Source organism: Gobio gobio (assembly GCF_949357685.1).
Source record: "Gobio gobio genome assembly, chromosome: 12".
NCBI classification, from domain to species: domain Eukaryota; kingdom Metazoa; phylum Chordata; class Actinopteri; order Cypriniformes; family Gobionidae; genus Gobio; species Gobio gobio.
The window spans coordinates 31901181-32012426 of NC_137105.1; the positions used below are offsets into that span (position 1 = coordinate 31901181).

Consider the following 111246-nt stretch of genomic DNA (forward strand, 5'->3'; position numbering starts at 1 on the left):
AACAAGTCACTGAGCTGAGTAGTTGAATTGTTAATAATTGCACCTCAAATGTACGGTATTGCGTGGAAACCAAAGAGCCTGCACTTAAAACGTCTTTTAAAAATTGTAGCCACGCCTCCTCCACGGCCCACTTATCTGGCAGAATTAAAATAGTCAAAATCCACTGGAGATAAATCTGATAATGAATCCAACTCACCCGCATTGAGCCAGGTTTCCGTCAAAAATAAGAAGTCCAAGTCATGAGATATAACAAAATCATTTAAAATAAAAAAAAATTACGAATGGATCTCGCATTTACCAGCGCCATTTTCTCATGTTATTAGGTCTACTTGATTACACGTATACATTTAAGTGATTTTAAGTGATGTAGGCCTACTTGATTTACATGCTTGAGTGATATAAATGGGACAACATTTAATTAAAAACACTGTGCCCTTATAAACTAAGCAGGTAATTATATGCTACCTATATGGTCGAGCTGTTAATTATTAATAAATTGAATCCAATAATCACACAATAGAATAGTGGACATGTGAAAGAATCAACATTTCATAAATGCATACATACACATACCTCCAGAGTGCTGAAGGCCTGACAAGGCAATACATGACACTTAAGAAACTCAAGATGGTTTAATATCCAGTCCTGACGCTGGGTAAGTTCTTTCGCTCCCCTCCCACTCTGTATGGGATCCAATAGCTTCCCATACTGAGTATGCAAGGATGCTACAAGGGTCAAGTCAAGTCAAGTCAACTTTATTTATATAGCGCTTTTAACAATGTAGATTGTTTCAAAGCAGCTTTACAGTGTTAAACAGGAAAATAATGCAGCATAATTTTATTCAGCTGTATAGCCATTCTGGAGAAAACGCTGATGTCATCAGTTCATTTCAATTATCATACAGTGACAGTGTGGGCTTTAGATCAATAATTCGATCAGTAATTTAGTTTAAATGGTTAATTTAGTTTATTATTTAGATTTATTTTGATGTTTAGTTGAAAAATTTAGTGGTGATTACTTCTCCAACTGAGAAGTGTGAAGCGAACATATAATGTCACAATATCAAATAATCTAAACTATGTGGGCTAACAAAAAAGACCTGGGAGCTGCAATTCCTCCACTCTTTGCTTCCATGCAGTATCCTTTTTGACGCGGCCATGATAACAGCTAGAGCCCACATCGTACAAGTAGGACCTCTGCAGAATTTCTTCTTTATTGGAATTCCACAATCCCAGAATTCCTTTTACTTTTTTCACCTCCATGGTATTTAACTTTTAGCACCATGTCACGTTGATCAATACATCATTTCATGTTGTATTTTTATTGGCTATTTTTATAAGCAAACACTCTGTGGGATGATCATGCAAAATTTCTGACACTGTCAGAAAATTATCGCAGACTATCTTTGGCCGCAAGACCGTGACAGCGGCGGTCTCTGAACCGGTCTCATTGTACGACATAGGATCCCCTATGACCACAGAAATTGCCACGATGGTCATCTTTCATCTGGGACGGACAATTCCAAACAATTTCCTCCTCCATAACCTTTTTTTCTCCTTTTTGCTGCAAATCAGATCACAGACAATTTGGATCGCAAGCTTCATTGTTATGATCATTTTTTATAACAATTCCAGTCTCACGCGAGATCTCGGGTCTGACGCACAACGTGATCTTGCGTTGTTTCCTTGTCACATCTCGTGTGTGATTGGTTGTGAAACGTAGTTTGCGGACGAGACAGAGTTGTCTGATATTCTACCTCTTGAAAAGTCATGCAGTGTGAAACCTTCTTTCGCCGATCCATCGTGCAGTTTGAACACAGGAGCAACTGAATACTACCCCAGATAGTCATGAAGTGTGAAAAGAACTGCGATCTGACTACTTTTAAAATTGTGCAGTGTGAACTCGGCATGAGAGTCTTTTACAAATATGTAATTATAGGATCAATGTCCATACAAGACGAATCACTGTTCTACTTCGACTTCCTGGATAAGATTAGCCTGGCTCCGCCCTCCTACGTACTTCCGCTCAATTTTCGTTTTCCTTCAGTACCCCGCCTGGGACTGCGGTATAGTCTTAGGTTTTCTCCGAACAAATTTTTACCGGTCCAATCAGCGAACAGAGGGAGTGGCTGAGAACGATGATGTTGATGTCTTGCGCTAGTTTGAGTTGTAGTTCAGTAATGGCGGCTGAGAAAAGATGCAAGCGAAGTCATTCATTCCATTGTGGCACCGCTGCCGAATATCCAGAAGTTAAAGCTGGAGCAAGAACAATCTTTGCTGAGTTTTTTTGGTGGCCATGATGTTGTGTCCCGGGAAAAGTTTGATTTTCCAGCTCGCTACATTAGTGGTGAATGAGTTTGCTGAAGCCCCTGTAATTGTTTTGCGTGCGGTCGGAAGGTATTGTCATCATTTACAGGGGCTAGTCAGCTATTTTATTGCCGTCCGTCTCCCACCACCCGCATAAAAATCCCCGGCCGAATTACCTACTGGTTTTGACAAACACCAAGGTCGTGTGGTAATTTAATTGCTGTCCGAATCCACATCTCTGAGTTTTCAAGAATATATCACTTCAAAATTCACTGTTTATATCCTTTTTGGCCACTGCAGAGCACCGTACAGTTGCGCTTCGCTGTAATTTGGATGCATTTCTAGACTTGTATTTCTTTAAATGCTGGCAAGTATTTTCAAGAGCGATATATTTCATCACACTCAAAAAATAAAAGGAAGAAAAGCACGTAAACATTTGAATTGGGCCGTTATTTACGGCAGCATTTATTCTTATCATACCAAGCAAATTATATTTTATTTACAGTATACAATCATGTTACGGACCACGTGAGCAGCGAGTTCCCGAACACAAAACTCTCCCCTCGACCGTGAATAAATCACAATCCGAATGCACAAGGTTTTATCACTAAGGTGGCTGCACATTTATTTTTACAGACTTCCATGTGAGAAATAAAGGCGAATGGCGCATGACATACGTCACGACCAAACGTTAGCGATTGTTATGGAAGATCCAGAGTGGCTCTTGGCAAATCCAATAGTTTTAAACTTCAACAGAGTACCTGCCTTCAAGGAAGTAAACGCTTGTCAATGGAGAGTGGCTCTCTGTACAAATGAAATGTACGAGAGTCTGGTAGGACCAGGCTAGTATAAGATGCATCAGGAGTTAAAAAAAATGCAGGGTAAATTACTTATTCCACACCATTGTAATAGTTCCCCCCAAAAATTCTGTCATCATTTACTCACCTTCATGTCATTCCAAACCTGCATGACTTTCTTCTGCTGAACACAAAAGTAGATGTTTTGAAGAATGTTGGTATCCAAACAGTTTGGGTTCCCACACTCACAGAAATATTTCACCCAAAATTTAAGATTTATGTAATTTTATTAAATGACAAATTCCCATTTATATTTTTTTCATAATTTTAACACAAATCTACCAAATAAACTTTACACAATTTATTTTCATTAGGATAATAAAACCTATTTATTTAAAATACATAAAGTTTATTGTATAAATTGCATAATAATTAAGAGAACTAAATCAGGATAATTAAAAAAGTTAAATAACATTTATTTGAATCATGTTAAATGTATATTCATGGCAGAGTTAGTTTTTATGCATTTACATCTATTTGATTTTATTTAAAAACTCATATTTTTAAAATCTATACATTAAAAGTAAATAAACTCTAAAAGATTTAATCAATTTTACAATTTATTTAATGCAATTAGTTAATAAATACTAACATTGTTTGAATAATAAGAGTTATAAAACAAACAAGATTCTGTTATTTAAAGTTTATGTGATTGGTTTTCATCAAAGTTATGAAAAAAAATCCATTTGTGAAACAGGAAACGACGTCACTTTCGCTGGACACAAGCCCTCGAGATATTGTGGGAATCCGTCACACACATCCCACTGAGCAAAGGCGTACGTTGAAAAGACGTCCACTGAGGAGCCAGAATGAAAGTTTTTATGACGTCTGTTTTTGACGTGTTCTGCACGTCCGATATAGACGTTCATGGAACCTCAAGGTTAAAAACTAGTTCAAATTGTGGACATATTTTCCATTGTTAATTGCAAAGCAACTCACAGACAGTGTGTGTTTGTCCAGAAATCATGAAAATAAAAGAAACTTAGCTCACACCTTTAGACACTTTAGACAACTTAGCATCTGTAATTCACACATCTTTGGATGGTGAGAGAATCGTGGGATTCAATCCAGGATCTTCTTGCTGTGAGGAGACAGTGTTTCCCACTGAGACACTGGAGCTGCCCTTAATCACAGACATAAGACACACTTTGACTATTTCTGTCAGACGTCTACAGAAGCTCTTAATGAGAATTAACAGAGCTTTAGATGTTGATATTTATGGTTAATTTGAAGTCACCATTGTGGTGGGAAGCGTTTGCTTTAGTTGGGCTCTTGGTCCCCGTATTTGTGTTTGCTTTTCTTTGGATGTTATAACTGTGTGTGTGAAACACAATAGTTATGGCTGAGAAAGCAAAGATAAAGTGACTTCAGGTGTTGTCAGCGCCTTGTTGATGACTAAATCATCAGAAGTCTAGAATCTGATGTTGTGCTTTTGAGTTTTATGTTCTTGTTTGGCAAATAATAATTTGTTTATATACTATAACCTTGTGAATCTGCTGTATTGACACCAATAGCAATAAACAAATCACTCATATTGAAAGATGATAAAACAACAGGTGCACATTGTTTTGAGAAAATATTTCTCATAGTCACACACAGACATCAAGATTTTGCATATGATTCACAACAACGGTGACAATCAAGCTTGAGTTTTGTACTTTGAAGCTACCCATCATGCATTACAGCATGAAGTTTTTATTGTTATGATTGTCACCGTTGTTGTGAATCATATGCAAAATCTTGATGTCTGTGTGTGACTATGAGAAATATTTTCTCAAAACAATGTGCACATGCTGTTTTATCATCTTTCAATATGAGTGATTTGTTTATTGCTATTGGCGTCAATACAGCAGATTCACAAGGTTATAGTATATAAACAAATTATTATTTGCCAAACAAGAACATAAAACTCAAAAGCACAACATCAGATTCTAGACTTCTGATGATTTAGTCATCAACAAGGAGCTGACAACACCTGAAGTCACTTTATCTTTGCTTTCTTAGCTGCAACTATTGTGTTTCACACACACAGTTACAGCAGCCAAAGAAAAGCTAACACAAATACAGGGACCAAGAGCCCAAGTAAAGCAAACGCTTCCCACCACAATGGTGACTTCAAATGAAACATAAACATCAACATCTAAAGCTCTGTTAATTCTCAGTAAGAGCTTCTGTAGACGTCTGACAGAAATAGTCAAAGTGTGTCTTATGTCTGTGATTAAGGGCAGCACCAGTGTCTCAGTGGGAAACACTGTCTCCTCACAGCAAGAAGATCCTGGATTGAATCCCACGATTCTCTCACGATCCAAAGATGTGTGAATTACAGATGCTAAGTTGTCTAAAGTGTCTAAAGGTGTGAGCTAAGTTTCTTTTATTTTCATGATTTCTGGACAAACACACACTGTCTGTGAGTTGCTTTGCAATTACAAATGGAAAATATGTCCATAATTTGAACTAGTTTTTAACCTTGAGGTTCCATGAACGTCTATATCGGACGTGCAGAACACGTCAAAAACAGACGTCATAAAAACTTTCATTCTGGCTCCTCAGTGGACGTCTTTTCAACGTACGCCTTTGCTCAGTGGGATGTGTGTGACGGATTCCCACAATATCTCGAGGGCTTGTGTCCAGCGAAAGTGACGTCGTTTCCTGTTTCCCAAATGGATTTTTTTCATAACTTTGATGAAAACCAATCACATAAACTTTAAATAACAGAATCTTGTTTGTTTTATAACTCTTATTATTCAAACAATGTTAGTATTTATTAACTAATTGCATTAAATAAATTGTAAAATTGATTAAATCTTTTAGAGTTTATTTACTTTTAATATATAGATTTTAAAAATATGAGTTTTTAAATAAAATCAAATAGATGTAAATGCATAAAAACTAACTCTGCCATGAATATACATTTAACATGATTCAAATAAATGTTATTTAACTTTTTTAATTATCCTGATTTAGTTCTCTTAATTATTATGCAATTTATACAATAAACTTTATGTATTTTAAATAAATAGGTTTTATTATCCTAATGAAAATAAATTGTGTAAAGTTTATTTGGTAGATTTGTGTTAAAATTATGAAAAAAATATAAATGGGAATTTGTCATTTAATAAAATTACATAAATCTTAAATTTTGGGTGAAATATTTCTGTGAGTGCATTGACACCTAGCCTGACGTCATCATACTCAGATTCTAGTCAGAATATGAGTCTGATACTGCTCCATTGGGCTGTGATTATGGGGGAGTGTGTCAACCGAACCAGGAAAGAAAATGCCTCTGCACTCAATTGGATAGACCTACAAACAATCAGAGCAACGGAGTAAGTGATATGTTGAGCAACGCATAGTTGTCAACAGAAGTCAACCGCACGCACACTGAAGAAGTAGAAGAATGAGTGAGATGAGTGTAAACGATCTTTGCCGGTGTTGTAAAAAGAATTTAAGGATACACGGAGTACTTACAAACACGATCATCATTTTTGAGAGAAATAGTAAAGGTGAATGCATATACGAACTATTTTTACTTTAGGATTAGAACAAATTCAACCCAAGCGCTCTTAGGTGATGTGGACGATTACGTTACTGTTGATCTGTTCATCATCGTATAAAGCCTGCCCTGACAATTTGATTGGTCCGAACAGCTCTGGTTCGAACATAGTTGCTCCACAAAGGATCAAGTCCAGACTGAACTTCTCGACCTCAAATGTTGTGGGCGAGGCTAAGTTTGCGCCGGCATCCAGGCTAATTGACTTACAAAGTATGGGGAAAAAATACAATGAAAGTCAATGGGAAATTTAAACCGTTTGGTTACCAATGTTCTTCAAAATATCATCTTTAATGTTCTGCAGAAAACAAAGTTTTGCTGTTTTGGAGTGACAGGAGGGTTTTTGTCTGTTATATAGCCACAAAAGTCTCTTTTCCGAGTAGGCTATTAGTACCTGATTGTACCATTGTACCAGGCAGCAGTCAGTGCTGCAGTCTATCTTTCAGATCTGTGATAATCCAATTATGTGTGAAAATTCTAAATTCCATCAGCAGGTCCTGTAACTTTAGAAGCATCAGATGGATGTACTAGCAGCAGTTAAAGGTGGGATAAATGCTTTCTGTTTGTTGATATTTCAAATCACCAAAACAAACACGCCCCTATTTTGATAGCGCCGCCCCACACATACGTAACCCAGGCAACGACTATGGTCGAATGTTCAATGAAAAAGTCATCCCTTCCATCACATAAACACAAACAGTTCTCATGAACAACTCTAGAGTATAGCACGAGCACGACAGACCAACTAACTAACATATAACAATTATGACAAGATTAGAGAGTTATAGCGATCACAAAAACACAAACAGTTCTCATGAACAACTCTATAGCACGAGCAAGACAGACCAACTAATGAACATATTACAAATATGACAAGATTAGAGGGTTATATGGATCATGAAAAGAGGAAACAAACGTATATTAGGAGTGTAGTATCTTACTTGTCGGACACAGTTTGGGAGCTGACGCTTGAAACAGACGGTGAGGAGGTTTAGACGCTCCAGGCTTATACGGTGTGGAAATGAATGGGTCTTTATCATAGCTGAAGTGAACGCCAATATGCAAATGGACAATCAAGTGAACATGACACACGAGCATATTCAAGCAAAAGCCAGCATATATTAGTTCTGTGAAACAAAACAAAACCAATAACTCGCCTATCGAGAAGAAATAAAGCACCCTCGGCGTTCGATTGCAGGCCTTAACGCTCCTTGAGTTCTCTCCAGCGCTGGAAAGCTGATACTTCTTGCCTGATCGTAAGCCTTCTTTTGTTCCACAGACATTTTTCCCTTTTTTCTTTTATCTGCCATCTCTCTTTCTGTCGTTGCTCGGCTAATGTCCGTCCTGTGTGTCGTGTCTTTTGAATAATGGTGTGCACTGAGCACTTTCTTCTCACCATCATTAGTAGACACGCCCCTTACTGCTGATTGGCTATAAGTTTGTTTATGTACTCGGCCCGAGTCCGTTTTGTAAAGCAGTTTTGAAATACCACTTACCTCACCTTTAAGGGAATACAATGCATTTACCTTTACTATCGAGAAAGACTTTCTTTTTGCCAAGAAAATTATCATATCCATACCATTTGTTTTTTTACAAGTGTATTTTCTCTATTTTTTAAATATAAACAAGTTAAATCAACCAGTGCAGTAAGATAATATACACTTAAATTCAAGATACAATCTATGAAAAACAAGTCTTAACATCTTATGCAGTGTTGCTTCTCAAATAAATTGATCTTGTTCAAAAGATTTTCTGATATTTTCACTTGAAAAAAGTTAAAGACTTTCTGTGCTAAATATATTTTCTGATACTGTTGACACATATTGCTTTTCCTTTTCCATTATTTTACAATTTAATGCAAAATTTTCCATTACAAATGTTAATTGAGAGATAATGTCTTATTTGGTCTTGGTTACTTTGGTCTACCCATTTTGCTTTAAAAGCTGATGTATCATGTTATTCAGTATGATTGGAGAGAATATCTTATGCTTCAATGGAAAGAAGTGTAAGTGGATTTACAATGGATTGACTAAGGCTGCCATTATATTATCCTTATATTACAATCACGGTGAAAAGGAGTATACAAATAAATGTGAATTGAATAGAACATTTGACCATCTTTAATTCACATGTCTAACTATTTTGTAAACGTATAAACGGAATACAGAGTTTGCTGTATTGCTAATTTATTATTGCTAGTTTTCATGTGTGAATGACGTTGTTTCTGCATGAATGTTTGTAATTGAGAGCTGTAAACTGAATAAGCAGTTTTAAATGTGTGTTGGAGTGTAAATCTAATTTTCTCCTCATTCCTTTCTCCTACTGGTTCATTAGGCTAGTGGCTATTATCATGGTGTATGCTAGCTAAACTAAAAATCACAATAGAGTTACATTGTGGTAATCGTATACTCACACACTTTCCCCTTTCCGCAACTATATCATGTACATAAAGGAATGGTTCACACATCATTTACTCACCCTCATGTCATTCCAAACTCGTCATTTTTTAATGATGTTCTGTACAAAAATTCCAGTGTTTTCTGTTATGCTGTTTACAAAAGTCAGTCTTCAACAAATGGATTATAAATGAACTTCAGCTCCTATGAATATACAGCAGAAGGTTGTGATAAGTTGATTTAAAGCCATATTCAACGTTCAATGTCTGTTACTGAAAATGTATTTAGCAATTTGATAATAACCCAGACTCAACAGCAACATTGTAGAAATGCACAATTTCATTAGCTTTAGTTGAATAAGAAGATCATACAAAAACCCACAAAAAGGTTTGCAACAAAAATAACAGTTTGAGTTTGATGCATCGAGTTCTATGAATTTAATAAGAATATTATTAAACTGATACTAGTTGTCCATGTGAAAAAGAAGTGCACTTAACGGTATTGAATTGAACTTCAAATCTTAAAAGTAGACTTTCATGGGCACACTTAAATACATGTTAAAAGTGCACTTTGTAATAATATCAAATTATTATTATTTTTTTATTTAAGTGCATTTTAAATAATTATATTTTAATCATAATTTGCTGTGCATGTTTTGATGTGTTGACTAATACACAACACAGTTTTAACTGTAGTGTGTTATTTAAAATAACATTTAAAGTTAATATATCTTAAATGTACTAAATTACAACTTCATTACAAATATGTAATTACAAATATTTTAAATATTCAAAAGAAATTACATATCTTTCAGTTTGCCATACATGTTTGTCAGCAGTGCTGGGTAGATTACTTACAAATTGTAGTCGGTTACTGATTCCAACCCCCCCCCCCCCCCCCCCCCCCCCCCCCCCCCCCCCCCCCAAAAAAAGAAAAAGGAATAAATTGTAGTTTGTAACGTAATCCATTACATTACAAATTCAAGGTAATTATTACAATTGCGTTCGCTCCTGCTGAGTGTCCTCAAGCTGGCAACCCGCGTGAGCTTCAAGTCTGAGGAGGAGAGGGGGAAACAACACTCTCCAATATTTGGAATTTGGACTGCGGTACCCATTTCAACCACAACCACTAGGTGCCAATCCTACATACCGCACCTTTAAATGTTACATACGTCAGGGTTTCCCAGACTGGGGTTCATGAGTTTAACTAAATAATGAATAATGAATAATTTAAAAATAAAAACAATCAATAAACACTAATAAAAAAAGATATTGTATTTGTTTACCTGCATGTCATGTAGTAAACTTAATTGTATTATTATTATTGACCTAACTTATTAAATCAAAATTGGGGTAGGCCTACTTCAAGTAAATATATTAGATCAAAGAGTTTCAGCTGACAAAAAAAGTTGGGGAATCCCTGCATTGTAAATATAAAAGTTGGTACATCATTATAATATTACAGGTTAAAATTAATTGATTTGTAAGCTTACATTTAATTTACACATATTACAGTTTTTATAAAAACATTATAATAATTAATAAAAACATTTAAATGATGGCTGTCATAAAATAGCTTTATTTAAACATACTTTTAGGAACAGGTCAAAATACAATGAATATGCAATACAGTGCATATATTGAGCAAAAGGCTCATATTTAAGTACATTTTTCTAGCTGACTAACAAGTTTTTAAACATTGAATGGCTTTTATGAGCTAAATGTGATTTATATGACATTGTTTAAAAGCTGTTTTATTGACGTCTTTCCGCGGTTGAAAAACTGATTGATCAAATACATGTGACATAATAGACCAATTTACAGCCTACGTCACACTGACGTCACACAGGTTCAACTGCGCATGTCGTTGCAAAAGACAGTCTGGAATGTGTTATAATGTATGAAACACATTGGTATAAAGCTTTAGGCTATACATAACAACAGTTGAATAATTTCAGCAAATAAGCAGTTAAATTTGATTAAATGTTTAATTAAATTGCTGACACTGAATGAAAATAATGAAAATTATTTTATATATATATATATATATATATAGATATATATATATTTGGACCACATACATATATATATAGACATTTTCCGTCAGTGAAACAATACTACAGCCTGTAAAACATTTAAATAAATATCAATAAATAATGGTAATATAAATTATGTAAGAAAGTTAAATATTAGTTAATATATTGGTTTTATATTTCCCCACAGAGGTGCTCACACTTTAAAAAAAAAGGTTCTATGTGGCACTAAAAGTGGTTCCTCGTCGTAATCATAGAGGAACCACTTTTGGTGCTATATAGCACTATATCTTAAAATGTTCTGTATATGGTAGTGGTACTATATATAGTACCTTAGTCAGTGGTGCTATATAGCACCTTAGCAAAAGAACCATTGAAGAACCGCTGAAGAACCACTGAAGCACCAAAATTGGTGCTATACAGCTGATATAAAGTGGGACCACTAAATTTGATTGACATTTGCATTTCTGCATTAATTTCACTTACCCCTGTAGCTCCAAAATGAACTGGTCAGTAAAACCCAAGATGAAAAAGCCATTCTTATAAGGGTTTAATATATCTACCACAGAAAATAATGGACTAATTTGTACCTTTCAAAACTAAAATCTAAGTTATAGTATTACACTTACAGTGGACGTAATATTCCACTTCTGAAGCAAAGCCTTCTTTAGGATTGTTCCAATCCACCATAACAATGAAACCAAGTAAGGAGACCCATAAATGGAATAAAGGCAAATTGTATTTTAGTGTAGTTATTTTATTAAGAATTTACACAGAGACTTAAGGAAGTATACAACAGAAGAAAAATGTGAGCCTATTTATATTACACAAAGAAAACCTAGCCAGATAGCGGTTCACTCACTCACTTGTACAAAAAACTAGAGAACGCTTAAGAAAGCTTAAAAATAAGTAAGCAGGTGATGAGGTTGGAGGTTACTGGAAGCGGGCACAGATGTTCCTCTGGGGTCCCGGCTGAGGCACGGTCTGCTGCTGCTGCTGCTGCTGTAACTGATGTCGCAGCTGCTGGGAATAAGGGTCTTCCAGAGACTTTACTGATACTGTGGTTTTTGGTCCCGTCTTCCATTCGATCCCACTGGTGTCTACAACTGAGGCTTCAACAGAGACATTGTGTGTGCCCAGGATGGAGAAGTTGAGCAGGAACTGTGTGCTGAAGTAATCATTATGAGGCTCCACTTTCTGCTCAATCTCGTTTGTCTTGGAATCAAGAGGAATCTAAAATCAAAGTTGAGAACATGAGAGTACGTAACTGAGAAACCTATTACTGGGGGATATTACCCACCAGCTGGGAAAAACTGCCTTAGATGATCAACAATGTGATCTAAAAGAACAAAATAAGTTCAAACTTGGGACTCTGGGTTGAACACACCTTGAAGTCTGATCCTGGTTTTGTCTGTAAAGTAGAGCTGACTTTAAGGCAGACAGCCTGAATCTTCCGGAACAGTCCCGGAGTGGAGCCATGCTGCACCACCCCCTCCACCTTTAAAGTCAACTGCTGGTTGTTCTGCACTGGGATTGGCTCGTTGGGTGTACGAGGAGATGGAGAGAGAGCAAGCTAAAACAAAAATCATTTTAAAATTATATAAAGATCTAAGCTTTCAGATAGTTTGAAATGTATGAAATCAATTCATGAATTGAACACAAAATAATATTACTATTATTTTGAGCAACTGACTTTTACTGAAATACTACAAATTATATATAAATTTTATAATCTTCTCAATACCTACAAAATGTTCAATGCAGTATTATATATATATATATATATATATATATATATATATATATATATATATATATATATATATATATATATATATATATATATATATATATATATATATATATATATATATATATATATATATATATATATATATATATATATATATATATATATATATATACATATACAGTGAGGAAAATAAGTATTTGAACACCCTGCTATTTTGCAAGTTCTCCCACTTAGAAATCATGGAGGGGTCTGAAATTGTCATCGTAGGTGCATGTCCACTGTGAGAGACATAACCTAAACAAAAAAATCCTGAAATCACAATGTATAATTTTTTAACTATTTATTTGTATGATACAGCTGCAAATAAGTATTTGTATCAATGTTAATATTTGGTACAGTAGCCTTTGTTTGCAATTACAGAGGTCAAACGTTTCCTGTAGTTTTTCACCAGGTTTGCACACACTGCAGGAGGGATTTTGGCCCACTCCTCTATACAGATCTTCTCTAGATCAGTCAGGTTTCTGGCCTGTCGCTGAGAAACAGAGTTTGAGCTCCTTCCAAAGATTCTCTATTGGGTTTAGGTCTGGAGACTGGCTAGGCCACGCCATAACCTTAATTATGACCAAAAAGTTATTTTTGGTCTCATCTGACCACAAGACTTTCTCCCATGACTCCTCTGGATCATCCAAATGGTCACTGGCAAACTTAAGACTGGCCTGGACATGTGCTGGTTTAAGCAGGGGAACCTTCCGTGCCATGCATGATTTCAAACCATGACGTCTTAGTGTTTTACCAACAGTAACCTTGGAAACGGTGGTCCCAGCTCTTTTCAGGTCATTGACCAGCTCCTCCCGTGTAGTTCTGGGCTGATTTCTCACCTTTCTTAGGATCATTGAGACCCCACGAGGTGAGATCTTGCATGGAGCCCCAGTCCGAGGGAGATTGACAGTCATGTTTAGCTTCTTACATTTTCTAATGATTGCTCCAACAGTGGACCTTTTTTCACCAAGCTGCTTGGCAATTTCCCCGTAGCCCTTTCCAGCCTTGTGGAGGTGTACAATTTTGTCTCTAGTGTCTTTGGACAGCTCTTTGGTCTTGGCCATGTTAGTAGTTGGATGCTTACTGATTGTATGGGGTGGACAGGTGTCTTTATGCAGCTAACGACCTCAAACAGGTGCATCTAATTTAGAATAATAAATGGAGTGGAGATGGACATTTTAAAGGCAGACTAACAGGTCTTTGAGGGTCAGAATTCTAGCTGATAGACAGGTGTTCAAATACTTATTTGCAGCTGTATCATACAAATAAATAGTTAAAAATCATACATTGTGATTTCTGGATTTTTTTTTCTTTAGATTATGTGTCTCACAGTGGACATGCACCTACGATGACAATTTCAGACCCCTCCATGATTTCTAAGTGGGAGAACTTGCAAAATAGCAGGGTGTTCAAATACTTATTTTCCTCACTGTGTATGTATGTATGTATGTATGTATGTATGTATGTATGTATGTATGTATGTATGTATGTATGTATGTATGTATGTATGTATGTATGTATGTATGTATGTATGTATGTATGTATGTATGTATGTATATATATATATATATATATATATATATATACACACACACACACACACAGACACAGACACAGTATATATGTATGTTTGTTTGTGTGTGTGTGTATTTATTTTTATATATATGGTAAATGGTAAAATAATACCATTTACCATATATATAAATAAGGGATGTCAAAATTAACATATTAACTCATGCAAGAATGTTTTCAGCTTAATGTGTTTTAAATATTTAACGCAATTAACACAGCATGTGTTTTTTTTCCTCTCATCCTGGCTGCGCTACAGTATACAATCACACATCATGCATTTAACAGCTATTAAACCATTCAAGTGTGATACGATGCAAAAAATAACTTAAATCTGTACTGGCGCACATCTGTGAATCTTCTGTCTGTGTGACAGACACACAAAGGACTCACACTTCAGCCGCACCGGCCACATGGAGTTCTCTTTCGTGCTTGAACGGATGAAAACACACAAAATGCCCGCTTTGTCGAGTATCCTCATAAGCAAAGTCTTAAATTAGTTAAATTAAGTATTAAATGTTCGTTATGAGGCCATGGGATACATGTGTCAGATCTGCACCATGTGCTTCAGATCTTAAAGTGACAGCATCCTAATAAACTTGCTGCTGTGATGTCTGATAATGTAAATCAAAGAACAAAAGACAGAGAAAATCACTCACTGCTCTTGACTGAATAACAAGGATTAATCTATATTTAAATTATAATGTTTGATAACTTTATATTATCATTCTATATTCATTTGGAGATTGGAGAACTGTGAAATTACAGAAAAATGTGTTATTAATTAGTTAATTTCCATTTTTAAAAGTGACATTGTAGGTATTACTTACTTTAATGCTGGTGGACTGAAGCTTCTGGAAGAAATATCTCTGGAATGACAGCGGTACTTTCAAAATGGCTATGACTGCATCACACAGACAGCCAGTGTGCTTGAAACGGAAAGTAAAAAGACAAATTTAAAAAAGCAAAAACAGATAATGAAAGAGAAATTATGTCTGGGAAAAGTAAATCCAAAAAGATTTGCAGACGGAGAAAGTCAGCCAATGGAAACACTTCCAACATTACCAGGTAGGAGACAGGAGGGTGCTTCCTGCTTAAGTTTTCCACTTCCTCCAGGACGTGATTGAACACAGCCAGCATTCTCAGTTCATACTCGCTCTCTGCCAGAACTGATCCATGTGTGCCAAACTCCTGAAAGCTGAGCCATATGTCAGTACAATGTGCAAATTAAATATTAAAACTAAAATCAATTATACAATCATATTACGAGTCTTCATGTGGCTATTGTGTCTAAAAATCTCCCAAACATCTTGTCGAAATCCCAGATTAAATATTTGAAGCATCTGTTTTATGTTAAGATTCATTTTACGGATTCAAGAATTAGAGTATTCTTACCTGGCTGTTTGCGGATCAATTATTAAAGCCTCAATAACATAAGATACAAGCAAGCAGCTTTGCTGTTGTCTGAGAAAAGTTTTAAGGAAAGTACAGATGTTTGGCAGAGCAGTTTAGGATTCATTTATTGTGGTCCTGCAAATGACATTTACAATAGCTCAAAAACTTTACTTTTGGAACATTATAAACTCTGTCACTAATCTAAACAAATCACTAATTTAGTATGTACAAAATTAGTATACATACAATATGTGATTTCAGACGCAGCAATTTATCCTAAGAACAAGTTATATCAACTAGCAGTTAGCCAAGATTCTTTTCAGATTTGAATTAGACCAATCTACGTTTTGATCAAGCGGCAACCTCCTGCAGTTTCTCTTGAAGCCAATACAGAAGTGACTTAAACTGCAATTCATCGACTGGCCGCTAGAGACAGGCTCTAGAAGAGAGCAGAATCTCATTGAGCCCCATGTTAAAATGCCCAACTTTACAGCAGAAAAAACATCGGAACAAATTGTGGTTTTGGTCTATATGGCTAATTTTACCCTTCATGACAACTACGAGGAGGGTGAATTTTTTTTATAACTCATTCGTTTACATTATATAAAGCCTTAAAGTTCTGCATAATTAAGGGCGTGGCCACTTTGAGTGACAGGTGGATTGTCATTTGTCTGCTGTCTGTTAGTCATCACGTCCCTTCAGCTCCACCCATGTCCCGCCATTTTCAGTTATCCGGGTGTGATGGGCTGCCAAGATGGCAACGGCCAGCTCGACCCTACTTTACACTTCAAAACTGCTCTTCAGAATCCTAAGGGTGACGTCACTGACACTATGTCCATATTTTTTTTACAGTCTATGGTGTTTATGCAATGGTTTTTAGATCACAAAATCAACAATTTAACTAAAGAAGTGTGCTTTTGGTTGTGAGGGAAAGATCACCTTGTTCAGCCTCCCAAATAACCCAGCGTTAAGGAAACAGTGGATGCAGTTTGTTTTTCCGGAGCAGCAACAGAGTTGTGCAAGTGTGTTTGTTTGTTCCCGGTCATGAGTTGAAACCGCAAGCGGTGAGTGAAACTATCAAATTTTGTTGCAAATCGGCACGCAAGTGCAAATAATGTAAACAACACAAATGTATAGTGATTCAAAAGTTATCCAGGGATAATGCCATGATGTATTGTGTGTATGCTCGTGACTCTTTAGCCTCACCCACTGCACGCCTGTTTTCGGAAAGAATCGGTACAGCGTATCTGTCTTTTATAAGTCTGATAAAACGACTCTTCGGAGATACACTATAGGTACTCAAGATTAAAGGGTTAGTTCACCCAAAAATGAAAATTCTGTCATTAATTACTCACCCTCATGCCGTTCCACACCAGTAAAAGACCTCCGTTCATCTTCGGAACACAAATTAAGATATTTTTGTTGAAATCCGATGACTCAGTGAGCCCTGCATAGACAGCAATGAAATGTACACTCTAAAGATTCATTTATGTACTAAAAACATATTTAAATCAGTCTATGTGAGTACAGTGGTTCAATATTAATATTATAAAGCGACGAAAATATTTTTCGAGTGCCAAAAAAACTAAATAACGACTTGTATAGTGATAACCGATTTCAAAACACTGCTTCATGAAGCTTTGGAGCGAATCAAATCAGTGAGTCGATTCAGTGGTTCGGAACGGCAAAGTCACGTGATTTCAGCAGTTTGTCGGTTTGACACACGATCCAAATCATGATTCGACACGCTGATTCGATACACTCCGAAGCTTCATGAAGCAGTGTTTTGAAGTCGGTTATCACTATATAAGTCGTTATTTCGGGGTTTTTGGCGCACAAAAAATATTGAACCACTCTACCCACATGGAGTGATTTAAATATGTTTTTAGTACATTAATGGATCTTGAAGTGCCTATGCAGGCCTCACTGAGCCTTCGGATTTCAACAAAAATATCTTCATTTGTGTTCCGAAGATGAATGGTCTTACCGGTGTGGAACGGCATAAGGGTGAGTAATAAATGGCATTATTTTAATTTTTGGGTGAACTAACCCTTTAACATAGCCTGGGAAAACCCAGACAACTTCCGGCAAATTTAGATTTGCTCTGCAAGTAGTCTGGCAAAGAGCCCATTCAAACCCATTTCTAAACCCTAGAAATCGAGGCACCAATCAGAAACGTTGAGGCGGGCTTTACACGATGACGACAGCGCAGCGACAGTGAAGCAGATTCTGTACACTGACTACAAAGATGGATGCAGCAGTGGTTTAGGAAAAGTTTAAATCGCTTAAAACAGCCGCGATAGCTGATAGGGATGTTTATCAGCTATCGCGGCTGTTTTAAGCGATTTAAACTTTTCCATTCCGTTAAAACCGAGCAAAGAACAACACAAGAAGCCTTCATATCTAAAAAAAGATGTTATCGCTGTCTTACCGACTGGATTCGGCAAAAGTCTGATATACCAGCTAGCTTGTCTTAGCGAGAGCCCTCTGGTAGTGTTAATGTTTCACAAAATATAGTTTTAAGTCCTTTTCAGGCGAGAATGTAGTTGTTTTTAAAGCCAAAATCTGTGTTTTATTTATAAAGAGAGCGCCTTTTTGAAAATTTGATCTGCCGTTTTTGGAGTTGTGAGCTCCAGTGGACCAGCGGCGCTCAATTGCTCAACCCCACCGAGAGGCGCCTTTCCTCGGCCAGTCCTTCTGCCGTCTGCCGCTGGCTCTGATGTGAAGATATGATTCGTCTTGTGTAGATCTAACGGCTGATCTTTGCTCTCATTAATCTATAATTTGTTCCCTGACAGATCGTTTTGTCTGAGGGCAAAGTGAAGTTTCATAACTTTATATTTGTAAGCTATTAAACTTTACAGTTGTAGTCTCCTAGCTCTGACTTTCTTTGACTGAATTGCTTTATGTATTGTATAGCTTCTTATACCTTTTACTTATACTTTTAAAATGGATATTGATCACGCATTAAACTAACATTTAACAAAAAGAGACTGGGTTTTGTTTTATGTCATATCTCATTGTATTACAGTGAAAATCTATATTATGCACACATGATATTACATGTTTTTATTTTTTAATGTAAACGAAAAGAGGCCGGGTTTTTTAAATAATTCGTTTTGTTATATACATGCATTGAAGATAATATGCATTGCCTTCACTACATTTGTGTGGCTATAATATGTTTAATATTAACTATTACCGTCATCAGGAGTTCATTCTCCGGAGTCAAACTTGGTAAGTCAAGGATGCAAGTTAGAAGTTCGCGTACAAAATATGTCATAAAACACCACTGCCTCATTTCATTAAAAAAAAAAAAAAACTTAAACATATTAGCCACACACATGTGGTTCAGGCAACGCGTAGTTAGGCCTACATTCATTATCTTATATATTTATAATAAAACGAAGTATAAAACACCTTGCCTCTTTTCATTTACATTTTAAAAATAATTAAACATTAATATGTGGTTTAGGTAAGGTGACCAGATTTCTGAAATGGAAACCGGGGACATTTCCTATTTGAGAACACAAGCACATACCATAGACAGTGGTACAGACAAGTACGCATATTGAGAAACGGCCAGAGTCTCAGATGTTTCTCCGTCGCTCTGCATACGTCATCTCCCTCATCGCTCTGATTGGTTTTAGGTCTATCCAATTGCGCCGAGAGGCATTTGAGCGACGCCCGTTGGTGACGCCCCTTTGGAAATGATTTGTCTATGAAGCTTTGCCAGACCATAACTCAGTTACTACTGAGAATGGTCTGGTTTTAACCAGGCTACCTTTAACATTAAATTTGCAGAAACTGTGTTATGTACCTTTTTTTAATTTTTATTGACTGGTCTTAAAAGGTGAAGTATGTAGTTTCTGCGACACCAGTGGCACGCAGCAGAATGACCAAAAACAGCAAATTTTCAAACAATCTTGAAAACGTCCCTTCCTTTTTTTTCTTTAATGCCATTCCAGATTCTATCGCTATGTTCATGGCGAGAGACAGGTTTTTTTATTCAAAAATAAAACAAAAAATGTTAAAGATTATTTCTAAAAACCTAAACAAAATGTACTTGGTTTTCAAAAGTATCAACAGAATAAAACACGTTTATCAAGGGGGCGAAGTATTACAATCCAGCAAAATATGTTTAATGGACAGTGGATTCTGACAAGATGAACACTGGTGAATTTTCTCCTGATTGTAAAAAAAATGATGTGTGAATACTGAGTGCTCATGTGTAAATTGACCCCAGCGATTATTAATATGGAATATATGTTTTTTTCCCAACATGAAGATTTATTTCATGTAATTTATTGCAAATGTCCCTTTTGTGCGTCGCACCTCCCCTTACTCAAACAGCACAAATACAGCTCTTACGGGTGCTGGTGAATGTTTCAACCAGTAAAATTGGGCTACTTCCAATAAAAGGTCAAACATTTTAGGAATACTTTTAGCTGTGTTGCAATGTGTAATGATAAGCAAATGAGTGGGCTAACACTACTCTAACTCGTAACAGACACGTAAGGAAGAAACCAGCACTCTGTACACCGTATCAAGCTCTCCAGATCACATAATTCAGTGGAAAATGAATAGAAATGATAATCTGTATAAAGAACATGTAAGAATAAATCTGTTCTCAGACAGCAATGATAACACTCAACATCCATTCTTTTCTCTCTTCCGGAGTACTTTACTTTTTTCAAAACTGCACCATTAATCTCACACTTTTGTGCAACAGCTGTGGCTTGGGTAAGCTAATTGGATGGCTCATTTCATCGCAGGGCGACGGGGAAAAAAATAGACACACTGGTCAAAAAAAAGCTTTGACGCACTGCAATTGATCACGCCTGGTGTGAATAGCTCCATAGGGATCTATTGTTTCGATTCAAGAGCGCCATCGCTACATACGTATGCGCCACTTTAATCATGCTCAGTGTGAAAGGCCCTAAACTTGTAAGACTAATCTAAGTATTTTATGCAGCCAGCCGCAGATCGTCCCCCAAGAAAAAAAGGATACAGTTCAACATTACGGAGGGTGGCGTAGTCGGCATCAAATGAAGACTGATACAGGTCAGCATAGCGAGCTGCCAGACTCCTAAATTCATCCATGGATAATTTCATCTGATCAAAAAAAAAAAAAACACACACAATAAACATGCCATCCTCATAAACAATTCCTAGACATAATTAAGGTAAAATACAGAGGAAATCAGAGAAACAAATAAAAATGCACAAACAATACGCAGGCATGGAGATGTGTTTCAGCACCTGTGTTGAAATGCGGCCGCAGCGCTGCAGCTCGCTGCCTGAGGACAGAGCGATGGTGGTGGCGATGGCAGGAGGTGGGCTGGTCTTCAGACTGTTGCAGGTGCAGATGAGCTGGGACAGCGCCTGAAGAGTGTCTATACGCAGTTTCACAAACTCACACTGGAACGCCAGAGGACTCAGCGGCGTACTGGCGGCCTGAAGGCAGAATATGATTATAATCAATCACAAAAAACTGTTATGTGCTTCAGTATCTAAATAACTCAAAAGAGAAATGGACAAAATCAGTTGCAAAAAAACAAGAGCTTGACTGCCAGATCCTGACCATGAGAGACGCGATTCCCTTCTGGTAGGATTTGAGTGCTTCAGAGATGGCACTCATGGCTGCGCTGTAGTCACCATCCGAAAGCCCACTGAGGCATTGCTCGGCCTGAGAGAACTCCATTAGACTGTTCAGCCAGAAGTAGAAATGTTCTGAGGCGACGCGGGTACGGAGGCTCTGGTACAACTCCCTGGAAAAATCATGGCAGCCCTGTGGACAAAAAAAAAAATGAAAGCAGCCATTTTACCCTGTATTCAGCTACTAGTGCAAATACATTGACAAACCTGTCTGGGTGAATCTCACGAAAACTGTCAAGAACTATCCAGTTTGCAATAAATAAATAAATTATAATAAAAAATAATAATAGAAATACATGTATATAGAAACATGTATATTAAATAGAATGAATTTGTGCATTGTGCCTTTTTTTTACTACAATGGCCCAAATATCAGAAGCCTGACAACTGTAATACAAAAAAGATATATTTAAATTGTACAGTACAGTAGTGTATGTATCATGATAGTCTTCATGGAAATTATCTCGTTATCCTGGAAAAGCAAAATAAATGCCAGAACAAGATGTGAACATATGGTTCAGCAAAATGTTAAAATAAAATAATCTGATATAGGACAAAAAAAATCATGTCCTTGCACTTTGTCTTTTTTTTTTTTTTTTACATTAAGATTTTGGGTAAAAATCTTTATTTGTAAAAGATAATACATTAGGTTTTTTCAACATAAAAGCATTTTTTTTTCATTGTTCATTAAAGCGTCCAGATTGACATTAATTTTAAAAGTACAAATTTTCAATGTAGTCTGTAAATTAATATAATCATAAAAATCCAGGACATACACAAGAATCATAAAACAAATTGCGGTTCCACTTTAATTCATAGTACGTGCAATTACATTGTACTTGCCTAAGAAAGTACTGGGTAAAATAAGGTAACTACATGGTTTAGGTTTAGGTTCAGGGTTAGTACCTAGTTATATTACCCAGCTATTGTAATTACTATAATAAGTACAAAATATGTACATGAGGAACAGGACAGGAAATCTCATTTAAAAAGACATAAAAGGAGATATTTTTGGTCCATACAATGAAAGTCAGTGGTAACCAAAACTGTTTGTTTGCCAGTGTAAAAAAAAAAAAAAGTTGCCAGCCACTGCCAGCGTTTTTCTTCCTCTTCCATTTTTCAAAAAAAATGAATAGCCCCCCAGAATATTTTGTTGTATGAATATCTGAACATGCAATGTATCAAAATAAAGAACAGACCCTATGCTTTTAAACAAACAAACCAAAAAAAATTAAGTTTTATTCTAGCATCATGCATTCTTTTTTTTTATATATATATATATATTTGGGTACGTTTTCAGCTTTTTGCTCAAAGACTACATCCAGAACGGATTCAGAGCGATGATCAAAACAGATGGAGCAAATCAATTTCATCAACACCCCTAATGCTTGCACAATCATGTAGCTCATCCTGGGTGAACCATTTATTCAGTAACATTAGGCAGTTTTGATTTATATGCCGGTTAATGTTGGTGATTGCGTTATTTTACATATGCATTAGACTACATTAATTGCGTTAAATTATTTTACCGCATTAAAGATTTTGAAATGAATCACATGCGTTAATGCTGACAGCACCAATTTATACCCGTTTCAGACTATTGATTCATAATTGACATTAGCCAATAAAGTCAAAATGGGTTTCCTTCCCCCTCACAGCCTAGCTCACCATGCGGGAGGCCTGTCTGGCAATGCGGTACACAGTCCAACCATTGGCCACATTCTCCAACTGCTGCCTGATCACCGTCTTTACCTCAGCCGAGAGTGAGGCCTGACTGGCCACAAATAATACTGTTGCCAAGGAAACCTAAGAAAAGCAACAAGACAAATAACTCTTGACTGTTTAGGAAAATTGAGACTTTAAGATCTACAGTTGGACATCATTTCTGTATTTGCTCACCAGAAGCTCCTGCTGTTTCTCTGATGTTCTGTGACTTGCCACCCTGAAGAGGTCCAGCAGGTCTCCCAGCATTCCCTCTGCCAGCACCGGCTGCTGGGTGGCAATAGCAGCCAGAGCCTGACACATGAGCACCCGTGCAGAGTCACATGCGCAGTGCAGCTGCCCCAGCAGGAGATCAACAGAGCTCTGACTGAGATGAGGACAGCTCTTCAACATCTTCACCAAAGAGGTGAGCGCCGTCTGAGTTCAAACAAAAGTTAACAATTCAAGACTCAAAAATATTCAGCATACACTGAAGTCAAGAAACATGGTGCACCTAATGTGGACTTGGTTTTTCACCATTTCTAAAAGCATCTTTTAGATTTTTGTCAGTTCACTTAAAGGGTTCAGAGTGACAAATCAATTTTTAAAGTACAAATATTCTATGTAGACTATAATTTAATTGAATAATAAAAACTCTGTTTCTGTTTATTGGATGTATTTTTGGTGGTCATATTCTCTTTGTTTAAAGTCATTTCTTGCCTGGTTTAAGGAAAATACATGATTTGGTCACCGCTGCACATGCGTTTATGAGGACACTCACTTTAAGTGTCGCCTGTGCAGTTTTACTGTCATCTTGACTGCAGAGCAGAATGAGAGACTCCATCCCCATCACTGTTTCTTGTTCCAGCTGGATGACCTCTGACAAAATATTTAGATTAAAAACAAAGTTATTTGTCATTTAAACATTTTCTAAATTAAAGTAAAGGCTATAAATATAAATTCAATTATTGGTCACCAACCTTTCTCTGGACATGAAACAGCGATACTGGTCAACACAGTGATTCCATGGGCTGCCACTGACAGGTTACTATGGTAACAACACTCCTGTGCCAGCTTCACCAGGTCAGTGTGACGGGGTGCTGGAGACGCCTCACCTGTGTCATCCAGAGAGTGGTTAAACTCATGTTACATGAGAAATACATCCTGAAATCTTTGGCATACACTAGCATAAATGCATTTTGTAGACAAATTTCATATAGATTGAGTTTATACCTGTATTAGGGCTGAAGTAGTGTTTAATAGCGATAGTTCCAGATAGTGTGGAGAGGACAGACAGCATTCCCAGCTTCAAACTGTTGTACGGGGTGCTGAGAGCGCACTCGCATAGCACCTACAAGCACATATCTTGGAAATTATTTTCCCAATGAGCAAATTTTCCAAAATAAGATATGGTTCTCTATTAAAAAAAATCAAAATTATGTATGATTTATTGGAATCAGACAAAAAAATTAATGAGATACACCTGTTTGAGTCAGCAAAGTCAATTTTGAGAAAAATCCAGTTTTCTGAAGGTTCCAAAACAAAATCATCTATCAACCATACCTTAAACAAATATCTATTGGAAAAATATATATTCACCTTTTTTTTCCCCATGATACCACAATAGTTTTAATGAAACAGACAGCCTTTATATTAAGACCAACTGTAATGTTACATAATGTTCTATAATGTTACATGTCAGATGTTTTTCCCCAACCGTTAACTTAAGACATAACAGATAATGTTTGCATGACTACTCGCCAAGATTGATATTTTGAAATACTGCAATTCTGTGTATGTGTGTATATAGGGATCACGGGATTGTTTACATCAGCATGAGTTTGGAAATCACATTTCATTGGTTCAGACTCAGTCATGCCATCGAGAATTCGTTGTAATGCTGCACTTTAAGACGATAAACAAAAGGAAAGGTATTCCTCCCTTTAGATACTTTTAGATTTTTAATTGTTATTTGGAGCATTGGGATCGCTAGATGAGGGATTAATGAACTAATTTTTGTGAAACCTTTTTCACTTGTTTTGCCTATAGCTCGAAATGAGCCTGTGCGCATTCGGACTCATTTTGCCAGCACGGGTCACATATACAAACATTTACCGTAGTAAGAAATTAACCAGCTGACTGTAGGGCTGGTCTGAATGCTATTTTTTGAGCTTCGAAGCTTTGGTAGTAATCAACAGTGAATATTCGAAGCTTCGGAGGGAGGGGGCTGAACATATTCGTCTCTTTAATAAAGGCAGGAATCTTGAGAAGCGGCACGCCTCACGCGTGCAGGGCTCATATGCTCCGAGAATGGACACTGCACTAGTGATACAAAACACACAGGTCAGTTACGTCCCAGTAACAAGCTCATATTTCACAGTAGATTCATTTAGATTGATAATAACGGGTAATAGGCTTGCTACGATAGTCTGTGTTACCGGTGTTCAGGCACAACACCAGTTACATCACTTGACCACCGCGGCCCCCCGGCCCCCCATCGTTTAGATTTTTTATAGTAATAAAATAATTTAGTTCAGTTAGAGAACAGACACTACAAATAAAAACTGAACGTGTCTGCTTAATACACCGTGAGTCGAACGAGAGTCGCAGCACAAACTGCAGCAGGAGTCAGATTTAATTTATCACGAGAGTGAGGAGTGAATGACAGGATGATCGCAGAAGATTTGGTTTCAAAGCGAAATGTAAAAGCGCCTATTTAAGTGAGTTTATCATTGTACTGTTTTGTTGTTGTGTTTTTCATTATGAATAATAGGCTAATGAAGCCACCATTCAAGCAATCCACCCCTCAAAACTGGTGCTAATTCTAAACCGAAAGTAAAATGTACACTGCTGCAAGGGCATTCATTCACAGAAAATTTCCTCTCCATCACATCCGTAACAGGTAAAAAGGCTGATACATTTTGATTCTATTATTGTACGAAGTTGGGCTCCTAAACTGTCCATCCTATTAAAAACAGCTAGGCTACAAGATAATTGTAAAAAAAGACAATTGTATTTCACCAGATTTTATAGTGTAAACACATTCAAAGTGTGAATGAGAACTGTTTTGAGGGGATTCCAGGTGTGTGGGAAAGAAAAATATTCGAATCCCAAAATTTAAAATCGAATACCAACCCACCGAACTAATATTCGGGTCCAGCCCTAGCTGACTGTCCCATGAACATCTATGACTCTCTGACCTGTATGTTCTTCCTGGTCCACAAGTGAGGAGCTTTTTTAGCCAACAGCTTGAGATCCTGAATGGCGAGTCTTTTCACTGCTTTTCTGGGGTCCTCCTTTAAGTACTGGAGAAGAAGACGAATCTACAAGACAAAAAAGGAGGGTTTTGTTTCAAACAGAGATCATGATTCTCCCATGATTCTGAACAGACAACTAAGCAAAATAACATGTAATTTACTAGAGGTTCTGAAAATGTTAATTGCTGCAGTTTTTAAAGGGGTCCTATAATGCCCTTATACAAAGTCTTAGGCTGTGTTCACACTGCAGGGCTTAATGCTCAATTCCGATTTTTTGAAAAAATGCGAATTTTTTGCAAGGCCGTTCACATTTCCAATTAAATGCGACCTTTTGTGATCTCCTGTGTGAACGTGAAATGACCCAGAAGTGACCCGCATGCGCAGAAGAGTACTCAACGGTCAACGACGTCACTTGTTTACGGAAGTAGCCAAATATGGGTGTCAGCATTGGAGTTCGTTTAGCTTTATTAAAGTTATTTTCGCAACAGAGCCAGCACCATTACAACCTTCTCATGTTAAGAAGAAAATTAAAAAAGAGGAGGAGAGCAAGGTTTTTTGGCCATGGCGTTTTGTGGAGCAGTGGTAGCAACGTCGGTACAGAGAAATGTGTGTGTGCGGAGGCGCAGCCAGGAGTGGTGGGATACTGATGTGAGTGGCTTTACTGATACCGAATTCGTCAGTAACTTCAGAATGACCAGATCCACCTTCAATTATGTTTGCGAGCGCCTTCAACTAACTTTGTCACGGGAAGAGACACGTCTGCGGCGGCCCATAACAGTGCAGAAACGCGCTGGAGTTGGAGTGTATTGGCTAGCAACAGGTGCGTACTTCTTTTATTGGCGGTTAGCAACTATTTCTTGTGCATTACCGCCACCACTGGACTGGAGTAAGGAACGGGAGTTACAATGATGACGTTTGTCGCGTATCAACGACGTGCGGGTCGGATATATGTGACCTGGCAGTTCAGACTGAAGACGCATTTCAAAAGATCGGATATGTATCGGATTTGGACCACATACCCAAGTGGCCTGGGTCACATTTGAAAAGATCGGATCTGTGTCGTTCAGACTGTCATGAAAAGATCAGATACAGGTCGCATAAGGGCAAAAAAATCGGAATTGGGTCGTTTCAGCCTGCAGTGTGAACGCAGCCTTACAAAGGTTTTGGGGTGTATTAGAATATGCTTTCATGCTTGATTGTTAAAAACAAAACAAAACAAAAAAACAACACATATGTTTCACATATTTCACATTATTACAGCACCTCTATCCCCAGTCTGGCCTGAACAATGATCAATGAAGCCCCTCCTTCCAAAATACGAAATTTGCTGTGATTGGTTAGCTGGCCCAGTGTGTTGTGAGTTGAGCCTGGCACCGATTAGCACATGTTAAGGAAATATCATGCCCCTTTACCATAAGTGCAAACTCTATGTAAATATTAAGGATGGCATCAGTTTCAAACTAATTCAAACCTGATTTAGACTTAAGAATGTTAACAAACAAGAGGATCGTCCAGAACGGATTTCATGCATTTTATGCACGGATTCGGAGCTGAAGTGACGCGATGACTAACAGACAGCAGATAAATGGCTATCCACCTGTCACTCAAAGTGGCCACGCCCTTAATTACGCAGAACTTTAAGGCTTTACATAACGTAAACGAATGAGTTATAAAAAAATTCACCCCCCTCACAGTTGCCATGAAGGGCAAAATTAGCCGTATAGACCAAAACCACAATTTGTACCAGGCTGTAAACATGTTTTAATCCACTTTAAAGTTGGGCATTTTAACATGGGGCTCAATAAGAGTCTGCTCCCTTCTGAAGCCTGTCCCTAGCGGTCAGTCGAAGAATTGCAGTTTAAGCCACTTCCGTATTGGCTTCAAGAGAAACTGCGGGAGGTTGCCGCTTGGCGCATACAATCTGTTTATTACACAGACAGGGACGTGCAGCAGCACACAAACATTTTTAAATAGGGAAAATTAAAGGATCAAAATGTACAAGATTATTGTGTATAGTATAAAAATGCCTACATGTCATAATAGTCATTGCATGTATCAGAATTAGCCTACCTATTTGCAGTAATGACGTGCAAGCAGGTGCCATTGGACGAGCATATTCATTTCCTCGCTAGAGAAGAATCAGTTTTTCCGCTTGCAAAATTCTGCCATGTAAATAGTGAATCCGCCATGGTGCGAGCGCAACTGGCTTTTAAAGGGAATGGGAGATGAGACTCTGATTGGTTTATTGCACGTTACGCCCAAAACACACCTATTACTCATTAAGAGAATAGGGAAAAAAAACCTTTGGAACATGCGCCGGGCGCGCTGACCACTTTTCCCGTCGTTAAACTGGCAAAAGTGGATTCGGACACGCCCTAAGTGCACTTGCGCTGTGCACTTTAGACCATGCGCTTAGATCATTAAAATAGGGTCCCATGACTTCACAAGATCCGGAAAAAACGCATTGTAGTCCAAACGAGTCGTTCGTTGTAGTTCTTGGAAAGTGAATTAAAGTGAATAAAATATCTCCCTTTGGAGTGGACTTTGAGCTTTGTAACCTTGCAGATCTTTTTTTATGCTCGCAACATTACACAATAACTAAAGTTGGAAAAGTGAAAACACATAATAAGACCCCTTTAAAATGTTTAATAAAATCTGAATTCATTATTTTTGAATTTTTTGTTTGAATGAATGCTTCAATGACATTAACTCACTTATAAAAACTTCACTTGTTTCATTACTGGATGAATCAGTGTTTCATTCATAAATCTCTTGAGAGTGAACAATTCTATGACAAATACATGTCATTAACAATCACTTGTTGCCACCTACTGGTGTAACGATGTAATCGCTACAATCGTCATTTGAAGTGCCATGTTACACTCAAAAGGTGAGTAACACACTTTCTGCCGACATCAGTGTTTATATACAAACTATAAACTTTTATCCCAGTTCTTCTGTGATTATATTAATATTTGTAAGATAGAAATTATTCTACTGTGTGGTTTGAAACACTGTTTGAAACACTGTGTGAAGCTGTTTCATACCTATAAATGACAACTGCTCCCTCTGGGTCAATGGCAGTGTGAACAATTTGAATTTGAATTTTGAATTTGTCATTTAAAAATGAGATCACAATCTTTTAACAATGAATATCATGCAGCTTTAGGGTGAGTAATTGATGACAGAATTTTCATTTGTAGGGGAAATAACGCTAAGACAATATATGAAAACGTCAGGTATAGTCTGACCTGCTCAGGGATATCGACAAGTGAGGAGGTGGCCAGCTGGGTGAAGGTGTGCAGAGTGACGATGAGCATGGCTGTGGATGGGTAGGAGGACACCAGCTCCTGGAGTAACTCTCTGCTGCACGAGGCCAGGCTGGCGTCATGGTGCATGTGCTGCAGCATCGGAATCAACTTCAGCTTCAGCTCCACTGGCGTGTCCAATCCTTCAGTCAAACACACACAATCCATCAGACTGGGGACCACTTACACGAATGAGGTCGATCAAATGAAGATTACACACATGAGGAGATAACATACCTTGAATCATTTCACTAATCTTGTTGCAAATCCCTGCAGCAAAATCTCTGGGAAAAAAAAAAAAGAGACAAAAATTCAAATGTTTTCTATCTGTAAATATCCATCAATCCACGTTATTATTATATAATATAATAAATATAATAAAATATAAAAATTAACATTAAAGGGTTAGTTCACCCAAAAATGAAAATTCTGTCATTAATTACTTACCCTCATGTCGTTCGACACCCGTAAGACCTCCGTTCATCTTCGGAACACAAATGAAGATATTTTAGTTGAAATCTGATGGCTCTGAAAGGCCCCCATTGGCACAATGCACGGTTCACTCTCAAGACCCTTAAAAGGTACTAAAGACGTCGTTACAAAGTCCATCTCACTACAGTGGTTCTACAATAACTTTATGAATTGGCGAGAATAGTTTTTGTGCGCAAAAAAACCCTAAATAACGACTTATATAGTGATGACGATTTCAAAACACGGCATCATCAAGCTTCGAAGCGTTATGAATCAGTGAGTCGAATCAGCAGTTTGGATCGCCAAATTTCAGCAGTTTGGCGGTTTGACACGCGATCCGAATCATGATTCGACTCACTGATTCATAACGCTTCGAAGCTTGATGATGCCGTGTTTTGAAATCGTCATCACCTTTTAAGGGTCTTGAGAGTGAACCGTGCATTGTGCCAATGGAGGCCTTTCAGAGGCATCAGATTTCAACTAAAATATCTTTATTTGTGTTCCGAAGATAAACGGAGGTCTCACGGGTGTCGAACGACATGAGGGTAAGTAATTAATGACAGAATTTTCATTTTTGGGTGAACTAACCCTTTAAAGACGTTTTTTTAAATATACATTTTCTTTTATCAAAACAGCATTTTATTTTTTCTGTTATATAAGAAAAACACATTCAAGGGTTATTATAATTAACCAAAACTAAAACTAACTAAATAAAAGCTAACTGAAATAAACTAAAATACAAAAAAAGAAACATTTTATTTCAGCTACATTTCTCTTTTTCATTTTGTTTATCGCATTTGTTTTGTTTGTTGTACTAAAATAACTTAAAACAAATAAAAATGTAATAAAAAACTATAACAAATAAAAAACAATAACTAATAAAAAACAAACAAAATTACTAAATCTTTAATAAAAATTTAAAGAGCACCTATCATGGCATTTAAAATGTTCCAAATATTGTTTTAGAAGTCCCCAACAAGAGTTTTGCATGCATGCAATGACAAAAAATACTTTAGTTTTCTTATAATATGCATTTATTTTTACCTGTTTTGACAGCGATTCTCAAATGATTCCTTTAGTGATTCACTTTTCAAAACCCCGCCTTTACGTGACGCTAATCTGCGGTGATTGGTCCGATGACCCAGTCAGTTGTGATTGGTATAGTCTGTGCAGATATTTTCGGAAACGGAACGCCCATCAAAGTCACAGTATTTTGTTAATATGTGTCAGGAGTTATGAATATGAAAACCGCGTCTGTACCGTTTGATTGTAATATGAGCCTCAGCTGATCTCATTCATAAAAAAACTCCTCTATTCTCCTCACGAAGACTCGCGACAAATCAACATCCCTCAGGGCTTTTAGTTCAAAAGTGTGCAGATGAGGAGACATATTGATAGATTCTCATATGTCTGTGTCAAATTTCTAAACAGAGGAGTATTTTTATTCAATACTTCCTCAAAATGCGCAGATATAGCCTAATCATGAGCGATTGAGTCTCTTATGTGTTGTTTTCAATTCATACTGGCAGCCGGAGGGCGCTCTGTGCACATGTAGTCCATGTACAGACAGACGAAGAAGATACCATGTGCCATAATAGAAGTCCATAATAGGGCTCGGGCGTATGACGTCATTACTTTGCGTGGCGGCCATGTTGATGGCCTCATTTGCTGCTACTCGGACTACTGCGCACTGTTTATAGACGTGCTCCCTCTCAGTCGTGTGTCTTAATTTGGCGTTATTATTGGAAACCATGGTAAACCGTTGCTGCATTGTGGGGTGTAACACTAGATCGCATAATCGCCATGGGAAAAAGTTCATTCGATTTGGATTTGGATCGCGCTTGTAAGACAAACTGTTACCTGGGGATATGGTGTTGGCTGATCGCGGCTTTGACATAAAGGACAGTGTGTGGGACTTATGTGTGCCGAGGTAAAGATCCCTGCTTTCACAAAAGGACGCTGTCAGCTGGATGCAAGAGATGTGGGGAGCACAAGAAAAAATGCCCACCTCCGAATTCACGTGGAAAGGGTGATTTGTAAACGTCCGCAACAAGTACACTATTTTGTCAGATAAAGTACCGATTCACATGGTGTTGCCAAGCAAGGACGAAGACATGACATTCCTCTATAAGATTGTGTATGTATGTTGTGCTCTGACAAACATGAGCCCTAGCGTTGCAATAAAATAAATGTGCATTAAATACAGCCATAAGTGTCTGTTGCATCCATACCCACAATCTTCAAAATAAATATACTTAAATCAATATAATGTGCAAAAGCAAGAAGTGTCACACAATCGCAATAACCGTATAATGTGCAAAAGCAAGAAGTGTCACACAATCAGATATTTTTCAGTGTTTATTTGCAAGTAGTGCAACCCGAGAACACAGAACGGTGCAGAATGCTTCAAGGTAAAAGGTTAACGTTACATAGGCTTCATGATCTGCAGCTCCTGAACCCATCCATTTGTGAACTGCAAATTTCATATGAATCCAAACCGTTAATAGTTCCAATTTTGTCCATATACCGGTCCCTGGCTTCCCTATTTAACGTATCCCGGTAAATTCCACATCCTTTTCGGGATTTTAACATAGTTTTTCTTTCTCCCAACTCCGCTTCTCCTCGTTCGATTTGCTGTATGTTTACATTCGCGAGGCCATCAACATGGCCGCCACGTCCCAGAATGCAACGCAGCGCCCGAGCCCTATACAAGCTTCCTGAGATCACGAAACATACATTTGACGACTAATAAACACACAATCGCGACGATGTATGGTTTGTCTTCAAGCCACTTAGTCTTCAAATACTCATCCTTGGGCAGATGAAAAAAGTTTGCTTTTGAGTCGCACTTCAGAACACAGGGTCTCGTCGCCATGATGTTTTCTAGTTTTCACTGCCGTCTCGTCTCCATGATGTTTTCTAGTTTTCACTGGTGTCTTGGAGCGCAATAAGTGGGCGTATCGTATTCAAATAACTTGACAAGTTGACGTCATCTAGTCAGAGAAAAAGCTTCGGTCTTCTAACGATTCTTAAAAATGACTCAGAGTCGACTCTTACTTTTGAAAGAAAATAACTATATATACGGTGCACTGTCATATTTCAAACTATGCAGGATGTTTTTGTTCACCTAGATCTATGTTACACACAACATGAAAGGTAAATTTCAAAATTCCATGATAGGTGCTCTTTAAATACAAAATACAAAAATGAAAACTAATTCAAAATATATATACAAAAACGAATAGTATCTCAATGATACTAAATTAACAATGATTATCTTACAATTAAACAAAAACATGAATATGGTTACAAAATTGTTCCCTTACGAGAGTACTCTCGTATTGCGTTTTGCTAAAACGCTATGGGGGAATTCCTTTCCTCGAGATATTGAAGCAAATTTTTATCCAAAAATAGCATGTACACGCAGTGCAGCTGCACAACTCTCAGCAGGAAGCAGCTGCGTGCTGATTTGCTGTGCCGCTGCAACTGCAGCAACCTATGGCGAGACTGTGGGGCGGGACGGACCAATCAGGTCCTTCTAAACTCCCGCCACAAGGGGCAACATAATTTGCATAGCCAAGGGTATATAAGACCCCGTCTCGCAAGGTTAGTCAGATTAATTCTTCTTCAGCGACTTGCAATCGTTGAGCTCCGGATCGAAGCCCGCCGTCGACACGCACCCAGCGGAATTCCCTGCAGCCCTGAGGACGACGGATTCCAACCTGGTCTCCGCCTTCAGCCGCCTGCTGTTCCAGCTGAGCCATCCGGCGTTAAAATATCCTTTATACTATGTTTATGTGTGTATATGATGTGTGCGTTGCTGCCAACGCCACTTCTAAGAGCTTCTAGCTCTCCACCTCTCTTCTCTCGTGTCCGCCGCGTGTTTACGCCGCGAACAGAGAACATTGGTCCTCCGCTGCTTCAAATAAAGCCGAGGACAGACGGAGCGCTCCTCTTCTCTCGTTCCGTCGCGCTGAAATGCGCCGCGGACAGAGAATGTGATACCCCCCGCCGCTCTATGGCGCCGCGGGCATACGGAGCTCTCCCTTTCTCTCGTTCCGTCGCGCTGAGAAGCGCCGCGAACGGAGAATGTTTTTCCCCGCCGCACTGATGACGCCGCGGACATACAGAGTTTCACTCCTTCCTCTCTCATCTCCACCGCTCTAAAATGGCCGTGGACAGAGAACGTTATATCCCCGCTGCGGACATACAGAGCTCTCCCTTTCTCTCATTCCGTCGCGCTGAAAAGCGCCGCGGACCGAGAATGTTATATCCTCGCTGCGCTGATGATGCCGCGGACATATGGAGCTCTCCACGCGCCTCCCTCTCTCTCCTCCGCCGCTCTAAAATGGCCGTGGACAGAGAATGTTATTCCCGCCATGCTAATGGCGCCGCGGGCATACAGGGCTTTTCACTCGCTTCTTCTCTTACTTCCGCCGCCCTGAAATGGCCGCTGACAGAGAATGTGATACTGCCGCCACGCGGATAGCGCCGCGGACAGAAGATGTGCACATCTGCACACGAGTGAACTCAACATAAGCTCTCCTCACTCTTCCTTCTCTCTCGCCCGCCGCCCTGATATGCCGCGGGCAGAGAATCCTAGAGGAGCAAGCGAAGTCAGGCTGCTGGATATACCGAGAACGCGCTTACGTCACAGCCGTTCTGCCAAAGGTAAACAGCCTTATATGGCAGCGCGCGCTCTCTGCACAGCGCGCGTTCGATGACTAGAGCGTGTCATAACACGCGCTCTCCGTCTAGAGCATAACGATGTCATAAAATGGCTGCCTAGCTTGCGCCTTTTTTCCCTCAAATATCACTTCTCCCAGTCCCCCTATTCAGGCGGCTGGAGTGGTTCAACACTGTAGGTAATGTGTCCACTACATAGTGTGCACTCCTGCATAAGCACTGTTAATTCAGTGCCACAAAATCACTCAATAAACCTGATATTCTCCCAGTTCCCTTAGTTCAGGTGACTGGAGATGTAACATTGCAATAACTAGCCTGTGGCCAAACATGCTCAGTTGCACACTGACGCTGTTATGCGTTTACCTCTGTGAATTCGCTCGCTGGCGTGCGCCGCGAGTACTCTAATGTAGTGGCTCCCATTATACAGTGCGCGCCACCACACATTATTTACAATGAATCAGAGCTTTTCTAGTGGCTAGGTAGACCCGCGCCTGCAGAGCACGCGCTATCCATTAGCCCTGCCGAATGCGTCCACTTTACAGTAACACTATCCAAAAACAGTGTTACGAGTTCATCTGTAGGCAGGTGCCAACATCAAAGTTGTACCCCTACACTCAAGCACTTCCCTATGTTCCCCAGCTCCCTGCACTCAGGCGGCTGGAAACATTATTCCTACAATCGACGAGCCCGCAAACAAACGCGCTCGCCTGTACACATGCACCATTTCCCCGGCGACACAAATAAAGCGTTCGCCGCTATTCTGCGTTCTCTGGCCCCCTGCACTCAGGCGGCTGGGAAAACTATTTCCCTATTTACTATTTATGAGCCCGTGAGCAACGTGCTCTTCTGTACACAAACACAATCCCCTTGGAAAGCGGCACTTCCACGGCGACCCAATAAGGCGTGCGTCACCATTCAGTGCACGTCGCCTCTCACAGGGCTACTAGCACAATGCATCCGGGCTAACAGGTCCCTGTTACTCAGTGACCCGCCCCACAAATAAATTCAACCCTTGACTTCGATAACAAGGTTACTCGCTACAGTTCGCTCACAGACCACCGTGTTTTCGCACTGTGGTAGAGACAGCGGTGAGAAGCGACATGAGTCACATGCTTCGAACTGAAATATCAAACTGTTAAATAAAGGGAGCGGTGGAAACCGTGCACCCCTCACAGAGCGAGTCAGGCTTTTACAGTCGCTACTTCCTTGTGCCAAAAGAAGGGTGGTGGTCTCAGGCCATTCTAGATTTCAGACATCTGAACAAAGCCCTTATGAAGCGCCCGTTCAGAATGTTGAGAATGAAACAAATCCTCGCACACATTCGCCGGGTGATTGGGTTTTCACTGTGGATCTAAAGGATGCCTTTTTCCACATACAAATAGCCCCTCATTACAGGCCATTCTTGAGATTCGCCTTCGAGGGGAAAGTTTACCAAAACAAGGTGCTACCTTTTTGGTCTATCTCTGGCTCCCCGCACGAAGTGCATGGAAGCGGCGCTAACCCCGCTGAGGCTTCGGGGAATGAGAATTCTCAATTATCTCGACGACTGGCTCAGAATAGCTCAGTCAGAGATACAGTTATTAAACCACAGATCTTGGCTTCTCAACCATTTAAAATGCTTGGGACTCAGAATCAACGTGGCAAAGAGTTAATTGTCTCCCACACAGAAAGTTTTGTTTCTGGGAACAGTACTGGACTCACTGCAGATGAGCGCGCGACTGACGTCACAGCGCGCGCTCTCTGTTCAGAACCGAGCGGTTTCCCTCAGGTCCGGTGCACGCATTCCTTTCAAACACTTTCAGAGGATGCTGGGTCTCATGGCCTCGGCGGCGCTAGTTCTCAGACTGGGTCTGTTGCACATGCGCCCCCTACAGCACTGGCTGAATCGCCGCGTTCCAGCTCACGCATGGCTCTCGGGCCGATTGCAAATCAAGGTAGACCACAGCTGTGTGTTGGCTCTGGCTCCTTGGAAAAATCCCATCTGGTACCAGACGGGCGTGAGTTTGGGCACTGTTACGAAGTGGAAAGTTATCTCGACAGATGCATCCAACCTAGGTTGGGGAGCCCTTCACGAGGGCAGGCCAGTCTCCGGTCTCTGGTCAGACTCGGAGAGGAGCCTTTACTTAAACTGTCTAGAGATGAAAGCGGTCACGCTATCGCTAAGAGCTTTCCTTCCGTACATAAAGCACCACCATGCCCTGGTCCGAACGGACAGCAGGTCGGTGGTAGCCTATATAAATCGCCAAGGCGGTCTGAAAATTATCGATCTGCACACAATGGCGGAAGAAGTCCTAATATGGGCAGAGCACAATCTGAGCTCGCTGAGAGCGACTCATGTGCCAGGCATTCTGAATTTGGGTCCGGACATGCTGTCTAGGTGCAATTCAGACAATTGGGGCAGTTCTTGGAGAGGCAAAAGTGGATCTTTTCGCCTCACAAGACTATGCTCAATGCCGAATATAATTCTCCAAGCACAAGGATGCGTTGGCCCATGAATGGCCCAACCTTCCTCTTTATGCTTTTCCCCCAATCTCAATGTTACCTCAGGTCATAGAGAGGATCAGGGAGAGCAAATGCGCTGTGCTTTTAATAGCCCCGGTTTGGAGAAATCAACCTTGGTTCTCACTGGCCCATCAACGGGTACATGAGAACCTCTCCGAAAATGTATTGAATACTATTACTGAAGCTAGAGCTCCCGTGACCAGGCGGCTCTATTCAGGCAAATGGTCAGTCTTTTTGGACTGTGTAAAGCACGAAGTCTGACCCCACATGATTGTGAAGTGTCAGAAGTGCTTACATTTTTACAAGAGCTTCTGGACGCGGCTCGTTCCCCCTCCACGCTCGAATTTATGTGGCTGCTATAGCAGCGTATCACATTCAAGTGAACGGACTGTCACTAGGAAAGAACGATCTCATTGTTCGCTTCCTTAAAGGGGCTAGAAGGCTTCACCCACCTCGCCCCCCTTCAGTCCCTATATGGGACCTGTCCATGGTCCTGGATGCCATGAAGAGCTCTGCATTGAGCCTCTGCATTCGGTGAGCTTAAAGCTCATGTCACTAAAGACCGCTTTTCTGCTGGCGATCGCGTCAGTTAAGCGAGTGGGTGATCTGCACGCGCTCTCTGTGAGCGCCTCGTGTCTGGAATTTGGGCCAAACGACTTCAAGTCGTCCTCAAACCAAGACATGGATATGTACCTAAGTGCTTTCAACTCCGTTCAGAGCACAGGTCAATCTCTCTTCAGCACTTTCATCGTTGTTAGATGAAGATGCTAATTTGCTCTGTCCTGTCAGAGCGCTGAGGATATACATAGAGCGTTCCGCTGCTTAGGCAACTGAACAGCTCTGTGTGCTTTGGCGGCCGCACCCGAGGGTGCGCGGTTACAAAGCAGACCTTGTCACGATGGATAGTGGATGCTATCTCGCTGGCTTATAAGTCTAAAGACCTCAGCTGCCATTTAGGCATCAAAGCCCATTCTACTTGAGGCATGACCTCTTCGTGGGCTTGGTCTACTGGCATTTCTCTGAATGATATCTGTGCGGCGGCAGGCTAGGCCTCCCCGTCCACTTTTATCAGATTTATAATTTAGATGTCCTGGCCTTATAGGCTGGGCTTCTTGCTGTGTACAGACTTAACCCCTTAAGGCTCGAAAAGGCCGGTCTGGGTTAAATATTGTATAAGTCATAGCACATTCCTTATACGGCTCGAATTATCTGGCCATTTATCATTCCTGGCCCGACTATGTCTGGTCTATACATTATATTATTACACGTATATCGTGTACATTCTCATGAAGGGCCCGACTCAGGTCTGGCTCATTTTGGGACTTCTTGATATCATATTTCGGGCCCACCTAGGTTGGCCTGGGTTTGGTGTCGTCGGCGTTAGAGCCGTTAAGCAAGCATGGCGTTTTGCATTGGTCCCCCATAGCGTTTTAGCAAAACGCAATACGAGAGTACTCTCGTAAGGGAACGTTTCGGTTACTAACGTAACCTCGGTTCCCTAAGATGAGGGAACGAGTATTGCGTTTTGCTTGCCGTGCTTGCTTACTTGCTCAGGAGTCGCTTCAGTCGATTAACCTGACTAACCTTGCGAGACGGGGTCTTATATACCCTTGGCTATGCAAATTCTGTTGCCCCTTGTGGCGGGAGTTTAGAAGGACCTGATTGGTCCGTCCCGCCCCACAGTCTCGCCATAGGTTGCTGCAGTTGCAGCGGCACAGCCAATCAGCACGCAGCTGCTTCCTGCTGAGAGTTGTTCAGCTGCACTGCGTGTACATGGTATTTTTGGATAAAAATTTGCTTCAAAATCTCGAGGAAAGGAATTCCCCCATAGCGTTTTAGCAAAACGCAATACTCGTTCCCTCATCTTAGGGAACCGAGGTTACGTTAGTAACCGAAACGTTACCAGATATGCATGCCATCATATTTATAATAGCTAATCATAATATAACCAGGGGGCTTATTCCTTAACTTTTAAAATAACTAACTTACAGACCATGTTCAATAAAAGTCTAATCGTATGGGTTTGATGTGTTCGGTCCATTTATTAAATTTAAAAAAATTATCTTTGGGTTTTTAAATAAAAATTAATAGATTGAGTAATATATATTTATTACTACACTGTTGGTGGCTATGTCTTAAACCATCTTCTTGTAACAGCTTTTTTACTTTTTATATATTTCTTATCTTTGTTGTTCCACTCTTCAAATGAAATATTACCTAAATATAGACAATTTATATAAATATTCACATTTCAAAGAAATTTCCACACTAAAAGCTTCTAAATTCATTTTAGTATTTTGCCAATAATGAACTAGTACCTGACCAAAATAGTATTGTCATGTAAGTTATAATTTATGTGGCATGAAGCCGGTTTTCACTTACTTAGAGTGTGATGAGAAACTAGCAGCTGCAAAAATAGCCGCCTCAACTTCGACATTATCATGAGAGTCCAGACTTTGCCGGATGCTGTGGTGGGCATTTTTTCTCTCTGGAATAATGGAGGCTAAGCTTCCCAACATCCTGTCAAAATGCACAAGACTCAAAAACATATATTGACACAGTTTGTACACTCACATTTTCCATGCATGGTCTTTGACAGAATAATTGATAACAGAAATTGATTTAAACATTAGTAGGAAGCTGACAACAAACATATGACTTTTGTAAAACAAAATAAAAGTACCTGAGAGTTATTGCTCTAGCAACAGGATCATTGCTATGGATGACGGAAAACACTCTTTTGACAAACTCATCCACATTCAGAATCTTCTCCAGGTGTTTCTCGCTCAGCTGTGTGACCTTCAGCACACAGAGTCGCAGGAAGTTGTTCCTAATTTGACAATTTATAGATTCAGAACTTTTCATAACCAAGACTGAACAAGAGCACAGCTAAGAAGATCAGTTGCATTGTGTTATTATAAACAACTGTCATTATTCAGAAATATTTCACAAATCACATGAAGTGTTTCAGCCAGGTAATAGCTGTATATAGACAGCCTTAAAGCTAATGATTTTAGTGAATGTGCACAATTACCCAAGTCTAAAGATGTCTGCCAGTTTCAGGAAGGCTGAGTTGATGAGGATGGGAAAGGGATACTTCTGAAAGAGTTTGGGGAAAAGGACCACGGCTTCACACTGCTCGCCCAGTTTACAAGACCTTAAACCTTTAGTTGTGCAAAAATAACAATAGGACTGTTTTCGTTACATTGGCAGGATATCTATTTCATTCTCTCTGAAAGTAAACACTTACTGCGTTATCATATATAAAAGGTGAGCATATTTTAATCAAAACACACATTCATGCACGCGTGTGACTGTGAGGTGTTTATAAAGAAGCACCTTTATCAAGCTCCATCAGTGCTGAATTGGCGTCCAGCTCCTGCTCACCGTAGGCAGCCTCCGACAGAAACGAACGCGCTGCGGAGAGCGACATTATTAGATATTATAAGATTGCGAATAATGTAGAAAGAAATACTGTTTTAATCAATATTTTATTCGTTAGAATAGATAGACTGTGCATGAAGTTTGAAGTGGGTGACCCGGCTGCAGTGCAGGTCACGTGGCCAGGATAGGATGTTGCGTCGAGTTTCCGTTGAAGCGAAAACAGCAAGAGGCGGTTCCGAGTTCCGAGTACCGAAGTGGGCGGGGCCTATCTGTCGGCGTGAACTTTGATTGGTCTTAGGCTCTGTTTATAAAAATATATATTGGCTCTGCTTTATTTATTTAATAGGAATCTTCAGTCTTACAAATAAATAACATAAATAGCAAGTTACATTCAAATGATTTCCCCTCTATTAAACAGTATCAACACGCATTTCAGCCAACAACAAAAAAAATCTAATCATGCTTTGGTAAATCATAATCACAAAAGAGTTACTAGTCGTACTTATGAGATTAAATGTCGAAATAATGTCATAAAAGAAGAAAATATTACTATTTTTTTTTCCAAATTACAATTATGACTAGTAACTTTTCATAAGTTAGTCATAATGTCGGCTTTTAAGTCATCATAAATTATGATTTACCATGTTGTTGTTTTTATGTTGCTGAAATGGGTTTCCATAAACTGTGATAAACAGTTGTCAAATTTGAATGAAACAAATCGATTTTTCGAAAACAATAGATGCTTAGGGATTTATTTATGTATTTGATACTAAGGCATCCGAGAAATAAATTAATAAATAAATAAATAAAAGTTTTAAATGAGGCGTAATGTTAGGACCTCCCGGGCCACAGCGTGCCTCTGGTGGCAAGCAGTTGTAAACCAGCAGTTCCGGTACTCTGGTGTATTGACCAATCAGAACAGAGAACGTCGTTCTCGCGCGGAATTCGTCTTCACCGCTTTTTCATTGTTCGCGGGAAACCGACCACTTCTGAATTAAACGTCTGGCCGGCAGGAGCAATGACTCTTTTTCACCATGCTGTTGATCGAGGGGTTATAAAAAGAAGGTGCAATGGTGAGTGCCATTTAGATATGTCAATGGGAATCTATGTTATCACGCATTTTACTCAGACATGCTTTGATATTTAGGTCAGCGTCGGGACTATCCGCTGTCCTCTCTGCTGGACGGATATCAGTGTGCTCGACAGGATGAACACATTTCATATGGAGTCTCAGCTGCTGCTGTGCCACCGTTTGGATGCACATTTTCCTCTGGTACACAGTTAATTAAACATTCACAATGAGCTCAAATGTTGTCAGAAACCCATTGTATAATGACTAAACTGTTCGATGGTTTATTTGTAATGCTCAGCCCCTGGCCAACAGAACAGTCTTGCTGTTGCAAACGAAGAAGGGGTTGTGACCATCTTCAATACTAAAGAAAAACAGAGCTCTGTCCTGAAAGGTTGGTTTGTTTACCTAGATTCAAGACTAGCCAGTTATTTAAAGAATAAAACTCACTCATATTTGTTAAACATTTGTTTTGCAGAGTGGCAGGCACATGATAATGCTGTTTTTGATATTGCATGGGTTCCTGGTACAAACAGTTTGGTGAGTTTTGCATGATTCTTCTGTATAAAGATGGTTTCAGTGCTTCAGACTAAATTAAATCCTCTCTTTTTTTATATATATAATATAATATTATATATATGTATGTGTATATATATATATATGTATATGTATATATGTATATGTATATATATATATATATATATATATATATATATATATATATATATAAAAAAAAAAAAAAAATATATATATATATATATATATATATATATATATATATATATATATATATATATATATATATATATATATATATATATATATATATATATATATATATATATAAAAAAATATATGATAGATAGGTCAGCATCGGGACTAAGAAAAATTACTATATATATATATATATATATATAGTAATTTTTCTTAGTCCCGATGCTGACCTATCTATCATATATTTTTTTATATATATATATATATATATATATATATATATATATATATATATATATATATATATATATATATATATATATATATATATATATATATATATATATATAAAATATATGATAGATAGGTCAGCATCGGGACTAAGAAAAATTACTATATATATATATATATATATATTATATTATATTATATAAATAAAGAGGATTTAATTTAGTCTGAAGCACTGAAACCATCATTTATGAAAAAAATAATAATACTTTTTTATGTATATATATGTAATTTTTGTTTTATAAATGATAAGCGTTGCTTTAAATGGGAATATTATTTTACAGGTTACAGCGTCTGGTGACCAAACCGCCCGTCTTTGGGATGTTATCACTGGTGACCTGCTGGGAACTTTTAAAGGACATCAATGCAGTGTTAAATCGGTGGCTTTTTCCAAGCAAGAGAGAGGTAACTACTGATGATGATCATATAAGACTTACAACTGTTTAAATTGTACTCCATGCATAATTCAAATTGTGTGCATGAAATATTTGAATGACGTACTACTTTTGCCATGTGCAGTATACTGAACTGTAACCCATAATGCAGTGCACTCAATTTCACCTCCCATTTCCAGTGTGGCACTAACCAGATACTGTAGTATCAACCTTTTGTAACATCTTTCTTGAAGCATTAATTGATCAGCCAATAATTATGGCGTACTTGTGCAAAATCAGGTTAAAATTACAAAATATTTTTGTTTTGTAAGATATCTGATTTAAAGCTGCAATGTAGGATGATACATCACTATTGTTTATAACTTAGCCAATTCAAAATATGAATAAATATTACAACTGTATATAAATAATACTAAAATAACACTGAATGGTAGACATGAAGTAATGTCCACTGCATACTTGCTACTGCTATTTTTTTTTTGCAGAAATGTTTTTTTTTTTTTTTTTTAATGGTTTCTCTCGTTACAGCTGTGTTTAGCACTGGAGGCAGAGATGGGAACATAAAGATTTGGGATACAAGATGCAGTAAAAAAGGTGCTTTATTATTCTGACCACCAACTCTTAATAATAGGGCAGTCACTGTTTTCTAAAGCTCACCAAAAATGTTTTCATCCATCACAGATGGTTTCTACAGGCAAGTAAAACAGATCAGCGGTGCCCATATGAAACCTGAAAGATACACACCTCAAACAAAGAAGAGACGTGGGATGGCGCCCCCTGTGGTGAGTCAAACAACCTGACATTAAAGTGTCATGACCCCCCCCCCCCCCCCCCCCCCCTTACAAATTTACAAATGGGCATGTAAAGCTGTGGAAAAGTTGGAGTGTTCAGTGTAGAGGGGTGACGACAACCATTAAAACACAGACCTACAACACGCTCATAATACAGACAAATGGATATTACAATATGAGCGGAGGGGGAAAAGTTTAACAATAGTAGAGTACATTTTACATCACTCATTAAAGCCGGGCATACACTGTGGTTTTTGCTGTTGTATGAGTTGATGCTTGTATGGTCATGGCTAAGAGCATGTGAGAGGAATTACGAGCCGGGCCGAGCACGTTACAAGCACCTCACGACCTCTCGATAATTTTTAAACGCGTTTAAAAAATTTGGGCAGTCTGCCCGATTTTCAACAGTGTATAGGCTGTTCCGTATTGCCAAATCATACACAACCACATCACATAGGCTAAATCGGGTGTTAGCTATAGCTCAGTGGCTGCAACCATAGAGCGTGCGCATACACGGCACGCATGCGCACACACCTGCACTTTTCCCACTCTCTGGTTGTTTCTGTTGAAAGGCTGCTGTTCTCTGCTTTTCAACAAATCATTTGCGCACATTTTTTTTCTTTCTTTTTCCTATCCAAAAATAGCTGCAACATTGAAAGCTCCAGTCTCTGTGTTTAGCGCGAAAACTCTTGTGCTGTGTACCAGCTGCTTTGACTCGATTATAAAGTTAGCTGACTCATAGCATGTGCAATATCTCACGTTGAGTGTCTGAACTCGCAGAGTGTGCACCCTGCCTTTTATTCGGCTGATTTGGATCTTAAGTTTGGCTTAGGGAGGAATGAAAGCAGGGCAGACTAACTTTTTGCCTTGGTTGCACTGGTGCGCCTAACTTTTTTAATTTAGGTGCACCAGCACAAAATTTAGGTGCACCCCAATTTTTCCCTTTAACGCCATAATTTCAAGGTCACCTTTTTATCACGCTCCATATACATTCATACATATTATGTAAAGGACACAACATAATATATGTATTTATATGTGTATGTATGTATGGAGAGTTCCGTCAAAGGAGACGGAAAGGCAGCGGATGCCAGGATGTTAGGTGCACCGATGCGACCTGGGAAAAATTTTAGTCGCACCCTTACAAATTTTGGCCGCATGTGCGACCAAATTGGTCTCACTCTAGAGCCCTGGAAAGCGTGCCGCTGTGAAGGAAATGGTGCGCTGGACGGAATGCGTCAGCGGCACAATAATCATTTACCTTGATGATCTTATTTTCATAATCGTTGGAAGCCAAATTAAAAATCAAATTCGAAATACAATTAATTGCACAGCCCTAATCTTCACACAGAATATGAATAACAAAAACTTTAGGAGTCAGTTGTCCACAGCAGTCCTAAACCTGCCAGGGTACAAGCACAATAACGCACTCTGCAATATATTGTCTAATAATCATTATCAACAATATCCTAGAAAATATCAAGATGTTATTTTTTTTTGTCAATATCGCACATCCCATCTGTTTTTTTTTTTGTTTTGTTTTCTTAAACGTAATGCAACAAGTTATTTATTTATTTATTTTTGATAATTCAACTGGGGTTTTTTCTTCCGTCTTTAGGACTCCCAGCAGGGTGTAACAGTGGTTTTGTTCTGCGACGAGAACAAGCTCATCTCCTCTGGAGCAGTAGACGGGTGAGTCCCCAATGCAGTATTGTACAGATTTCTTCTTATTGCTTGTTATATTATACATGATTCTGAACTTTTTGTGGATGTCATACAATAATAGTCTCACTTTTAAATTTAATTTCTAACTATAATTTAAATGCTGTGTCAAGATGAACTTTCCCAATAACATTCTGATCGCATCATAGGATCATTAAAATGTGGGATTTGCGGAAGAACTACACTGCGTATTACCACAACCCCCTCCCTCTACAGACCTATCCTTACCCAGGCTCCTGCACACGCAAACTAGGTACACATCTCGTGTCCACTTAGAGCTTTAGTTATTAGCATTTGAGTTTCTCACTGACACTTTGCTCTGCAGGTTATTCTGGTCTGTCACTGGACTCTACTGGCTCCAGACTGTTCTCCAACTGCACAGATGACAATATCTACATGTTCAATATCAGTGGTTTGAAAACCACTCCAGGTAATGTATGATTTAGTACTTGACTGTTATAATAGTTTTCCTGCCTGTTTTTGTTAGGCATGTAAAAAAAATATCATTATAGGCTAATGCAGTATGAGACTGAGCTTTTACATTTGGTCTTTCACAGTTGCTGTATTCAGTGGCCACAGTAACTCCTCGTTTTATGTGAAGTCCAGTGTCAGCCCAGATGATCAGTTCCTGGCCAGTGGTTCGAGTGACCATCATGCTTACATATGGAAGGTAATGAATAACCCAGATGATTAGAAATCTAAGTGAATTAAAGTCTGCCTGAGCACACCTGTGGTCACTGTCTGCACACAAAGTTTGATTGCTTTTGTTTCAGATTTCAGAACCAAAGCAAGCTCCCATGATGCTTCAGGGCCATAGCCAGGAAGTCACATCAGTGGCCTGGTGCCCCACTGATTTCACCAAGGTTAGCACTTTTAATCTGGAAGTATGGACAGTCATTAAAAGTTTTATATTGTTTTGTAATATCCATATCCACTTTCTCTGCAGATCGCTTCCTGTTCAGATGACAACACTGTTAGGATTTGGCGCCTAAACCGCAGACCAGATGGAGAGAACTCGTCGAACCGAGACACAAACATCGTAGGCTGGACACTTCGTAAAGTCCAGTCACCAACCAGAACACCTGGTAGGGTTTTTTTTGCATAAAATGTAACCCATTGAATGCTTGGAATAATTAGGAATAATTAGAATAACATTTTTTAATGTTCTTTCGCACTCATTAAGGTGACATTTATTCGATTAAAAATACAGTAAAATGGTAATATTGTGAAATATTATTCTAACTTAAAATAACTGTTTCTATTTTAATACATTTAAAAATATAATTTATTCCTGTGATGGCAAAGTACATTTTCACAGGAATAAATTACATATAAAATAGGGATGCTCCGATAGGATTTTTTGGGGCCGATACCGATTTTAAAAAACAATTATTGGCCGATAGCGATATCTATCACTTGCTCTCTTATTTGAAATTGTCATTAAAATATATAGTGTTTTGATCATGTTTTAAATGGTAGTTTAACAGTTTCCAGGTAAAGAAATAAAGTGAACAAATGTTTAATAACACTGCATATTCCTCACTGTATAAATTAAATGCATTTATTATTATTAAATTGAGATGTAGCTAAATTCTACTGTACAACATTAATATATTTCTGTCACAATTACTTTGTTAAAGTCCCTGTAAAGGCAATTCTGAGATTTTTTTTCTAAACATTACAAATGTTAGAAATGTATTGCTGAAACAAATTACAAAGACTGAACTATGTAGTACTGAATTCAGAAGTTATACCGTTAAACAGTTTTTTACCGTTGCTGTGTTCAGGATTTTCTGGGCGGGGCTAAAACGGTGGCTCGATGACGCACTGGAGCCACCGAGCCTTGCTCCTCCCCTAACACGATCATAACTAGAGCACATTCGCATCAGTTTGCCCGCTCGATCGCGAGTTACTGTCAGTACTGTTAGTTACTATAGTCTACAACTTACAAAACAGCTTACAAAACAAACATGATGATCAAGAAAAGGTGGATTCATTTTGTGAACAGCCACCGACGCCTGCCTCTGAGTCTGCAGTGACAATACACCGGATCGTTTTACAAACTTTCACTGGAGACAACTGGGATTCACTGATAATCCGCTGCAGAACCGACTGTCCCCCGCCCAGGCCTTAGTCCTCCCGTCCCGCCGACATCTGGTGCGTCGTGATCATAGACGGTCGTGATCAGTGAGTGTTGTCTTCTGTGCCACGGCAGCTTTCCCGTGAGTGGGCTTGGTTTCGGCGCCAACAGCGGACACACCCCCAGCGTTTGAGAGCAGAGAATGCTGCTCATTTTTTCAAGTTTTTGATAAGCTATTTTATGTACTTGGCGGATTTTTTAATGATTCAAATTTGGCTGGGTGGTTAATAACACATTTATCTGTGGTGTGAGAAACTCCGAACACATGTTTAGTTTTGACTTTACAGGGACTTGAAGGTAAATGAAACCGCGTGTCTGCGACATTCATTCACACAGAGACATCCAGGGTTCATATTTAAACAGTCTTTTTGCAGCTTAATATTCACAGACACTAGTATATATCGTGATTTGATTTAAGTGTACTGACCTATGTTTTATTTATTCATCAAAATTTGGACAAATTCCGTGACATTCCGCATTATGCAGTAAATTCTGTTTTTATGACTGGATTTGCCTGTGTTTTCCACATCACGGGAACGAATCCTTGTGAAATTTAGTAGTGAGTGAAATTTAGAGTAGTGAACTATTTATTTTTTGTATTTTGGTGTTTGATTAACATTAAAACGCAGACAGCAGCGCAGCAGGAATATTACATTATAATCTTGGATTATGCAACAGACATAATACAGCTCAGTGCCTTCACACAGTTAAATAATAAACCATTGGTTTGTTATATCAGACTTTTTCATGCTATAGCCGATGGGTGCAAATTGATAAAAAAATTGACCTATAAATATCAATGGCCTATACATTGGTGCATCTAATTTAAAACTGTAATATAGAAAACTGTATTTTATTTTTTTACTGTATTTTTGATCAAACAAATGCAGGCTTAAAGAGCATAAGACCTCTTAAAAATATGAATTTACTTCTAATAACTTTTGACTGGTAGTGCATTCTTATAAATTCATAATTAAAATTTTGGTTTCTTGATGAGTTTAAATTGGTACTTATGCGTTATCATTTGTCTTCTCAGGCTGTTACAGCCCTGTTGAGCTCACTCCAGCCAAAAGTCCTGGTTCGGAGAGGGTCGTCTCTCTGGCTTCACCCCAGCCTGCTGCTTGTGCCCCTATGGGTGCTGATTTACCCCTCCCATCAAACACTTCTGCACCTTCAGCCAAGCTCAGCAGCCCTAAAATCCCCTCGTCTATCCAGCAATGGTTCAGCCGCAGCAGTTCCCCAGGTCACCTTGGTACATCATCTCTTCGTAAGGTGCTCACTCCTGTCCTCCAGGGCCCATCCTCGGAACGCCGTGCAAAGCGACGACTGGAAACGGGTGATTGTGCTAGATCTGGTTTGGGAGAGGAGAGTGATGGGGTGTCTGAATTGTATCCCAGCGTAAAGAGGAGCAGGAGTTCGGTGAGCGCAGAGAAGTGTTCTGAGGAGAAAGGTGACCTATTCAGTTTGCAAACAGATGAGAGGCTCTGCTTGACTCAAGTTGGCACTGGCAAAGAGAACAGCTCTCCGAGAAGGACTGATTGGCTATCTGTGATCAGCCAGAGATTTAAAGGATCGACCCAACCCAAAAGCCCGAATGGCAGCAGCAAACGGCACGATGCAAGAACACACAGCGCTCCAGTGAGTAGATGCATGAAAATACATTACTTTGAAAAAGTGAAAAAACTATTGTCTGATTTTATAGTGCTCTTGGATCCTGCATTTTTAATAGCATTCAAAGCCATGAATCAAACAAACCAACTGATTGTATGAATTGCAGTCTTTGTGGCAAATAACTACATATCCCAAGATGCATTGCACATGACATGATCAAACAAGGATACAATTGTTAAATCTATTGATTTATGTACAGTAGCTTTTATTGAAATATATTAATACTATTCAGCAAGGATGCAATAAATAATCAAATCTTAACTATTTCAAATAAATGCCGTTCTTTTGAACGTTCTATTTATCAGATAATCCTGAAAAGAACTGTATATCAGTTTCCACAAAAATATGAATATAAAAAATATGAAGCAGCACAAAGAGATCGGCATATTTCCTGCTCATTTTGAAAATTCAGCTTTTTATCATGGGAATAAGTTTGATTTTAAAATGATTTTTAATGAATTTAAAAAGGTAAACCTTTTCTTGGTGAGCTGTAGAAATATTTAATAAAATAAAAAATATAAATATACATCTTAAAGAAGAAACTTTTGAAGCTCATTGTTCAATAGGTCTCTGGAAGTTTACACGTTGATGAATTTTTTTTCTTTTTTTTTTCTTCTTCTATCTATGGAGGCAGTAAGGGTGTGTTCACACTTGGGTTTTTTTCGGTCCGGACCAAAAAAAGAAAATGATACTTTTAGCCCTGGTTTGCTTGTGTTCATTGTCATTTTTAACAGTAAACCTAAAGATACGAAATCAATTTGTGCATATCGCACAGCCCTAGTCTCTGTCCGCTTGTTTGGTGCACACCAGGGTTCAGATGGCATGGCTCCCACTTATTCAAATTCAACCTCTCGAACCAAACAATTGCACCAGAATTCATTTGCCAAGTGTAAACACACCCAAAATAGGACTTTTACTTCCAGATCCATATTGTTTTTAGTAGTTCTAAATTGTTCTCTAAAATCGTAACTTCTTTTTTCTTTTTTAGGCAGCAGTATCACCGCGTCCCATAAGAGTTGTCTCTCCACTGCCAACCAAGAAAGCATCACCCTCCAGACCTATGAAAAAAATCTCTAGCTACTTTATGAAAAGAACCCAAGACTGAATATTGTGTGGGGAGAGATTAAAGTGTCTATCATATGACACATCTACAGTTTAAGTCTGTGTTTTCTTTAGACAAAAGTATCAAACCAAGAATAAATATGCAGATACCACTTTTATTTATGTATGTGATGTGTATATATTTTATCTAGTTGTACTTTTTTTTTAATATTTACAAGTTTCATTTCCTAGTGAAGGGTCAAATTTATAATCATTTGTGAACAACTAGATGAAGTCATTTGACACCTTGATTTAACTCTACATATTCTCTAAAGCGTCCACATTTATCTGTGATGCATTGAAAATAGACACTTTACTCGATTTAACAAGCATTTTTAAAGCATTTGCTTTTATACAAAATTCTACATAAACCTAATAAGCGTATTGTTTGAACTTCATATTTTTTTTTAAGCTTTCCAAAGGTGCTTATTCAAGCTTGTCTGTCCTTAAATGTAGGTCACATTTTCAGAGCTCCTATATTGATTGTAAAGCAGCACTTTACATAACTAATCCATTTCCAATTAGTTCAGTGCCTTTTAGTTATTGAATATCAATATTACAGTGAGTTTCAAAATGATTTAAACACTTTTACATTGTACTGTATAGTCCTTTACATGATGCGCAGGTTTGTCTGGAATGTGACTTAACCTGATAGTTCACGTCTGTGTTTTTGATCCTACTTGTTCTTGTTTTGCTTGTATTCGGCTTTTGGATTTAAGTTCAGTTTTAACTATAACCCATTTTCAAAATATACCATTCTGTATACATAAATTGTTTATTCACCTACAAATGAAACTGTTAAACCCATGTGCCTTTTATTCTTTGTGAAGATGTTATATAAAACGACAGTAAAAAAAAAAAAAAAAAACAATGACGTGAAGGTTGACTGGTGAATCAATAACATTATCTCTCAACACCCCCCCCCCTCCCTTTTTTTTTTTTTTACTTTTGTATTTCAAGTTAATTTTGGGGTGAACGTCCCTTTAACTGACTCGTTTAACTAGGCTACAAGTCTCACAAACTCTTACTTACTGTTATTTTGTGCGTTCTTGTTGACATGATGTACTTCTCTGCACGCTTTTTGTATATTTATTATTTTGAGTGGTTTAACGTTTGTTGATATTTGTTGCCTGTTTTCATCTGAGTTCAAGGATACAGAACCTCCTCCTGACTTGTATTTCCCGAAATATCATTAAAACCAGAATCTGATTGGTCAAGAGGCGGGGCTTACTGTCTTCGCGAACGTTCATTGGATGACTACTCTGTCTCTCAAGCGCGCCACGGGGTTTTATTTTTAGACCCCAGTGAGGCGCAACAGCAGCTGAATGAAGTTCAGCGGATCCGAGGAATTTTACGGCCCGGCTGATTCGCATTAAACTCTTTGCTCGCTTCGGTAATACATGGAGCTTGTGCCAAGCGACTGGATACTCATGACTCGGTGTTTTGAATGTATGTCGTCTGAGTTTAAATTGTGTTTCGTGGAGTAACAGGTTTATTGAAGCGGTCTTGTTTAAACATTTCAGCATGATACAAATCTATCATTGACTACGTTTTTACATTCACACGTCACCAAATTTTCATCGGAGGATACATGTGGATTTTTGGGAGAACATGCAGCCTTCATGAGTGGCTCGACAGTGCGTGTCATTAGATGGGGTCTCGTGAGTTTGATGTACAGCACGATCAATGGGATGTCAGTCAGAATAGAAAACATTTAGGGCACATACAGACACTGTAAACGCAGCTCATTGGATAGACCTGCTTTGGAAATGTCGGCGATATCTGCATCCGAGAAAGTGGATGGATTCACGCGGAAATCGGTGAGGAAGGCTCAAAGACAGAGGATTTGTCAGGGCTCGTCTCAGTTTGCGGCGAACAGCAGCAGGCCTGCGCCTCCGGAGATCTCGGCGCTCCCGCAGCTCAAAGGTAAGAGGATAAAACGCTGTAAATAGACTCTCAGGCTCCGTCTCAAACTCTAGTGAGCTGCCTACCTAGACTGCATTGTGGTGTCATGGGCGCCTAAGCTACTAAAATGCTTTAAAAAAAGTAATAGATAAAAAACATAAACTATAATAAAGCACACCTGAAAGTTACCTATTTGTAATTCTGATAAGCCTCAAGTGAAGCATTTACAGCAGGCCCATAACTGTCTGCTGGGAGACTCATCGTGTGTGTTTGGGTGTAAACTGTAAGCACTAATTGTCAACATTATCAAGGGAAGCATCTTTATTTCATGGCCCAACCTGTGGTTTCCCACATTTCCTGACCTCGTTTTGTGCCTTTGAAAGTCACGTGGCTGTCAGTTCTGTAAATCTGTCAATAAAGTGCATCAATGCCCGCCCACTTTTTCGGTTGGCCTTGGTTCCAGAAGTATTTTTTTCCCATAGGGATTTTGAAAGGCTTCGTTAAAGAGTTATAAGCCGATCCTATAACCAAGGTTAAATTCACAACATTACAAACTTTAATTTGAAGCAAAAAAGTATTTGAAAATTGGACAAAAAGGCAAAGGTACAAGACTGTTATAGCTTTAATGAAGGAAATCCCACGAATCCCAAGAAGCATTGTGAACGTCATATTCAAAATTATTACTACTACTCTATTACTTAATTCACATAGCTTCATGGGAGTGGACAGGGGCTAAAACATTAAATTGGGCTTTTTTTTTTTTTTTTTTTGGTGTTCTGATAGGTGGATTTATTAGCAGAATCATGGGTAATGTATTTTTTCACCAGGAGTTTCACTGTTAAACATGATTATTTAAAGAAAAAAAAATTAAACAAAATAATGCAGGCTGATGGTAAAAGTCATTTCCCCTATGGAAAATGTATAGGATTTTTTTAAAGGGTTAGTTTACCCAAAATTGAAAATTCTTTAATCAATTCCTAATCCCTCATGTTGTTCCAAACCCGCAAGACTTTTGTTCATCTTCAGAACACAAATGAAGATCTTTTTGATGAAATCTGAGAGCTTTCATTGACAGCTACACACCTACCACTTAGACGCTTCAAAAAGTTCATAAAGAGATGTAAAACTAATCCATATGAATTGAGCGGTTTAGTAAAAAAATTCTGAAGAGACTCGACCATTTTAAATGATGAACAGATTGAATTTAGGCTTTTATTCACAAAAACATTGATCAGCGAACATCAGTTGTGATAAACGGAAACTTAAGTTAACACGTGTTACGCAGCACGTTTGCGCTTCTGCGAGAACCAATGAGGTTCATTTGTGTGTTACGCAGCACGTTTGAGCTTCCACAAGAACCAATGAGGTTCATTCATGTGTAACGTAGCACGTTTGAGCTTCCACAAGAACCAATGAGGTTCATTCGTGTGTTAAGCAGCACGTTTGCGCTTCTGCAAGAACCAATGAGGTTCATTCATGTGTAACGTAGCACATTTGAGCTTCAGTGAGAACCAATGAGGTTCATTCGTGTGTTACGCAGCACGTTTGAGCTTCAGTGAGAACCAATGAGGTTCATTCACGTGTTACGCAGCACGTTTGAGCTTCAGTGAGAACCAATGAGGTTAATTTGTGTGTTACGCAGCACGTTTGAGCTTCAGTGAGAACCAATGCGGTTCATTCACGTGTTACGCAGCACGTTTGAGCTTCAGTGAGAACCAATGCGGTTCATTCATGTGTAACGTAGCACGTTTGAGCTTCAGTGAGAACCAATGAGGTTCATTCGTGTGTTACGCAGCACGTTTGAGCTTCAGTGAGAACCAATGAGGTTCATTCGTGTGTTGCGCAGCACGTTTGAGCTTCAGCAAGAACCATTGAGGTTAATTCGTGTGTTACGCAGCACGTTTGAGCTTCAGTGAGAACCAATGAGGTTAATTCGTGTGTTGCGCAGCACGTTTGAGCTTCAGCGGGAACCATTGAAGTTAATTAGTGTGTTACGCAGCACATTTGAGCTTCAGTGAGAACCAATGAGGTTCATTCTCGTGTTATGCAGCACGTTTGAGCCTCAGTGAGAACCAATGAGGTTAATTCATGTGTTACGCAGCACGTTTGAACTTCCGCAAGAACCAATGAGGTTCGTTCTCGTGTTACGCAGCACGTTTGAGCTTCATTGAGAACCAATGAAGTTAATTCTGGTGTTACGCAGCACGTTTGAGCTTCTACAAGAGGTTTGTTCTTGTGCGTAAAGCACAGTTGAGCTTCTGTTTATGTTTGATGGTCAATGTTTATATGTGAATAAAAGCCTAAATTCAATCTGTTCATCATAACCAGTTGTGTCTCTTTAGAACATTTTGATTAAACTGCTAGATTCATATGGATTAGTTCTACGATCGCTTTATGAACTTTTTGAATCGTCAACGTTTTTCTGAAGATGAACAAAAATTCTTACAGGTTTGGAACGACATGAGGTTAAGTAATTAACATCATTTTCATTTTTGGGTTAACTAACCCTTTAAAATGTCATGTCTGTTTTGTCAGAGCCTGTACTTGAGTTGGTCATTTTAATGATGGCAAAGTTTTTATTCGGAGTTCAATCATCTAAAAATCAATTAAAAACAAATATTTTTAATGTAAAAGGCACAAAGTTCTTTTCAATCCATTGGTTGAACCAGTTCACAAAACCTGTCTGAATGAATCATTCACCAGTCACAAGCAGTTCTCTGTTCAACAACTTACTGACTCACTGAATTTGAGAATAGAGTGGTGCAGGTATGAAATAACTTTGTTGGCCAAAACGCGGAAACTATTTCGCATTTTAGCACTTTCGGTTCCATCATCCCAAAATCAATGGGATTTTGGTTAAATGCCTGAAATAAGGTGTGTGGTTAACACAAGTTCAAGACACTTTCATGTTTTTTTCTACGACATAAAATACATCAGTATTACCCCACTCATGCTTTTTTTAAAAGCGGTTACGTGTCTTGAGAAAGGCAACAAGTGGCTAAATGGTATTACAGATGCTGTCGGGACATTAAACGTCATTATGCCGAACAGGTAAGCTCAGTTCGCGTTTTTTTTTTTATCCCAAGGTAGTCTGTCGGATTCAGGTTGTGCCTAGACACGACCACAATGCAGCCCTGAAGTGTCAGCAGAGACAGTGCTTGACTCTCCCCTGTGAAGAACTCCTTCCAGGCCAGGGGCGTAGTTTATGGGGGGATGGGGGGGGAGGTAACCCCCCCCCCCCCCCCCCCCCAATATTCAAATCCATCAGTTACATCCCCCCCCCAATATTTCAACATGAAAATCACAGTAGATCAAATGAAAAATATGTAGAATTCATTAATTTTGTAACAATAATTTTGTTCCTAATCAAATATGAGTTTGTCATAATAAATCAGACAAAAAATACTCCCCCTCCATTGAACCGATTGGTAACGCCCAACCAATGAGTTGCACTTTCACCAAAACAACGCGAGTGGTGTTTGAATGGGAGAGCACACGGGTAACGTTAGCGGCAAGCGGGAACCACCCGCGGTTTCTCTTGAAGCCAATACGGAAGTGCCTTAAACTGCAATTCATCGACTGGCCGCTAGAGACAGGCTCCAGAAGGGAGCAGAATCTCATTGAGCCCCATGTTAAAATGGCCAACTTTACAGCTGAATAAAACATGTACAGCCTGGTACAAATTGTGGTTTTGGTCTATACGGCTTTGCCCTTCATGACAACTGTTAAGGGGGTGATTTTTTTATTTTTATAACTCATTCATTTACATTATATAAAGCATTAAAGGGCGTAATTAAAAGCATAATTAAGGGCGTGGCCACTTCGAGTGACAGGTGGATAGCCATTTATCTGCTGTCTGTTAGGCATCGCGTCACTTAAGCACCACCCACGTCCCGCCTTTTTGCCCATGTTCTGTTATCCGGGAGTGACGCGCTGCCAAGATGGCAACGGCCATCTCGTCCATACTTTGCGCTTCAGAACGGCTCATCAGAATCCTATGGGTGACGTCACGGACACTACGTCCATATTTTTTTACAGTCTATGGTTAGCGCCAAAAAAGAAGAGAAGCGCTGCACAGCGGACTATATTTAACTGCTGGGCAGAGAGGGATGCAAAAAAATAAAAATAAAGCATGTACTGAGAATGAGGTATGAGAATATTGTGTAGGCCTAATAGCTAAGTACACACCACATATATTTTAGCTAGCTAATCAATTGCAATGTATTTAATTTAGCTATAACTATCAGTATAACAAGTTACCAAAGATGGATGGATGGATGGATGGATGGGATAGATAGATAATCCAATAACAATACACATAAAATAATAATTTTTTAAAAAACAGGCAGCATACCAATGATCAACCCCCCCCAATATTCAAACCAAATCTACGCCCTTGCCTCCTTCACTTCACTTTCCCTCTGTAGATAAAAAAGTTAACAAAATGATCGGAAATGACTCAAAACGCTGCATAATGCGTGCCAGACAAGTAATTTGTCAGTCATTTTGTAAATGAAAAACTACGCGCCTGCGCACACATGCCGTCACCGATCTCACTGATTCACGTTTTTTTAAAGTTGAATTCAGTTCTCATTTATTTGTAGCGCTTTTCACAATACATATCGTTTCAAAGCAGCGTCACAGAAAATCATGCGTCTACATTACAATTTAAAGCTACACTGTGTGAGATTTTCCCCCATCTAGTGGTGAACTTGTATATGACCATCCAGTGAATTTTAGTTTCTGTTCCTCTCAATTCCGATTTTGTTTTAACTCCTACGGTGGCCTATTTAGTCCAAGATTAACATGGCTTCAAGTTCAACCTCGTCCACATTCGACATGGTGCCATTGAGTGTTAAAACGCGAAAGGCGAAGCTTGAATTCACGGGTATGTCCCTCTTTGGCTAATGTACTTTCAAGATGGAGGGGCAACATGGCGACCCGCATTCGAACCCCTTACCCGTATGTATTTTCAATGGCATATTATAAACTTACGAGAATACTTTATTACTTGAAAGAAGTAAATATACATTAATGAGCACATATATTTTTGAAAGAACTAAGTGTTTTTAGCTAAGAATAAACAAAAAAATGTACACAGTGTAGCTTTAAAGTGATTTGTCCATGTTATGTATTTCAGAAATGCACATATACAAAGCACACAGATTAGCTAACAATGTATTATTAATCAATATAATAATTAAATTAAGGGACAGGAATAAGTGAAATAAGAATACATGTTGTTAATGATTAGGGTATATAGAAATGAGCATGTGTGCGTGTTGATGCAGAGCTGCGTCATCTGAAGTCCTCGCAGGAGTTGAGTCGTCCCTTCACAGGTGTTGGTCATCTGCAGTCTTTATGAGGGGCTGGATCCAGACTGGAGCTGACAGACTCTCTAGTTACCTCGGGATGGGCGTCCCGAGATAAAACAGAACAGTAAAATAATTAGTGTAGCTTCTGTTCAAGGCATTAAGCAAAGACAATCATGTGCACTGATATAACTGGAGTACAAGGTTATGAGATGCATTCTGTGAATGCTTGGCTAAAGAGATCTTTAATCTAGATTTAAACTGGAGGAGTGAGTCTGAGCCCCGAACATTATTAGGAAGGCTATTCCATAGTTTAGGTGCCAAAAATGAAAACATTCTTCCTCCTTTAGTGGACTTTGATATCCTAGTTATTACCAGGAGCCCAGAGTTTAGTTTACACAAAGATGATAACGGTATTGTTTCAAAACCTGTTTCAAGGTTTGCATTCTCTAACCGCCGGGCTCTGTTGCCGTGTGGATGAGTGCCCGGAACGCGTTGAGAGTTTTCAATTTTGGTTGAAAATGGCGTCGTGTAAGTGGCCCCAAAGTAAATAACAAATGATTTTTTTACAACGGAAATTAATCAATCAAAAGCGTACTTTAGCTGGACAATAACTTTTTTCTAGAGTTGATGCACCCAAAACAATCTCTCTGCCATTAATTTCCTATTATCACTGTAACGCTACTTTGAAACAATCTCTATTGTTAAAAGCGCTATATAAATAAAGGTGACTTGACTTAACAGCCTTGTTGTGCTCTTTTAAACTATTCTAACTCAAACTTTTCCGGGAAATGCTTTTAAAGATAAAAACTGAAAGAGTTGTTGGAAGCTTGGTGGTGGTGAAAGTCGTGGTACTGTGGTGTAGTTTGTGTATAGCCTACCATTAGCTTTTTTACTTCTGGCGACTGCATCAAGGCTTCATATTTCATAAAAGTCGTGTTCATCTGTGAACATTATCTTGATGGACAAAATGTACAAGTATCATGAACTTTTGTTGATCACAGAGCTTGTTTTTTGTGCTAATCCAAAAGCCTATGAAACATTTCTATTGGGTTTTTGTTGAGGGAACCAGTGTGATGCTAACTGCTGGTTGGCCTACAAAGAGACACCATACTTGCACCACTCTAGTGCGGTAAAACGACAACTTTTATTCATACTAATTATATTGATACTATAGAATATACTTTTTTTTAATGGTTACGAAGTAAATTCAAATGTAGTTCCTATGCATCGATGCATTGAAATTTCTAATGAGCCAAAAGAAAGATGAGTGATCTGTTAAGAACACTCATGACTGCAACAAAAACGTACAGTTGTTTTATACTGACATTTTAACTCTCCAGGGACGGGCCATGTAGTCATGGCAACCACACGTCGCCCGGGGTGTCGATGGGAACTTCAGCAAATTCAATGACTCATCCTATGTGTGTTCTTGCCTGCGTGCGTGAGGACAAATAAAAGTAAGGCAATCAATGAAAACGTTTCTGATGTTCACTCGATTTTATATGGTCACTTGGCACCATTTTGTGGTGAATACAGTGAGCAGAAGTGGTCTGGGAAAGACAGGGCCACTGGCATTCAGATCGGTTGCATAAGGTGTATTAATAGAGCAGCAGTGGGGTTGTGTTGTTAGAACCCCTCCAGCTCGAGTGCGAGTGGCTTCCACTGGTGTCCTCTCACTGTTAAATCATCTCTGAGTGTAAAAAAACATCTCGAAATGAAGTTTACAGAAGCCTGGAGCAGATAAACTGTGACAGTAATAAATACAGTATAAAAAGAGCAACGAAAGAAAAACTTTAGGTGACAAAATGGACTTTTTTTAACCTGTATTGTTGTTAGTGTTGGGTGTTGTTTGAATTTTAACGATTCCGAAGCATTGAGAACTTTGTAAGTGTACAAACAGTTTAATAAGAAGATACTTTATAAAGACAGTACATTACGCGTATATAGACAGGAGCCATCTTGGAAAACAGTCTTGACAAGTCGAGCCACGGTTGAATAATTCGCCATCTCTTTAGTGTGTATCCTTTGGAAGCACTAGTCTCTGTTGCGTTCAGTTTTTTTTAAATTATTTTTATTTATTTATTTTCTCTGTTGCGTTCAGTGCTTTCTTCCGGAAACAACGGACCATATGAGATTCCAAGTCACAGTTCATCACTTAGCACAGCGTTCGTGGCTCGACTTGTCGAGACTGTTTTCCAAGATGGCTCCTGTCTGTATACGCGTAATGTACTGTCTTTTTAAAGTATCTTCTTATTAAACTGTTTGTACACTTACAAAGCTCTCAATGCTTCGGTTTGCATGTAGGGACCCTCATTATGCTACCTATATGTTAGTGTGAGGCTATTTTGAGCCTTGTTAGTGGTATTAACTATAGCGATTTAATTTTACTTATTATATGCCCCATATACTAGCGTTATAAGCTAATCTGTTTTTCGCTATATATAAATGCAGTCCATCATTGTTGAATAAAAAATGTATTAACTTTTGAACAGTGTGCATGTCCAAAAAACTATGATACCATAGTACTTTTATTTTGTGAACCTCCTATGTCCTGTATTGGTCATTTTTACAATGCACAGGGATTTTTGCTGAAGCATTTTGAGCCAATATTCTGATCATGGAGCCACAAATGTCAGGGCTTACGAATGATTTGCTGTTCATGGTCAAAGTTTAGGTCAACTAAATGTCCTTCTGGTATTTATAGAGCACTGTTGATATATTATTGGTGTACACAGTGTTTGTAATCGACATGGGTTGTATTTACTATATTACAGTCAAGATTCCATAGTCCATGTGAGAATAGACCATCAAAGCTTAAAATTAAGTGTATAGCCTGTGACACTTACATTTCAAAGAAGATATATTATACATTTGTAGAATTGTGGTAAAGTGGTTTTGATGGATTGAGAGAATGGATGATAGTAAGCTTTAACCCTTAATAAATGCTGCAGTAATGCAACCAGTTTTATGGGTGACCGCTTCATGTGTCACTCACCCAGCTGAGGTCACTGGTATTATAGTGTCTTATGTAAGATAAGATCCTTCAAAGTACTTCTAGGAACTTCGGTAGCCCAGGGTTCGCAGGCGATAGGATAGAGCAACATATGAAACGTATGAGGAACGAACGTGGATTGGGGACCATAAAGGCATATGACTCATACACTATGTTCTGGAGCCATATGAAAAGTCATGATAAAATTATGCATGTAACCTTTAATCATTTTAATTGTGGAGATTTGTTTTTCTTTTCTGCACACACGGGATGCATGTGGACCTGTTTCTTCTTGTTGCTTGATTTACTGTGTTGTTTCTCTACAAGAAGCAAGCAGTGACATTATGTTTCCATCCACTTATTTTTATGCAAATTTTGGGATATCGCATAAAAACACATGGGTGGAAATGGCAAGATGCTCATAAATTCTAGAAATGCGCATAAAAACGTTGAGGCAAGCAGGGAGGGGACGAAGGGCCATGGGAACGGAGCGAGGCCAATGGCACGAGTGCTAAAATGTATGTTATATTTATTATAAAATAAATATATTATGAGGAGTTCACCCTGAGTTTATTTAACACAAACATTTAGAAAGCTCAGTGGATGTACACACTCCACACTCAAAGATAATTGGACTATAAGATACCAAAGGCAATGCACGCATGTGCTTTCTCTATAGCAACAATGTTATTTCAAGTTGATTTAAATATCAAGTGTAAATGCTTTTTTAAAATGTAATTGAATCAAAGAAATTTTATTTGGTCTAGTCGAAATAAAAGGATTAATATTTATGTTATGTTACCATATTCCGGTAAGAACATCATTATAACCAGGCTTGTCTTCATTGAAATTTAAAGGGCCAAATCTGAGGAAGTGTCCAGATATTTTTGATCATTTAGTATCATGTACTTTAAAGGCCAATTCACACCAACGCCGACAGTCACCAGATTACAGCACGTCTCTTCTCAGACATTCTATTTCAGATTCTGCATGTTCAATCGGCAAAAACAAGCTCTGACATACTCTGACAGGGGTACGCACTGATAAAAGGGTTAAACCTGACAAAGTGTCTGTTGCCGTCTGTCGGTGTGGTGTGAATTGGCCTTAAAGCATAACATCTCTGTTCATAACATCATATGTTTTTGTTGTTTTACTTAATGTTTTTTTTTGTTGTTAGCTTTTTGTGCTTTGCTTTGTTTTGTTTTGTTTTGCTTTTTGTTTAGCTTTTTTGTTTTTTTTCTGTGCTTTGCTTTTTGTTTTTGTTTTCTTTTTGTTTTGCTTAGATTTTTTTGTTTTTGTGTTTTGCTTTACCTTGCTTTTATTTTTGTTTTGTGTTTTGTTTTGCTTTGCTTTCTTTTACGTTTTGCTTTCCTTTTGATTTTTTTTTCTTTGCTTTGCTTTCCATTGATCTCATTTGTGTATAAAATTGTTGATTTATTGAATTGGACAGCACAGGAGAATAAATAAATAACTGATTTCTTCATTGTTTCAGATGCATCTTCCACAGAGCAGCATGCGCTGTTCATGCAGAAACTACAGCAGTGCAGCGTAATGTTCGACTTCTACGACACGGTGACGGACCTAAAGAGTAAAGAGACCAAACGGGCCACTCTTAGTGAACTCGTGGATTATGTGTCCACTAACAGAGGCGTTCTGGTGGAGCCTGTCTACCCTGAGATCACCATCATGGTCAGCATTCATGTGATGTCCACCAACCTTTAAAATTAATTTATTTGTTTTTAGCAAAAATAATCATCTCTTCCTTGGTGATCTATAGTCAAAGCAAAGTGCAAATTGTTTCTGTTTACAGGTTAGCACAAATGTTTTCAGAACGCTTCCACCCAGTGAAAACCCAGACTTTGACCCAGAAGAAGATGAACCCACTCTAGAAGCCTCCTGGCCTCACATGCAGGTTAGCTGTAGCCTGATGCTCTGACATTTTTATGGCTCTTTTTTTTATTTTTTTTCATTGTTTTTAATTTACCTCATAGAGAGCATAGTGTGTAAATAAATTAAATGCGTCAACTTTAAGACTTGCTGTATAAGACCAGCATTTTGTTAAGGTTATAGAGAATATAATTTATGTATATTCATTACATTACATTCATTTTGTTGATTTGAATGTTTGTTTTTTTAAGCTATATGTTATGGCCAAAGAAAAATATCATGATAACATTTTTCATTTCAGTTTATATATAGAGATAATTATCACAATACATGTCAAATCTTTTTTCTTTCAAGTTTAAAGGGAGCTTTTTTCACCGTGATTGAAAATTGTAGCAACCAGAAAGTTAATTGTATTTTTAAACTATTCTTTATGGTCAAAAACTGACAAACAATTGCCAAATAGATGAACATTTCACAAATTTAGAACATAAAAAAAAAATAGTTCTTTAACACTTTGAAACTTCTTGAACACTTTGTGTCTTTTGTTCTTAACTCTTTCTACGCCGGGGTTTTTTTTTTATTTTATTTTTTAAGAAATTGACCTGACACCGCCAGGGTTGTGATCATTTTCACAAAAATCTTTTGTTGTATGAATATCTGAGCATGCAATATATCAAAAGAAAGAGCAGACCCTCTGCTTTTAAACGAAAAACTGTTTTATTCTGCATTCCTTTTTTATCAACACTTAAATATGGGTAAGTTTCATAAAAAAAGCAACATTTTGAACAAAAAGCTGAGAAAATCACGTTTTTGTCAAAGACTACATCCAGATCAGATTCAGAGCGATGATCAAACACTGATGGAGTAGATCGAGTCCATCAACACCCCGACTGCACAGTCCTATAGCTCGTCCTGGGTTGACATTTCATTCAATAACATTAAGCAGTCTTGATTTATATGATATTTAATAATGATGATCACGTTATTTTACATGTGCCCCTGCTTACATATGATTGCTTGAAACCCCTGGAAACAGTGGGTAAAACAGTGGACACCCCTAGTGTATAACAGTGGAAACACAGAAAATTCTGTGTTTGGTGGGGAAGAGTTTTCTCACAAATAACGAAACATTTGTTGGCAGGGAAAGAGTTAATAGAAAAAATGCGTTCTTCGTTTCTTTCTGCATGTTCTAACAGGTGATGTTTCAAACCATGAAACCGGTTTGTGTTGCCAGAGTTTGACACAAATCTTCATCACAATTTGCAGTGCAGGCTGCAATATTACTAATATTTCATGTTTTGTCTCTTAGGAATGAACATTTCACAGTAGCTTGAGTTGAGTGACAGTAGCAGTTGCTTGAGTTGGGATGATTTATGTTCATTAACAAAAATAGTAACATCTATAAAAATTGTAACAACCCAAATAAGGTAACTTACATAATTCTGACTGTTTGAGTTGGGACTCTACTTTTATTAAAATTAACCAGTGGTCTTCCACTCTAACCATTCTAAAACCACGCATATAGCACCTCACTACCATGGTAAAATGTTAATATTTGATTTCTATGGTATTTGTATGAAAACAGTAGCCTAAATACATTTTAATATAAATACAAATGCTGTAGCTTAATGCTGTGGCCCTAGATCAAATGAGTAGCGCTGTTTCGTTCCACTTTTGGCGCAATATAAACATTATATCAAATATTTATCGAACTTTTGTTATAATTTTATAGAGGAAAATAATATCAATTAATTAGCGTTACTATTTTATCGGCCATCCCTAATATGTTCTAATATCTGTTTATGCATGCTGGAAGCATTCAATTGTGTCTTTTTGTCTTTTTTCAGTTGGTGTACGAGTTTTTCCTTCGATTCCTAGAAAATCCAGACTTCCAGCCAAGTACTGCCAAACGTTACATTGACCAGAAGTTTGTGCTACAGGTATATGTGCTTTATATTAATTCATGAATTACAAATATAATACACCAAAAAATTTTAAGGAGCAGTAAAGAAATCAAAAAATTCTTAAAACAAGATACATTTACCTGATGCAATATTGCATCAAGTATTAAGTATTAAATATATAAAAGTTTTTTTTTTATACTTTATAAAGCACTTTGGTCAGCCTTGGTTGTATTTAAATGTGCTCTATAAATAAACATTGATTGATTGAAAAGTGCTATATATAAAATTGTTCATGTATTAATCACTTTTTTCATTCCCAATGTGTGAACCGCTTGTAACGTAACTTTAAAAAAAAAACGAGACCTTCCCCGACTTCCTATGTTGTCTATGAAAGCATGTAGACTGATTTTTATGTGAAGGACTCGGGGGGTCATTTTTGCCGGGAAAAACAAAAGGATGTGACGTTTAGCCTCTTATGTTCAATGATACATGAAATGAATGCTTATACAATGTTTAGGATAATGCCGAAAGAGCCATTCTATACTGCAATATCAATGTGTCATGCACAGAAAAGGTGTTCATTCAAACTATAGTCCCACATAGCCAGATCTATATAGTCTATAGTCTCAAACATACTTTATAATCAAAATAATCACAACATTGTCATTTTGAATTACCTCGTCCGTCGATATGATGCCGGTGAATTGCAGAGCTGGTGCAAACATATTCACATCGCTATAATCAGATGCTTTCTTTACAGCTGTTTTCATTTTCTTTTATGCGTTAATTTTGTTAATTATTGAGAGGAAAGCATGCAGCACATATTTACTTATTAATCTAAACGTCACTCCCAGCAGCGTGGACTGTATCGCGATGTTCGTTAACAGTAAATCGCTGCAAAGGTATTTCGAACTTCTTTCCAATCGAAAAACGAAAAAGAACCTCGCTATGATTATATTGGTGCCTTGAATCACTTGAATCAAACAATAAGTTGCTAGCTGCAGTTCACATAATGGCCATCTGTGTCGCTAATAACAAGGGTTTCTGAATTCTACATATAGTCCTTAAACTCAAAGTCCCTGTAAAGGTAATTCTGAGATTTGTTTCTAAACACATAAATGTTAGAAATGTATTGCTGAAACACGTTACAAAGACTGTGAACTGTGTAGTACTGAATTGTGGAGTTTTTGGGCGGGGCTAAAACGGTGGCTTGATGATGCAATGGAGCCACTGTGCATATGGCCCCTCCCCCAACACTATAAACTGTCGATGACCGACTGGAGCCACTGAGCCTAGCCCCTCCCCTAACACTATCATAACTAGAGCAAATTTGCATCAGTTCGTTCGCAAGTTACTGTCAGTACTGTTTGTTACTACAGCCTACAACTTACAAAACAGATTATATCAAGAAGAGGTGGATTAATTTTGTGAACAGCTGCTTTGATGGAGAGCTGAGGATCACCACCAACACCTGCCTCTGCAGTGACTTTACACCGGATAGTTTTACGAACTCTCATTGGAGACAACAAGGATTCACTGATAATCCACTGCAGAATGGGGCCAAACCGACTATCTCCCGCCGTCGTGAGCAGTACGTGAGTGGGTGTGGTTTCGGCGCCGACAGCGGACATGCCCCCAGTGTTTGAGAGCAGTTTTAATGCTGCTTTTTTATTTTGATAAGATATTTTATTTACTTAGCAGATTTTTTTTTATGATTCAAATTTGGCTGGGTGGTTAATAACACATTTGTCAGTGGTGTGACAAACTCAGAACACATGTTTAATTTTGACTTTACAGGGACTTTAAAACTCAACAACTTGGTGTTTTTCTGGCTTCAATGGAAATTTAAAAAAAAATCACAACATCATTCAACATATATTCTCTTAAAACAAGTCATATCGGTTTTATCAGTTGTGATCCTAAAGTTAATTTATCCTGTTTCGGGGATTTTTAGGTTCAGGAAAAAAAAAAATATATATATATATATATATAAAAAAAGTGCTCTCATGATATATTTAATTTCTCACTCTGACTTTTACAAATGAAGTGGAAAATATTTTGAAATATGAAATGATATGCTTGGGAGACAGGCCTGGCCTAGTCCTCTCTTGGATCTGCCTCAGTCAATCCCTGTCCCTGTGTGAACCACTGGGTCATCGGCTGTCCATATCGACCCAGTCATTCCCCCTGAGAGCACTGAATGCTCTGGAATGTAGATCCAGTGTGGAAGGTGGTCAAGGCGATTTTCCATGATGTGAGCGTTTCCTGGGCTGCTTTAAATAGTGCCCTGTTTACGCCACAGGAAGGAAAGAGGCAGCACTGCAGTCCAGGCTGGGATGGATAACATAATGACAGGGGGTTAAACAGACAGCAGACACAAGACAAAAAGATTAATTCGAGCAGAGATGTGGTGGATGGTGTTCCCCGATGCATTATTATTTTCCATTTGGAGATGCTGTTGTGCAGAAATTACACATTTAAGCTTAAAGAGAAGCAAATTTGTCCAGTGACGTAGGACTGCACGCAACTTTCTAGTTCCTGCTGCATTTCGTCCTCCTCATATAAGCTTAATAAAGCCTGAACCTCGTCGTCTGTCCATCAGTCGTATTTTTAAACTCCGTTGTTAATTAAAATATCAAAGAACTCTTACTGCACACGCCGCAACATACTTTTAAAAATGGTGGTGGAAATAAAATGCTGCGTGGCATCAACCAATCAGCATGTTCAGCACCCAAGTCCCACTCCCGAAAGTTCCTGAACTTTGAAAAAGTACATTCTGAGGGGGAATTTTTTTACCCAGAACCTTTTATCCTGGTCTCTGCAGTCAAAACGCAGTACCACCCCAAAGTTCCTAGTTCCTGTGGTGGAAATGCGGCTATTCTAATATGCTGATTTGATGCTCGATACATTTCTTATTATTTTCAGTGTTAAAAATGGTTATTTTTGTGGAAACAAAAAAATAATAATTATTTGCATTGAAAGATTTTATTTTTTATTTTTTATGTTTGTAACAAGGTAAAATTATTATTCTATATTTACCATGTACTAGGTCCTAATGATCAATTAACTGCTTTAGGAAAATTTGCACTCGAAGGTGCTTTAGTTTACACTAGCGGGTGATAAAGTTATGTTCAGCTGGTCTTTTTTTCCAGCTTATTCATAGTGATCTATTGAAATAAGCCCTGCATGTGGAGGACGAGCATTTTTACTTCTGTTTGAATCTTGATATAGAGTTAGTAATGTTTTAGACATCATTAATGGCCTCATGAATGTGATTGAGGTTGGACTCATTTACTAATAATGTGATGTTGCATAAAGGCTGTTGTCAAATACATCTCTCATGGCAGGGATTCATTGTCTCGGGGCTAAAGGTAGCATTACATAACACATTCCTGTGCAGACAGTCTAATGTGACATAACAGTCGACGCTGCCAGATCAAAACCATTCTATGAAATGGTCCATTAAGAGTTTCAAATGGGAACAAACTGCTTTGAATGGCATTTAAGCCAGTATTGGTTTTCCATTTGTTTACATTTTTTTACTCTTTTTGTTTGGATTTTATTTTTTTTGTATTTTGAAAATGTTTTTTTTTTTTTTTACTAAAATTAAAACATTATTGGTTAGTGAACATTGTGTTGCGTTCATTAGTTTTTTTATTATTTAATATTGAAAGCAGAAAAAATTGAAAATGGCAACAACATAAAAAATAATGCAACTTGATTTTTCGTTTTGACGTTCAGGGGTGGAAAATGGATTAACAACTTGAATATTCAATCTCTACATTTGGGAGGGAATGAAATGCCTCTTTCAGCTGATTAATTAAAAGATAAATTAAATATCATTCCGTGCCATCGTCAGTTCCGTGCAACATAATAATGTGTTGCATCCCAGTTCTCCTACTTATACTACACCCTAAAAGTAATGTTTTTGTGAAGAAAAGGTCAAAACTTTTGAGTGTTTTGCAGAAGAGGAGACGAGCTTTGGCACATACCACTGCTCTGTCGCTTTGGGCCCTATTTTAATGATCTAATCGCATGGTCTAAAGCGCACGGCACAGGTACACTTAGGACGTGTCCGAACAACGGGAAAAATGGTCGGCACACCAGGCGCATGGTCTAAAAGGGTTGTCCCTGGTCTCGAGTAATGGGTGTTTTGGGCGTAACGTGCAGTAAACCAATCAGAGTCTCATCTCCCATTTCCTTTAAAAGCCAGTTGCACTCGCGCCATGGCTATTTACATGACCAAACTTTGCGAGCGGAAAGACTGAACACTTCTCCAAAGAGGAATAATTTTAATATTTAAAGATGTTAGTGTGCTGCTGCACTTCCCTGTGTGTGTAATAAGCAGGAAATGAACAATGTGGCGCAGGACATGAAAATGATAACTACGTCAGGCTGAAACTAGCAAAAAACACTTGCGCTGCATCTGGCGCTGCAATGCGCTGGGTGTATGATAGGGCCCTTTGTCTGTCATGCTGAGTCTCTCCTCATGTAAAAGTTTGCATAATGATACATTTAAAAGTTAATGACCAAATGTTTAATTTTAAAAGTTTACAAAGCTGTTGCAGATTAAATAATGTGGATAACATTGAATAAATATCTTTTCGTCAAGGTTAGATACTGATTATTACTCACTCAAACCCCTTTATCTAAACTGCTCTACTTAACAGTCGAACACGCACTTCCGCCATGTTTGTATTTTTATTTATTTTTTACAGTTTTTATTCGTGTTCGTAGTTGTTATCAAATACTCGTCCAACACACAATGGGCTGTGGGCAGTATTAGCTGCTAAGAATGCACGGATCTGCACTTCGGGTTCTAACCGGAAAAAGTAGACCATCCGGGTATCTTTGGAATACTCATCAACATACTACGATTTGGGACACACTAATTCTAATTTCGGATGGATAGTATGTGAATTGGGATGCAGCAAGTTACAGTTGTATAGATTCTTAAGCAATTATGTTCATCTCTTTCTCATCAAACAACCAGAATAACACATTGCTTGACACACAAAACGAAAATGATGAAGAGGCTTTCTCATTTTTCTTCCTTCAATATTAAATGAACGCAATGTGTGCTAACCATTATTGAAACCTTATTATAAGAAATGTAAATGAGGCCATTATGTAGCTTTCATCATGCGTTATAAACCCAGATAACCCAAGTATCTTGACTACAAAATAAAATGTCATATTCAGACATATTTCAGTTGTGTAACAATTTATCAAAGATATTAGCACAAACAAACTGCAGAGAATTTGCACCTTAGAACAAGACAAAAGAAAATGGCAAAGCAATGTTTTTTTTAATGAAAAAATTAACTCCTTGCATATTTTTTTTCAGCTCTTAGAACTGTTTGACAGTGAAGATCCTCGTGAGAGAGAGTTTCTAAAAACGATTCTGCATCGCATCTACGGGAAATTTCTGGGTTTGCGTGCCTTTATTCGGAAACAGATCAACAACATTTTTCTGAGGTAAGAACACATGGACACATTCAATTGATCAGAAGTGACAGTAAAGAAGTTTATAATGTTACAGAAGATTTCTGCTTCAAATAAATATTGTTCTTTTGAGTCTTAAAAATCTATATTAAGCAGCACAACTGTTTTCAACACTGATGATAATAATAATAAATGTTTCTTGAGCAGCAAATCAGCATATTAGAATGATTTCTGAAGGATCATTAGAAACTGAAGACTGGAGTAAAAATTCAGCTTTGATCACAGGAATAAATTGCATTTAAAAATATATTACAATAGAAATGTTTTAAATTGTAATAATAATATTTAACAATATTAATGTTTAAATGTTTCCCCCACAATAATGTCAGTGAAGCTTTTAAGTAAAAAATAAATGCAGGTTAATAAATTTGATCTAAGCAAAATGCATCCATGTAAATGATTTGGCTAAAGATTATCTATGTGTTATTAAATAATGTTTCCAAAAATGATAGCTGCGTGTGAAATGCTTTGGGGTAAGCTGTGTCAGTCTCTCAACTAACAGTGATAGTAAGCTTTCCAATTTCATGAAATATTACTACAAAATGTGGTAAATATTTAAATATAAAAAAATTATAAACTGTATATTAAAGTTTTTCTTGCTGATTTATGAATTTCTAAAAATCTGCAGAGAAATAAGAATTTTGGATTGTGGATTGTGCATTTATAAAAAACATTTTTTTATTTGAAATGTAAATTGTTCATGGATACCCCAATAATTTCCCCAGATACCTCTATGAAACTGAGCACTTTAATGGAGTGCCTGAATTCCTCGAGATTCTGGGCAGGTGAGTTTTTGTTTCATTTTCTTTCCTCGCTAATGCATCTTTATTCATTTTCTGTACACATAGTTCATCTAATGGAGTAAGTGCAGTAAGAATGCATGCTGTGTAGAAGGTTCTTTGGCTCCAGGTTCAGCAGCAGAAGCGTGTTTGTGTTGACTGGCTTCAATCATCTAATGTTTAACCTTTCAGGCCTCCATGTCATCAGTTGTGTCACATGCTTTTGTAATCGCAGTATCATCAATGGCTTCGCTCTGCCGCTGAAGGCTGAACACAAGCAGTTCCTCATGAAGATCCTCATTCCCCTGCACACTGCCAAAGGACTAGCACTGTTCCACGCACAGGTACACCAAGAGTTGGTGCTTGACTATAAAGCCTTAAACAAATTTCTAAGGCCTTTAAATAATCAGGAGCTCTTATGATAAAACTAGACATTTAATGGTGCAGTAAGGGATTTCTGAGAAACGCTGTTAAAAGTGGACCGGACCGAGCAGCACAACACACCAATCAGCAGTAGGGGGCGTGTCCACTCATGATGGGGGAGGAGAGAGAGTAAGCAAGAGGGAGATTTGAAGACCGGCTGTAGAAAGAGAGATGGCTGAGAGACATTAGTAAAGCCCCTTTCACACAGAGATTCCGGAAAATACACTGATAATGTGTCCCGGGATTTGTCCCGCGATCGTTCGATTTTGGTTTATTCACACTGCCAGTGATTTTCTGGAATCTGTGTGTGCATTCACTAGGGCTGGGACAGAAAAATTATCGCAATATTTTTTATTTTTGTTCACGATTTTAAAATCAATTATTTTTTATTTTTTAGTCCAGAATCGATATTAATTCAAATTAAATTGTTTTATTTTAGCCCTTGCTTGTAGACGAGGTAGACAGAAGTTAACCGCTTTTCTTCCAACCGAGGGTGAAATGTGTTATCTATGAGTGTTAAGTGACATAATGTCCCTTTCAAGTGTCAAGTGGACGCGTGAAAGCGATGTGCGACTGAATGCACTGAAAAACCTTGCACTACTTCATATGCTGAGAGAGCGATAAGTAAAGCTGCACGATTAATCTGTAAAAGATTGGGATCTCAAGTCAAACACCCAAGCAATCTTATTCCAATTTGTCTGTCTATTAAATCTTTTAAAAAATCATATCGCAACATTTAAATCTGTGTTACCGCTGCCGCTTTTCAACCTCATATTATCATTTATTTCTGTGATTTATGTTTGTTCAAATTATCATAGAAGTACTGGGATAAAAGTGTATAGTTCAAATATAAACACTGATGTCTACCGTAGCGATCAAAATGGTTATCACCTTTTGAAAACGGTGCTTCAAATAACGACACTCTATTACATCGTTGGTGGCGACAAACAACTTTAAAAAAATGTATTTGTTATTGAATCACTTATTCAAGAGAATGTAATACTGTATGATGCTTCGGAAATAAAACTCAGAAAGATGTGACTGAATGTACAGTCTGTATAAGTGTATGATTTAACTTTTCCCCATGGTCTAGTGTTAAAAAAACATGAAGAAGAAAAAAAAAAACGCAATACGCGTAGAATCGCAATTCTTAAAAAATCGCAATACATATTGTATCGGCATTGTCCATGAAAGAGGATAACTAAAAGAATACATTTTGCTATATCAGTGCAAGTGAAAGTTGTAAAGTTAGTTAATTTATATTTATGTAAATGCTTAATAATAATTGTTAAACTTAAATAAAATGTTTATTTATTTATTATATATATATATATATATATACACACACATATATACATATATCCATACACGCATACATACCAGGGCTCCAGACTACGACTAAAATGGTCACATATTAATTTGCTAGTGATATTTTTGCTGAGATCGCCATTGGCGACCATTCTGTGATGAGTAGCCCATCACATCATTTGGTTTGTGTGGACGTAATAAAATGAGATGATGCGCAGCAAAGTTTCATTGGATGTCAAAGCGGAAAATCGAAAGTGACAGAGACGTGTCAATGAATGAACATCCAAGTACTCTACTTGTAAAAGTGTAAAAGGCAAGTGTTTGTTTTGTGTACGCAACCTAATTAACCACAACAGATACACATGTAAACTGTGTGGACGCCAACTAATCGGTAACAGTTCTCATTTTTAATTGATACCGATATGGATTCTTATTCTCAATATATTCTACTCTTATATAACTTGTATCACTCATCACTTTCAAAACCAGTGTCTCCTCAGGGAAAACAAATCAAGGATAACCTATGCCTAGAGCACCTCCTAGTGGACATTATATAAAACACAAAGGAAAAACCCTACATGAGATATTGCTTAATAATTTAACAGTTTTACCTAAAAATATACACTAACTTAATAGAAATTATTCTGATAAGAATTTTACAACATAATGATTGAAGCAAAGTCAAGTAACAAGACGAATCAAGTGTTGGGTAGCCTATGTGATGTGTAATGGCCGTGAAGCGCTCTTATGTATATGACAACAAATGAATAAAGCCTATAAGTCTACAGTGGAGAAAACAACATAGATTTAAGTTGGTGTTTCAGTTCTACACAGGCAAAAAAGACAAAAAAAAGATTTTTACTTAAACTGTTGTCTTCATGAGAAAGAATGGAAGGAGCTACAAATGAAATTCAACACCCCCCATATAATTGCAAAAATTAAATTAAATTAAAATTAAATTAATTTATTCTTTTGTGGCACATGAAAAAATTATTTGGCGCCTAACTTTTCCCCCCTATAGGAGCCAATGGCTCCTTAATTGATATTTTTGTCTGGAGCCCTATAGTACCACTTAACAATAAGGTCTCATTAGTTAATGTATTAACTAACATGAACTAACCATGAGCAATACATTTGTTACTGTATTTGTTCATCTTTGTTAACGTTAGTTAATATAAATACAGCTGTTCATGGTTTGTTCACGTTAGTTCACAGTGCATTAACTAATGTTAACAAGATTTTAATAATGTATTAGTAAATGTTGAAATGAACATTAACAAAGAAAAAATTAATGCTTTATACGTGCAGTTCATTATTAGTTCATGTTAACTAATGTAATTAACTAATGTAATATATATATATATATATATATATATATATATATATATATATATATATATATATATATATATATATATATATATATATATATGTATATGTGTGTGTATGTATGTATTATAATAAATAATCATCACTATGATTTTGTCTAACTAGTGACCTCTAATTTGGAGTATAAACTGGGGGAGTGACTTTATTGCATCAAACATGTCACTTTGTTCACAGCTAATTGGTTCAATGTCAATTTGAGATCTCTTACTGTGAATACAACCCGGAGTAGGTTAGCCATGGAGCTCAAGTTACTATGGTGATGAACGCCTCTTTCATGGTACCAAAAACCCAGGGTTGCCGCAAACTAAACTGAAACATACTTGGCTAGCCACCTGAACCGGCTTCATGGTATAGGTCCCAGTTTTGAGTGTCGTTTTTTGTCTGGAGCTGATGTGCTGCTGGCAACTAACAAACAACTCTTGCTTGTATATACTCTGCTGTACTCTGTTACTTTTTTTTCTTCCTTGTTCGTTCGTCATCTTCGGTTTATTTTTCACAAAGCATTATTTTGCTTCATTCAGCTATGATAAAGAGACATCCACTGCATTGTGTGTTTGTGCATTTTGAGGGCGGAGCAATGAATCTCTCAGAATGAAATTCTCAGAAATCGCTTACTGCACCTTTTTTAAAACTATTATTGCATGTAATGCTTTAACAGTTATTCTCTCATAAATGCTTACAACATGACCTTAAACGGACAAAATGTTATTTGCTTACTACGTAGATATTCTTTTTGAATTCAATGTATAACATATTATATAGTCAACATATTATTCTTCATACAGTTGCAGGGGAAAAAAAGTGTGTGAACCCATTTTGATTTCTTATTTTTTGCACAAATTGATCATACAATTGTATCTGTTCCTATACTAAAAGCTGGAATACACCACACAACTTTTAAAATCGGAACATATTTTTAAACACTAGGCATCACTCACTCGCCGAGTTTTTAAATGGTTAGAGAGGAAAAACAGGAATCATACTTTAAACCAGTGCTTCCTAAACCTGTCCTGGGGATCCAACCCCCACCCCCAACTGCACATTTTGTATGTCTTCCTCATCTAACACACCTGATTCAACTCATCAGCTCATTAACACAGAATGCAAGACTCGAATTGACCATATGCACGGAACTTCCTTAATGATGTATACAGTAAAAGCCATATGGAAAACTTCAGGTGAAATGTCACTTGTTGGTGTGTCGGTATCATCAATGTCCTGAGGTAGCTTTAACAGCATAAATAGTGTAATACTTAGCTTATAATCAGAATGTAGTCACTTAAATAGTCAGGCCTAGCATTAATTTAGTCATTCAAACATAAAAGACATTAAAAAGACGCGTACCTCAGTGTTCCTCCTCAGCAAAATTCTGAAAAAACCATCAGTTTTCAATTTCGTGTGAAAACAAGCATCAAACACTGTAAATTAAAGACTTACTGTGCACTATAGTTAGATTCATTAAACAAAATGGGAAGTGTGCCGAAATCATTGAGCTTGCACTGCACTGACAACTTCTGTCAGTGCTTTCAGTCTAATTCATTCGCAATAAAAGGTTTTTTTTTTTTCATGAAACTTTGAGAGTACTTCATACATCACCTTGACAATTTTATTTTTTAACCTAGTGATTTTATAATGTTTAATATTTATTCAGAATCAATCAAATAAAAAAAAAATATGACTGGAAATGGCTAAAATGAGCCAATAAATGCTCCTCTGTCGCCATCTCCTGGTTATAGTGGCAATTCATTTATTTTTCTTTATCTTTAAATAAAAGTGTTTCTATCAAATATTGTATTTCCTACATCTTGAAATGTTCATGTTTACAATTGGGGACAATCTCAGAAGGATGACAAATAATGTTTTTAATCATCACATTAAAGTATAGAATGACCGCTAACAGTTCACTGGAAATTCCCAAGCTGGCTTATCAAAAACCAGGAAGTAACCGTGCATATGGTCAATTGGGTGTGTCTGATAAGGGAGACATCCAAAATTTGCAATGATGGGGGGTCCCCAGGACTGCATTAAAAGACTGAGGATTACACTCTACCAGACACAACAAGCAAAATCTTTCAACTTCGACTGCCCAAAATCTGCACACTGGCTCTGGCTTTGGGCAACTACAATTTATCCAACTTTATTTTCTATTCATTTGTATGCTGAAATGTAAATATTTGGCAGGTTGATTTGTTTTGTTGCACAAACCATCCCTTCTATTCACATTCACTATTGACCTTGTTGTCTTTCAGCTGGCCTACTGTGTGGTTCAGTTCTTAGAAAAGGACCCGACCCTCACTGAAGTGGTACTGCTCACCTCACTCCCACCTTCACCCTCACACCACCCCACTACAACCCCACAAGAGCTCACATTCAGCCCATCTGAATTTATTTCATCCACCAATACACTTTTAATTTTTTATTGTTTTACCGCTACACTCTGGAAGTTGCTAAATATGAGCAAAGAAGGCTGTGAAAATAAATCTGTATTGTTTATTTTTTTATCTTTCTTTCAAAAAATTCACTAAATTCTAACCTTCCATTGAAGTAAAACAATTGAGAGTGGGGTGGGTCACATATGAAATAAATGTTTTGCTCTAGTTCACGTTGGCCACAATTAATGAGGTTCAGGTTCCTTTTGAAAGTTCCAGTCGTGTCTGACAACTGAATATGCTGGAGTTTGTTTTTTGATGAGCGAGGATTTTTCTTGAAACCCTCCCAAACAACATGTGGTGATGTAGGTGATCAGAACTATATTCTTTAGTTTTACTCATTGTGATGAATGATTAAGGGAATTTGTACTTTGTATTTCCTCATATTTATACTCCTGTGGAGCAGAAAGTCATGGCTGGACAATTTCATGCTCTTAGTCACCCTGGTGTGCAAAAAAACATAAATATAAATATACTTTAGAGATATTGTACTCAAAAGATTTTCTATGGGTGCCAATAATTGTGGCCTACATGCATGGGAAAAAAAACACTTATTCCATAATATGATTTCCCCCCCACTTACAATTATTCTACTTAAATGAAAGGTTAGAATTTTTTGAATGATCAAAAGGATAAACAATGCCGATTTATTTTCACAGCCACCTTTGCTCATATTTACCATGGGTGCCAATATTAGTGGAGGGCACTGTATATTCACACACACACACACACACACACACACACACACACACACACACACACACACACACACACATACACACACACACACACACACACACACACATAGTGGGGAGAACAAATATTTGATACACTGCCGATTTTGCAGGTTTTCCTACTTACAAAGCATGTAGAGGTCTGTCATTTTTATCATAGTTACACTTCAACTGTTCAACAAAAATCAACAAAAAATCCAGAAAATCACATTCTATGATTTTTCTCATATTATTTGTCATTTTATTACATAACATAAATATTTGATCACCTAACAACCAGTAAGAATTCCGGCTCTCACAGACCTGTTGGTTTTTCTTTAAGAAGCCCTCCTGTTCTCCACTCATTACCTGTATTAACTGCACCTGTTTGAACTCTTAACCTGTATTAAAGACACCTGTCCACACACTCAATCAAACAGACTCCAACCTCTCCACAATGGCCAAGACCAGAGAGCTGTGTAAGGACATCAGGGATCAAATTGTAGACCTGCACAAGGCTGGGATGGGCTACAGGATAATAGCAGCTTGGTGAGAAGGCAACAACTGTTGGCGCAATTATTAGAAAATGGAAGAAGTTCAAGATGACGGTCGATCTCCCTCGGTCTGGGGCACCATGCAAGATCTCACCTCGTGGGTTATCAATGATCATTAGGAAGGTGAGGGATCAGCCCAGAACTACACAGCAGGACCTGGTCAATGACCTGAAGAGAGATGGGACCACAGTCTCAAAGAAAATCATTTGTAACGCACTATACCATCATGGATTAAAATCCTGCAGCGCACGCAACGTCCCCCTGCTCAAGCCAGCGCATGTCCAGGCCTGTCTGAAGTTTGCCAATGACCATCTGGATGATCCAGAGGAGGAATGGGAGAAGATCATGTGGTCTGATGAGACAAAAATAGAGCTTTTTGGTCTAAACTCCACTCGCAGTGTTTGAAGGAAGAAGAAGGATGAGTACAACCCCAAGGAACACCATCCCAACTGTGAAGCATGGAGGTGGAAACATCATCCTTTGGGGATACTTTTCTGCAAAGGGGACAGGACGACTGCACCGTATTGAGGGGAGGATGGATGGGGCCATGTATTGCGAGATCTTGGCCAACAACCTCCTTCCCTCAGTAAGAGCATTGAAGATGGGTCGTGGCTGGGTCTTCCAGCATGACAACGACCCAAAACACACAGCCAGGGCAACTAAGGAGTAGCTCCGTAAGAAGCATCTCAAGGTCCTGGAGTGGCCTAGCCAGTCTCCAGATCTGAACCCAATAAAAAAATCTTTGGAGGGAGCTGAAAGTGGTACAGAAACTTGAAGGATCTGGAGAAGGTCTGTATGGAGGAGTGGGCCAAAATCCCTGCTGCAGTGTGTGTGCACCTGGTCAAGAACTACAGAAAACGAATGATCTCTGTAAACAAAGACAGGTTTCAAACAAACAAAGGTTTCTGTACCAAATATTAAGTTCTGCTTTTCTGATGTATCAAATACTTATGCCATGCAATAAAATGCTAATTAATTACTTAAAAAATCATACAATGTGATTTTCTGGATTTTTGTTTTAGATTTCATCACAGTTGAAGAGTATCTATGATAAAAATTACAGACTTCTACATGCTTTGTAAGTGGGCAAACCTGCAAAATCGGCAGTGTATCAAATACTTGTTCTCCCCACTGTATATATGTCTAAAAAAGAACACTTGGAGACTCCAAAATTGCACCATATAATCTAATGATATAAGGAGATATAATTCATAAATGTATACACAAAAAAGCACCTATATAAAAAAAAAACATTGCTGAAAAAAACTTTTCAGAATTCACAGTGTGTACAGTGCAAGAGCAAGGAGTTTGTTTACATTTTGAGACATGTCAAGTTACAATACCGAACGGGAGTAAAAGGAACGGATCCATTCAGAATTGCTAAACACATGACAAATCACAACATTATCCTGAATGTGTGTGTAAACAATGTACTGAAATGTGTCACTACATAAATACATCACTGCAATCTTCTTTACCTTGACTGTAGTCCTCATCCATCAAAACTTTACTAACGAGACGCTGGTTTGCTTGATCCAGCCGAGAAATTAGAGTTTATGTATTGTCTAGCCATACATTTATGAATGCACTTACTGGATCATTGGACTGAAAACGTTCCCGGGGTTTAGCGGCTTGAAATTATCTGATGTCAAACAAAGAAGCGAAATAGGATTAAACGGTTAGAATAAAAGTTTCAGGTTACAGGTTATGTTCTTACGGGTTACAGGTGCTTGCGCCATTGTAGACACTTGGTGTGATGAACTCACAACTTCTAAGATCATCTATCTGTGAGATGTAAATTACGTTAATGTGTATGTGTTTTTTGTTTATTTGCACAATATGGCAAATATGTCATTATATTATAGTAGATGTTTTGCCAGTGTGAGTAAAATTGATATGGAGTGTGTTACTAATTTGACTTACAGTGCTGTGCTTATTACAGAGAAAATCCCTCTGGAGTAACTTTAAGCGTCTTGATGATACAATAATGATAATATACAATGGCACAGTGATGATAGTTCATAAATGACTGCTTGAGGGATTTAAATATTTAAACTTTGCCAGATGTTAAAGCGCTAGGCTACGGCAGCCTCAGAACAGGTACTCATCCCATACTCAGACACCATGCAGTGTGAAGATGCTGAGGGGCTTCTGGAGGTTTGGCTTGGTATTCGGTTTTCGAGCCATCTGCGCTACCATGGAGTGTGTTTTTCAGCCTTCGTGATTATATGGCTGCTGCTGTGTTTGGTTGAACAGTCATGTGTGAACAGTGACTTGATTCTGAGGACGTGGAGCAGACCGCAGGGAAACCACAGTGTTCATGAGTGTAGATGAGAACTCATTACCACTTGTGTTTGCCTGTAAGCAGGAATGAACTCATGACTTTGCACAGGCATACAGTAAATCCCCCAACTTAGAGGGCAGTGATGTTGAAAGCAGAGCTATAAATGAATGATTTTCATGTTTCTGGGTTTGGAAACCGTAAGTAAACAGCAGGGAAAATGGCACAGCTGATCCTTATGAGATGTTTGTCCGACGCAATAAAAAAAAAAAAATAGCACCGCACCCACAGCAACTTGATCTGTCTGTCAGGTTCCATCCCTAGTTAGCAGGATTCTCCAAAAAAGGAATAATGAGAAATGGACTCTACGATGACGGGAAGGTGCCAAATTTACTTTTATATAGTTGAAAACCAAGTAAACATTTATACAAGGCAGTTTTTGTCAACTCTAATAAACAACTTAATGTCACAATTAGCATATCGGATTTCTTCTGATGCATTTAAATTAAGACTGTTTATTAATTTTCTAGCTTGTAATAGCTAGCTAACAAATTAGACAAGAAAATAATCATATTGCCCCCTTGTAATTTAATCAATGTACCTCATGTAGTAATAATAATAATGATAATCGTTAATAATAATAATAATACAAAACCAAATATATAACATTTTATGCTTTTGGTTGATTTGGTAAGGCCAGATTTAATTTGAGATTTTTTTTTAATCAAAGAAACTTTTATAAATTGTGCTTTTATTTGTTGTTTATACATGGTTTTGGTTTTTATTTACTTTTTTACTTTATTTCTCGCTTGTTTTTCAGCATTAATCTTGAGATGAGGGACAAAACATGTTTTAGAAGTTAGATTTTATTCATGAATACATTTTCAGAAACTGATTTATTTGTCTCAGCTAATGAACAATGTAAGGGAACAGGTTTTTCTGAAAATGTTTTTTCTAAAAATTTACATTTATTCACTTCATAACTTAAATTTTCATTTTTAAACACTTTGTTTGGCCGTTTTACATTGTGACCTCATGCTGAGGACAGGTTAAATGACACGTAGTTTCCAAGTATAGAGCATATATTTAAAATAATACTAAGAAAATTATTTAAAACCTATAATCAGGATTGCTAAATTTATCTGATCCTCTCTGTTTTCCATCAGGTGGTTCGTGGCCTTTTGAAAATTTGGCCCAAGACATGTAGTCAGAAAGAGGTAAGCCCGTCTGATAACTGACTTGAAAACAATAATTACAGACAGTAATGAATGCACAACAGTGTATGTTTGCTGAATTACATGTCTGATAAGTTCCTGGGTTCTGTCTCTCTGCTTTATTTAGGTCATGTTTCTAGGGGAAGTTGAAGAGATCCTGGATGTTATTGAACCCACTCAGTTCAAGAAGATTCAGGAGCCTTTATTTAAGCAAATCTCTAAATGTGTAGCCAGCCCTCATTTTCAGGTACAGTGTAAGATTTTGATCAGGGTCTGTCGGCTGACCTGTCCAATTTATCACACTATGTATGTAGGGAAAAACTTGTTGATATCCTCTGACTGGATGGAATCAAACTTTGAAGTAAAAAAAAAATCAGAGTCGGTGATCATCATATACTGCACTATTTTATGTGAAATCTGTCAACTCAAATCTGTAGACTGGCTCTGACTGTAAATCTGGGCAAAAGTCATGTAGTGTATTCCAGCCTTTATGCTCAACAAGGCTGCATTTATTTGATCAAAAATATAGCAAAAACGGTAATATTGTGAAACCTTTTTTTTTTTTTTTTACTTTTTTTCAGTGTCACATGATCCTTCAAATATCATTCTAAGAAACATTTCTTATCAACTGCTAAATTATTATTTTTTAAAACCATATGGAAACCGTTTTTAGGATTATTTGATGAATAATAGTTCAAAAGAACACTTTTATAATGTTACAAAAGATTTATATTTAAAATAAATACTATGTACTGTCACTTTTGATCAATTTAATGTGTCCTTGCTTAATAGAAGTATTAATTTCTTTAAAAAAACATCTTTTGACAGCTGTACATTTCAACACAAATTATTGGCTCCTGTTTTTAATCTGGCTGTCTGGTATTTGCAGGTAGCAGAACGAGCACTGTACTACTGGAACAATGAGTACATTTTGAGTCTAATCGAGGAGAATAATGCCAAAATCCTTCCCATCATGTTTGGAAACTTGTACCGGATCTCCAAAGAACACTGGAACCCGTATGTTTGGGATTTTTTTTTTTTTACTTGATCTTTGCTGTTGTCATTTGAACACTGGCACAGATTGGGATCAAAAGTATAAATGAAATATATAAGGGATATATAGGAATAGTAAAGTATGGCTTTACAGAAATGTTTCATTGCATAATGTTAGTTAACGCATTAACTAACATTAATAAACAAAGAGCAATTCATTTGTTATAGTATTTGTTAGTTAATATTAATAAAAACTGTTCATTCATATTTATGTTGGTTAATAAAAATACAACTATTAGTGTCAGCTCAGCTCAGGCCCATGAAATAATATTTACAGAAACAACTTTTGTTTTTAATAATAAATTAGGAAATAGTGTTATCTACATTAACTAAGATTAATAAATGCTTTAGAAATTATTTGCATGATTCATGTTAACTATTGTAAAGTGTTACCATGAAAACTATATCATTGTTTACCTTTAGTGACATTCCAAACCTGAACTGTCTTTTTTTTTCTGTTGACCAGAAATTATATAATAATTCATAAGTTTGGTGTTTTTGTAATTTTTGTTATGTTTTTGAAAGAAGTACTCACCTAGGCTGCATTTATTAAAAAGATCTGTAAAAACAGCAGGTTTTAAATGACTATATAGCATTTATTTGAAGGATTTTTTTTTTATAACATTGTCTGCTAAATACAATGATTAACTTCTTTTGCTGTTTGAAAATAAATGTACATGTGGATTAAATTGACAGATATTTGTATTCCCACTGTAGAGATTTTATTTGCTCAATTTACTATGAAAGCCTTCAAATGATTAGAACCGTAAATTCCACATGTACATTTATTTTCAAAGTCTCACAGTAAAGAAATGACATACAGTACAGGTGTGTTGTAAACACTTTATCTCTACATTGTCTCAGGACGATCGTGGCCCTGGTGTACAATGTATTAAAAACACTGATGGAGATGAACAGCAAACTGTTTGATGAACTGACAGCCTCATACAAATCTGACAGACAGCGGTAAGAATACGTCTTTGCTCTTTGCGTTTTGTTTAAAATGACACTGCTCATGATTGCCATGACTTCTGTCGTCAGAGAGAAGAAGAAAGAGCAGGAACGTGAAGAACTGTGGAGGAAGCTGGATGAACTAAGACTGCAAGAGACATCAGCAATCCAGAATAACAGGCATGAGATGCAGTTCACCTACAGCAACAATAACAACAACAACAACAACAACAACCTTCATGATAAGGATGAAAACAAAGCAGCAGCCATTGCTGACAGAAGTGTGAGCGACACCTGGGCCAAATGACACTGCCCTCTTTCTTTTTATCTTTCTTTACTCAGTATTTTGCTGGTTTACAAATGTAAACCAATCTAGAGAGCAGTAAAGGATATGGACCTTGAGCAATAATCTTTACATTTTTAAACAAGAACTTTCCCCCGAAAGCCTATGTAAAACTAAATCAAAATGCTATTTTCTCCTGGTAAATCATAATATATTTTATGTATGTAAGTCTATTTTGGATGTAAAGTGTGGTTATAGTAAATTATATATTTTTTTGTCTAATCAAAGATGTAAGATTTTCACCTACACTTCAGAAAACAAATATTTTCTTAAAGGTACACTATGTAACTTTTATCCCTCTAGTGGTTAAAAATCAAAACTCTGCATTTTGCAGAAGAAGTATAGTTAAATCCTACTGCTCATTAAACATTCACTACTAGGCTTAAGCCCAAAGCATACTACAGCCCTCCGCGTTCGTGCACCATCCGCGTGACGCAATTTTCGTCACCAGGAGGGTTCACGAGATTACAACAGCGCATGCACCAGAAAGTCAGCAGAGTCACAACAATTATACTGCGCATGTTTGCAACTCGGCCAACCATACTCATCCGCGGTTGAGTATACTTTGAAAGCTGTGCGGACACAACTGCGCACGAGATGCGTCCAGACGCGGAAATTTAAGTATACCCGGGGTTTTAAGAGATTTAACAAGTTTAGATGGAAAGGATCTCTCAGCTTAAGACGTAACTGTAGCTAAACTTGATAGGTACAGGACTTCCTTAAAAATCTATTCCATCACAACGCTACAACAACCATAATGAAATGATCTTTCACAATAGATAATGCTTTACAGTGAACTCTGTTAGAAAGCTACGTATGGCAATTTATCTGTTAAATAAAATACCTTACTCACATGTTGAGTAATAAAAATGCCATCTCTGTCGCTTTTACAACATTTAAAATCCCTCAGTTCTCGCCATCTCCGAAAAGCCAAGCCTATGTTGATTCATGTTTCATTACTAGCTCTGTCACGTTCTCTTTTTGCCAGCAGACTCTCCTCTGTTTGCCGTTTGTTTAAAACGGGTGATTCCCCAGAGGTTGGAGATTTAGCTGCTCCATGTCAAGTTTTCTCAACTAAACTACTCTGCAACTAAACTAAACTAAACTTTTCCTTATTTACAGATGTGACGAGACCCACGGGCGAGTGATGCATGTACGCAATTTCCCGCGAAAACCATTTTGCCAGGTTTAAAAATATAAACACTTTTAATAGACTTGCCATAGTGAATCCGACTAAATGTTTTGGAAGAAGGATATATGATATATTGACTTCATTACTCATTTTGAACAAAAAAAGTTATATGGTGTACCTTTTAAGGTGTGGTCACATTTACGCAACAAATTTTTAATTTGCGAAATTCTGTCATTTCAATAGGAACTGGAAATTTTGTGTGAGGACGAATGATTTCCCCACAATGATTTCAAGTTGACCAACAGAAAGCTGCTTGGTTTTAAAAATTACAATATTTACCATAGACTATGGACCTTTTTTGTCTATGAAATTTTGCTAATGTGACTGCACTTTTAATCAGTACTTTTGTCTTGTTTTTAAATGTACAGCAAAAGAAAAACTGTATACTATATTAATCAAAATAAAAAATGATATGAAAAGAATAATATAATACTATTTGTTATATTATCAGAGAAAATGTCTTGAATTAATTTATTGGTCACACTTTACAATAAGGTTTGATTAATGATAATCTCAACATTTACTAACACATTTTTAAGATCAAAAATTGTATATGTTAACGTTAATGCACTGTGAACAGGTTAATGATGTAAAAAAATTGCTTATTGTTAGTCGAAGTGGGGAACACTTTAGTTTAAGTCTTTATGTATAATTCATTATAAAAGTATTCATAATGTACATTATAATGCATTGCATATTTTCATAAGTAAATGTAACCAAAGTTAAAATGCATTTTAATTATATGTAGTAATGCATTATACTTTCTAAAGGTGTAACAATGAATAGATAAATATTATAAAGTATTGTAACTGGTTACAATATTCATGAGACCATACAATGCATTATAAGGTACATTACATTACATAATTAATGCATTGAAAATACTTTTATAATGCAATATACAAAGATTTTAAGTAAAGTGTTACCAATGTTACCAAAAAGTAAACACTACCATGAATTGTGCGTTTGAAATTTGCTACCATTAAATGTCACCTGAGCTGAATATTAATGTTTGATGCCTATAGTTCACATGATACACAAGTTATACTCCCTGTCAAAAATTAGCCTTAGAAATGCAAAAAAGTGAAACGCCTGCTATTTAAGGAAGCACAAATGTAGTGAACCAATTGTGAGAACATTCATTGTTTCTTCCAATTCAAGCTGAATCTGCCTGATGCATGAAATCTGCATCTTGCATCTGTTTATCATCTTTTCTTATTCTTTTTGTGGAAGTTTCATTTGTCTTCCTCATAATACCAGCTTTTGCATTATAAATGCAACATCTTTAAATTCTAGATTTTATTAAAAACTCTTTTTGTTCTGGATCGTTTCAGTCCACTGGCTATGCATTTTCATGTTGGGATTAAAACAAGACGATAGTAGTTCTAACTTGACTCAGGGATAACTAACACTCCCCACATATAATATGACAGTGAATATGAATGATGACAGTGTTTTTTTTTTCTCCCAAAATAGAATAATTCCTAATATTTAAAGAACCTATAGATAAACAATATTATAAATGAGACTCACTGACATTCCATCATTCAACATTATTTTTTTCTTTTGCTTCAACCAAATATGTTCTCATTGCTATGCAGTATGTTATTATAGGTTCTCATGTTATAAAAGCAAAGAGAATGTGTAAAGTAACCTTGTTGTAATGTGCTATCCTGCATTAAAATGCAAGGCTGCTGTTTATTTTTACATGTCATATTAGTGGTCTGTATGCGGTGGTCTCTCTTGTTTCTCTCTCCTTCACTTCATCATTTACTGTGGGACTCTTCTCTCTTGGCCATTAATGAGTGCAGTCACCAAACATAACACAATTATTTCAGTGATGCAACAGTAGATCGTAGAGCTGCACAATCCTGGATAAATCAAGGTTTTTTTTTTTCACAATCTCAATTCTTCTCCAATGATTCATAATAGACAACTAAACAAAATAACATGCATTTTACTATAGGTTCTGACAAAGAGTTAATTGCTGCAAACTATTTAAAAAAAATACTTTAATTAATTTGAATTAATATATATTTTTTAATGGTTTGAATGAATGATTCAATGACTCCCTTATAAAGACTTCTGTTGTTTAGTTACTGAATGAATTTCAAAAATGAAAATTCTGTCGTCATTTACTCAACCTTGAGTTGTTCCAAACTTGCATGAATTTCTTTCTTCTTCTGAACACAATAGGAAATATTTTGAAGAATATGAAAAAAAGCTCCAAAATAATTAACTGACAACTACTAAATGTTTTATAAATACACTCAGTTTCAGGCAATCTTGAGTACCTATAGAGTAGTACTGCATCCTTCATATCTCCGAAAAGTCTTTAGTTTTATTATATTTATACAAGAAAGATACGCTGTACCGAGTCTTTCCGAATAAAGCCGAGCGGCTGGAGGCGTATTGTGTGGGCGGAGCTAAAGAATTACAAGTGTGCGCAGCTATTGCGTTGAGAGTGTCTGAAAGCTGCGTGTAAGGCGCTCCAGGAGAAATAGGCTATAAAACACCACTCTGCCTCTTTTCATTTTCATGCCCGGTGATCGCCTGGATCTCACAACTCCAAAAACGCAAGATTATTTTTTTAAATAGGCTCTCTCTTTATAAATAAACCACAGATTTGAGCTTTAAACAACTACATTCTCACCTGAAAAAGTCTTAAAACTAAATTTTTTGACACAATAGTAGTATTTTTAAATTATGCAGGGTTTCTCATCACGTCACTTTACTACGTGACCGCAGCAAGCAGGCTCCTGATTGGTTAACGCCACGCAAATTGACGCCAAAGTTAAACATTTTCAACCTGGGCGTCAAACACGAATTCGCTTCAAACGCGTGAATGCACAAAAAGCACCACTCGCGCAAGATGCTCAATTTGCGGAAAATTTGCGGCATTCGCGCAAACTGGACGCACGAATGAGGCGGAATCACGTCCATCGCGCCGCAGGGCCTCCAGCCTTTCTATTGACTTAACATTGAAATCATTCGCTCCTGACGTGGTCGTCTCTATGTGGTATGTACTGTAACTGTATATATTTGCTTAGCGCCTTGTCATGCGCGAGTTTTACAACATTTCTGTGACTCATGGTTTATGAGGACACTCATAATTTGGTTTATGTACTATTGTATGCGATTTAACGTTAGCAGTAGCAATCGGAACGGTTTTGCACGTCAGACTAGTGCATGTTTACATAGAAAAACAATGGAATAGTAGTGCATTTGAATGTACGTGTCGATAGCTAACAACACAAAGACATTTGAAGCAGTTTTACTCACCGCCTGCTTCCAATGCATGACCGTGAACCTTAATCGCTGAGACTGCTCCATCTTTCAGCATTAGACGACCTACAAATCCGGCATCGAACTTGGCCTTGTTTATAAACCATCGTCGCCGAAATGCAGGGAACAAACAAAAACACTTGCACAACTCCGTTGCTGCTCTGGAAAAACAAACTTCATTTTATTAAAAAGTTCTTTACAGAATATAGTTCTACACTAAAGGTGTTTCTACATTAGACAAGCATTTGTGCAGTCTTTTTAGCTTCATGGAAAACATTTACTTGTCATTTTTCAGTTATCTGATAATTGATTTGTAAATTCCATTTATTTAAACCAGCAGCCTATCTTCACTTGTGGTCCAAGTGCTGGTTCAGTGTTAGCATATGTGAAATTATATGTCAAGGGAATTTCAAATAATCTTTACATTTTGATTTTCTGTGTTGTTCAGTCCTCTACAATAGTGCAAGGCGTGAAAGGTTGTTTATGCACGGAAGCGACTGGCTCTTTTAATGATCTGTAAGTTATTGTCATGACGGATGGTGGAAGCGATGAGCTGCTTTAATCATGGAGACTTTGAAATAAAGGTCAGTTAGCAGCGAGAGATTAATTCATTACAAATATAACACACTAAATGTCATCCTCTGATGATGAGCAGCTGATTTTTTTTAAATAATTACAAATTTTATATATAAATACACTATATACACAGTGCATCCAGAAAGTATTCACAGCGCTTCACTTTTTCCACATTTTATGTTACAAAAATTTTATTAAATTCCTTATTTTCCTCAAAATTCTACAAAACATTTTCAAACTTTGTTTGAAATCTTTGCAAATTTATAAATAAAAAAAAAGGGAAAAAAAATCACATGTACTTAAGTATTCACAGCCTTTGCTCAAAACTTTGTTGAAGCACCTTAGGCACCAATTACAGCCTCAAGTCTTTTTGCATATGATGCTACAAGCTTGGCACACCTATTTTTGGGCAGTTTCTCCCATTCTTCTTTGCAGGACCTCTCAAGCTCCATCAAGTTGAATGGGGAGCGTCGGTGCACAGCCATTTTCAGATCTCTCCAGAGATGTTCAGTCGGGTTCAAGTCTGGCCACTCTACAATACAGGCCTGATTGTTGGAGTGCTGCAGAAATGGTTGTTCTTCTGGAAGGTTCTCCTTATTTAGTATTTTTTCCTTGTTTCCAGTCCAAATATCTAAAATTCTTAAATCAAGATTCATTTACTAGATGAGTGAAATTTCTGGGGGGAAAAATCCAAATGAAGTGAGTTTTTGCTTAAAACAAGCTAAATTATCTGCCACAACAATTTATGATTTATTAAACCAATTTATTAAAACAACAATTTTAGTGGTACAATCTACAATTTTCATTTTCCTTTAGTACTCTCTGGGACTGCGGTATATTCTTAGGTTTTCTCCTAACATATTTTTACCGGTCCAATCAGCGAACAGAGGGAGTGGCTGAGAACAATAATGTTGATGTTGTGCGCTAGTTTGAGTTGTAGTTCAATAATGGCGGCGGAGAAAGATGCAAAGCCATTCATTCCGTTGTGGCACCAATGCCGAATATCCAGAAGTAAAAGCCGGTGCAAGAACAATCTTTGCTGAGTTTTGTTGGTGGCCATGATGTTGTGGCCCTCCTCCCCAGAGGGTTCGGGAAAAGTTGGATTTTCCAGCTCGCTCCATTAGTGGTGAAGGAGTTGGCTGAAGCCCTGTTCGGGCGGTAATTGTTTCTCGTGGGGTCGGAAGGTATTGTCATCATTTACAGTGGCTAGTCAGTGATTGAACAAACACCAAGGTCGTGTGGTAATTGAATTGCTGTCCGAATCCACATCTCTGAGTTTTCAAGAATATATCACTTCAAAATGCACTTTTTTGACCACTTTTTCTGCAGCGCAAGTTCCCTCGTAAGGGAACGTCACAAGTTTTTTGTCCTTTTGACCACTGCAGAGCACTGTGCGGTTGCGCTTTGCAGTAATTTGGATACATTTCTAGACTTGTATTTCTTTAAATTCTGGCAAGTATTTACAAGAGCAATATATTTCATCCACGCTCAAAAAATTTAAATAAAAGTACGTAAACATTTGAATTGGGCCGTTATTTACAGCAGCATTTATTCTTATCACACCAAGCATCTGACATTTTATTTACAGCATATGTTACAGACCACGTGAGCAGTGCGTTCCCGATCACAAAACTCCCCTCCACCGTGAATAAATCACAATCCGAATGCACACGTTTTAGGTTTTATCACTGAGGTGGCATGCACAATCTGCACAGTTTACATGACATACGCCACGACCAAACGTTAGCGATTGGTTATGGCAGATCCAGAGTGGCTCTGGGTAGATCCAATAGTTTTAAACTTCAAACTTCAGTAACCGCCTTCAAGGAAGTAAACGCTTGTCAATGGTGTGTGGCCAGACTCTCTGTACAAATGAAATGTACGAGAGCTTGGTAAGACCAGGCTAACTCTGGATCGCCTCAGTATTTGAATCTCAATAGAATGCGCGCTCCATGGGTATGGTCGCATTAGCGGATAATGAGAGGCTCAGGAACGACTGACATCTCTCTGTTTTCAAACAGATTACATAAACACAGAATATTTCTTTTCGATTTGGTTTACATTATTTAAAACCTGACATTTCAACGTTTCTTTAAACATATGTTTCATGTTTGTAGGACAAGTATTCACTAAGCTAGAGTTCCTTTTCTGAAGACTATCTGAATGAACGTCTTTGACAGTGAGGCTGCAGATCGCGCATCATGTTTGTTTTCTTTATTTTGCGAAAAGCACAACATTTTGTTTTTATTGTGACTGTACACAAACAAAATAGAAACTTCACAGATTATAATGATGTATAACACTTGCCTGAATGATAAAAAAAACTTTGAGAGTTATTTGAGTCTCTTTGGCACTGATAAGAAAAAAAGCGACCGCCGACTCGAGGGGGTTAGGGCTTGGATGCAGCTGCTCGGCCATGGAAACCCATTCCATGAAGCTCTCTACGCACTGTTCTTGAGCTAATCTGAAGGCCACACAAAGTTTGGAGGTCTGTAGCTATTGACTTTGGAGGTCTGTAGCTATTGACTATTGTGTTGGCGACTTCTGCACACTGTGCGCCTCAGCGTGCGCTGACCCCGCTCTGTGATTTTACATGGCCTACCACTTCATGGTAATACCACTAACAGTTGACCGTGGAATATTCAGTTGTGAGGAAATTTCACGAATGGACTTATTGCACAGGTGGCAACCTATCACAGTACCACGCTTGAATTCACTCAGCTACTAAGAGTGACCCATTCTTTCACAAATGTTTGTAGAAGCGTCTGCATGCCTAGTGCTTGATTGTATACACCTTTGGCCATACACACCCATTGCAAAATCTGTGAAAATGTGAATAATTTTAACAAAATAAGTTGGATCATTCAAAAAGCATATTATTTATTTAGTACTGTCCTGAATACGATATTTTACATAAAAGATGTTTACATATAGTCCACAAGTGACTGTATGATTTTGATATCCATCTTTTCACACTGAAGACAATTCAGGGATCAACACAACTATTAAAAAAGGTTGAAACATTCACTGATGCTCCAGAAGGAAACACGATGCATTAAGAGCCGGGGGGGTGAAAACTTTTTGAATTTGAAGATCAAGGTAAATTGTACTTAATTTGTCTTCCGGGAAACATGTAAGTATTTTCTGTTGCTTCCGAAATAAGAAAAATTTGGACACCCCCGGCTCTTTATGCATTGTGTTTCCTTCTTTTATTTTACACTGTTATGCCGATGATACTCAGTTATATATTTAAAATCTCTAAATCATCCAAATTGACAGAGTGTTTTAAACATATAAAACATTGGATGATCTGTAATTTTCTTCTATTAAACTCAGATTAGACAGAGGTATTACTCATTGGGCCGAACACCTGTACACAGAATGTCTTAGAATACAATCTGCATATAATATAGAAGGATGTACTGTTACTTCGTCCTCTTCGGTTAAAGACCTGGGTGTTATATTAGACAGCAACTTATCTTTCGAAAATCATATTTCATATGTTACAAAAACAGCCTTCTTCCCCTCAGAAACATTGCTAAGCTACGGCTGATGCAGAAAAGCTAGTTCATAATTTACTGATGTTGTCTTATATTTATATAAAGAGATACAAGCATTATTTTTAAAGTATTTATACAATTAAAAAAAAAATACATTTATTTATTTATATTGTTTTTGCCCGGAAATCAAAATGACTGAAAACTTAAAAAAAAAATTTAAGAGCCATAGATGATATACCAGATTACAAAATGTGCAAAAAATCAAAAAATGATATTATAAAATAGCCTTTGACGTGGAGTTTCTCTGCTATTTGAAATCCCAAAAGGGACATGTATGTCCTTCATGAGCCTGATCATAAGTGACTTTCCCGGAATAGTCAAAACCTGTCCCATTTTTTTTTAAACTGAAATTTAAAAATCGCATGAATCCGTCACAACCATCAGACATTGTTTTGTCTAAAATATCTAATCACTTGAGAACATTTTTTAATTGCATGAGAAATACTGTATGTCTAACCACTTTATGATCTGTGGTACTGTATGTGACATTTCTCATTCCTCAATGTTTACCCAGTGTAGAGTCTTTATAAAGACCTGTATCTCCATATTTTTGTTATCTAAAATTGTCCAGAAGGTGGCGTCTCAAACCTGCTCTTGTGTCCACATGATGGGGTTTCAGGAAAGCAGTCATAGCAAAGCCGCTTTAAGACCATCTCTGGTAAAGACACTATTCGTTTTAGATCAACACCTCACCAAAACAAAATAATGATACTCTGCAGCTCTGAGTTGAGTGAATATCTCACTCTCAATAGTATATTCCTGTAATACCGGAGGCTGCAGTTCTAGGTCATCTCACACTCGAGATGACTGCAGCAGTAACAGTGACACATACTGGCTCAAAAACGTATACTTTAAAGGTTGACTGGCCACCTTATGGCAGCCAGTGATGTGGATGATTCTCCACAATGACTATTCTAGCTTTGTGCAGTTAAATTAAATTAACTAAAGATGCTCGTCTAGAGACACAACATAAATGAAACTCTTTGACATATTTTTTTTTTAAATGCTATAACTTTTCTTTTCCCCCACATGTAATCAACATGTGTAATGTGACAATTGAGTTAAGTACATATATTCCATTTACTCCCTCAATTAGTTATACATTATTATAAACAATTAGTACATTACAAATAGTTTTAAATATTTTTTTTCATGTTGCACAGCAGGACGTGTCAATGTATTATGCCATCCTGACACTTTTTAAAATTTATTTTAAAGTTATTTTTTATATTAAACTTAATAATGCTCATAATTAGTCATAATTGAGTATTAATGCTCAAAATAAAATATTTTTGTTCATTATTATTATTATTATTGTTTGTGATTATTATTCACAATAGGACTGAAAAACTACCATCAAAATAAAAACATGTATTCATTAAAAATATTGAAAAATATTTTATTTACCTCCTTTTGGGGTCCTGAGTTGCAAAATATTCAATGATATATACTCAAGAGATTGCCAAAACCTGGCCGAGCCTATGTCTGTATGCTTTAACCCCATTGCTCTGCTCCCGGGAGTTCTGGAGAGAGAGAGTCCGCCGGGACAGAATCAGTCTACCACTAGTAGCATCATTCTGGCTGGCCTGACTATTATTCTCGGATTTTGTGTCCCTTCTTAACTGCTCTCCCCTGGAGATTCCGGTCACGAGGGACCTTCTGTCTCAGGCAGGGGGCTCAATCTTTCACCCCCACCCATAGTTATGGAGGCTGTTGGTATGGCCTCTGAGTTCCTAGACTCATGTCTCTCAATTTAGGTTGTTGAGACCATACTTCACTCCAGAGCTCTCCCCACAAGGAAACTGTATGCATTGAAGTGGAGGATTTTCACTTAATAAAGGTGTATGTGGCGGCTATAGCTGCCTAGCATGTCCCTTTGGGTGGTGGATCCCTGGATAGAAACCCGTTGGTGGCACATTTCTTCTGTGGTTCCTTGAGGCTGAGGCCTGCAAGCTGCACTAGAGTACCGGCCTACGACCTGGCCATTGTGTTAGAAAGTCTATCGGCTCCTTTTGAGCCAATTGAGACTGTTCCAGAAAAGTTTCTGACTCTAAAACCAATGTTCCTTTCTTGCGATCACGTCTCTTAAAAGAGTAGGAGACCTCCAGGGCCTGTCGGTGTCCCCTACATACCTTGAGTTTGCACCGGGGATGGTTAAGACATTCTCATACCCTAGACCGGACTATGTCCCTAAGCTGCCTACCAATGTGCCATGGCCTATAATCTTGCAAGCCTTTTGCCCACCTTCTTTCAGAGATAAAGACCAGGAGAAGCTGAACCTTGTGTTCTTGCAAGATGTGATGTGGCGGACTGGTCCTCTCCGCACACATTTGTTAGTTTTTACAATTTGGACTTGGGCTCTGCCCCAGGTTCACAGGTGCACCTGTCTTAGTTGTGCTCACAGTATTCACACATACAGGCACTTATAAGCATGGTGGTTTGGATATTATCATTGCCAAAGCGTCAATACTATGATGCAGCGCAAGTTCCCTCATAAGGGAACGTCTCAAGTTACGACTATAACCCTTGTTCCCTGAGAAGGGAACCAGGAAACCTGTGTCGCCTTGCCATTCTTCCTGCCTCCCTGTGATCGACTTGCTTCGGCTACTTTGACGCTAACATTGGTCATTGCGGATGTGCTTTTATGCCTCCTGTTCATGATGTAACCCGCCTATGACGTCCCATTTTGCTATTGCGTCCAAAGCACATGTGTGAAATCAGTCCAATCATGCAGAGGCATTACCAAAGTGTCAATACCAGTGCTTTAAGTGGGCCGGTACGCGCCGGTACTCAGTACCGCCACTTCCAAATATAGCTCTTGAGCGTACCGCCAACTCTCCGTGCACCCAGAACGTGCTTTTAGCGTACCGGTACGCTCATTTGCGAGCAGAGACTACATTACCCATACACCCTTGAGTTTTACAAGTGAAAAGCGCATGCGTTGCTTTTGCCGCTGTCAGCGTCAACAACTCAAAGTGGTCCGGAGAGGGTGTGTGAAACGTGCAACCATAGCTGCTCGTTTAAAATCTATGGTTAAAATACAAAGCACTTGTGTCGCGGTCACAAGTGGTGACGAGGACGAGAGTGGCACCACTTCTACCGATGACAACAGCCGCATGTTGTAGTTGGGTCGTTCCTGTTATACAGTGACTTTTCTGTCTTTATGATTTACTTACTCATATTTTCTATAAAATGAGTCACATAAGAAATGGCTTAAATTATAAATGTAGGTCTTCTTTATCACTTAAACAGATATAATAGGTATTAAAAATACTATTTTGTATTTTACACACCTTTTTTATTGATATATGCATTCAATTGTATCATGTCCTCAGTGCAAAGTAATCAACTTCCACAAGAACTATAAACTATGAAATGATAAAAATCTCAAAATATTTTTATATTATGTTATAGAATAGGCTAAACTACCTCTAGTTATACATATAAATCATGTGAAACTATAGTTATTTTTTTACAATTGTCTTCATTTACTGTGTCCCTGAAGTCATCTTCCACCCTGTTAGTATGTATTTCTCGACTTCCAAAAAAGACCACAATTTCATTGAGACAATTTTCAGGAAATTACATAATTAGTTTTTCCTGCTGGAATTCAACCGTACAAAATTAAGTAAGCTTCAACTCTCACCTCTACCTTTTTTTTAGTTTTTAAAATGTTATCCTGCTTGTCCCACTCTTAAAGTTCCACCCTGTTAGGCTCTGTTACGAAGAATGTTTGTCCGGTCAAAAAAATGTTAAAACATATCTGACATAGTTATAAAAGTTCTGTTTATCTGTAGAAGGTTAGCTAGCTAAACGTTTATCCCTCAAAGAGCTACGGCTAACTTATCTTAAAATTTTCCACCCTGTTGATTCCGCCCTGTTAGATCTATAAACCTAACAGGGTGGAAATTCTAATAGAATAAATCGTATTTTGTGTATAGTGCAAATTCTATAAACACATATATGCATTTATAAATATTATATATAAAACCATGTTAAATAGGTGCAGTGCCACACATTACTGATGGCAAATCATGCAGGACAATGACGGAAAACTCATCCACTGTTATGGTCTTCCACCCTGTTAGGCGAGTCATTTTTAAATAATAATTTGACAGCAACGTTAAAAGTTTTGCATACTTATGTTTTATTTTGGAAGGTGAGGATCATTAACAGCATATACAATATATGTTTTTGAACACATTTTTCTATTATTTACCATCCTGTTGGCAAAAATGGGTACAAAAAGTACCTGTTCTTAATAATCAAGACATTCTATTCATCAATAATAGTTTTGTTATTGTTTGTAAGAATTTAAAAAAATACCATGATGGCATAAGGGACATATACTATCCAAGAAAAATGTGTTATTGTTTAACATTTACATTATTAACATTTTGTGATAACTATGTATGTCCCTAACAGGGTGGAACACCTTCACGGCCCGTGTCTGAACAATGAATCTACCCATAACTATTATTTTTTTAGTCCCTGAGCTTGACCAATATGTATTCCGACTAGTTAAACATGTCACCATTTTGGTAAAATGCTAAAAACATGAAAATCATGTACTTTTTTTCAAACATTTATGAAGCCAAAATGTTACCGCATACCAGGAATGACCCAGCTATAGTTTCTAACTGTGTTGCTATTTGATTAGAAAAAAGAAAGACAAAAGTGAACATTGGCCTGCATTGTAGCCTAATGAGGTGCCGTCAATGGTCTTGCTTTGTAAATAAACCCTTATTGTAACAAATGATATAGTTATACAATTACAAGAACTATATGTTAGTTCTAAGGCTGAGAACAAGTTAGAAAGAGCTTTAAAATACGGACCGTCATGAATTATTGACTAAACAATCCCCCCATAACCACGCCCCCAACAAAGCCCCGCCCCCTCTGGTGAGTACCGGCACTTTATTTTTTCCACTTCAAGCACTGGTCAATACTATAACACAGCGTCTCGTTGCATAGATTCAACAAGGTGCTGGAAACATTCATCAGAGATTTGGGGTCCATATTGACATGAAAGCATTACACAGTTGCTGCAGATTTGTTGGGTGCACATCAGTGTTAATTCCGTTGACATAATTTTCAATTTTTTTCCGTCTACGACATTTTTTTACAGACGAAAACGATACGATAACCTAATAAAAACCAGTTTTTACATTTTCATCTACAAATAAAAACTGTTAAGTGATGGTTGCATTTAAAAAGCGCACAACGAAGGAGAGTCAAAATAAACAGTCTTTAATGATAACACTCAGGAGAATGTGGAGAAATACAACATCCAGCACAAACAAGAACTCAGGGCTTAAATATCAAGGAGAACTAATGAGATAAAGAGCAGAACAGGTGAATTTAATGACTAATCAGACATACTGGGAAAGTGGGTCAAATGAAAGGCATAGGGAAGACAGAACTTAAATGCAATGAAAACTGAGACAAAACAGAGCATACACGGTACAGTACGCCCCTCCCGAAAAGGCGCATCCTTCCGCCATAAATGGTCCAACTGAGGTGGGAGAGCGGGGGCTCTGTTGAGGGACATAGAGCAACAGAAAAACACAAACAGTCCAGGGCACATAATACAGACCATGGGGGAGTGGAGGGTGGGAGGAGCCAGGAGAAGCCAGGTGGTCGTCCAGTGGCCTGCCAGGACGAGGCCCCAGGGCAGAGTTGAATGCGGGAGGAGCCATGGGTACAACGACTTGATGGTAGGTATCCTGGAGATGACCGGCGAAGATGCAGCCACCAATAATGGAGACACTGGTGGAGCTGACAGGCCGGAGAGGCCACACAACACCGATGGTACTGGAGACCGAGGTGGAGCCACAACGACGAACATCCGAGGTGGAACCGGTGAACCCGAAGACACAGGCTGGACGATGTCCAAACAAGGCAGAGCCGGAGGGACAAGGGAGCCCAGTGGAGCCGTATGGGCGATGGTTTCTGATGGAGCTGAGGGAGGGAGAAGCCAAGGTGGAGTCAATGAGTCTAGAGGCCAAGGTGGAGTATTGAACACATAGGCTGGAGGCAGAGCCAGTGGATCCTCTGAGCTGGATGGAGCTGTAGCCTGAAGACACTAAGCAGATCCTTACTGCGTCTTGGAAATGCTGAGGGGCCGAAGGACACCGTGAAGGCGGGGCTGAGGAAATGCCTGTTTGAGGAGATGGGAGAGGGAGGCTGAGCAGGCATTCTGGGGACGCAGGGAATGCTGGAGATTGGCCCAAACCAGTCAATTATATCCTCGTCAAATAAGTCATTTAAATCCTCCAAATAGCTCCCAGCAACTTTATTCATCACATCCATGGCCACGGGGTAGTGGGACGGTCCGGGTAGGCAGTAAGGCACGCCAGACTGAGGAATAGCAGAGATGCTGCAGGTAAAGCCATTTTTGGTTATTTTTGGTCCGTTGTTCTGTTATGGGATGGTTGCGTGTAAAAAGTGCATGAAGAAGGAAAATTAGCACTCAGGCGAACATGGAGAAATACAACACATTCAATACATGTGAGAATGGACAAAGAACTAAGGAGAACTCAGGTCTTAAATAACAAGGCGAACTAATGAGATAATGAGCAAAAAATCTGAATCTGACCCTACCATCTGAATGTCGCTGTAGGAATCAAAACGTATCAGATCAGGCAATGTTTTTTCAATCTTCTATTGTCCAATTTTGATGAGCCTGTGTGAATTGTAGCCTCAATTTCCTGTTCTTAGCTGGCAGGAGTGTCACCGATGCGTCTTCTGCTACTGTTGCTCATCTGCTTCAATGTGTTGTGTGTTCATACTCTTGTGTAGATACTCTTCTGCATAACTTGGTTATAACGAGTGGTTATTTGAGATACTGTTGCCTTTCTATCGGCTCAAACAAGTCATTCTCCTCTGACCTCTGACAGCAACAAGGCATTTTCGCCCGCAGAACTGCTGCTCACTGGATGTTTTCATGAAAATCCCAGTAGATCTAGCCTAGAAATCTAGACGCACCCTAGCGGCAGCAAATCTAATTGGCAGCCAGGGTCATCTAGCAACTCTCCGTTGGTTGCGAGCTGGAAAAACCCTAATGAAACCCTTAACATAATGACGGCAGAGTTGCGGGAGTTCCGCGTGCTACTTGTAAACAAAGAAGCTGGCGAACAGCGCTCTTTCGAATCGGCTTTGGCCGCGACTCTGGAAGACTTGGAGTTAAGCTTTTCTTTGAGAAAAGAACAAAGAACGGCAATGAAGTCATTCTTAAGAAAGGAAGATGTGTTCAGAGTTTTGCCGACCGGATACGCCGAAAGTTGACAACCATTTATTCCGCCCCTCGGATTGAGCCCTGCCAATGGGGAGTTCCCAGACCCAACATCTTGATGTGGGTCTGGCTTGTCAGGCTACAGTAGATCAGCAGTTTCTGAAATACTCAGACCAGCCCATCTGGCAGCAACAACCATGCCAGGTCACTTAAATAACCTTACTTCCCCATTCTGATCATCTTGTCCATGTTCAATATATAAAACTGTCAATTTTCTCTTTGGACAGTAAAATTACATGTCATGTCATCTGCCCATTTTATGAATTTATTAAAGTGCTGTATATTGCCCCCGCGACCCGGCCCCGGATAAGCGGAAGAAGATTGATGGATGGATGGATGCTGTATATTGTATACTATATTATGGTGCCATAAATAGAGTAATTAGCAAGGATCTGCTTCTCATTCCCTGCATGTCAAGTAGCGACCGAAGGACAGTCAGGACCCCTGTGAGTCCACAGACGTCAGCCGTTCCCCTCAGAGTTGCTATATTGATGTTCTCAGGAACCCCATTGCTTTCAATTAACCTTTTGCTTTAGACCACTGACGCAAAAGCAAACGAGATGAGAGGATATTTTAATGCTTCATCAAGGTTTGTTTGTAATAAAAAGTAATAAAATCCAGCTGGACAGCTTGTAATGATGATTAACCGCTTAGTCCTATGGTAACGTCAAATAAGACATGTTTTGGAAATTATACACTTAAACAAGTCTTTATTTTCTGACTTTATTTGGTAGGCTATACAGGTAGTTATTTAGAGCTACTTTTAGGGCTAACCATGAGTTATTGTCTCTCTCTTTTTATCTCTTTTTCACTGGAGTCTATTTATGTATTTGTACTGTTTGACTTTTTTGTACTTGGTCTTTTAATAGTGCCATAAATTGTGTTTGTACAGACAGTCCTGAAGCTGCAGTTAAAAGGGGCAATTGGAAGAAGAGACTGTCACTTGAAGATTTCCTTCTACTGTCTATGAGACTAAAATATGCTTTTGGAATTGTTCCTCTAAATTATCAGTGGATTTACAGCACCACACCTGCTGTGCCTTCTGTTGATTTCAGTCATAACTAATTCTAAAATCTCATGGTAGGGATTGGCATTTCAGACCGTTCCAGGAAAAACAAAGGATGTTGATTCAGAAACATGTTCTGTTGGTGAGCCTCATGGTGAAACTCATTCAAACAGGGCCCTGTCGTTTAGAGCACAGCGCCTTTCATTAATATGTATTTGACCATGATACCTGATCTGTCAATCATATTGTTTTTTTTGTTTTTTGTTTTTGACTTTGATAAAACATGAGCTTGGGCAGTCACAATCACCTTTAAATGCGCAATTGCATAAGAGAAGAAATACATCATTTTGAAAGAATTATAAATTTAATTGATAGGTCACACTTGCCCATTATTCTCTTGTAAAGGAGAGTTGAATAAATAAACAATGAGCTAAATCAATCCTTAATATATTTATTATTATTATTATTATTGTTATTGGCGTTCAATATGATTGAAAATGAATGAGCTAAATAATAATAAGTATTATTATTTTTATTATTATTAATTAAATAAAATTAAAATTGAATTAAATAAAATGTTAAAAAGGAAATATTTAATGAAATTATTATTAGCTAAATAAATAGTTAATCGTTTATAATAGTGATACTAATAATATTATTATTATTGCCATTCAATTTGAATTCAATGAATGAATGAATAAATAAAATAAAATTGTAATATTTTATAATTAAATTATAATAATATATAAATAATATATTTATATTTATTTTTTATATTAATTATTAAATTCAAATTTAAAGCTAAATATATTATTATTTTTATTATTATTAATGAAATGCTAACTGAATAAAATAAAATGTTTTAAAGGAAATGTTTAATGAATAATGTGTGAGCTAAATAAATAGTTATTTGTTTATACTAATCATAATAATAATAAAATGTATTGTTATTATTAATTATAAATTATTAACTATTTATTTAGCTCATACATTTATTACCATTCAATATTTGACCACTAAGAAAAAGCTAAACTGATAATTGAATGAAAATAAATGTTCTAAGGAAAAGTGTAATTAATTAATATTAAGCTTTATTAAAATATTATCATTATTATTCTGCTATTACTATTATTCGCACAGTCATTAAGAATAAAAAAAAAAAACTGAAACATTTAAGCCGAGTATGTGTTTTTTTGTTTTTTTTGTTTTTTGTATTTGCATCTTTGCACAGGAAGTGAGGTAGAAAGCATGAACAGGCTAGTGCAAAGTGATCCTGGAGCACATGCTGAAACATCAGTAAAAGTGCAGTCGCAGCGTTACGTAACAGTCTGAGCCGAGGACTCCTGTGGCCGGAGGGCTCTGTCACATACATCAGAAGAAACCCTTACACTGTGAAATGGTCAACAAATGTTTAAATGAGCAAAATATAAATAAATAAAGGATGTCTAGAGCGCTGAACAAAAAATGAGGAAATTATGCCATTTAGATCTTAGAACTCAATAGATTCTGCATTTCTTATTCACAACATAATGTAATATAATTTAGATTTCAGTTCGCCCTGAAGACAGTAAATGCATGTATTCAGTGTGTATATGTCTATATTTGATTTGTAAGGGTTTTGCTACACAAACACTCAACAGAGCATTAATGATGTGCACTGATGAAAGAAAAGGTTATAAAATACTCAGTGAACTCATAATTTATCATTTATTAAACATTCTGTCCGCCTCCTCAATAAATCATAAACTCGGTCACAGTCTTTTTATTTTTTAATGCCTGCTTAATTTCAGATCCGAGATTTGTCCTCGCTTGAAACGTGAGGGCATCTAATCTCAACTGACATGGAAAGAGAGTCGGGGTTTTGATGCTGATAGAAGCTGAAGTTGGAGACATATAAGAGGCTCCCAGAGTCCCTCACGTGACAGAGGAATGTCACAGCTGTGTGAGCTGTGTTTGTATTATTTAATCATTCCACAAATCCTCAAGCTCTCCCACTCTTTCAAACTCTTCTCTCTTTGCGAAAAAGGGCTTTAGATTTTGCATGACTTCTAAAGGGTTTTAAAATAAGTATTAAATCAGCACAGTTTTTTTTGTTTTGTTATATTAATGTTATACTTGCACAATATGATGGTTACATGTTTTCCATATAAGGCTACATTATTCATCATATGTTTGTTGTTAATCATCTTGCATCGTCAACAAGTCAGTCTGTATGTGCATTTTATGCGCAAGTTGCAAAGGTCAAACACGTCAGCGCTGTGGAATGCAAAAACACATTCTGTGTGAACGGCCCCTTAGACAGTTCATTGGCTGTTAAACAATTAAAATACTGTTACTTCTAATAAAAAGTGTGTGCATATCACTTCAATTCATTTATATAACACACTTGGGTATGTGTCACTATCAAAACATGTTTGGAACAAAATATTGGTGCAATAAACATTTTAATTTGAATGAATGTCTGTTAATACGTCACAATTCTGAGGGGAAAAAAACTCAGAATTGTGAGATAAAAACACAATTCAGAGAAATAAAATCAGAATTGCGAGCTATAAAGTCGCAATTGAAAGAAAAAAGTCAGAATTGTGAGATGAAAAGTCGTAATTGCAAGAAAAAAGTCAGAATTGCGAGATATAAACTAAGACAGAATTGTGAGATAAAAAGCCTCAATTGCAAAAAATAAAAAATTGTGAGATATAAACTCCAGAATTGTGAGATTCTGTCACAATTTCACGGAATAGTTAGAATTGTGATAATTGTGAGAAATAAAGTAAGAATTGTGAGACATACACTCGCAATTGAAAGAAAAAAGTCAGAATTGTGAGATGAAAAGTCGTAATTGAAAGAAAAAAATTACGAATTGTGAGAGAAAGTTGCAATTGTGAGAAAAAAGTCAGAACTGTGAGATAAAAAGTCACAATTGCGAGAAATAAAGTATGAATTGTGAGATAAAAAGTCACAAATATCGAGAAATAGTTTGAATTGGGAGATAAAACGTCACAATTGTGAGAAATAAAGTAAGAATTGCGAGATAAAAACTGGCAATTGCAATAAATAAAGTAAGAATTGCGAGATATAAACTGGCAATTGCAAGAAATAAAGTAAGAATTGCAAGATGAAGTCACAATAGCAAGAAATAAAGTATGAATTGTGAGATAAAAAGTCACAAATTGCGAGAAATAGTTTGAATTGGGAGATAAAAAGTCACAATTGTGAGAAATAAAGTAAGAATTGCAAGATATAAACTGACCATTGAAAGAAAAAAGTCAGAATTGGGAGATGAAAAGTCGTAATTGCGAGAAAAAAAGTCAGAATTGCGAGATATAAACTTAGACAGAATTTTGAGATAAAAAGCCTCAATTGCAAGAAATAAAAAATTGCGAGATATAAACTCCAGAATTGTGAGATAGTCACAATTTCGAGGAATAGTTAGAATTGTGCTAAAAAAGCTAATTGTGAGAAATAAAGTACGAATTGTGAGATATACACTTGCAATTGAAAGAAAAAAGTCAGAATTGTGAGATGAAAAGTCACAATTGAAAGAAAAAATTAAGAATTGTGAGAAAAAAGTCAGAAGTGCGAGATATAAACTTGAAATTGTGAGAAAAAGTCAGAACTGTGAGATAAAAAGTCACAATTGCGAGAAATAAAGTATGAATTGTGAGAAAAAAAGTCGCAAATTGCGAGAAATATTTTGAATTGGGAGATAAAAAGTCACAATTGTGAGAAAAAAAGTAAGAATTGCGAGATATAAACTGGCATTTGAAAGAAAAAAATCAGAATTGTGAGATGAAAAGTCGCAATTGAAAGAAATAAAGTAAGAATTGCGAGATGAAGTCACAATTGTGAGAAAAAAACATGAATTTTGAGATAAAAAGTCACAAATTGCGAGAAATAGTTAGAATTGTGAGATAAAAAGTCACAAATTGCGAGAAATAAAGTCAGAACTGTGAGAAAAGGTTGCAATTGCAAGAAAAAAATCTGAATTGTAAGATAAAAATAGCAATTGACAGAAAAAACGTCAGATTTGTGAGATAAAAAGTTGCAATTGCAAGAAAAAAAGTCTGAATTGTGAGAAAGAAAGAGTTGCAAGACATAAACTTGCAATTGCGAGAAATAAAGTCAGAATTTTGAGATATAAACTTGCAATTGTGCGTTATGTAGTCCCGATTACAAGATAATAAATCTGATAAGTCACTCTTTTGGTCATGTGCCCCGAGACACTGCTGTTTCTTAATAATTATGACTTGGAAACATTTTTGAACAAACTATTTTGCTAAGCGATAATATTTTGCAGTGAATTCTAGAATCCGGACTCAGCTCTTTCTATATACTCTTGTATTGTTGTTGTTTGATAACTGCTGAACGGCTGCATAAAACACATAAATGCTGTTTGACCTTGATAAGCGGGTGTCAGAAAGTTGTGCAGCATTGACCTGGTGTGTGTATTGTATTGTTTTTGAACAACGAACACATAATTATGGCTATTATGACAAATGTCAGTCATAGCCAACCCGATCTCACAAGAAAATGTTACTATTTGAGGAAGTGGCGATGAATTTGTACATTGTGACTCGTACAAAAATATAAGCCCATGATTTTTTTGAATCAGTGAGGCATAAGCAGATCATGCAAAAACGTATGAATTAGATCTTATGAATTCATAAGAATTACCCACAAACTCGACAAAATGTTAAATCGTTAAGAGTTGAGATTGTATTGGTCAAATATACTGGAGACAAACATAAGAATATTAATAAAAAAGAAAAGAATACAAATAAAGTATATCAGCATCTTGTACAATGGTTAAATATGCTATAATATGCTATGCTATAATACTGTCAGAAAGTAAAAGTGCATTTTCATTCAGCCATTTTTCTCATTGGTTTGAACAGACAAATTACATGCGTAAAGCGGACCAAATTTTCATGCTGAACATATGTTTGGCTTAACCAACTGTGTAGTTTCTATCCGTTTGTTTGAACAATGACAGAAGGGAAACCTGTATGAAAATAATGATTATTGTTGCTAGGGGTATAGAAATTGGGTGAACCTGGGGGCAAGTTCACACAGCACAACTTAGCATAGCTGTAGTGTAAATAAGCACAGCATAGAAAGCACTAAAAGCACACACACACACACACACACACACACACACACACACACACACACACACACACACACACACACACACACACACACACACACACACACACACACACACACACACACACACACACACACACACACACACACACACAAATAGTCTCCAGTGGTGTCACTGCACCACTGCAAGAGTCTAAAGCTAGTGCCGTTTTTTCATCTGCTTGTTTATTGTTGAATGTTGTTGATTTAAGAGAGCTGCAACTGAGCAGATTCTGTGAAAAGTAGATGTAGTGACGTCAGGGTGATGCAGACCCAAAAACATGACCCATAACATCACATTACTAATGAAAGCTCAAGGATTTTTATAGCTATTTTATAAAAACTTAAGGGCCTATTGCATATCATTGTTGTGTAAATGTACCCTTAAACTGTTGGTTGTTCAAATGCAGAAATTGACTGATAATCAGAAGAACTTAGATGAAGGAAGAACTTAATCCATAGTTAACATCATGTATTTATTGAACAGACGGCTGGGACATCAATTTATTATGATCTCAAAATACAATAATTATGGTACTTATGGTACTAAATACATCCCTTAAGATATCAAATGAATGTTTAAACATAATGAATTCAGCAAGAAATGTTTAAGAATAGAAGGCCAATAATACGATTCTTTCCAATAAAGCAAACTGCATAAACATGAACTTCTTTCTAAATTCTAAAATCTAAATTTCTTCTCCCTTCCTTCAACTGCAGAAACACAGCAATGTAGCGAATGAATGATTGTTTAACTGAAAATTGTACATCTCTATGTCTCAACACGCATACAAACACACTTCTCTGTGCTCTCCGCCCAACCACTTGTCAAATACTTTCTTTGCCCCTAGGTGGACATATTATGCCGCTTCATTCCCAAATAGAGAAAGAGGCTTGGATGAAGATGATCGGAACTGACAACATTTTTGCAGGAAAAAGGGAGAAGGGAGATTAAGGAGACGGGAAAAACCCACAGTGACTCAACCCTCTGAGGTAGAGTAACATTAACAGGGATGCTCTTTGATTTACAAATTAAGAAAGAACAAACAGGATCAAGGCAGAATATTCAATTTTTTGGGTATTACACTCAATTCTATCATGCGATGTGCAATTTGTACATTACGGAACAAACATTAATAGCGATCTAAGGCACCCAGCAAACAGTCAAACTCGTTCTTATAAACATGATGTGACAAGCACCAAAAGATGCCTTATTGATATTATAGTATGCACATAACTATGTGAGACTAAGACGTTAATACATTAAACATTTATACATGTTCTCCTGACATATTGCTTCGATTATATTTCCTATGTGCTAAGAGTAGCAACAACAAGCACACTTGACATTTCTAAGTAAGTTCATGACAGGCCCATGTGATCTATATGCACATTTTATTCCACTTTATATTTCCAAATCTTTATTTAATTCACATCCTGAACTGGATATGAGTTTGGATTAGAAACCAGAAGGTCATTAAAGGGAAAGTGATGATCTTTTGATTATTTGCTCTAAAATTGCAAATGCGTACAATGTTAGTATAGTACAAGCCACTGATGTTTCCACTTACACAATTCAATATCCAGTTTCTAAAAATTTGTGATGTTATATTCAGTATTTTGGATTTTAAAAGTGCAGTTTAATGGCAGTCCATTTGTGCCCCCAATATATAATTTTACACAAAACTTGCATTTAAACCTGATGCTAAAAAATATAATTTTTAGTACATTTTCAGATATCAACACCATCAGACCTGGTGTACTTATACAAGGTTACAAATTGTGTACTAACAAAAATATATTAAAAACACTATTGCTGTTCAGTTACAGTCAACACGATACGATTTGCAACCCATTACTTCCTTAATGTGATATATTTCCAAGTATACTATATTGCCAAAAGTATTGGGACACCCCTCCAAATAATTCAATTCAGATGTTCCAATCACTTCCATGGCCAAAGGTGTATAAAATCAAGCACTAAGCATGCAGACTGCTTCTACAAACATTTGTGATAGAATGTGTCACTCTCAGCCTCAGGAGCTCAGTGAATTCAAGGGTGGTACAGTGATAGGTTGCCACCTGTGTACATTCGTGAAATTTCATCACTACGAAATATTCTACAGTCAACTGTTAGTGGTATTATACCAAAGTGGAAGCATTTGGGAACAACAGAAACTCAGCCACTAAGTGGTAGGTCACGTAAAATCACAGAGCGTGTAAAGCACGCCGCCACTGGATTCTAGAGCAGTGGAGACATGTTCTCTGGAGTGACGAATCATGCTTCTCTGCTGGCAATCCGATGGACGAGTCTGGGTTTGGTGGTTGCCAGGAGAACGGTACTTGCTTGACTTTGTGCCAAGTGTTAAGTTTGGTGGATGGGGGGATTATGGTGTGGAGTTGTTTTTCAGAGGTTGGGCTTGGCCCCTTATTTCCAGTGAAAGGAACTCTTAATGCTTCAGCATACCTAGACATTTTAGACAATTTCATGCTCCCAACTTTGTGGGATCAGTTTGGGGATGGCCTAGCCTGGATGCCAGCCGAATTTAGCCCCGCCCACAAATTTTTGCTCTGGCTATTCGGTCTGGACTCGCTCCATAGAGGAGTAATTATGCCCGAACAGAAACTGTTCGAACCAATGAAATTGTCAGGGCGGGCTTTAGACGATGATGGACAGATGATCAACAGTAACGTAATCATCCACGTCATCGAAGGCTCTTGGGTTGAATTTGCTCTTATCCTAAACGGAGAACTTGTTCGTATATACATTCACCTTCACTATTTCTCTCAGAAACGATGATCGTGTTGGTAAGTACTCTGTGTATCCTTAAATTATTTTATTACTGGCAAAGATCGTTTACACTTATCTTTTTCTTGTAACGTTACTTAATCCAGCATGCGTGCAGACAGGGTTTCCAAGTGTTTTTGCAATGTCGCGCACAATTGCTACTCAAAACTATAGCCGAAAACAATAACTTTCCGGGGCGTTTGGTTGGCAAAATATGTTATTTTGGCAAGGTTGCCTGCTAAAATTCGCATTCCTGGGTTTATATAATCACATAATTGGGGTCGCTTCAACCCGCGGACATGGAGAAAAACACGGACTTGGCAACACAGTGCAGTTGAGTTCTGTTGACATTTGACAACTAACGTTACGCGTCGCTCCGTTGCTCTGATTGGTTGTGGGTCTATCCAATTGAGGTCTTTCCTGGCTCGGTTGAAACACGCCCCATAATCAAAGCTCAATGGAGCGGTACCAGACTCATATTCTGACTAGAATTGAGTATGGCCACGCCAGGCTAGGGATGGCCCCTTCCTGTTCCAACATGACTGCGCACCAGTGCACAAAGCAAGGTCCATAAAGACATGGATGAGCGAGTTTGGTGTGGAGGCCTGCACAGAGTCCTGAACTCAACCCGATAGAACACCTTTGGGATGAATTAGAGCGTAGACTGCTCGTCCAACATCAATGCCTGACCTCCAGTGCCGCCGCTCCCACCACTTGGGCACCAAGTACTCAGGGGGGCACCACAAGAAATTTCCCCCCTCCCCCCGGGTCAGCTTTAAAAAAGTTTGTGAACGCCGCTACCGCGGGCATCATAAAGCGATCACGCTTAGGGCATCAAAACGGCCAGACTGCTGACCTCACAAATGCGCTTCTAGAAGTATGGTCAAAAATTCCCACAATCACACTCCTAAACCTTGTGGAAAGCCTTCCCAGAAGAGTTGAAGCTGTTATAGCTGAAAAGAGTGGGCCAACTCCATATTAAACCCTACGGATTAAGAATGGGATGTCATTAAAGATAATGTGCAGCCTATGTAAGGGCAGGTGTCCCAAAACTTTTTGGCAATATAGTATATATATATAAGCATATTACACTATTATGTTTGATTGTACAAGTGGTCATTCAATAGCAGAACGCTATAGAATGCCTGAGGCCTGAGGTCAAGTTAAAACTTCAATTCATTATTTGATATTATTGATGTAACCTTTGTAATGCTTATTTTAATCAGCAAAACCATTATCAACAACAGTAGCCCTAAACAAGGCCTAAATGGCTGTTCGGCTGTTGGGCACACGGCTTGGTTTCGTTTTTTAACAATTGGCTTGGCTTGGTTTTTAAAAATAGTTTCAGAAGCTGACCAAGTTATTACATTTTAATCAAAGATTACAACAAAAACAAGCATTTTTTCTTTTTCTTTGGAACAACGTGATGAATTGTGCACAAAAGGACCAGGAATGTGTTTTAAGAAAGTAAATAGGGTCCATTTGGATTACATGTTAAGGGATAATCTGTGCACTCCTGGCTACAACCTTGAACTAATTGATTTCATCTAAAGTGCAACTGCAAGTACAATATATTCCTATGTAATTATATAATCCAGTATAATAAAAAAAACATGTTACAATAGCTACAATAACGCAAACAAATAACTATTCAGACAATCAAACATGGTGATACATTAAAATAATAGCAGATATAAAAACAGAAAACACATGGATAGATGAACAGTACAATTCATTGTGAATTTGAGTTTGAATGTGGAAGAAAACAAAAGCGAATAGACCTTAGTCAGGTTAGACGCCATATTGAATTTTACGCAGAAAACAAGGCTGTGAGGGATAATATTATAATCTTTACAATGGCATGTGCTGTATAAAGGTTATGTCATTTTCTCAACTCATTACTGTTTTTGTGAGTTTTTGTCAACTGAAAGGGTTTTTTTTGTCTTTTTTTCCGGAAAGTGAACAATCGGTATGTTGTTAATTAACTATACAATCCATTGAATTCACTGTACGCCTGTCCCTCACAGTCTTGTTTTCATAGAGTGCTGCAGGGATAACTTATTTTTGTTGGCTAAAACCCGGAAACGTATTAGCATTTTTGCACTTCCGTTTCTATTACCCAGTTCAATGGGTTTTTTGAATGGGTTTTTGCTTAAATGCATGTAATGAGGTTTGTGGTGAACACAAGCTCAATATATTGTCATGCCAACATAAAATACATAGGTGGTCACACCTTGTAATTTAATAAAAAAGCTTTTACCTCTGTAGCAAAATGGGACTACAGAGTTATCGGGGCCATTAAACATCATCATGGCAAACAGGTAAACTCTTCTACTCACTAGTCCGCTTTCACAGCCTTGTTGTGTTTTTAATCGAGCTCTTGCAAACTGTTCTAATTTGAACATTCAGGGGAATTTTTTTAAATATAAAAAATATAAATATATAAAAAAAAGACTTTGAACATTGAAGTCATGCAACCGTAGTGTAGTTTGTTTATAGCCTACGCTTAACTTTTTACTAATGGCTTTTATTCAGGCTTCTGAGCTAGTATAAAGTTGTGTTAAAGGGATAGTTCATCCAAAAATGAAAATTATCCAATAATTTACTCCCCCTCAAGCCATCCTAGGTGTATATGAGTTTCTTCTTTCGAACACAATCGGAGATGTATTAAAAAATACCCTGGCTCTTCCAAGCTTTATA

General features: G+C 37.6%; 3 protein-coding genes across 6 annotated transcripts; 2 read left to right on the forward strand and 1 right to left on the reverse strand.

Moving 5' to 3' along the window:
• Positions 1–11886: 11886 nt before the first annotated feature.
• On the reverse strand, positions 11887–41047 carry ints7 (integrator complex subunit 7). Its single transcript, XM_079830505.1, has 20 exons — positions 40820–41047; positions 40515–40644; positions 40164–40310; positions 39863–40000; positions 30059–30105; positions 29765–29964; positions 26457–26579; positions 24490–24607; positions 24237–24371; positions 24038–24135; positions 23455–23694; positions 23224–23361; positions 21482–21688; positions 21160–21354; positions 20909–21012; positions 15898–15966; positions 15568–15700; positions 15333–15431; positions 12529–12714; positions 11887–12374 (listed from the first exon to the last, which is right to left on the reverse strand). Exons 1-20 carry the CDS (start codon positions 40911–40913, stop codon positions 12075–12077), a joined length of 2901 nt encoding a protein of 966 aa, XP_079686631.1. The 5' UTR covers positions 40914–41047; the 3' UTR covers positions 11887–12074.
• Positions 41048–41834: 787 nt separating this feature from the next.
• dtl (denticleless E3 ubiquitin protein ligase homolog) lies at positions 41835–51969 on the forward strand. Its single transcript, XM_079831017.1, has 15 exons — positions 41835–41937; positions 42012–42137; positions 42235–42327; positions 42412–42473; positions 43220–43340; positions 43859–43924; positions 44012–44112; positions 45740–45813; positions 45993–46096; positions 46169–46273; positions 46401–46513; positions 46617–46706; positions 46790–46928; positions 49020–49621; positions 50643–51969. The coding sequence occupies exons 1-15, from the start codon at positions 41883–41885 to the stop codon at positions 50757–50759; spliced, it is 1968 nt and encodes a 655-aa protein (XP_079687143.1). The 5' UTR covers positions 41835–41882; the 3' UTR covers positions 50760–51969.
• Positions 51970–52030: 61 nt separating this feature from the next.
• On the forward strand, positions 52031–86606 carry ppp2r5a (protein phosphatase 2, regulatory subunit B', alpha isoform). Of its 4 annotated transcripts, none has more exons than XM_079831857.1 (14): positions 52031–52681; positions 62460–62656; positions 62778–62879; positions 64702–64794; positions 70106–70236; positions 70989–71048; positions 71278–71386; positions 76412–76465; positions 81306–81356; positions 81481–81600; positions 82243–82370; positions 83271–83372; positions 83448–83537; positions 84823–86606. In XM_079831857.1, exons 1-14 carry the CDS (start codon positions 52525–52527, stop codon positions 84890–84892), a joined length of 1464 nt encoding a protein of 487 aa, XP_079687983.1. In that variant the 5' UTR covers positions 52031–52524; the 3' UTR covers positions 84893–86606. The 4 variants fall into 4 exon arrangements, with proteins under 4 accessions (XP_079687983.1, XP_079687981.1, XP_079687980.1 ...); XM_079831855.1 differs by having other exon boundaries at positions 83448–83640; positions 84823–86605; XM_079831854.1 differs by having other exon boundaries at positions 83448–86599.
• Positions 86607–111246: the final 24640 nt, after the last annotated feature.

What these genes read in the sequence shown, in the direction of transcription:
- dtl (XM_079831017.1), top strand. Translation starts at nt 41,883, where the DNA reads ATGACTCTTTTTCACCATGCTGTTGATCGAGGGGTTATAAAAAGAAGG. An exon ending in TTCCTGGTACAAACAGTTTG is followed by an intron (nt 42,474 to 43,219) that starts GTGAGTTTTGCA and finishes ATTATTTTACAG; the next exon opens with GTTACAGCGTCTGGTGACCA. An exon ending in TACAAGATGCAGTAAAAAAG is followed by an intron (nt 43,925 to 44,011) that starts GTGCTTTATTAT and finishes CATCCATCACAG; the next exon opens with ATGGTTTCTACAGGCAAGTA.
- ints7 (XM_079830505.1), bottom strand. Translation starts at nt 40,913, where the DNA reads ATGTCGCTCTCCGCAGCGCGTTCGTTTCTGTCGGAGGCTGCCTACGGT. An exon ending in GCAGACATCTTTAGACTTGG is followed by an intron (nt 40,311 to 40,514) that starts GTAATTGTGCAC and finishes TTGTCAAATTAG; the next exon opens with GAACAACTTCCTGCGACTCT. An exon ending in GATTAGTGAAATGATTCAAG is followed by an intron (nt 29,965 to 30,058) that starts GTATGTTATCTC and finishes GTTTGACTGAAG; the next exon opens with GATTGGACACGCCAGTGGAG.
- ppp2r5a (XM_079831854.1), top strand. Translation starts at nt 52,525, where the DNA reads ATGTCGGCGATATCTGCATCCGAGAAAGTGGATGGATTCACGCGGAAA. An exon ending in TAGCCAGCCCTCATTTTCAG is followed by an intron (nt 81,601 to 82,242) that starts GTACAGTGTAAG and finishes TGGTATTTGCAG; the next exon opens with GTAGCAGAACGAGCACTGTA. An exon ending in TACAAATCTGACAGACAGCG is followed by an intron (nt 83,373 to 83,447) that starts GTAAGAATACGT and finishes TTCTGTCGTCAG; the next exon opens with AGAGAAGAAGAAAGAGCAGG.